The sequence below is a fragment of the Panthera onca genome, chromosome A1 (genome assembly GCF_046562875.1).
Source record: "Panthera onca isolate mPanOnc1 chromosome A1, mPanOnc1 haplotype 2, whole genome shotgun sequence".
NCBI classification, from domain to species: domain Eukaryota; kingdom Metazoa; phylum Chordata; class Mammalia; order Carnivora; family Felidae; genus Panthera; species Panthera onca.
The window spans coordinates 160,465,507-160,586,732 of NC_138339.1; the positions used below are offsets into that span (position 1 = coordinate 160,465,507).

At 49.5% G+C, this 121,226-nt stretch overlaps 2 protein-coding genes and 1 long non-coding RNA gene across 4 annotated transcripts; 2 read left to right on the plus strand and 1 right to left on the minus strand.

The window, feature by feature from the left end:
* Positions 1 to 1,151: 1,151 nt before the first annotated feature.
* Positions 1,152 to 20,508, plus strand: LOC132681829 (uncharacterized). 2 transcript variants are annotated; one of them, XM_081791863.1, is made up of 6 exons: positions 1,152 to 1,353; positions 4,855 to 4,917; positions 6,326 to 6,424; positions 7,300 to 7,395; positions 17,761 to 17,841; positions 20,287 to 20,508. In XM_081791863.1, the coding sequence occupies exons 1-6, from the start codon at positions 1,197 to 1,199 to the stop codon at positions 20,358 to 20,360; spliced, it is 570 nt and encodes a 189-aa protein (XP_081647989.1). In that variant the 5' UTR covers positions 1,152 to 1,196; the 3' UTR covers positions 20,361 to 20,508. The 2 variants fall into 2 exon arrangements, 1 of the variants encoding a protein (XP_081647989.1); XR_009611275.3 differs by having other exon boundaries at positions 1,154 to 1,353; positions 17,761 to 17,873.
* A 3,710-nt stretch (positions 20,509 to 24,218) lies between these two features.
* On the minus strand, positions 24,219 to 31,953 carry LOC132681830 (uncharacterized). Its single transcript, XR_009611276.3, has 2 exons — positions 31,754 to 31,953; positions 24,219 to 26,757 (listed from the first exon to the last, which is right to left on the minus strand). It is a non-coding gene; the product is annotated as an uncharacterized LOC132681830 (long non-coding RNA).
* A 172-nt stretch (positions 31,954 to 32,125) lies between these two features.
* ANKRD10 (ankyrin repeat domain 10) lies at positions 32,126 to 65,063 on the plus strand. The gene is made up of 6 exons (XM_060636688.3): positions 32,126 to 32,472; positions 35,245 to 35,397; positions 39,575 to 39,666; positions 50,499 to 50,734; positions 60,050 to 60,145; positions 63,489 to 65,063. The coding sequence occupies exons 1-6, from the start codon at positions 32,263 to 32,265 to the stop codon at positions 63,962 to 63,964; spliced, it is 1,263 nt and encodes a 420-aa protein (XP_060492671.2). The 5' UTR covers positions 32,126 to 32,262; the 3' UTR covers positions 63,965 to 65,063.
* The last annotated feature ends 56,163 nt before the right edge of the window (positions 65,064 to 121,226 follow it).

Genomic DNA, 121,226 nt, shown 5'->3' on the forward strand with positions numbered 1-121,226 from the left:
CTGAGCACACCCTTACTGGAAACCGGCTCATATAGGAATGCGGAACCCCTAACCGCCAAAGAATGGAAACCCCGCCTTTTGCCCGCCAAACTTGCACGCCAATTCTTAAACCCCGCCTTTTGCCCGCCAAACTTGCGTGCCAATTCTGACCAGAGTGATAGGCTAGTTCAAACAGTTACTATAGGGTAAATTGTAATTCAATTGGCCACCTGCGTGTGGACTGACATGACTATGCAACTTTCTATGTGTGTTACAATCTCATTGGCCACTGGCCCCTATAAATCTGCTACGCCTCTTAACCTAGGGGTCCAAGTCCCTGCTCTGCTGTGTCGGGTATATTTGGGCCCAAGCTCGAGCTTGCAAATAAACCCTTGTGCTTTTGCATCGGTATCGGCTCCTTGGTGGTCTCTCGGATTTGAAATCGGGGGCATTACAAAACTGTCTTCTTGACTTCATTTCCATATGCCATCTTCTGTGTCTTTGTGTCTTCACACGAAATCTATCTTGAATAAATCTTTCTCCTATTAGCCTGTGACTGTCGGTTTCATTTTCAGACACAGCCAGGAACCACAAAAGAGTCAAGGAATACTTTCTTCCACCTACAAGGGCCAGAGTGACCACCGCTGTAGCCCAGGGCTTCCCAAATTTCTTGTGCACAGGTATCTTCCTGGGATCTGGGGCAGATTCAGATTCTAATTCAGGAGATCAGAGCTGGGCGCAGAGAATGCGTTCCTAACAGGCGTCCAGGGGCGAGGTGGACACAGATGAAGGATATGCAGGACTGGAGAAGGAAGCGGAGCCCAAAACAGGTGTAAGTAGATGGGCTCCCCAAGGCCCAGACAATCTCCCATGCCTTCCCCGGGCACAGACCCTGAGCATGACACTCCCTTCCCCGCACACGTGGCAGGATCTGGTTCACTTCCCGCAGTAGCATCCCAGGTCCATGGACACCACCCTCTCTGTACACAGGAGAGCCTAGCTCACTTCCTGCCGTGACGTCACACGTCCCACGGACATGGCCCTCCCCGCACAGGGGTCAGGACCCCGCTCACTTCCTGCCGTGATGTCACACGTCCCCGGACACGGCCCTCCCCGCACACGGGGCAGTTCGCCACTCACTTCCTGCGTGACGTCACAGGACCCTGGACACCACCGTCCCTTCATAAGGGGCGGGACCCTGTGCACTTCCTGCCGTGATGTCACAGGACCCTGGACATTCTAGGGTATCCTGGAGACCAAGGTCTTCAGGGCATGCCGGAGGGAACATGGCAGGAGACAGAGGAGTGACCCTGTTTGTCCTGCTGCTGTCCTGCTGGCGCCACGCGGAGCCCCAGCCCATCAACACGATTTCAGGTACAGTCACAGGTGGATGGCTGTTGGGCGCGTGGGAAACGCATGTCTCCCTGGGGCTGAGTCAGGCCCCTCCTCACCTCCCCAGTTTCCCATCCATTTCTGGGAGAGAGTGAAGCGAGTTGAACACTTTTTCTACCTTGAAAGTCCTTTTCAAACTCCAGAACCTCATGGGGAAGGAGCGTATGCGATGTATTTTCACTTTTTATCATAGATGATTTCTAGGGTGCCTGGTGGTTCAGTCGGTTGAGCGGCCGACTCTTGATTTGGGCCCAGGTCTTGACCCCAGGGTCATGGGATCCAGCCCCGCATTGGGGTCCGTGCTGAGTGTGGAGCCTGCTAGGGGTTTTCTCTCTCTCCCCTCTCTGCCCCTCTCCCCTGATCATGCACATGCTTACTCTCTCTCTCTCCCTCTCCCCCTGAACTAAGGAAACAAAGACAATTTCTAACCTCCCGAAAGTCGAGGGGCAGCACAGAGACCCTGCCGCCCCCCACCGTCCGCCACCCCGCACTTCCGGCACACACACACTGCTGCTGTCCCGGGACCTTGTAGTCCTGTCCAAATGGTCTTACTGCTTCACCTAAACTTTTTCTTGCTAACGTGAGGCGGTTGTCCCTTACACGCCGGTGTCATGAAGACCCGGACAAAATTAACGGAAGCCTGCACAGCAGCTCATCCCGGCTGCACCCGATCCGCCGTGGTCCCCGAATGCCCTTGTCAGGGAGGGTGCCGATCACACCCAGGATGGCCCCCACGTGCCTCTGGCCCCGGCCCTCCCATGCTGGCCCCTTCCTTGTGGAGGATCCGAGCAGGGACAGGCCGGTCGGGACGGGATGGGACTCTGTGACTCCCCAGCAAAGGATGGCAGGGAGGGGGTGCTCTGTGACCCCCCCCACCCGACTTCCTGCCAGGAAGCTCTATTCTCAGGCCACCCGGCCACTCTTACACCTGCCACACAGGTCACCACAGATGGAAGGAATGGGGCCGAGATGGTCCTCCAGCCCCAGCTCCCAAGGATGGCCGAGTGGACCCTGAAGGCTCACCCACAGGGTTTGGGAGGCTCCTCTGAGAGCAGGACCATGGGTGTTGCCCGAGCCAGCTCTGTGTCCCCTCCTGCCCTTGCCACGCCCACACGTCCGGGGGGGAGGGCGAGGGGGGGACGGGCCAGCTGGCCGCAGTCGGGCCAGAAGTCAGGTGGTCCTGAAAGGACTGAACATCCCCAACTTCCTTTTCTTCAGCAAACTGAGCTCTGAGACGCTTCCCAAGGACAGTGTCCTTTGCGACGCCGTGGGTGCGGAAGGGGCTGTAACAGGTGGGGGCCGTGTGTCCCCCATGGGAGGGCGTGTCCCTCCAGGCTGCTCCTTCCTGCTCAGACTGTCACATGCCAGTGCCCTCGGGAGGTGCTCCCAGTGCCCAGTGACGGAGCACTCCTCCAGCCCTAAGCCAGCCCGCCCCTCCCCGACCTGGTCTCCTGTCCAGACAGGGACACCATTAGGTGACCGTCATGGTCTTCCCGGCTTGAAAGACCGGTTAAGGGCAGTCCCTAAATCATTTTCTGAAAGGAAACAGTGGGTTTCCTTATGGGCTTGCGGCTGGGGCGCAGGGGCGCGGGAGTACCCGTCTCCGGGGGTCCCAAACAGACCAGCTCCGGCTGCTGACAAAATCCAAAGGTAGAGACAGTGGTGGTGACACGAGAAAGGAGTTCATTTGGGTGAGGCCGACAGCCAGAAGACAGCGCGGACTGGCGTCTCCAAGACTGTCTCCAAATGCAAAGACCCTTCCAGGTTTATCTGCAGAGATGTGGGACAGAGGCCAAGGCACAGGCAGATGGACAGGAAGGGTCATGTGCATCATTGTCATGGGGTCCATCACGTGTGGGCTCCGGCCGGCTCAGGCAGTTTCCATTCCCATCAGAGGAGGCTTTGCCCTCTGAGTCTTGCTTGAGTTAAGGGAGAAACTGGAAATGAGAACTTCATCTATTAGAAAGTTTGCAGTCAAAATGGGGATGGTTGAAGTCCCCCCTCTCTGGGGGCTTACTGCCTCCGAGGGCACTGGTGCCATTGGCCAACGTGAGCCGCCCTGACCACGAGGAGAGACGGGAACGGCAGCCATGGGCCTGGTTTGACTTGTTTTCCCCAAATTAACCAGAGCACAGCCGCAGAGGTCAGCAGCGAGCCCTTCCCGGTGTCCGGGATGCGCACTGTGCAAATATGGAGGAGTAGTCAGGGATCCTGGTAACTCCGGCGCCCGGCGGTTTGAAGCCGAGAGACTGTCAGTCGGAGGTGACAACAGGCGAAACACGCCACAGCCGCCACCGTTGACAATGCACTTTGAAAACCGTGCGGGTATTCTAGAGCATAAATATTTTTCTGCACACGCTTGCTGCCTGACTGGCACAATACTCCCATTATAATCACGGGACAGACACAGAATGAAAAGAGTATTTTTGACAAAGTGCTCGCTCGACGCAGCTGTGCCCATTCTTAATGACTCATTAATGCCTCATCCTCGGGGAACTGTACTTTTGTTTGCCTCGTTGCCGGGAGGTCAGCACACTGGGAAGCGATTGTCATCTCCGTGCAGACCTCCTTGCAGAGATTTCCGCATTGTTCTAAGCCCCGCGTGCAGATGAGGCCATTGGTATGCAGATTGTCCGTCATTAAAACCATTTGAAAATCAGCGTCGTCACTGGTTTACTGTTGGAACGAGAGTCTGCAGACGCCTGAGAGCTCTGTGCAGCCGGGCAAGGTGGCGCTGCCCAGCGGGTCCCGGGCGTGCCCTCTCCCCTCCCCGGGGGGGGGGGGGGGGGGGGGAGGCTGACCTTGACCCTGAGTCGAGGAAATGGACGAGGACACCCAGCTCTGAGCAAAAGGAGTAGTAGGGAGCCCCCGGCTGGCGCCGCTGTGCGGAAACCCTCACTCCATGCACTGTCAGGCCCCCAGCGAGGCCAGGGAGGCTGGGGGTCAGGCGTCCAGGGATCCCACGGAAGTCTGCCGTCTGGCCCGGCCGGCTCACCCCTGAGACCCCGTGCCTTCCCTGTAAACAGACCACCTGGAATCACTCTGCTTCTGAAGGGGAGAGAGCCGGTGGCCAGTCTCTCTGGGACCCCCTCCCGACCAGAGAACCCCCACCGTTCCCCAAATCACGTCCCTAAGCTCCCAGAGGCACCGGCCTCTGGAGCCCTTCAGAAAGGACGTGCGCGTCCCTCTTGGTTGGCTGTCCGCGGAGCACATGCAAGGGCAGTCATCCCTGGTGCCAGGACGCATGTTCCCTTCTGAGGGACGGTGCCAGCGAGCACTGCCCCACACGGCAGGAGTCAGAGCACAGGGCACGTCCCTCTACCACACGGCCACCTTGCCCGCCACTTTCCGGATGAGAACCCAGTCCTGGGAACCCCTTGCAGGCCTCTCCCCCCTGCAGCAGGCTGGTGGGTGACGCAGAGAGAGAGATCAGTGCAAATTCAATGAATTGTTAAACTGTTAACTTTTCTATTTCTTTTCTAGGTCCACGTACGGTACTGCCACCAAATTTAAAAAATTTTGATGACAACGTGGCTGCACTATTTGGTAAGGAAACTCCTTGTATCAAATGTCTGGTCTGTATTTGGAGGGGTGGCTCGTCACACAAGGTGGAGACATGCGATTTGGTTTGAAGCTAGAATCACACGCCTGTGGCCCCACACAGGTGTGAACTTAGCCAGACTTGGAAGGGCGAGGCCTCGTCAGGTGAACTTTCCAGCAAGAACGGGGCACCAGCAAGTCCGAGAGCGGTGGAGACAAATGCTCCCAAGTTTCCTGGGGGCTCTGACCGTCCCGGGCCCCGCAGGACGATAGTCCTGACACCAGCACCCCCTTCATCCCATGGGCCGACCCCCCAAAGTCCCAGCCACTGTGGAGAAAGAAAGGATGAGTCACTGGGATTTCTGATCAACTAAGCCCAGAAGGGGAGCTGAGGCTCCCACTCTACCCACCCACACTTCTCCCGAGTGGGGACGGGAGAGTAAGACATCCGTGTCTCTGGAAATAAGTGAGGCCACCGCGTGAGAACAGCAGGGGCTGCCCATTCAGAGCTCCCTGTAGCAGGGCGTCTGCCAGGCCACCACCATGTGCATGTGGCAGAGACTCAGGTGAGTGGGGCGGGGAGAGCTCAAGGTAGAAAGGAGGTGGCTGGGGGCGGGGACCGTGGGAGAGGTGCTGGCCCAGGACAGCTTGGGGGGTGGAGGGGGTGGGGAGGGTTGGGAGAGGGCCTGGGGGAGGTGCTGGCCCAGGACAGCTGCGGGGAGGTGCTTGCAGGGGGACAGACAGCTTAGGGGAGCCCTGAGGGAGGCCTCCACCTCAGTCCCCAACTGTACTAAGGGCTTTCCACATACACGGCTTTATGTGACCCTCATAACACGCCTGATGAGATAAGACAGGCCCATTTTACAGAGGAGAAAACTGAGGGTCCAAGTGGAAGCTGCCTGGGTCGTGATCCAGTGAGAGTGAAACCAGGACGTGGGTCCCGTCTGTCTGACGCAAAGCCCAGTGCGCTTACGTTAGAAGCTTCCTGGGAGCTGTCAGGGAGGCGTAGAGGGAGAGAGAAAACAATGCTGCATTCTGCAGAAATCGGGAAAGACCGTGTGCCTCCAAGGGGACGGCTTGGGGAAAGTCTCAGAGGGGACAGAAGGACAGAGGGGCAGAGAGTAGAGGTGGGACGGCACCTGGACCAGGCTTTCTAGCCTCGTGTCTTTGGGGAACAAAGTTTATTGTCCAGGGCATCTGGATGCCCTCAGGTTTTCAGGAGTTGTTGAGGGGGGCAGTGGTCCCCCACCCCAGACAGGGCTCTTTAGATACCCCAACCCTGTCTGTCTCCACGGTGCCCCTTGAGTTCCGGTTTCTAGTCCTGCTTCACAGACTGCCTTCGGTCCAGGTAGAACAAGAGGGTACCATTCCTGCTCCGTTGGTTCTAACATGTCCTTATGTGCTTTTTCCCAAGATGAAATTCTAGTCCAAGAGATATTGGATCCAAGTAATTCATCATTGCTTATGACACAAAGACCACTACCAAAATCAACAACGATTATGAAGAAAAAAAGCAAGTATACATTTTTTAAACCTGTGATGGCGTGTACTCCTAGAGGTCTGTGGTTGTGAAGACACAATCCTACCAGTTTACATTCTTTAAGGCCAGCTTACTTCTGGGGCAAAAGCAAATGGCGGTATGCAAGAAACAGGTGTCCGGAACCTTCTCTGTAACCTTCCCGAGATTGAGGCGGCCAAGCTGAGGCTGGTGGAGACAAGTTCCTCTCATTTTGGGGTGGTCTCGGGGGTGCACACGCAAGCAGGCTCTTGTGCTCAGGATGCAAAGGCAGCTTAGCCACTGCGGGACACATGGAAACGGGGACTTGTGACCACCCGCTCACTGACATGTACCTAAGCATTCTGAGAGCGCGGGCAGTGACATTGACCCCATTGCACGCGGGACAGAACAAAGGTCTGAAGAACCTACCGAGGCCACACTGCTAGTAGTGAACGTGGAGAGAGAAGGTGCTTTTCCAAAGGGCAGTTCCATGGTGTCCGGGGTGCGTGTCAATCAGTGAAACAGCTCGCTGAGAACCAAGACCCAGTATTTGGCTGACAGTAGCCAAGGGGAGGCCGGGAGCAGAAACCCACAAGAAGTTCGTGAACTGCATTCAGCAGCCGGGAAGTTCAGCACTTTCTTGCAATTGTGCGCCCAGATGTGAATTCCGGTTCCTGGGACGAACACCATCCAGCATCTGCTGGGGCCCAAACTGCTGGGTTCAAGGCGGTCAAATGACGCCTGACTCTGGTACATCTCAACTTTCCAAGGCACGTTTTCAGTAGACCTTGACAACTGTTAGCGTTCCGTAAGATACAGTGTGGACCCAAATGTTCACGTGTATGTAACCAAAAAATCTTTTCCTTATTTTTTCATGGTCTTCATCAAAGAAACCTATACTCAAACGGATTATAAGATGGATATTAGTAAGAAGCATCATAAAAAGAAATTCTCTTCTGGGAAAGAAAAAAGGCCTTTCTTTGATGGTAAATGCAACCCGGTAATGCCCCTGCCTTAGGAGAAGGTGGTGGGGAGGACAGAGGAGCCAGGCAGATGTACACGGGGATGTCCCCGTCACGGAGGATGAAAGCGTGGCTGGAGAGAGATTGAGGCTGCTTCACCCCAGTGGGGCTGATTTCCCGTCTCCGTAGAGGAACTGCCTGCCCACCACCCCTGCCCTTGGTCCTGACCCTGGAGAAGCAGAGCCTGGCAGGAAGGTCCCGGCAGGCAGGTGGCCACTAGCCGGGAGGAAGGGCTGCCACACTGCCCGCCCCTCCCACACGTCAGCTGGGTACCTGCCCCTCCCTGGGGGTCAGGGGTTGGGCAGGGAGAGCCAGTGTCACCCCTGCCACCAGGGAGGTTCCCCTGGAGTGAGGGAATGTGTCCCTCCAACGGCCAAGGTTGCTGAAATTAACTCCATGTTCAGGCTCTGAGGCTGAGGAGCTAGCCCCCCACGGGGTGACAGATCTTTTCCTCACCCTAAAGATGATGCAAAAGAAAGGTGCCCATGTAGCTCGCGGGACGCCTGGCCCGTGAAGGGTTGTGGCGGGCCCTAGAGGAGGGACCAGGTCCTTTGTACCAGGCACAGTGGAGGGGAGCTGAGCATATCTGCAGGCCGGGCCCTGGAACCTACATTTCAGTCCATTCCACAGAGACTTGTCCCCAGGGAACCAGCCTCTGGTGTTTGGAAGGATAGAATGAGAGTAGGATTTTCATGGCAAGGAACATTTCTAGCCCCTCTGGGGTTGTCCCACCCACTGACTGACTCAAAGTGCCTAATGGGCATGAATACAGCCAGAAGCCTTTGTTGCAGGGGGGCTGCAAATAGGAGAAGTTAAGGAAGGGTCTATACTGAAGGATGGGTGTGTCTCCACTGAAGGACCACCGTGACCTAGAGCGGCTTCAGGGACACACTCTCCCTGCATCACACCCATCAGGCTCACTGGAGAAGCAGGAGGAAATAAGAATGGACAGGAAAACCTGAGCCAGTGAGAATGAGAGCCAGGGGGAAGGGACTGAGTCTGGGGTGGGGGCATCAGAGAAGCCATCAGCCCTCCAGGGTCCTGGGGCCCAGGCCCACCCTCAGAGGGACCGTGCAATTCCCAGACCCATGGTGCATGCATGGACAGCTGCAGACGACGCTGCAGGCCACCCCTGTGCCCATCCCCATCCTGGGCTGCACCCTGAAACTCGCCTGAGGGCTCGGCAGAGCACCCCACCCTCCCCACACGGCCCCTCTGCTGCTGGGATGCACCCTAGCCTTCCCCGGGTTCCAGGCAAACGCCACCGTTTAACATAAAGGCCTCCTCCCTGTGTCAGCAACAGCTTCGTGCGGCAGAAGTTGTCTGTGCCCCCCTTAGCTCGAGAGTGCTGTTCCGATGGAGAAACTGAGGCACGGCTCGGCTCAGGGACTGCCCGTATCAGGTGGCAGGCTGAAGGTAGATTGGGAGCCAGCCCCAGGCAGGACTGACAGGGGGCAAGAAGGCGTGGTGCCGGACCCGCCAGTCAGCCTGGGAGGGACATTTCCACTGGGTGCAGAAGAGTCTCTGAGCCAGCTGTCCCTGGAGGAGCACCGTCCTCTTTGAGGGGGGGGGCACCATAGCTGTCTCCCCCCACCCACCCCCACCCCGGACCTAAGGCGCCCTCAATACCCACCCAGGGGACAAGACCCAAACCGCTGAGCACACGGAGTGCCATGTTCTCAGCAAACTTAATGATGGTCCACCTCAATAAAGATCTCTGTTTGCAAACTGGTACAGACGGGCGGACTGTCTCTGGCGACTTGTACAGGGAGGCAGGTGCTGCCGTGGCATGTGCGGGAGCGAGGTTCATGTGTCTGGTAACAGGAAAGCGACGGGATGGGTGAAACGTGCAGGATGCAACGTCTAAAACAGCTCCATTGTGAAACCAGTTTAGACTTACAACCTAGGAAAGTGGTAGAGTTTCCCGTGTTCCTTCCACCCAGCTTTCCCCAGTGGTAACGTCTTACGTAACTCGAGTACAATTACTAAAACCGGGAAGTCCACGCTGATGCAGTCCTGCCTGGTAACCTACAGACCTGGTCCAAATTTTGTCAATTATCTTCCCAATGCCATTTTTTGGCTCCAGGATCCATTCAGATTCCTCATGGCAGCTACCGGTGACGTCACATCTGTCGTTCCCGCCTGGGGGTTACCTGGTCTCTGTCTTTCATGACTTTGGGGAGTACTGGCCAGCTACTTAATACAATCTCTTTCAATTTGGGTTTGTCTGAATTCTCCCCACGACTAGATTCAGGTTGCCTTCGGGGCAAGAATGTTAAAGAAGTGATGCTATGTCTTCCTTCGTGTGTCCCATGAGGATGTGCATGATGTAGACTATCTCATTACCCGGGGTGGGGGGTGTTCACTTCACTTTGATCACTTATTCAAGGTACTGTATACCCGGTGTCTCCATAATCAACTTGATTTTTTTTCCATGTGTAAACAATTAGTATTTTGGGGGGAGATACTTTCAGACTGTAAAAATACCCTGCTTTTCACCATATTTTCACCACTAATTTAGCATCCATTGTTCCTTTTTAAAAATCGTTTATTTATTTTGAGAGAGAGAGAGCACACACTCATGCATACATGTGTGTGGACGGGGGAGGGAGAGAGAGAGAGAATCCCAAGCAGGTTCCATCCTCAGAGCAGAGCCCAACATGGGGCTCAATCCCATGAAACATGAGATCATGACATGAGCCAAAATCAAGAGGCAGCCATTGAACCGACTGAGCCCCCCAGGCGCCCCAGCATCCATCACCTCTTAACTGCAAGAATTACCACTATAGTATTTGCCAAAAGGTGATTTTCTAGTTCTACCATTCCTTCTACATTTGCAAGGAAGAGCTGTACTTTCTTAAAAGGACTTTATCTACTTGTTGATTCCATTATGTTTAGATCCGTGTAACATACTGGTCTTCACTTTATTCAGTGGGTTACAAACCACTACTATTGTGCATTTTGCTTCTTTGGTTTTCTTATTTGGAGCTCGACACATTGGCATTGCTCTTGCACACTTTCCCTGCCCCAGCCCTGGGAGCAGCCAGGTCTGCACAGAGCCCTGCTCCCCCATGCTGGAGAGGGGTAGTTAGAAGCCAAAGTCAGGGTTGGATGTGTTTGCTGCTCTGGTGGGGTGTTGTTTCCAGACCCCCCGGTGGACAGAGCCAAGACAGATGTGTGTGGGCACAGATCTGTGTTTCCACACCTATCTGCTCAGATGTTGGGCATCATGAATTCAGACTCATTCCACTGGTCCCAGACCTGCCCGTGAGGCTCATCCTACCTCCTTCCTTTTGTCTGTGAGAATCCTGGGCCTCCTGCCCCACTAGAGTCCGTGCATTTGCTCAGTCCCAGAAAACACAGAAGTAGCCCAAGAATTGCTGGTGTAGCCCCACCCTGCGAAAAACAGATTTACTAACTAGCAGGCAAGATTTGTGTACCGCCTTTCATGTTAAGCCTTAGAATATGTCGTCAGGTACTTCCTTCCAAACTTCCTCCTCAGGCTCTTTTCTTCCCGCCCTCCTAGTTACTGACTTGTACTATTCTGCTTTGGGTCCCTTTTCATTGTGGTTGATGTCACTTCCTTCTTTTGAAGTATATAGCCATGATTCTAATACAAAAAGTCTTGCATCTAAGAATTCCACTTCCGCTGTGCCCCTAACATTGGTGCCACCCTGCTTCTGTCCACCCGCTGCCTCACGTCCCACAGGGACCAGCCTCATCATCCTGCCTTATCCTTCCCATGCTTACTTGGGCACAAATGAGCAGGTACGTGTTTATGACCCTTTTTTGGTACAAGATTACTCAGTTTACTGTTTTATATCGTATGTCTTCTTAAATGTTTTTAAGCCACTTCACTGAAGTCTGATCGTGTGTATTTTCTTATAACTCTTTTTCTGTGCATGAAAGATAGCACAGTATGGATATCTGGCACTTCCCTCTCTTAACCTAACAATCTGTGCTATGAATTATTCCACATCTGTTTACAGAAGCTTCCTCATTACTGGTTTTTACACTTGTCTAGATCTGCATCGTGTGGACAGAGTACAGCTTATCTAACTGCTCTCCCGCCCGTGGGCTTTCAGGTTGTTTCCAACACTTCGCCAACAGTGCTGCATTGGGTACCCTTCGCACATGTCTTTTCATGTTGTTGGATGTGCATCTTCAGGGTAGACGTCTACACATGGTCTGCTGAGTGAAATCAGGAGTGTGTATGTGGTCACATTTGAACCACCAATAACCCACAGAAGGCTGTGCCCGTTTGTGCTCCCACCTGCGGTGTGTGTGAGGGCCTGTTCCCCTGCAGCCTTGGTGACAGTAAGTCTTCCTACTTTTACAGCTTTGACGATCAGATAAATGAGTTGGAACAGCTTCTCAAATGTTTATGGGTTATTTTTAAAAAATATTTATTTTTGAGAGAGAGAGAGACAGCGTGAGTAGGGGAGGGACAGAGAAAGAGGGAGACACAGAATCCAAAGCAGGCTCCAGGCTTTGAGTTGTTAGCACAGGGTCTGATGTGGGGCTTAAACCCCAGACCATGAGATCTTGACCTGAGCCAAAGTCCAATGCTTAACCAACTGAGCCCAGGTGCCCCTGTTTATGGGTCATTTTAATGTATTTTTGTGATCTGTTAATACCTTTTTCTCATTTTTCTATACCTTAATTTTTTAAATGTTTATTTATTTTTGAGAGAGAAAGAGCAGAGGAGGGGCAGAGAGAGAGGGAGAGAGAGAATCCCAAGCAGGTTCCACACTGTCAGCACAAAGCCCGACACGGGGCTCGAACTCACAAACTGTGAGATCATGACCTGAGTTGAAGTTGGACCCTTAACCAACTGAGCCACCCAGGTGGCCCTATATCTTAGTTTTTAAGAATTCTTTATATGTTAAGGATATTAGTCTTTTGTCTGTGATGTATGTCACTAATATATATCTTCCTCCTGTTAGTCAACTGCCTGTTGATATTGCCTGAAAATTTACAAACACAGGCTCATGGGGAGTTATGGTTTGAATCAGTCCTTTCCACACATCAGGCTGAGAAACACAGTTTTAGGCATTGTCTGGCATTGACACTGCTGAGACGCTTGGTAGAAGCAAAGGAACATACCCTCCACCGGGCTGCACGTGATGTTCTTAGCCCACTGCCCTCCCAGAGGTGAGCCTCCGGTTCACCTGTGGCACGTGTGAGGTGACACACACACTAAAAATAGCACGTAACAGAACAACCTCAAAGTATAGAATAAGCACACATTAGGACTTTTCTATTTAGGAAGAAAGCTGCCAAGAACATTGGTCACACCCTAACAATGACAAAAAGGCAAATAACCAACAAAACCACGACTTCTCTTGAGCCCAGCAGAGAGCCGAAGTCAAAAGGCAACCAGGTGGGCTGAATTCCCACAAGGGATGAGCATCTCCATGGAGGGACGGGACACAGGTCCGTGTCAGCTTTGACGGAGCATGGGAAAGACAGGTGGCCACCAAGCAAGTGGGTAAGAAGAAACCAGCCAATGTTTTGCTAATTCTTAAAGGCCAAGTGTGGGCTGTAGTTTTGCGTAGCTGGGCCCCAGACTCAGGATCTTAATTCTATTCTTCAGCTCTTTTCCACAGGGCTCACCTGGGACAGGGAGCGGGACAGGAGACCAGAGCAAGCGCTTGCTCTGGGGGCAGGTGGAGGTGTGTATGTGATGACCGGCTTCTGCTGGGGGCCACGCGGAAATGAACTAGAAACTGTCTTGGACCCCTGACTCACACCGATACTATAGGAGTAAGGTCTTAAAAAGAAGTGGAGAAAGGGAGCGCCTTCACCTTGCAGGCCTCAGTAGGAAGCAGTTCAGTCCTTTCTCATTAAGAATGAGGTTGGCTGTAGGTTTCTTGTAAATGCACTTCATCTGCCTGAGAAAGTTTCTCACTTCTTATTTTGCTGAGGGGTTTTATTATGGCTTTTGTCCAATGCTTTTTCTGCATATATTTAAATGGACACTTCTTTTTCTTTATTATGTTACAATCGTGAATTACATTGATTTTTAGATGCTAAACCAACCTTGCATTCCTGGGATAAGACCTACTTGGTCATGACGTATTATCCTTTTCAGTTTTGTGCTACTTAACTTGCAAATATTTGCTCAGTATTTTTCACCTATGTCCAAATATCGCTAAGGGTTTTTCATCTATATTCATAAGAAATATTGGTTTGTAATTTTTTCATTTATTTTTTTTGTAACATTACTGTCAAATTTTGGTTAAAGTTAAGCTAACCTCATTTAATGAGTCAGGCAGTAATGCCTCTTATTTCCTGTAAAAGTTTGAGTAAGGTTGGTATCATTTCTTCCTTGTATGTTTGATAGAAGTCACCAGTAAAACCATTACTTTGCATCTTTTGGAAAAGTTTCTGATAAATTAAAAAATGTAAATATCTTAGGGGCGCCTGGGTGGCTCAGTCGGTTAAGTGGCCGACTTCGGCTCAGGTCACGATCTCGCGGTCCGTGAGTTCAAGCCCCGCGTCAGGCTCTGTGCTGACAGCTCAGAGCCTGGAGCCTGTTTCAGATTCTGTGTCTCCCTCTCTCTGACCCTCCCCCGTTCATGCTTTGTCTCTCTCTGTCTCAAAAATAAAAACGTTAAAAAAAAAAAATCTATGTGACTATTTGGATATTTTTCTTTAAATATTTTTTCTGCTCCAAAATTTTTCTCTTATTCTTCCAGGACTCAAATTACACACATGCATTATACCTTGTGATGTTGTCCCGTGGGTCTTTGAGACTCTGTTCATTTTTTACATATTTTCCTTTCCATTTCCATTTGTATAACTTCTCTCTCTCGCTCCTCCACAGTATCTCTGTCTACTGTTGAGCCCATCAGTAAAATTTTCATTTCAGGTGTTGTATATCTTAGCTCTGTAATTCTCCTTTGATTCTTAAATTTTTTTTTTTTTTTAATGTTTATTTATTTTTGAGAGAGACAGAGACAGAATGCGAGTGGGTTAGGGGCAGAGAGAGAGGGAGACACAGAAGCAGAAGCAGGCTCCAGGCTCTGAACTGTCAGCACAGAGCCCGATGCGGGGCTCGAACCCACAAACCGTGAGATCATGACCTGAGCCGAAGTCGGACGCTCAACCGACTGAGCCACCCAGGCGCCCCTCTCCTTTGATTCTTGACCATAGTTATTTCCCTGCTATTCTCAGAGAATATCTTTTCACTCACTTCTAGTGCTTTTCTATACCTTATGGAGCATGTTTATACTAGCTGCTTTAAAGTCTTTGCCTAATAATTCTACATCTGAGTCATCTAGAAGCTGGTATTGTCAATTACATTTTCCCTTGAAATTTGGTGATATTTTTCTGATTCTCTATACATTGAATTATTGTGTGTTTATTCCTGGGCATTGTAAGTATTATGCTGTTTTCGATTGAACCCTCTGGAGAACATTAATGTTCTTATTTTAGCAAGCCATCCCCCCTGGTTAGGCTTCCACAGTGTACTTGATCTTGCCATTTGTGAGTGGTGGTTTGAGTCTGTCTCTTCTCTGCTGGTTTGAGGGTCCCGTGTATCCACCAGCTAAAGGAGGAGGCTGAGACGGGTGGGGTTTCACACCCCGAATCAGGAAAGCCATCTTTCTGGAGTTCTTCCCTCCTGAGCCCCCTCATGCACGCTCTGCTCCCAGGGGTTCCTCTCCCTGAGGCCAGAAACATGGAGTTTCTATCAGAGCTCCGGGGCCGTTGCCACTGCGTCGCAGCGCACCGGGCCGACACCCGGGTCGAAGCCAGGAAGGCAACAAACACAGACGCGTGAAATCCACACCTCCACAGCCTCCTGCGTGTGATCTCTTTCCAGGAGCCTCAGGTGGCTCCCGTGTGACTTCGTGCAGAGGTTTGGGTTGGGTGGGGGGCTCACGCTAGCAAGAGGCCGCCAGAATTCCCACGTAGCGTTTTTGTTTTTTTAAATTCCATGAAATGCAGACCTTCCAGCCACGAGAAAATGCTAACAGAAATGCAGCCTGAGGCAGGATAAAGTGACCCTTCCTCCCCGGTGACCTCCCACCTGACCCTTACCACCTCACCTCGAGCTCCTCTGTCCTCAGGCCTGAGCCATCTGCTTGATCTGGGAAAGCCGACCCGGAGGGTTAGGCAGCCCCTGTCCCAGCGCACGACAGTGGAGGTGGACCAGGTGGAGGCGGCGGCCTGTTCAGGCTCAGGCTGCCTGTCCTGGGCCGTGCCCACCTCCTGAAATCTGTCATCGGCTCTGGGATAACATCAACTGCCTTAACGTCCTTTTCGTGTGTGTGCCCTCCTTTCCTTGGGGCCCTCCTCTTCCCTTTTCCCCTTTCAACCAACGACCTCACTGGGACACTTAGGTACTTCAGTTGTCTCCTCCCCGGGGAATAAGGAACACACGGAATCATTCTGAGTCTGATTGTCAGGTCAGTGGTGTGTCCCACAATGGCCTAGGATGGCTGCCATTGGCCCCCAACATGTCAGGGGGCTGTTCTGTTGCTGCTTATTAGTGTTAGAGCAGGCAAAGTTTGGCAAGGGGAATCTTTCAAAGGAATGGATCTCTAATGGTGGAGCTCCGGCCCTTTGGGCAGAGGGCTGCGCCGGGGCCCAGGTCGGGTGGGGCTGACTCTCAGGTCCACCAGCCACACTTGGCAGGTGGTTTGAAAATTTGCAGCCACCACACCTCCCAGGAAACGAACCAGCCTCGGGGCCCTTTGGCTGCACGCCCAGAGTCCACCCCATGGCCCAGGAGCAGGACGAAGGCCACCTGCCTGCCCGGGAGCCACAGCACCCTCGGGCCCAGGCAGGGCTCCTGCTCTGGGTCCCCACTTAGAGGACCCACATGTTACAAACATCAGAATCCATCTGATTTCTCTTCCTCCCTGTAGGAAATTTTCTTAAGACGTTGGCAACCAATGGGACAGAGGGAATGAAGGAGAGGGAAGCATAGGGGCACCAGGGCCCCCAGCAGGGAAGGCTGGGAGTGGGGGTGAGGGTGGGTGAGAGGGGAGCCCCACCACTCATCCTGGGAAACCAGAGAGAGGGGGGACTCCGAAAGTCTCCTTCAAATCACAGTAACAACACCTGCATAGACGGGCTACGCAAGGTCGCTGTGCCCCCAACCCCTCTGCCTAGGGGCATCACTGGGACGCAAGGAGCTGGAAGAGGAAGGGGACCTGGGACAACCCAGGTTCTGCCCCACCTGCCCCAGCTGGCCTGCGGCTGTGGTCTCCTTCACCCTGCTGTCTCAGCGAGGAGCAGGCTGAGGGTCCCATGCAGGAAGGTGGGGACATGCCTTGTAACTCCCACAGTGGGACACATGGCAGGTGGTCTCCACGAGCCTCTGGGGCCCTGCCACACTGGGGTGGCCCCTCCAGGAGCATGTGTGACAGCGTCCTATCAGAACACCTCCCTGAGGACTAGGGTCTTAGGCTGAGCCACTAGAAATGACCGTGCAGATCAAAGACGGTCCGATACCCGCTCCCAGGAACCTTTCGGGGCCCCTGTGGCTCAGCGTAGCTGGGCACCCCCAGGCGTCCCTTCTCTCCGAGCCCACGCAACACGCAGGCCCCTCTGGGAGCAGGTGTGCATTCTGGGCCTGTGGCCACAGGTGGGGCATTTCCCGGAGCTCCAGCCCCCGCCCCGACGGGCACATGGGTGGGCTCTCAGCGGGGCCGTCAAGCAACCCCATGTGTTGAGGACTCATTGCTCAGGGCTACGCTGAGCTCCACCACCGACTGCCCCAGAGACAAAAAAGTATAGACACCACAATGTAGTCCTCCTACGCCACACCTGGGGACAGCACGGCAAAGAGGGTTTAAAGTAGGCTCCAAGGAATGAATCTCTAATGTGAAATTCTGGCCGCCACAGCAGGGCACCTCTTGGAAACTGACGGGCTCTCCTTCCTGGGCTGGAGCCCTTCTCTCCCACTAAGCGCCATGGTGGGACTGCCAGTGGAATTTCTCCTCTTCCCAATGGCTGATCTTCTATAGCACAGTCTTACGTTTGACTTCGTGATGACACCTGTCACGTGCTAAGAGACATTGCACGGCATGGGGGATGGTATAGGAAAGCGGCACACGCAGCCCCATTGTGAACTGGTTGACGAACAGAGTGTGTGTGTTGACCATCCCGGCCCCTTTCTGAGCTCACGGGAGGGAATGAAAGGTCCATGCAGGGCCACAAACCACGGGGCCATGAGCCCTGAGGAGGCAGTGCAGGAGACAGGCCCAGAGCCCCAGCTGAGCTCCAGACAGCCTGGTTGAAAGGAGAAACAGGAGTTTGGAATTAGACCACAGTTGTGTGTTAAATCTTGATCATTTTGCTTAATTTTTCCCACAGAAGAGGAGAAAGAGACACTTTATCAGATTAAAAGCCTAGCAGTTCTGGAAAAAATCATTGACAACCTTCGAAGAGCTTTAGGTAAACAGAACTTGAGGCCATCTTGGTGACAGGTAAGTGTGGAGGACGGCTGCTCCTGCCCCCGCCGTGGAGAGAAGTAAACCGTCTGCTCCAGGGGACAGCTCTCTGGAGGGGCAGGTGACTCAGTCCCTGGGCAGACTGGCAGGGACCCCCACGGGTTTCCTGTGTTGTCATTGCGGGACTCCTGGCTCATTGAGTCCAAATTCCACGAGTCCTGGGCCACGTGTGGGTGTCCCCTCCCTTCTCTGCTGTCCCTGGGACCTGTGGGCCCACCACTACATACCACAGGACCAGGCCCACAAGGTCCCCAAGCCTCCCACCTGGGGAGTCCCACACCTTTGAGCGCCCCCACCCTCCGCCCTTCCACTCCTCCCACCCCTGCCCCTTCAGACAACTTCCTAATTGCTGAAGTTGGTCCACGAATTTCCCCTGGTGGCTTCTGCCCCGGCCCCATGCTTCTTCCTGGAACTTTCCAGAACACTCCTGAGCCTCTTCTCCAGGCCAGTCCTCCTCCTGGCCTCCCAGCCTCTCCCAGGTAGACTCTGTAGTCCCGTAGACGGTTCGAATCAGCACCTCCTGAGTTCTTTCTACCACACACTGGTCCACGCACCCTGAGACCACCGGGTTTGGGGGCGCATCACGCCCACATTTCAAGGTAGTGTTAGCGAAGACTTCCTGGGGTTTGTAAACGGGCCTCGGTGCAGCCCCATTAGTTGGGTCCTCATAGAGCCAAGTGCAGGACCAAACACTTACACCTGGCCACCTTCATTCGCCTCCATCAGTGCTCACTGGGCACCTACCACGGGCCCACACCCTTCCCAGTTCTGGGGACTGAGCACCGTGGACACGGACCCCTGCCCTCGAGGCGCCCGCATTCCAGGGGAAGGTTAGATCGCCCTCCGCTCCAGCCTGCTGGGACACTTCTGGGTCCGGCGTCTTGCGGTCAGCCGCTCCTTCAAACCGCACCACCCCCCCTCCCCCCGCCGCCCCTGTCATCCTCTATGAGGCCAGCCTGCTATTTTGTCCTTTGTTTAAATGCCCAGCAGGGTGGAACCACAGACGGGTCACTAGAGACCTTGCATTGTGTGACTGGTCACCAAGCAGCCAGGAACCACTCTGACTGTGCGGGGCCAGAGCCAGCCCTGGGACCCCGAAACTGCAGGCCCCCCACAGTCTGCACCTCCCCCCAGTGGGACAGCCCAGTGCAGTCGGGGGTTGAAAGGGGGGTGAGCGGTTGCCCCGCCCGCCACAAACTTACCAACCGGTACTGACATCCAGCCACTTTCTGCTGCTTTAGTCAGATGTCAGGGAGACTTTGCCAAATCCCCAGTCCCTGGGCCCTGAGAATTCTGTCGTGAGAACAGGAATGTCCCTATGGCTCCAGTGTCTGAGGCAGGGCCTTTCCACCTGCTGTGGCTCCTGCACGTTGGCCCTGGGCCTGCCTGTCTGGGGGATGGGTGGCGGGCACTCCTCTGGTGCCAGGGCTGGGGGCCCAGCGGTGCATGCACGGGAGGGACCGAGGTCCTTGACCTCCCAGAGCCTGACATCACAGGACTGCGTCCACAGGGGGTGCCCCCGAGGGGAGGGGACACCCCCAGCCCAGCCCAGTAGTGCTCAGAGGAGCCCTCACCGGGTTTGGAGGCAGAAGGCAGTGGCAGTGAGGCATTAAAGGGTGCGGCCTGGCCCCCACCCAGTCCTCCCTCTGTGACCACCTCCCCACAGCTCCTCCCCTCTCTGCATCCTGGCCTGGGCTCCCCAAGATCCTGCCAGGGCTCTCCCCACCTGGCCCACTGCCACCCTCACCCGAACCCACACCTTCCCCCTCTCCCTCCTGCAAACAGTGCCTCCGAGTTCGCCCTGACCTCTCGGGGCTCCGGCTTGCCCCCTGCTGTCCTCTGCATCCCTGCAAGCCCACTCCCCCCACCCGGACTCCCTCCTCTCATGGCTCCTTTGGGAAAGTGAGGACAGTCCCCCTCACTCAGTGGCTCATCTATGTGCACACTCAGTGCACATAGGGTCAGGCTTCCTGCCACGGGCTGGACAGCGGCTCAGAGTGCAGGATTTGGAGTCGGCCTGACCTGGGTTCAGATCCCCAACTGACTCCCAAAAAGCTGTGTCGACTTGGGGTGACCCAGGGCAGGGGACAGCACATCCTAAGCCTCAGCTTCTTTGTTCTCTTAAGTGGGGTGCTCAGAGCACCTGCCCCACGGGGGTGCCGGGGGCAGACTGAGGTGCCCACACACATTCCCACCGCCCTGGACCTGGGGGAGGGCCACACCCGGGACGACCCCGAGGAAGTCTCTTGTGGTAGGTCAGGTGCCCCTCAGTCTCTCAGCCCAGGGCTCGGCCCAGTACACACCCGTGTGAGTGAACCACAGGAGGGTGTGAAACCAGCTTCCTAGGAACACAGAGGATTTCTCAAGAAAATCTCCTCTTTCCAAACAGGCAACACTCTCAAGCAAAGACTACAGAAGCACAGGCGTTTGTTCAAAGGAGCCAAACACCACAAGGGGAAATAGAGCCGGAACTGAGAAGCCAAGACTGCCTGAGGGGACATCCACTCACCCCGCCACTAGGAGGAAAAATAAAATAGAATCACTATTTTCTATAAAGAAGAATCTCTTTATTCAAGGAGTGCCGAATAAAATGAACACATTTAAATATTAACTTAGAGGTGATGTGGTTTTTTCCCTTATACTCCAACCAAACAATGAAAGTGTAATTGAGCCTGAAAAATGAGTGTCCAAACCTTACTGTTGTCTAACAGGATGAACTTTGAAGAAACATAACCTCACAGCCTATGGACCCATCGGGATTCCCCAGAGAAACAGAACCCGCAGGACATACATGCCCAGGGTCCACCCCCCACAGGTGGCAGCCTGAGGTCAAGAGCGCGGGGAGGGCCGGTTAGCCCTGGCTGGGAGGGGAAGACCCCACGTCTTCTGAGTAACCAGTGAAGGAGGAGAGAAGGACGATACAGGCCTCTGGAGGAGGGTGAGGGTGAGAGTGAGGCTCCCACGTGCGATTCCACGATGGGGCTTCTGCCGCTTTGCCCCGTCCCGTTCTCTGCAGAGCGGAGGGGGCTGCTCCTGTTGTTCCAAACCAGTCTCGGTGCATCATTTCCTGGTTTGAAGCTGCATTTGGGATGTTAATTCTGCAAATTAAAATAAGTAGTCGTCATGTGTGTTTTGGGTGCAAGAGCCGTGGCTTGGGAAGGTGCACAACACGTCGGGTTTTATACAGCAGGCTCTTGGGGATAATCCCCAACTGTCGTGTGCCTTCATTTATTCCTTTCTGCTCCTGGGAAGTTAGAATTTTTAGTTTTCCAGGACGTCGGTCGTTGTATTGCTATCTCTAAACGTTGTTGTGGACCGAGATCATCTATGTTGGGGAGAAAGGGAGTGGGTGGTGGTTGTTGAGATGTCCTCTCGGAACACAGACATGAGAGGGGGTCTGGCAAGCGGTGTGTTATGAAGCTACGGGCTCTAGACTTGTGGCTCAGGAACAGACAGAACCTCAGCGGAACGGAGTGGGGTGTCCAGAAATCCTGAGAGTCGTGATGTGTGGTGCACATGACAGACGGTCAATGCAGAGCCACACGGGAGGTTTGGGGACAGTGCACGAGCCCCCTGGGAAAGCACGAAGTCAGAGCTTTAACACACGCCGCCCAGGATGGGTTCAAGATGTAAATATCAAGGGTATCAGCACCACAAAGCCTGGGAGAACACAGGAGGCAACGGTGCCGGTCTGGGTCCAGCCACTCATTTAAACAGAGGAACTTGAACTACAACAGTCCATGTGGTCGGGGAGCAAGGGTGAAGGTGGAGAGAGAGGAGTGAAGGGGACCCCGGGGCTGACGGAGGGTGCCCTCAGACTCAGAAGGGCCTGTCCCTGAGACCAGGGTCCCGGCTCGGTGGGGAAGGTGCCCAACCAGTCAGCCCCAGGTGCAGGGTGGCAGGAAAGATGGTCCACGGGGGGGGGTGGGAGGAGCTGCGAGGCCGGCCTGTCCCTCTGCGTGTGCCCATCGTCCTACCGCCACAGACCCCGCAGAGCAAGGGTGAAGGAACAAACAGGGCCCTGCCAGACCAGGATGGGCGGTGTCCCTTGTCACGTGCCCTCCAGCAGCCCCGACTCCTGAAGCTGGGCGCTGCGTCTATGGCAACCGAAAACCCGTCAGGACGTCCCACCCACTGTGACAAAGTGGACGCCACAGCAGAAGCACAATAAGTCGATCGCTAGCACAGGGATATTGTCATAATCTCAGCATTCTTTTCTTAGCACAACTCCAAGGACAGCAACTATGAAGAAAAATACGTGGTCAGACTTGACTGCATAAAGCAGACGAGTCTGGCCAAGGAAAGGGAGACATTAAAATAGCGAAGACAACCCTGTAACATGACAGAATCAGTATTCTTAAATATAAAAGGCTCTTATAAATTAGCAGAACAGAGGTGCCTGGGTGGCTCTGTTCGTTGAGCGCTGGACTTCAGCTCAGGTCATAATCTCACGGTTTGTGGGTTCAAGCCCCACATCGGGCTCTGTGCTGACATCTTGGTGCCTGGAACCTGCTTCAGATTCTGTGTCTCCCTCTCTCTCTGCCCCTTCTTAGCGCTCTCTCTCTCTCTCCCCCTCCCTCTCTCAAAAATAAATAAATGTTAAAAAAATGTTTTTAAATAATAAATTAACAGAACATTTACAAATAACCCAAGCGAACCAATTGGCAACTCGGCAGGAATACGTAACACACAGGAACCTAAAACACATAGACCCTCCGTAGCAGTCTCATTCATATTTTTAGAATTGTAAGTTAATGATGTACATACTTGCTGGATGAATCGTTTCTGCATATCAGATTTCCTAAAGTTAAAAATACGATTAATACCTAGTATTGGCCAAGGTGTGAGGAAACAGGCAGGCTCAAACATCGTTGGCGGGAGTGTAAATTTGCCCACATTTTCTGAATGGTAACTTGGAAATGTATGTAAAGCCATTAAACTGTGCAGAAAATCGACCAGGATTCCATCTCAGAAAACTGGGCAAGTATGCCAAGAACTGTATATAAATGTATTCACTGCAACATCTCTCATAATTGGAAAAAAGAAAAAAAAAAAGATGCATTCATCTATAAAGGATAGGAAGATAAATCATGCTCAGACACACACTGGCAAACCACGTGGCTTTTAGAAAGGGCGGTAGGGATGCCTACCGCCAGCATGGAAAGCTGCCTAAAATTTACCAATTTTAGGTGCAGACACTGTGGGTAAGAGGAGTCTATTTTACCAGAAACACCATGGGTAGATTAATGTGTAACAATACTTATATTTGTGTGTGTAAACATATACAACACGTGTGACCATCACTGGGGTGGAATTATGAGGGACCTTCATCTCACTATCTACTTTATGTATTTCTGTAATGTCTAGACTTTGTTATAAGAACCATTAATCACCCCACCGGAAAATGCTCATTTAAAAAGTCAGGTACTTGGGGCGCCTGGGTGGTTCAGTCGGTTGAGCATCCGATTTCGGCTCAGGTCATGATCTCGTGGCTTGTGAGTTCAAGCCCCACGTCAGGCTCTGTACTGACAGCTCAGAGCCTGGAGCCTGCTTTGGATTCTGTGTCTCCCCCTCTCTCTGCCCCTCCCCCACTCGTTCTCCGTCTCTCTCGCTCTCAAAAATAAACATTAAAAAGTCAAGTACTATAGACATATTAAAAAACATATATGTCCCTAACATCTCACCCCCCAGAAACTCACAGGTGAAAAACCATTTCTCACATCGATTTATAGGGTGAAAATAGGTATGTCTATTTATACTTCTGTTTAGAAGTATAAACAGTTGCAAGATTACATTATAGTTATTTTAAACTGAAAGTTGCCTCATATCCCATGCATATTTAACTTACTTGCATTTAGCTTATATAATTTCAACCACACATACTTAGCAAAAAGAGAGGGAGGAAGAGAAAGAGAAACACCGTGTGAACAGTCCAGGATGCTGCCCGTGCCGCCTGGGGGAGGGGAGAAGGTGCCCACCGTGGGGCAGAGCAGTTGGTTGGCCTGGGCTCAGGCTCTCATTCCTCCCGAGTCCTCAGGAGCATTTACCATCTGCCGGTGATCCTACTCTTCAAAGATACTCATTCCTTTCTTCAAAATGGGCCTTAGGTCAAGCCCAGCACTCAGACAAAGAAACTGCTGGTATTCTCCCAGAAGAGAAAACAAACAAACAAACAAAAAACCTAACTACTTACATTGATTTATGGATAGATAATACATGCCAAGCTGACCAATAGAAACAAAATGTGAGAATTACGTATATAAGGAAGATTTTTCCATGAGCCATGCTAAAAAAAAAAAAGTAAAAATAAACAGGTGAAAATCATTTGACCGATATAATTTATTTAACCCAACATATCCAAAATGTTACAAATTGAATATGCACTCCATATTAAAAATTATTCATGAAGAATTTTGTATTCTTTTACTCTTACCAATCCGGGGTCCATTTTACAGGTACGGCATATCTCAATGGGAGCGCTACATTTTCCCTGGGAATATTTGATCTGCGTTTACATTTCACGATGGTTACAGTAGAAAGAGCAGGTACTCATATCCAAGTTGATTTTAAGTTGTTTAGACTCTTAAATTTTTGCCAATAATTGCTTTTAAATCCAAATCTAAATAAGTTAAAATTAAATAAAATGTCGAATTGAGGGGATTGGGTGGCTCAGTTGGTTAAGTGTCTGACTCTTGATTTCAGCTCAGGTTATCATTTCATGGTTCATGAGATTGAGCCCCACGTTGGGCTGTGCACTGACAGCATGGAGTCTGCTTGGGATTCCCTCTCTCTCTCTCTCTCTCTCTCTCTCTCTCTGCCCCTCCCCCACTTGTGCAAGCACTCTCTCTCTCTCTCTCTCTCTCTCTCAAAATAAACATTAAAACATTTTTAAAATATAAATAAAGTGTTAAATTCAGTTCCACAATCTTACTAACCACATTCAAGTCTGTGCCATGTGGATTTCTTTTACTGTTAGTGGAAAGCTATTGGCAGGTTTTAAGCCAGAGCTATTGTTGGATTTATATCCTGAACAAGAAACGCCAAGAGGCAGTCACACTGGTTTAAGCAGGAAAGCATGGCTTGGGGTGGTAGGGATGGAAAGAAGCATGTGCACTGAAGACATATTTGAGGTAGAGCCACCGAGATCTACAGTGAGCATAGCGTTGGCCCCTGGGTAGACATGTCTGGGTCTTTCACAGAGACAGAGAGTGGGGGTGGGGCGGTGAGTGGGAGTAACAGGTGTAGGGGTGACTCAGGAATTCCATTTGGGGCATCAGTGGAGTTGTCTAGGAGAGATCCTAATGGAGATAAGGACTAAGCTGCTGGGTTTAGGAGTCTGGGCTGCAGGAAAGGTCCAGGCCGGAGACATGAATTTAGGAATCATCAGTATATAAACAGTACTTGAAGGTATGGGATTCGATGTGATTACCCAGGAAGAAAGTAAAGAGAGTAAAGGGTCTAGGACCGAGGGCTGGGGCCGTTGAGCATTTGGAGGTTGCACAGGAAAGCTGCAGAGTCACAGAAGCCAGGACATCATGTTCCCAAGAGAAGCCAGCTGCCCAGCCACTCCACACCCTGAAAGACAAGATTAGCAGAGACTGTGGGTTGGCAAACCCGGAGGCTGTGATGAGTTTGCCAGGAGCTATTCCACAGGACTGCTGGGGACTGATGCCCTGCTGGAGTGCAAGGCAAAAACTACAGCTGACCCTTGAACACCACAGGCTTGAACTGCACTGGTGCACTTACATACAGGTCTTTTGCAGCACAGCACTGTAAATGTATTTCCTCTTCCTTGTGATTTTCTTAAGAAGGTTTTCTTTTCTCTGGCTTACTTTATCGTAAGAATAAAGTTTATAGTACATAGGACACAAAATCTGTGTTAATTGACTGTTTATGTTACTGGTTAAGCTTCTGATCAGCAGTAGGCTATTAGTAGTAAAGTTGCAGAGGGGGGCAGTCAGTGTCATATGTGGATTTTGTGTGTGGTGGTGGTCAGTGCCCAAGATCCCTGCATTGCTCAAGTGCCAACTATACATAAATTCTTTGACATTAGGGATGAAGGGAAATAGAAATACGCACAGTTGCTGGAAAGATACATATGGGAAAGAGTGCTGTTGTCCTAAGGTAGAGCATCCATGCAAATTTTTGCCTGTGGACAGGATTAATCCATTCAGTAGGACAGGAGAAATCACTGGTTACTGAATGTCTTGGTTATTGGATATTTGTGTTTCCTTCCAGTGAATTGCCTATTCATATCTTTGCCCATTTTTGTTGTTCATGTCTTTCTTCTTGATTTGTAGAAGTTCTTTGTATATGCTGAATATAAGTCCTTTGTTAAATGACTTGCAGTCTATTTCCGTGGACCTATAGCTTATCTTTTACTTCATTTCTGGTCCTTTTTGTTCAGTTGAAGTCATTGGGGCACCTGGGTGGCTCAGTTGGTTAAGCATCCGACTCTTGGTTTTGGCTCAGGTCATGATCTCATGGTTTGTGGATTTGAGCCCCTTCCTGACCTTTTCCTGTCATCCCTTCACCTGGATGTTGATTTGTGGGGGTTTTTTTCGTGTCCTTTAATAAACTTCTAAGTGTTCCCTTGAGTTATGTGAGCTGCTTTAGCAAACTAACCTTAGGAGGGGCTTGTGGGAGCCTCCCCTCTGTAGTGAGTCAGTCAGAAGCACAGGGGACAGTGGCAGCTGAAGTGGAGGTCGGGGCAGTCTTGTGGGGCTGAGCCCTTAACCTGCAGGGTCTGGTCCCATCTCCGGGTCGATGGTGTCAGACTTGAGCTGGTGTTAGAGAGAATTGTGTGGGGGAAAAACCTCCACGCATTTGGTGACCACAAGCATCAGAAGCGAAGTGTTCTCTGTGAAGGCAAAGGAGACACATGGGGAAGAAACACAGTGAGGAAGAACTGGGTTTTTTTCTACATCAGAAGGAAAAAAAAATGAATTTTTCCCATTACAGCAACTAATCACTTTTTTCACAAGATAGGAGTAAGATGCAGGACAATCAGTAAGATTCCAGAATCTTGATGCTCAATAACTGACATCCTTGGTCCACAGCAGGTCTCCCCTTCCTGACAAGGAGCTGCCAACTGATCTGAGTTTCAGCCTTTAGCCTCCTGTCACTCAACAAATTCGTATTGTAGGCTCAGCATGGGTGGGGCTCTGTCCTCACAGGAAAGATACAGTGATGATGGAGAATAAGAGACAGAGACAGAGAGACAATGATGGAAATATGGAGAGACAGACAGACATAGAGACAGAGGTGGAGGGAGCGAGAGAGAAAGGCATCCGTCCAGTACTTTATTCAACAGGACATTGGTTTGCAGAGCAAGCTCTTGGCCCTGCCTGGGGGCTCCCTTTCAGAGCAGAGAGAGGCCACCTCTCTCTCTGCCTTCCCACCTGGAGCCACCAGAAGCAAGCTTGGAGCATGTTTCTACTCGTCAAGAGGCCTGTTGGAAGTGGAGAGGCCATCTCAGAAAAGGCCTGTTAACAATCAAGTTTTTATGACTAAAAATGAGTAACATTTACTTGCTGGGTTTTTAAATGTTTTCATCCAAGGGTGGGAGGAAACTAAAATGCCAGACACCTGGGAACCCTGGAGTAGAGGGGAAGGAGGCTCCAGCTGTTGCCTGGTGGAGGCTTCTGGAAGGAGAGGCACTTGGATTGGATTGTGGGCAGGGGGCAGTGGGGGAGCCTCCCCAGCAGAGCCTGTGTCCTGGGCAAGTGTCCTGAGGCTGCCACAATCAAGCCCAGCAAACCAGGCTTGGGCAACCTGAATCTAAGCCCTCTCGCTCTGGAGGCCAGGTGTGGGCAGGGCTGGACCTCCCAAGGAGGTCGTGATGGGGGACCTGCCCCAGGTGTCCCCCTGCCTCTGGTGTTGCTGGCCATCCTTGGGGTTCTTTGACTTTTGCTGCACCCCTCCATCTCTGCCTCATGGTGTTCTTCCCATGTGTGCATCTGTGTCCAGATGCCCCTTTTTATAAGGACACCAGTCACATTGGGTTTGGGGATGGCCTGCCCCATTATGACTTCATCTTAACTAGTTACATCTACAATGACTCCATTTCCAAATCAGGTCACATTCTAAAGCACTCAGGGAGGCATGATTTGGTCACAACAGGGGAAAGAAACGCTGGGGATGGGGTGGAAGCCTTCAGCAGAAGCACCCTTGGTTTCAAGGGCTCCCTGGACAGCCTGTGAGGAGGACAGACAAGTCCAGAGAGGCAGGCAGTCCCTGGCTGTAGGCATGTCAACAGGCCAAGGAACAGATCTGGGATTTTGCTCCCAAGGAGCAATTTCCAAAGTGTGGTATAGCACCACCAACTGTGGGAACTGATTTGGGAAGCACGTGAACATGTGTTATTTTATTGTGGATTTGTTTAAATGAGGAAAATGTAGTTGGCACCATAAACTCATTGGTGTTTTCTTAATAAAGAGAACGTAAAGTCAGTAATTCCAAAAAATGAAGTTATTTCAAGAAAATTATTAATAGCACAGATCCTCTGTGGATACAAAAGTCCACGCAGAAGTGGTAAAAATCCACGTGGGAGTGGTATCTGAATGACAGGAGTCTGGGAAGTCGTTTGCTACGGACTGAATGCCTGTGTCCCTGAAATTCACGCCAACGTGATGCTATCTGGAGGTGGGGCCTTTGGGAGGTGATTAGGGTGGGATAACGTCTATGATGGGGTCAGTGCCCCGCAGAGAAGAGACACCAGAGAGGTGGTTCCCTCTGCACTGAGTGGGTTCACAGAAAGAAGATGTCATCTGTGATCCAGGAAGAGGGTCCCTGCTAGCATCCTGATCTCAGACTCGCAGTCTTCCAGTTGGTTGTTTAAACCCCCCAGTCTGTGGTACTTTGTTATGCAGGCTGGAACAGACCGAGACACTGCTCGGTGTCCAATTTTAAGTGTATTTGCCTTCTTAAAAGATGGATCTGGCCACATGGAGGGAGGTAGATGGGGGGTCATGGACGAGAGAGAACAGTAAGGCTGTGCTCCCACTTTGCAGCCCAGGCTGAGGGCACCGTCCCAGTGGGCTACCCACACACAGCCAGCTGCAAATCGGATGTGGGTCTTCCTCTGAGCCCTCACCCATCACCTGGCATCACAGCAAAGCCTCTCACTTGCAGTAATGAAGGACAGTGTCTTAGCGTGGTGCATAGCCTGGGTCCTGCTTTCTTCTGCAGTCTCCCCTCCCATGACACGGCGTTGACCGTGTCCTGTTCCAAGTGTGAAAACAGCCCCACTGATGTCTCCACAGCGTGTGGGCAGTTCTGCGCACCTCTGACTGGGACGTGCCTTCACCCGAGCCCTTCACCTGAGGGGTCGAGCCTTCACCTGAACCCATTTAAGCAATTCTCACACAATGCAATCCTAAGTGCGGGGGGGGGGGGGGGGGGGGTTGTGTTATCTTATTTTGATACTTTGGGATTTTGGGTCTTCCTCTTTTCTTTCATGTTGCCGAATCACCTCTTCAAATACACAAGTTTGCTTATGTTAAAGAAAAAGATTATTAGTCAAAAACATCGTTTAGTGAGACGTGTTAAAGCATAGTAAGGTGGACTGTACTCAGAGGAGGCTACGGCAAGTGGGAACCAGGACCCCACTTTTGCTTGCAGTGGGGAGAGAGATCCGACTCTGGGGTGAGAGATCGGACTTGGCTCTGAGAACAGCATGGGCAACTTCTTTACCCTGGGTGGGCGATGGAGGGTGGAAAATTACTACGACAAAACAGCAGGGTCAGCTAACCATCAGGTTCTGGCTAAACTGACCCAGCAGGATTCTTGCTGAAGGCAGGCTGGGTTGAGCCAACACCACTTGGGGGTGGCTGGGGGGTGAAGAAACTGATTAGATATCAAAGACGATCTGATATGGGGGATGGGAATTCTAGCTCAACCAACTTAGCAGGAGTCTTGCTAAAACTGGACAACGCAGAGACAAATACACAAATCCAAACATTTAAGCCTAGTCAAAATTTGGGGGGAGACAGAGTAGTTTGGTCAAGAAGAGAATGTTCTGTCACTTATTTATGGTTGCTTTGTCAAATAAATCAAAGCACATGAGTGATGAATCTGGTTTCCTCCCTTTCCCCCAGAGCTTTTTAAAAACAAGAATCCCAAAGAAAATCCATAATTGGTAATAATGAGTTGGGCAAAACTTGGGACCAACCAACCAGAACACTGGAATTTGGAGTACTCATTGGACACCTTTATAACTGTTCCATCCACAATTATCATGCAGGCTATCTTAGGGACCCATCATCATATCTAGGTTGACGATCTATTTCAGCTTAAATATGTACATAAAAATAAATAAATAAATATCTACATACTCCTAGCAACTCTGAAAACCAGAAAGTAACCTTAACTGAGGAAAGATGGCATTCTAAGTATGGTGCCACTATAACCTACTTTATTTTCCTAGGCCTTAAGGCTCTTTATGCAAAATATATTCCAAAGTTAAAAAAATCTAACTGGATTGGAAACTAGGTCTGGCAATTATTCTCAGCTCTGCCCCAGGCACACCGTTTGTCCTTGTGCAAGTTCTCAGCTTATCTGTGTCTCAGTTCTGTCCACTGCAGCAGGCACTATAAAGAGGCATAAGTAATCCCTCCCTCTAGTTATTACAGATGACAAGGCATCTTACAAAATGGGGTGCTGCTTTCCCAGGAAGGATGGAAGTCATTATGGTGCACATCTTACAGACATAATGAGATTAAAATCAACCTGGTGTATGAAAAGAAAAATGGTTGAATTCTGTCTGCTCCAGAATTCAAGCTTGCAATGAGTTTACAGCATATTTCTACCTTTCTGGTCCAAACAAAAAAGGTACTGCTTCGCCTACTGAAATATTCTTCCCTGCCTCATCTACTAGATTATAAATTCCTGGAAAGGAAACAGAACCTGCCTCATTCATATTTCCCATGCATTACTAATCACCCCCTGAATTGAAATACTGCTGGTTTCCCTCACTGCATCTGGGGCACCTCCCAAAGTGCTCCATTCGCATTGTAATCAACATGTTTGTCTAACGAATAGAGGAATGTGTTGTACGTTTATACCATAAATTAACAATTTCCTTTGTTAGGCATGAGGTGCCTAATTTCTTATTAACTAATGCTGCCAGGTGCTATCTCATGCACCATTATTTTCCCAGACATGTGGTTACCTACTTAAAGTTGAATTACTGTGATTCAGAATTCTGTAAAAAAAAAAAAAAAAAAAAAGGAAAAAAGGCAATATATACAAGGAAAAATAATATATATAACGAAACTATGTGGTAAAGGTACTGTAAGGAACTACCCATAAACGTTGATAGTAGTTATTCCTCGATAGTGAAATTATTGATATTCACGTATTACTCATAATCAGAGGAAAAAATCTGTTAAGAAAACTGTGATTCTCATTGTGATTGTCACTGACAGGATTTTCCAGGGTTTTGCTGGCTGCTCTCGAAGCTCGCCCGACAGGCAGGCGCCTGGAGAGGACGGAGCCGGGCGGAGGCTGGTCTGGACTGCGGGGCCTGGGGTCTGGGTGGGGCAAGCGGCTGAGAGCCGACCCCACCCGCGCGGCCGGGGATCCGCCTCGGCGCAGCTCCCCGCTCCCCGCCTCCCAGTCCGGGCCCCCGGGCTCTCCGCCCCCGCACTCCCCGTTCCCGGATCCCAAGTCCCCGTTCCGGGTGCCCGAGTCCCCTCCCTCCGTTCCCGGCTCCAGGTTCCCCATTCCCAGCCCACTGCTCCAGGTTCCGGCCAGCCTCGGGCTCGGAGCATCAGCCCCTTTCCGACCGCGCTAGGCCCCGCCCCCTGCCCCCGGGCTCGTCGCCCGCTCCCAGGCCCCGCCCTCTCCCGACCAACCTCCCGCTCCAGGCGTCTGCCGCATCCGGGACCCCACTAGGCCCCGCCCTCTGTCCCCGGCCTCATCACAGACTCCCCAGGCTCCGCCCCACTCCCGGCCCGCCTCCTGGTCCAGGCCCACAACCCCGGACCAGCTGGGCACGGCCCCCTGCTCCAGGCCACTTCGCCTGCTCTCCAGGCGCCGCCTCCGCTTAGGCCACGCCCACTGCTCCCTGGCCCGCTCTTGCTCCACGAGTCAGCCCCGGCCCCACCAGGCCCCGCCCCCTGGCACTGCAGGCCCCACCTTCAGACCCGGCGTCCGCGGGCACGGGCCTCAGACCTGCCCGCGGTAGGCCCCGCCCCCGCCCCGCCCCCTGTACGCGCTCGGCTGGGCTCGGCTCGGCAGCCGGCGGGACGCGGCGGCGGCGGCACTCTCGCTCCTTTGTGCTCAGGCGACGGCCTCTCGGTCCTCACCCGCGCGTCCTCTCGGTCCTCTCGGCCAGCTAGCCCGCGCTCTCCGGTGACGGACCATGTCGACGGCAGGAGCGGGCGCAGGCGTGGAGGCGGGCTTCTCCAGCGAGGAGCTGTTGTCGCTCCGCTTCCCGCTGCACCGCGCCTGCCGCGACGGGGACCTGGCCGCGCTCTGCTCTCTGTTGCAGCAGACGCCGCGCGCCCACCTGGCCGCCGAAGACTCCTTCTACGGCTGGACGCCCGTGCACTGGGCCGCGCACTTCGGCAAGGTGGGCGCGGGCGCTTTAAGGCGCCATTTTCCGCAGCTTTCCCGTGGTGGGTCGGGGAAGGTGGGGGCTGAGGCGCGGGGCGTGCCGGGAGCGCGGGGCGGAAGCGGGGTCTCGGCGGCGCCCGCGCCCCGAGGGGTCCCGGGCGCATGTGCGGCGGCGCAGACCGTCGGGGCCCCAAGGGGGGCGCAGGGCGTGCCGGGAGCGCGAGGCGGAAGCAGGCCCCGCGGCTACGGCGCCCCGAGGGGCCCCGGGCGCATGTGCGGCGGCGCAAGTTTCAAACGGCGCCGGCTTCACGGGGGCGCCGCGCCTGGCGGAGGCAGTTGGTGGCTGCGGCGAGCTGTCTGGACCCGGGGCTGGTGTGGGGCTGCACCGGGCTGCTGGGAGTCCTCCGGGCGGGGGGGTCCTCTGCGTCCCCTTCTCCGTCGCTTCGTAATCACCGGCTCAGGGCGAGTCAGCGACTGAGATCCACGCTGCATTTCAGCGCTTTAATGGTAGAGATTGATGTACCAGAATTCCGGACGTGTAAGAAAAATGGCTTTCCCCGTGAAGCGAGGAGCCGGGGCCGAAATGGAGAAAGGGTTTTGTGGAGAAGCGTGCAGTGACGTGAAGTGAGTTATTTCCTTTCAGGGACGTGTTTTTGTCACTAGCCGGTGAGGCTGCTTTCCTTGCGGCTACATTCACAGTACAGGTGTATCTTCTGGGACAGCGCTTGTGATTCACGAAATGGGAGAGTCAGAGTGGTTTTGGTGGAGGAAACGAGAGGGTAAGGTTAGGACCCCAGCCCGGGTCTGGAAGGGCGTGCCCGCTGGGGGTCCCCGCGCCAGCCCCCGTCCATACCTGCTAGCAGGCGCGAGTACAGGAGCCCCTCTGGCCCTTCTCCCCCAACCCCCCCAGCCCTGTGTGTCCCCATCTGAGGCTCTGCCCCCTGTAGTGCGTCTTGCTCTGCTTTATGTTTACATGGTGGGTAACTCGGAGCGTTGGATCTCCACGTCTTTTGTCCCTCAGTGTTTTGGGGGAAGACCACCCCGTAACAGGCAAGGACAGCGTTTTTCGAAAAGGCTCCCCTGTTGATTTATTCTCCAGTTGAGAGTGACACAGTATTGCATGACAATCGGTACATTCCGGACGGTGTTTAAAACAGCCTTACAGACATTCATTCAGAGTATTTATTTACCAACCCACGGGTGCCCCTAGGTATCTCTAGGGAATACAAGTAGCTATAAGGGCTGGAACATGCTTTAAAAATTGTAAGTTGTGTGTTATGTATATTTTATGAGCAGTAAGAAGTAAAACCCACTGAATTCACTTTTTGAAAGTCTCCACCTCCTGTCGGTTAACCTTGGATACCAAATATAGCTGGAGGCAGTTAGTTACTTCAGTGTGAGAAAGCTGTTGGGGCAGAAATGAGGCCAGGAGTCAGGGCTCCGGGTTCTCAGTCCAGTCCCTCCTGCCCCATCGCCTGCAGCTTCCCTGCTTTTCTGTACATTTAAGCCTCTGCTGTCCTTAGGCCTGCACGTTATGAACTATTCCCAACTTTCAAGCTGGTGTTCCTATCAATATGCCAATTATGCGCGCTGCCTGACCTTTTGTGAGGCTTATTTTTTCCTCGAGAACTAGGCATTATTTAAAATCCCTAATTACACTTTGCTTTTATAAGTTGTCGCATGGAACAGTATCTTTCCAGCATTCCAAACCCAGTTTGCCAAAGTGAACGCATAGGTGACAGAGTTAAGTCTAAGGAGCTCTTGATGTTATGAGATTAACCGGTTTTGGCACACCAGCTGATTTTCATCCTTGTTTCCGCCGTTTTTGGGGTTTGACACCTGTTTGTCTCTGTTGGCACTGTCACTTTTCACTGGGTCCATCAATAAAGCTGGTGTGTGAAAGTATACCAACGGTGTGTCTCTTTATGAGCCGTCACTCCCAGATTTCCAGTTCCTAGAAGACCGAGAGAGCGTGTTTTAAATCTGGGTGCTCCCAAGTATGAGGGCTCATCTCCTGCACAGGTGATCATGGTGACCTGAGCTTAAGTCGCGGAAAGACGATAAGAGCTGTGGGGTGAGGTTGGGGTGTGGCCGTTTGTCCTTCTCTGAGGGCTGTCTCCCGGAATACAGCCGTTGGCAGGGAGAGCTCTTTTGTGAGCTCTGCCCTGTGCCTCAAGAGGGTAAAGGGGGCCGGCCCCGTGGTCTGAGGACATACGGGGGTGGGGGTGGGGGTTGTCAGTGTGAGTCTGCGGACCACAGGCCATCTGGGACCGCAGGCCCGGCTCGCGGTAGGCATGTGCTGCACATCTGTTGAGTGTGACGAGCTAGGATGATATGGGCGCCTGGCTGTGGAGTGTGGTCTCCTAGTCACTCGTGAGGCCCTTTACTCCCTCAGGCGGGGGTGGGGGACTGAGTGCCACCTCTCACTCTGCACATCTTGTTCCTGACTTGTCTGGAGGATGGGCCTCTCACCGGAGTCCCCGAAGCTGCGTCGTATGGACATGTGCAGACTGCAGAGAGGTCTTTATTTAAGTTTGTGTGACATCAATAGTTTTTAGTTTTCTTCCTGCGTATGAACTTTTTTTTTTACCAGGACAAGGAAAAATAACTTTTAAATGCTTTTTTACAATTTGTATTGCAAAGGAACGACTTGTGTTCCCTTAAACGGAAAAAAAAATGGTAACAAAAAAATGCCACTTATCTGCATCACAGAATTGAAATGGCGTGTGTGGTGTTTAATAGTGTACGACACTTACGCGTGTCATCCCCCCTCCTGCTGTTTTCAAAGTTGGACTGCCTGATCCAGTTGGTGAGAGCTGGGGCCACTCTGGACGTGTCCACAACGCGCTACGCACAGACCCCAGCCCACATCGCTGCTTTCGGGGGACACCCTCAGTGCCTCATCTGGTTGATCCAAGCTGGAGCCAGCATTAACAAACCGGTAAGGGAGTGCCGATGATTAACTTGGTTTTTATTTTCTTTTTCTACTTGTAATTACATGGTGTTGAGTTTTAAAGTGAGGCCTTAATTAGAGTTTGATATCTTAACCTTTGGGCTAACTGGAATTTCTGTTTATTGAGTTACTTGTGGATAATAGGCCCTTCACAGAGCAGGGCTTTCTGTTTACAGAGTGCTTTCACCTGCTCGGGGACTTAGAGCCTTGGTGACCCCAGGTGATTTGCCCCCAGTTACAGCTGGTGACTGAAGGAGTCTGGCCTGGAGCCCGGGTTTCCTGGCTCCCCTGCTCACAGCTGCCTTCGCTTCATGTGCACAGATCCTTGTGAAACACACCCGTGCTGGCGAAGAAGTGGCTATTAAATCTTGTGCGTGGTTAAGTTATGGTGAGCGAGCCGACCAGTGTTGAGTCAGGACTGCTTCAGGGAGCAGTCGGGGGTGGAGATCGGACGCAGTTAAGTAGCAGGTGTCGTGTGGTCACCCGGACAGCAGGCGTGCAGGGATTGTGTGTTGAAGTGTGCAAGCATGAGTGTGCACGTGCGTGTGCTTCATGGTGTGTTCTCACTACTCTTTTCACTTCCTTGAAAAAACCTCAAGGAGAGAGTTGTGCTTACTGGGGACTCGTGCGTGAACAGGGTGTGAACAGGTGTAGACGACTCAGGCTAGTCTGACCAAAGTGGTCCCCAGGGGGAGACCCTGTCCTGAGGGTCAGTTCATCTAAGGGGCTTGTGCCTCAGGCTCTGTGGGGATGCCTTTATGCCTTCCTAGTTTTCTCTTTACCCTGGTTTTATGTTTTTTCTACTAATCATCAGGGGCCTACTGTGTGTAAAACCATTTTTATTCTCCACGTTTCTGTCTGAAGATTCATCCCTTGATGGGAAGCAGGTGTAACAGCTTGTGAGCCCTCTCTTCCCAGTAACTCAGCTGCACACCTCCAAGCCCATGATTGAGGAAAGGCTTTTGTATCAGTGCTGTAGAGCAGGGATCGGGGGACAGGGGGTGACCGCACATGCCGCTGCTCTTACCAGAGGCTCTGGCTGTCTGCTCCACACGGTTATGGCGCCAGGAGTCACCTGTCCCAACCTGCCTGTCCCGGTGCTGTTTCTCTCCTCCCCAACCTCCTGACAGAACCCTGGGGGTGGCCACCTCCCCCACTCTCTGGCCTGGGGCAGCTCCTTGTTCTGTGGCTCAGTCTCCTTGTCGACAGAATGTGGATCATCCACAAATGGTAGTGATTAATAACTAATGTTAATGTGGAATTTAAAACATTGGGTTAATTTTCATTCAGTTGTTACGTAGCATCTAATTTACAGACATCTGAAGAAAATCTAAAGAAATTGGCGCTGCCTTTCAGATCTTTTTAAATCTAGAAGAGTCCGTTTTCAGGTAACGTGTTACAGCAGCGCAGTCCTTACCCTGGACGACAGGACTGCTCTAGATAGTCCTGTGTGGACACCCTCCAGCGTCCTGCTCCCAGGACAGGAGTCCCCAGACCTCACTCCCTGTCGCTCCCCTCAAGTCCTCTCCCTTCCAAGGTGGTCACCTGGGGTTACCAGCGTCCTACCCTTGTTCTTGAAAGGGTCTCAGTTGTGGTCTCCCATGTTACGCATGTGTTAGGCTGCAGGCTGAGTCTCAGATGCCGGCTTGCTCTGGATTAGCGGCTGGCCTGCTGGGACAGGCACCCAGCGACCTCTGAGGTCACACAGCCCTTTCGTTAGCCACCCCCAGCAAGTGTTGACTCACCCTAAGGTAGACACTTTCTCATCTCCCACACAGACGGTCAGAAAACCAGGTCCAGGGTTCTCTAAAGTTTTCTGTTTGTGTGTGTAGTGGTTTTGAACCTCCCCTAGCATTTCTTCTTACAACTGTTTTATTAGTTTTGACCCATCTTTTTTTTTTTTTTTTTTCTTTTTTAATGTTTATCTTAGAGCATGAGCAGGGGAGGGGCAGAGAGAGAGAGAGACAGACAGACAGACAGACTGTGGAACAGGCTCCAGGTTCTGAGCTGTCTGCACAGAGCCTGACGTCGGGCTCAAACCCACAAACCTCGAGATCATGACCTAGGCCAAAATTGGATGCCCCCGTTTTGACCCATCTTCTAACCTAATCTTGTGGCATATTAATTCCTACCTGTTCTAAATTCATTTTTCTCGAGTTTCACAGAGACTTCCTTTGCTATCTGTGAACTTGGCACATGGGGTTACTGGACTCAGATGTCCTGTCTGAAGGCTCAGAGTCGTGCATTTACCCAGAGAGGGAGTGAGGCTAGTTTTCAGGGGATTTGTTCTTGGTCACTTTGCGCGGACTACCCACGGGCATCACTTTTCGTATTATTTACAGGCCATGCCTTTAGTATCTTCCTAGAACTTTGGTGGAATTTGATAGCCCTTTTAGTTTCTTGTAACTGGATTAGAACTAGACTTTTCTTTCTTTAAAATGCAAGGTGACTCATCTGTCTTTGCACTCCTGGCACCTCTCCCGCTTTCCTCTCTTAGTTTGCCCACAATAGTTCCGGAATCAGACGACACCATATTTGATATTTTTGGAATGTGACTGGCCTGAACCTGAGCCTTGAGTAACCTTAAAATGGCTCTTCAGTCTTCCTCTCTGGCTGCACTTTTCTGTGGTGTCTGCTCTTCCTGCCTGGCTGGTTGGTGCTGTCCTCACAGGGCACAGAGCAGGAGCTGGTTTGCTCTGTCCTGTCTGTTGCTGTCCTGCTGTTTTGACGTAATAGAGCAAACCTTTGCCTTTTCTCCTTGCTGCAAAGAGAGCTGAAAAAACCCTTTCCTGTTTTCTTGGGGGAGGGAGTCAGGGGTGGCACGACCCCCCCGCCCCCTCCCACATCTCCATTCCACTCTTCCTGGACATACCTCTGTGTCATCTTTATTTGTCCTTGTCATGTGCCTCCCATCCCCCCTCCCCACCTTTCTGGGAGGATAGAGATGGGTTTCTCCTTTATTAAGGGTCTCCATTCACTAGATGGTTTCCTGTGTAGCCACATGGGATTCTGTGTTTCTTGCTTCAAAAATGGGCTTGTTCTGTTTAGAACTCTACACCCCCTTTGAGCTTTTTTTTTTTTTTTTTTAAAGTAATGTGCATACTTTTTCTCCCCACTGCACACCGGAGTCTTTCAGAGCACATCTTTCTAGAAAATAAGCTACCACCCCTCACCCTGGAGTGTCCCCTGCGAGCCCATGTGCGAGCCTGTGTGCACCGGAAGAAGTGGCCCCCTGCTGTGTCTCGCTGGTGAATGAGCTGCTCTCCGAGCGCCGCGCCAGGTGCACAGCGGCCCCCCCTTTGTTACGTGCGGTCGTCTGCTGCCAAGTTCAGCTTCCAGGGACGGTGAAGTGTGAGGACTCGGTCAGCATTTCCCCGGCAGGAAGTCCTACAACAGAAACGACTTCCTTCTCTGTCTGCTGTATCTTTCTCTACCTCCTCTGTACCCGAGAACCTATGAATGAAATTGTGTTTCGGATTTCTTCCCATTCATACAGTGTGAACTATGAACTAACTCCTCTTCAGAGTCCTTCCCCAGGGTCTGGTCTCTCTCTGCCGTCTCCAGCGTGAATCTCTCTGACACAGACTTTCTCCCAGTCCTTGGACAAAGTTGCCCATCACACGCATCCTGAGTTTGGATGTGAAGCTGGCTGTGTGCAGCCCTGTGTTCTCTCTCTCTCTCCTCATTCCTGACCCTTTAGCCTCCACCATCACGGTCTGAATTCAAGTTCAAGGCAGAAAATGCAAAGGAGCCACTGGTGATGCCCCAGCTCAGGCCAGCCCTGTGGTAGACGTGGACCAGACCAGACGTTTGACAATATGTCCTGTGTTCTTGGCCTTGGTTACTCTTTTCTCTTTAACCTGTTAGAGGATGGTTGTTTGGGGTTTTACATACGACACATTCGTGCTAAGATCTAGCATAAGATCATTTCTAAACTTCTGCACGTACGTGCCGTCCCTGCTGACCGAGGAATCGAGGCGAACCTGCTCCTTCCCTGGCGGACTGTGTTTTCCCTCCTGCATCTCTAGCCACATTTCTTTGTGCCCTGCTTGCGCTTTGACTCACCATGTTGCTTGGTTTCAGAGGTGAATGAGGCACGTATTTTATTCCAAACGTCAGAGTCTTGTTGGAGCTGATATTTTGCGTGTGCTCTTTCTTGTTTCAGGACTGTGAGGGCGAGACCCCCATTCACAAGGCGGCCCGCTCTGGGAGCCTGGACTGCGTCAGCGCCCTGGTGGCTAACGGGGCTCACGTCGAGTAAGTGCCTCCGCACATTCCTCCCCCGAAGATGTAGTCAGGGCGCTGTGCTTCCAGAAAGCACCACTGAGGGCAAGCAGCAGTCCTCAAGTTTGTGTTTATATTAGCAATGGAACTGTGCTTTGTAGACCAGTTGGTGTTAGTGAGCGAGGTTTTGCTGTGGGTTGACGACTAGCGGAGGGAGCTTCATCACAGCAGCCGCAGAACTGTTGCCACGACAGGATGCCAGGGTGGAAATGGCAGTTAACTCCTTAAATTTGGAACCTGGCATTGTTGACTTGGCCACCAACTAGTTGTGTCACCATGGGCAAGTCTTCAGACTTCTTTTTGCCAGTGTTAATTTCAAAATGGGGGCCTTGGATTGGGTTAGAGAATCTTTTCCAGCCTCTCCGGTCCCAAAATTCTTGCAGACAGTTTGCTTTTCTAAGTTGTGATTTTCTCATCTTTTAGCAGATGTGAGATGTTTTAAAGCCTATTTTGACTTTTAATGATTTATAACTTCTCATAAAATGGAACCATATACGTTAAAGACTTGAGACTCATTCTGAGTTCTTCACACTGATGACATTGCAATCGTGTTTTCTCCCAGTTTACATCAGCTAGTTTATTTACGGTTTGATAGAACAGTGTTAATATTTGAGTGTATTAATTTGAAGATGTGATCTTATATGCAAACATCATTAGCTAGTCATGGCAGTGGGCATTTAGCTTAGATATTAAATTCATTTGTATTAACTTTCTCTTAAAGATTCATATTGTAAAAATTTTTCTTCTGCAGTTCACAGCATTAACAAAATGGATGCGGTTTTCACCCTTAAATGTTGAGTGTAAGCTATAGAGCTGTAATAACCAAAATAACTATAATATCAGCTTTTTTGTTTTACCCTGTCTAGAATATCTCATAAGGATTAATTACAAACCACTTTATTCTAATTGGAAATGTGAAAATTTAGACTTTGGGAGAAATAAACCCACAAAACTAACTTAGTTTAACCCTTTGGTTTCCAGTTCATTGTTTTGACTCTGTGTTATAATACATTTATTGAAATTAGATCCTGGACAGCAAAACCATATAGATTAATGTGAAGCCTATTACAGGCTGTAATCTCAGGGGCTGTCGTTAGACTCCTAGTGTCTGAGCTTCTGTTTCATTAAGTATTATATTGTTAAGCCAAGTCATTAGTTTGGGCTTGGAATTTTTACTTACATAGAAATTTAGTATGATAAATATGCCCTGTGTTAACTGTTACGTTGCAGGGAACCTCGTGACTTCATATGTAATTATGATTTAAGGTAATGTAGAAACAATTGATAATATGAATATATATTATACAATTTGAGACGATGCTCAGTGGATTGCTTCAAAGTGAAGTTATATTCATAGTTTTCTTAGCTGTGTTTAGATTAAAAACTAAAATCTTTAATAACAGAAGCTTTGATTATGAAATACAGAGTCATAAAATAAATGATTAAATCACTTGTCATTTATTGAAATAATGAATAATTAGAAGTTGACCTCTTTAACGACTTATTTTTTAAACTATAGTCTAATCGATCCTGAACATTTTATTACTAAGATGTTAGTTTTCTTCATTTCAGTGAATAGCTTAATCCTTTGAGCCAATAAATATTTATCGTAAATAATATCTTTTTTTTAATAGGTGTCTTTTTAAAATGAGAACCTTTTATTTATAATTCTGTCCTTGGTTACAGGACCCTCGAGTGTCTCTTTTCCACCAAGTGTGACTGAGCACAGCCTCGAGTGCCAGTCTGTTTTTCCTTCTCAGTATAAGAGCCTCTCCCTCGAGACCCTGCATTATGGTGATCTCCCTTGCCTGAACCTTCAGATGGTTTTTAGAAGAAATATTTAGCCTGAGCCACCTAGCCAAAAGCGATTCTTAAAATTCTAAGTCTTTGGCCTGGAGACAGAGCACACAAGTAATCATTATTTATTGCTGTTATTTATGTGGTTATTTAGTTTAACATCTGGATAAATTGCCAGTTTTGCTAGTAAACTAATTTGTAAATTGCTTTTTGATATCTGTTTTGCACATTAAACTATAAAGTTTAACACTGTTAGCCTACCAACAAATAACAGTTTGTGTCCCCCAAATTATGGTACTTAGATCTATTTTACTTGTTTCCTATAATGCTCCTCATGGTAAAGAGTAGTCGTGGCAAATAAAATGCCTTTTATTTGTTTGGTTTTTTAAAAGACAATCAGGGGGACAGTATTAATTTACTTACCTAAAGTTACTTATGTTTTTTCCAGTTCAGAATGGGCCAGATTCTTAATTCTTCATACTACATGCTATGATATTTAGGAGATGATATAAACTTTTCCTTTTCCTGCGAATAGATTAAAAGCTGTCTCATGTCAGTATTTTGTCACACTTGGTGGTAATTATTTTGTTATTAATTCCTACTTTTTTTTTTTTTTTTTTTTTTTTATGTATCAGCTGCATAAAGTGGCCAAAGTCTTAAGTTGCTGCTTTTTTGGTCATTGGGTAGATAATGGTGAGGGCAAGTGTACCAGGCGTCTGTGGCTAGAATGGTTTGTTCTATAACTTACTTGTCAATATAGGCCGCATCTGTAAGATAACGCATGTCAGCTGCTGTGCATCGTGTGTTACATTTTCTAGCACCACACGTGAGTATGTTGATGGAGTTTTGTTTTTTTTCCTTCTCTTATTTTACATCTTGAGTTTTGGTGCCAAGTTTTCTTTTTCTCGTGAGGTTTTGTTATCTGGCTTAGATGATGGTCATTGTTATTTGCCACTGTTTACGTCCAAAAAGAAAAATAACGTGGGAGTAAGTGGCAGTTCTGTGAGCACACTACGTGTGTGTGGACTTTAAATTACCAGCATCTCTGCAGATTGTCCTCAGCCCCATCCTCCTCCAGTACGTCAGGTGTGGGGTGTCCATATGTCAGTTACTTGTCCCTGTCCCCAGCCTTGCTTACCTGACAATTGACTTTGTCTTGCAGGCCAAACCTGAACGCTGCCCACACGGAGGGCACGTGAACAGTCACTGCCCCATTTTCCTTTTTGACACTCAAATAAGTAATAGTGTAAGATTAAGTCTTCATGTGATTTTGGAGACAGACTTGAAAACTTGCTGACTGCCTGCGGATAATTAAGGATACCTTCTTACTGCTGACGTTGTAAACTGACATTTCAAGCCTTGGATTATCTTTACTTTCAGTATTTTGGCACCAGTGTTTTCTTGAGAGGTAAAGTGGAAAACCTTTCTGCGTCAACCACATATTGAGATAGCTTTTTTCCTGCCTCTGAGTAGACCTGAAGGGACTCCGCGGGACTTCGAGTGCATCTAGATGTGCTTGGGTCTCAGGCACGTTTGCTGGTCCTTTCCATGCCACGACATACGGGCACTAGTGTGTAATTAGGTCATGGCAGGGTCTCCGTGGCTTTGGATAAGAGAGCGTTTCCGGGGAGGCCACTGATTCCATGGTGACCAGACCTTCTAATGGGCTACATATATTTTAACTTAATTGTTTTGATCCCAAGAGGAACTTAACTGTGGTCATCAGATAACTGGAGAAGCACCAATAGCCTTATGTAAGCAAGTTCAGTGACTCACTGTAAAAAAATCTCTCTTGCCTAATTTAGAAAACAGGCACAGTCGGCTGTAGGAACAAAAGTCTGCACTGTGGTCTTGATAGGTTTTTGTTTAATGTTACAAAAACTGTATACATACTACCGAACTTCCAGACATCCTTAACTGAAATTCAGTTGGTTTAGTTTGGCTCCAAAGTGGTGGTCATATCTATGACCCAGCCTGCGTCCTTGCCCGTAGAGCCCTGTCTGGAAGCAGAATTCCCCTTAGGGCATTTGCGTGTGATGAGCAGATTGGATGTTCCTTGTGGCAAGTTTGTTTGCAACTCTTGCCCAGAATTATTTTATTAGCCATTCATTCATGTTTGAAATTTGTGGTTTCTTTTCATTTGTTCACTTGCCCTTAAGAATAACAGTCTATGAAATTTACCGGAATTGGAACTCTGAATTAGTTTCTGATTTTGTATCCTCTGCATTCCAGTCCTGTTCCCCTCCTGCTCTTGCCTCCCCTAGCTCATTGTCCCTGCGGTCAACTGGTCTGATCTTGCTCTCTGCTGGCTCTTTCCCCTTTTGCTGAGGTGTTACAGACACCGTGGAGGAAATCCTTCCTGAGATGGCTCCTGCCAGACGGGAGCAGAGGTGGACTGACAGTATTGTAGAGTTGTCGACAGACTTAGTTTAGAAGTTTGATTAATCTCATAATACCTTGACTAGCACCTAGATTTTGATAATTGTGTAATTACTGCCTTTATAAATAGTGCCTTCAAATAACCGATGATGTCTATAGCCAAAGATCTTTTTCCTTTGCTAAATTATAGTGGGAGCATATTAAGTTAATTTTATCTGACTCTTTGAATGATGCTCTCATCCTTTAATGTATGGAAACAATTGGGATTCAGTTGCAGTATAAAACTATCCTCAGTAATATTGACCTTGAAATGAAAACTTGGCACCAAATTTATTCAGGTAAATACTTTAAAAAAGTTTCTTCCTATTGTTACTTGAAGACTATATTTAAGAAAGTCTTCAAAATTTAAGAGTTTGGATACCAAAGGGTTAAAAATACACATGTTTTTCTTTTGCTGAAGAAATTTTAGATGTTTGCTAATGTTGTCTGTACAAATGGACATTTAGTGATGCTTTTTTTATCTTTTTTTTTTTTTTTTTTTAACGATTCCATGTATTTGCTTATTTCCATCTAGGAATAGTTACTAATGTATTTGAGATACAGCATACCAAATTTTAAAGTAACCAGAATCGTGAGTTAACGGTTTTAGTCCGTACTGTTAAACTTTTGCTGAACTGTTGGCATATTTAAATTGGCTCCATGCTACACAGTGTACTTACTAGCGGTAATTCAGGAGGCAGTGCTGGGGAGCGGCAGCTCTTGGTCAATCAAGGTGGTCACACGCCAGTGGCTTACGCTCAGTACATGTGCTTCTGCACCTCATGTATGTATATGTATTTTTAATCCAAATGTTGCCTGCAAATATTTTAAGTTTCCTGTGTTATGAACCATTGCCCGTTTTAAATCACAAAGAAGGTTCTGAATCTGTAAAAACTACGCGTGTCAATGTTTTCCAGCTACGTAATTCGAATTGACTTGATTTTTCAAGTAACCCTAGAAAGGGGGAGCACTCCATATAGAAACCACTGAAACTGCCACAGGGGCCTCTCCGAAAACCTTACGGTTGTGGCAGTGAGCGCTCAGTGTGGCCTCCTCTCTCCACACGAGGCATATGTTGAGGTATTTGTTGCGGTGATTGGTTTTCATGCTAATCTAGGAACTCAGACATAGACTCTGTAGATTTGCATGCTCTGCTTACCCTAATTTATGATACCTACCTTTTATTTGTAACTAACAATAGTTAAGTTGAGATCAGAATTTTAACAGAAATACTATTTATATAAAAATTGTGGTTATTTTTGTATTGTCACATGGCATTAACAAAAAGAAAACATCCTGAAGGTGATGTGACAGCTCAGATTCTAAAAATTCTATTTCAGTGATTTCCTGATCCGTGGTTTTTCAAATTAAAGCGAAAACTGTTGTTGCTAGAACGGCTTCTCGTACATTCCCATGGTGTGACACTGTAAGTGGAAAATAGACGGAGGACCAGCTGGCAGCAGGGTGGAGTTTTTTTTTTAAATGCTTTGGGGAGACATCCTTCAGTACAGTAAGTGTTAATATTCCGTTCAGAACTTTACTGCAGGAAATACGGTCTCCAAGCATTTACCTCTTAAGTTCAGTAGAGTTTAAAAAAATAGCACTTTATTTTGCCAGTTACTCAGCAGAACAAATAATTCACAGTGAAGATTATTTGATGTCTTTCATATTTCTGTGTTGCGATTTTAAACGAGTACCAGGACCCCCCTACCCCCCACCCCCACCCCGGGAGGAAACCGGTGGCCTGCTCAAAGATCGCTTTTCACGGTCGCGGTGAGCGTCACAGGAACCAGAATCTGCAGGTTCAGGCACTGTTGGCATGGCTGCCGTAAGAAATTGTAGCAGACTGGTCTCACCAGCCTAAAAATCCGGTTCTGTCCACTCTTTTTAAAAGGAAATTAACTTTGAAAGTTCAACAAACTGACCCAGTTTGAGCATCAAGTTGATTGATGTCTCATTTTTCAAATCTCTGCCCGTTTTCGGAGATTTTTCAACTGGAATCAGAGGGTGAATGGAGAGCTTTTAGAATGACATTACAGCATGTCCACAGGGGTTCTTGTCTGCAGAAATGGACAGAGGTGAATTTTAGGTCACACGTCATCTACGTTCACCCAAGTGCATCAACGTGGAGATGCTAAGAGTGTGTGTTGTTTTCAAGATGAGGCTAACAGTAACGTGTGCTTTCAGGACCACCCCAGTTTTCATGCAGAATACAGCTTTTGAGAGTATATTTAAATAATTTTCCAGATACTGGTACTTTCCCTCTGGACTAGCGTGTGTAGACAGCAGTTCTGATTAACATCTGTATCAGTGCCTCACTTGAGCTTGTTAGGGGGTCAGCAGTGCACATGGCTATATAGCCCCACGTGGCCTGAACACCTGTGGACCAGAGGGGGAAGGCTTGGCTTTCAAGAGAGCGTGGGATCAGACCCAGTGCTGCACTGGGAGGTGAGAGTAGCCACCTGCCAGCTTGCAGTCCCGGTCCATGCCTGGCTTGCACTGACAGTCAGGAACATAGCAGAGAGAGCTTAGGTGGAGTACCTACATGACCTTGCAACACAGAGGTTTAAAGGCTCGGTGAATTGGTGGTACATTTGAACCAGGATTACTGTTTCAACTCTTAAAACATCAAACTTAAAACATGCTTGAACAAGTGGGAAAGCATATATGAAGAAAGGATTTGAAGACATGAGCCTGTTTCGTTAAAATTTCAGGCCGTGAGAACTCTTCCATTTAGTGATCATTTATTCTAGTCTTCGATGGAAACCCCATGTGGGTTCCAGCCTCTGTAGGACATGTGAAAGTTCCCTCTGTTTATGAAACTATGAAAAATGGTTGCGGAATTCAGACTTACAGAGACAGTTTTCGTCTCCTTCATAGTAAGCATATTGCCTGATCGCAAGACACCAGAACATCTAACAAAACACTCAGATGGAGTAGGAATGATGGTCTTACCTCTTTCCACATGCTCTCTTGGGCTTTCACATGCTTTTAAAGTTTCCCTTTAACCTTTTGTAGTGTAATCAATTTGGCAACTTTTTTAAAAAAAGTTTTTTTGTTTGTTTGGATAGTACATAAAATTACTGGAAAGACAGCTTTGAGGAACGAACACATGGTCAGACGTGTTTTATAAAAATAGGGGACTAGTTAGTAGTACCGTCCACTGGTCAGATGTTAACTCAGCGGGTCTACTGTGCTGCTGGTTTTTGTATGGCCCGTAAACTAAGAATGATTTTTACATTCTTAAATGGTTGAACAAAAATCAGGAGAAGAACCATTTTTCTGTGACAAGTTAAATTTATATGAAATTCTCATTTTAATGTCGACCAGCGAAATTTCACTGGAACGTAGACGTGCTCTACTGTGTATGTATCGTTCGAGGCTGCTTTCAGGCCACGAGGACAGGCCTGAGTGGTTGTGAGCAAGGGTGTGGCCTGTGGAGCCTGCAGTATTTACCGTCCAGCCATTTCTAGAGAAAGCGCCTGCCCAGGATCAGGGAGCCCGCGTTCCTTCCCAGGCAGTTTGTGTAATGTGCGCTCTGCCGTGGAGAAGCCACGCTCTTAAATGTAAGCAGAGCAGGATCAGGGACTTGAACATTTGGCAGAGTACAGAATGGAAGAGTGAAGGCAGATAAACGGGATTCTGTTGTGTACCAGACTCAGGTATAAACGGACCCTTTTGCCCAAGAGGAGTATAAATGCTGTTAAATCATGTGTTGTATACATTCAGTCCTTGGTAACAGAAGGAATATACAGTTGACCCTCAAACTGTGCACGTTCGTTCATATGTGGATTTGTTTTTGATAAATACAGTACATACTGTACATGTATTTTCCTTACGATTTCCTTAATAACATTGTGTTTTTTTCTGGCTTTATGGTAGGAATACAATACATCATACGTATAACATACAGAATAAGAGTTCATCAACTCTTGGTGTTTTCAGTAAGGCTTCTGGACAACAGTAGGCTATCAGTAGTTAAATTCTGGGCGAGTCAGAGTTAGTGTGAGTTTTCCACTGCACCGGGGCGGGGGGGGGGGGGTGGGCGGGAGGCACCCCATTCCCTCATTGTCCAAGGGTCTGCTGTAGTTGGAATCTTCTGTAGCTCAGTGGGAACAAAGTAAAGATGGTGAACGTCCCCATTTCTGGTAATACCATAGGGATCTTGCCAAAGTTGTTCTCTCCCGGTTAGTTCTTCCACAGTCACCGTGTGTCCCAGGTTCTGTCCTTACATCTTCTAGCACGTCTTCTCTCCCTTTCACATCACTCTGACTCCTGGCCCCACAGAAGCGTGTGCGGAACCAGCATCAGTCCAGAACCGTGGCTGCTCGTTCTTCCCTGCTTGGTCCGCACGTGGGGTCCCACGTGGGGAGCACATGGCGTGAGTTGGCTACGGTCCTTTTGAGTTTTGAAGGTGATCCCTCCTGCCATCTGGAAACGTGGTGTGCGAGCGAGTGACTGTGTTTGCGGGGGAGGAGATCGTGCCTTCCTGCTCAGGTCTCCGTGCGCTCCTGCTCTCAGGCGTCTGCAGGCTCCGTGGCCTCCTCTCTGGATGTTGGTGCTGATTTGTCGCTTACTTGTGTTAAGGTTGTTTCCTGGGGAAGCAGTAAGCTCTCTGTTCTAACCCCAGTCCAGCCTGGTGTTGTGTTTCTGAGAGGAAAGTGAAGCCCTTGAGTGTGTCTGGGAAGTTGTTCTCTTCAGCAACTGGAGTCGTCTCCTTAAGCGTCTCCACTTTCCTCGGTGAAGTCCCGGGTGGCGAATGAACCATCCAGAAACTCGTGTGCTTTTCTTCCTCACTCGGATCTTTCCTGCCGACGTCCTCTGTCCTGATTTCAGGCAGCAGCTTCTCATTTCCGTTTATGATTTTGGAGAGCAAGTCTGTGTTTCTTTACAGGAGTGATCATTTTATAAACTTCGGCGTATGTTCTAGGCCTACGTTTTTTTCACATTTTGAGGAGTTAGATGTTTCCTTCCATGTAGCTACCTATTCTGTTCCCATTTTTGAAGGAGTAGACCTTTTCGGACTCTCTGCACTTGGGATAGCTCCTAGAGATGAAATACACCGTTGCAGAAAACCATCCAGCCACACACTCATTTTAACATCAATAACATGATGTCAAAAACCAAGCGTCTGATCATTTTATGTGTGTGAGATTAACGTAACCCCACTGTCCATTCTTCGGCGTTTCTTTTCTATTGAATTCATATATTAAAGATAATACCAAATTGTAGAATAGCACTCATCAGAATTTACAGCCGTGAAATCAAGAAGTCAGTTTTAGTCCCCGTTAGTCCTGCACACAACTGCCTTACACAATTTCAGAAAACATTGCTGGTTCTGGGATTCTCGAGTCTTGTGTCTTTTATTTCTGTTCAACCCAAGTTTGGGCTTTCTCCTTTCTTCAAACTGTAACACGTTTCTTTATCTTATGCTTTAGAGTGGAGACAGGTTAATGATTCCAAAATAGACAGATTTTTTTCATTCCTGAGGTTGGAGCTCTGGGAGTATGATGGCTGGAAGTATGGGTACAAGGCTCGGTGGGAACCCCTGTGCGTCCCGGATCTGTGGTTTTCACTCTGGTGTCTCTGCACGGATGTTAGCCCGGGAAGCAAGCCTCACGCATCTGGTCTGCCTGTACCGGGCCCGTGGCCTCGCTCTGTGGAGGAGTAGGCGGTGTGGGGCCTCTGTTCTGTTCGTCGGCCTGTTTCACTCGTTCACAGGTTGACTTCACAGAGCGCGTGTTTTTCTGGTCTTTCGGGGGAACCTCAACAGGGAGTTGCTTTTGTTCCTCTCATATTTATTCTTTCCTAATTGAGCTTCACAGGTGGTTCCTTCCTGTTTGTGTCATTGAGATTGTTCACATGACGCTCTGCCACCACTTCGTACTTGAGTCTGATGGGAGCTGCTGTGGAAAATCCCCCCTCCGCCGTGAGAGATGCCGCGGGCCCTTTGGAGGGCCTTCCGCCGGGAGGCCCGTGCACGTGTTGTGGGGTGCTCCAGGCAGGGCCAGAAACCGACCTGAAACACACGGGAACTTAGCACTTCACGTCTCCGGCCGCGCGGAGAAGTGATTTTAACGTCAGGACAGCCTTCTAAACTTCCACTTACAGTGTCACACGTTAGCATAAAATCTGGCTTGTCAGTGCACTGTTTTGAGAGAGCCGATTGTTACGAATGCCATGGACAATTTCAGTACATGTTTGTTTGTTATGATTTTACTGAAGCTAAAGGAATGGATTATTAAACTTAAGTGCAGATAATATAGAATTCTGCTTCAGGGTAAGTCTGAAGTTGGCATAAATTTAGGTTCTTCAGACTGACATAAAAAATGATTTTGAGAAGTTGAATAGGAAGATGCCTTTTTAAAGTTTAGCGTATTGATTTTGAAATGCCTATCTCCCAAATCGTGCTTCATAATCAGACGTGCTTAAGAGAGAAGTTAGTTACGCAGCCGGGGCGAGGAGCTCCCTGTAAGGGAGCCTCGCCGTAAGTGTATTTTCTCGCTGCCCCGTGAGGTAGTCAGGTCGGCAGGGGCAGAGAGCAGGCGAGGACGCCGACGGGGTGTAACTCAGTGTTTTGTGTCACACAGCCTGAGGAACGCCAGTGGCCTGACCGCAGCAGACATTGCCCACACCCAGGGTTTCCAAGAGTGCACCCAGTTTCTCTCGAACCTGCAGAATTGTCATCTGAACCGTTTCTATAATAATGGCACCTTAAATGGGGGCCAGCAGAACATATTTCCTAATCATACTAGTGTGGGAGCACATCGCAAGAGATGCTTGGAAGACCCGGAACCCTTTGGAGTAAAGAAGGCTAGGACCGAAGGTGAGACCCCTTGGTGGGCGAGGGGGGCAGACGCTCCTGCTTTCTGTAACACGTTTTCTTTTTTACGGCCGGAAGCGCCTTCCAGATGAGACCTTCACTTGAGGGGCAGTGTGCCCCGAGGGTCCTGGTGCAGTGGTGGTGATTTTCCCAGGAGCGGATGAGAGGGAATGTCGACAGCCCAGGTGTGGATGTGCCGGTGTAACTTTCTGCACACCCAGGCCCACCTGCCATGAGTTAGAAAGATTTTTCTCGTTTCTTGTACCTGTTTGAAATATAACTATTAAAAAAATCTGCCACTGTGCCTGATTTTTTTTTTTTATTTCCTGTGAATGTTCCTGAGCTTGTGACTGACATTGTTGGTCTGGGTGCAAAACACAGTTTGACGTCTGGGCAGGTAGAGGTTTGCCCCCCTGCCTCACCCGTGCTGTGCCCTGGCCACAGCCGGTCCCCACGCCCCACAGGGTGGTGTGTGTGTCACAGCAAGACCTGGGGTGTCAGGTGGACGGTGAGGAGAAGTCTCTAAGGTAAGTTATTTTAGTTGTAAGTATTCTCCCACCTTTTTGTCTTCAGATAACTCTGGTGGAATTTGCAAATAAGCAGTCACCCAGTCTCTGGGAGATGAAAACCCTCCCCTTGGTCTAGAAAACAAAATTGTGTGTAGATTCCTGCCTATAAGATATCTCACAAGACAGATTCATAGCTTGGTAAGAATATTTAATGAACTTAGAGATTTAGAGATGGCAACGAAAAGTAGTCACCTTGAAATTATGAACTTAGATAAGATTTGCTGAGCAGAAATGCAAAGTTGTGCCCTTTGACTGAGAACAAATCACCTCTCCAGGGTAGTATGAGGAACCCTGAGTGGCCGGAGGTCTGCATTGACTAAATTTGGTGTGGGTCAGCATATGATCCTGCACCTTTTTAGTTGAACTGGACTGTGTCCAGATGAAAACAGGTTTGGTTTTGGGGTTTTTTTGGTTTTTTTTGTTTTTTTTACTATAAAGCTGATAAAGTTGTATTATCTACTTTTAAATGCTTATCGTGAATTCTGTGATTTTTTTTGTAGGAATGAATGCATGAACCTAAATGTTTTACCAAATTCGTAACTTTTATAATTATACATGCTTTCTAGAAAGGTGCTATAACAGTCCTAAGCACAATAGGAAGGTGTGTCTAAACTTGAGAAGTGGTTTTAATGGTGAAGTGTTGTCCAGTATTGTCATTCATTTGTGCCACATCCCAATATTCTTTCTAATGTATTTTAAAGGCCCTTTAAGAGCAACCGCTTTTTAAATATAGTCCTTTTCATTCTATTAAATGCCTGGTTTAATATTTTGGAATGATATAAAGTGTTCGCTTCATTGTGCCCTCAAGCGAGAGTCATGTAGGATAAATCTTAAATTCTGTTTAGTACCTAAGGACATCACTTAACATTCTAATAAGGCTCAGAAATGTACCTGAGGAGTTCGTAAAACCAGTGTCAGGGTTTTTGGGTCAGTTAAATTGGCCGGTATCTCATTGTTGGAAGTATCCTGAAAAGACTTTCCAGGGTTCCTGGAACTTGAATTTAAGTTTCCTAAACCTTGTTTCCAAACACGGATTGGGTTTGAAGAATCATGCGATGTTCAGGAGCTTTTATTTCCCTCTTCCAGACACGGACTTGTTTTGCTTGACCAGGGTTAGGGGCTCACATTTTGCCCACCAAACTCCCCGTGCGGCTTTCCCGAACTGCCCGTTCCTGCTCAGCCGGGTGCCAGCTCGGAGGCAGACGCGGCCGGAGCCTGGTGCTTCGGGGATACGGCCCCACGGTCGGGCTCTGCTGCACACACCCGAAGTGGTCCTGTTCTGTCACCACCACAGGAGAAATCTCGGCTCGACTCCAGATGCCCTGACTTCGCCGCTCCTCTCGAGTGTGCTCAGCTGTGTGCTGAGCCGTATCGCAGTTCCGTGCACCTGGCGCTTGGGACACCGCAGCCCTGCAAGCGCTGGTGGTCCTGAGGATGGCCCACGTGTCACTCGAGCATGTGTGTGCATGGATTTCTGTCCGGAGCACAGGCAGGTGCCTCCATCCCATGCCATCCCCTGCCCGTCTTTCCTCTGAGGGAAGAGATGAGATTTTTTTCATTTTATCGTTACATACTCACTGTGAGCGGGGGTGTCTCCACTACTAAAGATGTTTCCCCAGCCGCCTGGATTTTCTAAGTGAGGTTCTTTTTGCCTTCGGTAGCTATATCGCCATTTCCATTCTTTGATCGGGTTTTAGTATGCAATTCAAGATATGTTCAAGTTACTTTTCATTTAATTTCTGGCGTCTTGTTTTGATTTGCTCTTTAAATGTGTGAGCTTAAATTTTTGCTCACTCTGAATTATTCATTTTGTAGACAAGTTTTTGATTTTCATGCCAGAGTAAAAATAAGTATTTTTTTCCATATGCAATACATGATATAAAATGCCTTTTTGAATAACTTCACATGTAAAAGTATTTAAAAGAGTTTAAAATTGTCTCTCTCCCTCTCCCCCCCACCCCCAGTATAAGTTTGGCTGCTGCTTTTTTTATTTTTCTTTTTTCTTTTTTTTTAAATAGGTGCCAGGAATATCTTTTCTGTATAAATGCATAGCTTGGACCTTATTAATAAAACTCAGTCCATTCCGTCTTTCTACAGCTTAAGAATTACACATACTTGTGTTTTGGTGTGCAATCTATGTTCATAAAAGCAGGTACTTCCAGAAATTTTTCTGGCTTAGCCAGCTTTTAAAGATGTGCCTTGTAAATTTTATTTTTTAACTTTTTTTTTTAACTTTGGAATCCTGAGTCTGAAAGTTCTCTACTCTTCTCCACAGAAAGTAGCCTCTGTCTCTGCTTTCAATAAACAATTTTCAAGTATTTTAAGGTTATTGGTGTGGTTTTCCCTTGGAAATTACCGATGGAAAAGGACTTGAAGGGTTAAGAATGCCTCAGCCTTTCCATGTGGCCACATAAACTGCCCTGTGGGAACAAGTGCACAAAGGTGGTCCCAGGGGAGGTGCCCAGCTTCCACCGTTGACGCCAGTGTCTACTGCTCAGGGCACAGACCTGGTGGACGCGGCCGTGAACTATGGAGGGCGAAGTAAAATCCAAAGTCATTTAAACAGCTGATTTCGATTAAAAGTATTTGGCCTTAGAAGGGATTTTATTCATTTGGGGTTGTATTAAGGAAGCATCAGTATGTAAGTGGGTTTTGAGGTGTTCCCCCTGCCCCATTTATCAGCCATTCGCCCAAGATGGAGTGACAGATGGCCTTCAGTTACAGCTGCTCTAACAGTTCAGGTTTGTTAGCATTTCTGTTAATCTTCAGGAATAACATTCAGTACAGTTTCTCAGATGTGTGTAGTCCTCGGAAACTCGGCCAAACTCACCAGGGAGACTGGTTGGAAAAGAACGCCAGTCCCATCCGGGAGAGAAGCTTCCACCTTGTTTTAATCAGGAAGTGTTTTGGGTGCGATCCCGGAGTCTGAGTTGGGCAAGGCGGTGTGAGTTCTACACTGGCCCAGTAGCCCAGGATTCTATGATTGGAAACCGTTGCCATAGGAAATAGGCCGTGGTGATACCAGATCTCTTGTTAAATTGACTTCAGGGTTTTGTTTTTTAATCAAAGATACATTACTGATTTTAGAATCTCATAATGTATTAAGTAGTTTATAAAAATACCTTTTAGGGAGAGTGTCTACAGTACTATGACTCCGTTTAAAATTAGCAATGAGGGGGTCCCTTCGCTGGGTCAGTCAGCATGTGACTCTTGATTTCAGGGTCGTGAGTTCAAGGCCTGCACTGGGTGTGGAGCCTAGTTTAAAAAAAATCAGCAATGAGAGGTTTCTCAGTACACTCATGCCCAGGGTGTATTTGACATTGAAGAATCTCCACCTTTTCTTAATTGTCTGTCTGGACCACACTTAAAGAGGGGCAGCAGGGAAAGGAGAGGGTGTGATTTGTTACATGATACATCTAAATAATTCGAGCCTGAGATTCAGGAAATCAAATGCCTCCCCAGGAGTGAATCTGTAATTTGCTTCCTCGTTTGATTCTGTGTGTCCTGTACATACACATGACATCAGGTGTGCTAAGCGTCCTCATGTTTGCAGAGAAGGACTACTTGTCTTCCGTTGTTTGACCAGAGGAGAACACTGGTTTGAATAACAGGTGATTGTTTCATCTTAGTCCCTAAAGACTTAGTGTCATGTACCTGCAATGTGAATGAGTCCCACTTCGACACCAGGAGGTTTCTGTGATGCGCACTCTCCCGAATTCAGGCCTCCCGAGCCGCAGCTGTGGCAGGAACCAGCGGGACTCCGTCCTGGCGCACCTTCAGAACTGTCTCTTCTCATGCACCTTCCCTTCCCTGTCCTTTTAACAAAATCCCAAGTCCCACCTCAGTGTTTCCAGAACCATCACTGCTGCTCCATGCCCTTGACATCTCCGCTCCCCTGCCCTCCTGACTTTCCCCCAGGGCCTGACTTGGGGCCACGGCAGGAGCTCAAGTCCTATGAAGGGTCACCTCACAGTAGAACCACCCTCACTTTGGCGTTAGTACTGCTCTGATGTTAATAGCACCTTTCTTTGAGTAAAATGTGCTCTGTAGTGGAATCAAGAATAGTTCTGATTAATTAGGGCTGGTGGGAAACTACCAAGGGGACATTTCCTTCCTGGCTTTGTTAAAGGGGCACTGATGGCTTCCCTGGTGGTCAGAGCTCCTGGTTCCAAGGGGAAGACCGCAGCGGGGTGAGGTGGACCTGGGACCCCCCCCAGCACTGGCACCTGAAAGATGCACAGAGGAAGGAGATCACTAGTCCATGCCCTGCCCCCAACCTCACTGAAGTCCGTTGTGTGAACAACTTGGCAGTATTTGCACATCAGGTGGTCTCACCTTTGTGGAAGGTGTCGGGGTTAGCACCCCACTAGTCAGCTGGGGCACTTACTTTTTTTTTTTTTTTTTTGAGAGAGTGTGGGGAGGGGAGGGGCAGAGAGAGAGGGAGACACAGGATCCGAAGCAGGCTCCAGGCTCCGAGCTGTCAGCACAGAGCCCGGATGCGGGGCTCGAACTCATGACCTGATCATGACCTCAGCTGAAGTCAGACGCTTAACCGACTGAGCCCCCCCCCCCGCCCCGGAAGCCCTCACATCTTAGAAGCATGTGACCGTACAGATTGGTTTTTGCCTTTTAAGAGATTTCTCTGCTTTTAAAGTTAAGCCAGGTTAGGCTTATTTTTGTGAGCCCTGGGTAAGTCCTCCAGTGCCCTTGGCAATTGAAATCTTGTTTTTGGTGGCGTCCAGCTGGCTCAGTCAGTGGAGCGTGGACGCTTGATCTCAGGCTCGTTGGGTTCGAGCCCCATGTTGGGCATAGAGCTTTTAAAAATAATAAAAAATAAATCTAGGTTTTGTGTACATGTCCTACATGTCTGTACAGGTGGCATGCTGGTTGCACAGTAAGTGTGCACCTTCCTGACTTGACAGCCAGCACAGCAGCCAGCTTCCTCGATGGCACGGTTTCTGTAATGCAGCAGATAGGTGTTGCCTGGTTTCCAAAAGAAAAGTATAGTATCTTTCCCATGTTTTCAAATGGCTTGGTCATAAAATAAATCTGCAATTTTAGAGCCTTGCTAAGAACTGGCTTTAGGGATTTTAGATGGAAGTACAAAGGCAGGTTTCTGTGTTCAGTGGTCACACTTAGTTAGGACTTGCTTCTGCAGGAAGGAAGCAGGGAGGGTTTATTTTGAGTGAAGCCTAGCCAGTTTTCTGTCACAACTGTTCAACATCTAACATGTTCTAGAATCTTCTCAAATGCCTGCTTTGACCAAGTAAAAGGTAAGGACATTTTTTAATAAAATGTTCAGTAAGTTTTTTCCTTTTAACTGTGGAGGTCAGTAGGAAAATGGAAGGGAGTCTCTTCTTTTCCAAAGTGTAAATAAGATCAAAATGGGTAACTTGGAAAGAAGACATTTTGTTTTTTCTGAAATTTCTGTAAGTCCACCTTTCTCAGATACAATGTGGAATATCTCATCGGTTCCTCTGGCAAAGACAAAGTGGGTACGTGTGGGAGAAAAGAGTGAAGTCAGATCCAGTGCTCTTAAAATTCTGAGAGGCCAATATTAATATCATGGTTTCTAAAATACAGTTTTAAAAAGTAAATTGCAAGTTTAATGCCTTCCTCTGAGTGATTAAGCACTTCCTACTTAGAGGTGCTAGAAATAAATGAAGTATAAAATAGTACTACCCAGGGTTCTAGGCCAGCCGGATTATCAGCCAAGGAGTTAAAAATCCTTGCAGACATTCTACGGGAACAATGCACTACAAAGATTGCCTGTCTGTAGAGAATGAAAATTCTAGGCTGGCTGCATCGGCACCTGCTGCCCACATTAAAGAGTTCCTTGACTACTAAAATATGCAAGCCCTTGGTCTGTTTCATTTTTCTCCTGCCGTGTTAATGAGGTACTATCAGCATTCACAAAGTGACGCCTGTGAGTTGGGACCTTTGCTGAGTAGTCCCTAGTGCGGAGCCTGGGTCTCAGGTTCAGGGAGTCGTTTCTGCTGTGAAGTGGCATCGGGCCCTGGCCCCTCCCCTTGGACGCAGTTTTCCCTCGGATGTCCCCAGACTCCTTTGCCAGCGGCCCTTCTGGCCCCCTAGTGGCAGGTGTGCCCTCGTGTCCCACTCCACTTTACAGCCGGTCTCATCGGAGGGAATTCTCCCGGCTTCATTACTGGCTACTCTACTTACTATGGAGACTTTTTGTTGGATTGCTGTGTCGGAGCCATTCCAGGCTAGCCCGTGGGCTTCATGCACTGAGACGGGCGCTCTTCCAGGCCCTGGGCTTAGGGGATGAGGAGACAAATTTCCCTGCTTTTATGAAGCACTGTTGTTTGGTTGGTTGGGTTTTTTTTTCTTTTTTTTGTTTTGTTTTGTTTTGTCCTCTGTCAGTTTTGTTTTTTTCTTTTAAACCTGCTTTTCAGAAATCTGAAATTGTACAGATAGCCTAGCTGTCACTTTTCCGGAGGGACTCTGGCCCCTGAATTCTGAAGAGCAGACATTACAAGTATGCATACCAAAAGCTGTGTTGTATCCCAGTGGAATCGTCCTTCCTGTTTGCAAGGACACTTGTGGCTTTGCTGTGCTGGCCCGCACAGTTCTCCTCCAGCCACCTGAGCACCTGCCTGACTTCTCAGGCGTAGGAGAGGAAGGGGCAGAGCCCGCCGACTGCACACTCCTCATCCCCCAAGTAACTAGCTGAGGTCTCCCTGAAGGTCATGAGGACTTACTTGGTCAACTTGCACCCCGGATGCCCGGGCCACCCACCCGGCTTTTGAAGGTGGCCTGTTTACCGCTGATTTCCTGAAAGTACCTTGTTTCACAGTGAAGGTAGAGCCTTGCCTGTCGCTGACGTAGGCCCTTAGAGGAGGAAGGAAAGCTCTCAGTGGGAAAGACTGAAACCCACCGTTTAACGCCTCTGGTTTGCAACCACCTCTCTTGTGGAGTTCTCTTGGCCCCGTGCCTGTTCGCTCAGGTTTTTGCCCAGCTACACAAACCACACTGTGCACTTTCTGTTTTCCCCACATACTCACCACTCAGAATGTGTGCCTCTTTCATGAAGACCATACATTATTATCTTTGGTCTCCACAGTTTGGGTTAGGGTTAGTAAGAATCTAGACGTGGCATGCTCATTCCTGTTTTGTTTTTTTTTTTAATGTTTATTCATTTTTGAGAGACAGAGTGTGAGCAGGGAAGAGGCAGAGAACAGAGGGAGAGAGAGAACCCCAAGCAGAGCCTAGAGGCTCTGAGCTGTCAGCAGAGTCTGACACGGGGCTCCAACCCACAGAAGGCAAGATCATGATGGAGCCAAGGTCAGACACTTAACTGACTGAGCCACCCAGGGGCCTTGATGCTCATTTCTTTTTTTTTTTTTTTTTAATGTTCATTTTTGAGAGAGAGAGCGTGAGCAGGGGAGGGCCAGAGAGAGAGGGAGAGACAGATTCCAAAGCAGGTTCCAGGCTCCGAGCTGACAGTACAGAGCCCAACGCGGGGCTCAAACCCACGAACCACGAGATCATGACCTGAGCCGAAGTCACATGCTTGACCAACTGAGCCCCCCAGGCGCCCTGATGCTCATTCCTGTTATGTATATTGAAAATGACTCATGTGCCTCTAGAATTAGTAATTAGAGCTGCAGAGTTCATGTCAGTTTTTAAATGTTTATTTGAAAGAAATATTTAGTTCTGAAAGTTACTGTTTGTTGTATATCCTTGGACTCAATAATTCTCAGTATTTCTCTGACTAAAGAACCAGAAATGGACACAGAGCTGTGTCTATAAGGATGTTGATTATGGTGTTCATGACAGGAAAGAAAGCTGAAGCAAAGCCAGACAGCGGTGGGGATTTGGTGGTGGGTGAATTATAACACAGCCATGCAGTGGATGACTATTCGACTTTAATGAATTCTTTTGAACTTAGTTGATGAGATGCGTTCATGCCATGGTAAATGAATAAAAAGGCAAGGCATAAAAGTGACTTTGGGGTCCATTTTTATAACAGCACATACTTATGAAGACTAGAAAGCCAAATGTCCAGTGACCGTGACTGTTCCTGTTGACGGGGTTCCTAGGGGAAGTGTGCGCAAAGGCGATACTCGGAGGAGACATGATTGAACGTGCACGCTAGTTTTTCTCCAAGACATAGGGAATGATCATTTTCTGAGGAATGTGCATTTGTAACTTCCGCTCCAAATGTCTTGGAACTAAGACCCTTAAGGTTTGTTTCCAGTTTTATCGTGTGTTGGTGCACAGGCCTGTGCCTCACCAGGACACTATTGAGTCTTGACTTTAACCTCATTTTCTGCTACTGAAATTAGTGATTTTCGTTTTGAAATTTGAAGATAGTTTTAATGGTTGATGCTATTCAAGAATTATCTTAGTATTTATGAAACACAACTGAAAGAACATTTGGGGGCATAATAGAATATGCTGACCTTAAAAACCTATTTAGAAACATCTCTGGGTTGTACACCTGTTGTATTTTGTCCAGGTGACAGTCTTAAAGGAGAATTTGTACCATCGAGCGTACGTAGGATGAGTACCTGGAATCCCGTGACTTTTCATTGAAACCACACACTTGAGGAGATGTTCTTTATTATGGAAAAGGGGCTTTCCCGGGAGTGTACTTGATTTATCAGCCGTCTGTGGATCACCAAGTTGTTGGCAGTTTCACAGCAGCTAGTGCTCTTGAGGCAACAGGATTATCTTGAAGGCTCTTAGGTCTGGGGATCTAAAATCGCCTTTGTGTTCTGTGCAGCTCAGAGCTCGGACTACTGCGTGCCGCTGGAGAATGGCGAGACGGAAGACGATGCGGACAGAATGCTCGTCGACAGAGAGTATGCTGCTGTAACAGGTGGGGGTGGACAGTTTCCTGTTAGCTGCGGCAACAGCCCCATGGTCGAAGACACCACACAGCAGGAGGGTGGTTCTGTCGGACCAAAAGAAATAGAAATATATACTGTGTCCGCAATGCAGACCCCTTGTCGTTGCAAGAACCAGTATGCATATTATTTCTAACATGAGTTTCTCTCACAACGTTTGCACTCTGTTGTCCAGCATTTTAAAGAATGTTCTGCCGTGTGCATATCTTGGGCGAGTTTGTAGACAACAAGGATACGAGTGTTTTGGGTGCACGTTGTATAGCTGTGAAAGCTGTTAAGTGCAATCTTCCTATTTTGATTTGAAACTTTTGCTTAACGTGCCTTGTTTAATTCTCCTGGGTTTTGCATGCGTCCCTTTCTGACATGTGACCTTTGGGTGAACGCACCGGACGGCTGTCCGTTGCCGGTAATCTCAGCAGGATAAAGGGCGGGGAGCGTGACCCGCTGTAGACAAGGAGCTCCAGCCGACACGTGGTTCTCACTCGTGACTGGTCACGCCGCTGTGGACTCTCCTGCTCGCCGCTCCCGGTCGCTCTGGCTTCTGGGGCGTCGCTGAACACCGCGCCTCACGAAGCACGTTTTGCGTGCCCAGAGTGTTAACATGTTCAAACGGTTGATAGTCATTTTCAGTTTTTAAAAGTCAAAGCCTGCATTTCTTTTTAGCATTTAGAATCTCTCGAGATTTATCCTTTCAGTTAACACTTTGCTCTGCCATTCTTCAGGTGACCCTGAAAACACGTTAGCTGTTTCCTCCTGTGTTGATACGTTTAGAAGGAGATACTGGTTGGTTGCTTGGTTGGTTTTTAAGGCTTTGTTAGTGTATCTCTGTGCTAAATTCTTCAGCGGGGTAGGAGATTATATGTACGGTTTCCCAGACGTACGTGAAGAAATCATTTCTGTTTACTAAAATGAGAGGGAAATGTGCACATCTTTCTAGAAGCGTACAGGGTTGTTACGGGTGGATTCGCCTTTTTGCCAAAGAATTCAGTGGGTAGATTTTCTAAGGGAAATTTTGATTGGATAACACATTTAAAGACTTTGGCCAAAGACGAATAACAAAACTCAAAGCTCTTCAAAAATAAATAAATAAATGGCATTGCTACATGCTTTTAAAAAGGCAGGAGTAATCACTCTTTACTCTTCACGCACTAATTCCCTGGGTTTTCGGGCTGAACTTAATGCCGGGCTTAGGTGTAGATTGAAAAGGCCACGCTTCGTTTCAAGCCCAGCTCATCCAGCGGAGCAGATGCCACATTTCCCCTCAGCTTACGGCATTGTGTGCCGGCACACACACAGGGTACTGGGCTGCCAGGGATCCCCCACGGTGGGTGGGCAGACGGGGAGCAGGAGCGCGGGCCCCAAGGGGCGCCTGGAGCCAAGTGAGGATGGCCAGCAGGACACGGTCCCGGCCATGCAGGGGTCACAGCTCAGCCAGTCTCTGGGATACCTGCTATTTTCAGGCTCAGTTTTATTAGATACTCCATGGCGACGTGAGGTTATCAGCTGGCCTCGATTTTGAGATTGCATAATGGAGCTAATTTACACTAACTGGGCACCGAAGAGAAACAACACACACACATGCACACGCGCGTACACACACACACACACACACACACACACACACACACACACGGGGAACACTACATGGGAACAGTGCGTCTGGGTAACTCGGATTTCCAAGGTCATGCTCGTTTACCTTTTCAGGTCCAGTCACCTGGAAATGTACTATCCATCTTTGTGAAAAGTGCATCGTTATTTGTCCTAATCACTGTCAAGGTTGCCATCATAGTCGGGAGTTTGACCACCCAGGAAACGTTGTCTATATTTTTGAAAAATAACTGATATAAATGTTTCTCTGGGAATATCTTGTTTCATTTCTTTTTATTAGGTTCTTGAGACACTTGTTCTCTGGCCTTGAGTGTTTACTAAATGGAAAAGCTGCCATTTAATTTGAAAAAAAAAAATAATCCCTTATCCTCTGAAGAATTTATAGCAGTTTCCAAACTATGATTATCACTTAAATTGCCAGAAAAATGGATGGTTAATGGAATGTTTGGAAGGTGTTTTTGTTCACTGAACAAGCCGTGATCTTTTTGTTGGCGGGAAGATTTGTGGATCACACAGAAGCCTGGTGTCCAGACGCCAGTCAGAGGCGCACAGATGGCAGGTGGCGCAGCGGACAGCAAGCCCTGCTGGGGGGCAGAGACGCGTCCTCGCTGGGAAGGCAGTGGGACTCCTCTCTTCTGTATTTAATACCTTTCTTTAATAGCCCAGACCACTGAGATTAAATTCACTGTCACAAGCAAGACCTGATCGTAGATGATCCTCTGTGCTGTTGAGCGAATTCCCACGAACACAAATGGTAGTCTTGAGTCTCCTCGTACCGAAAAATACCTCGTACTGGCTCTTCCCGTGGGTCCGCACGTGTTGTGACTGACTCTTCCCCCCTCCCCCCATAAGGCATCCTCCTCTTAATGGATGTCTAAACAATCAACGTTTTTCCACCGTAAGTGATTTTTTACAGCAGTCCAATTAGGCGAAGGCTTGGACCCCGTTGTCCCTGTAAATGCTGAACTTGGAGGAGCCCGCCAGTCGGTGCCAATGTGCCGCTGGCCCCAGGGCGGACGCGGGAAAACACTTAGCGACTCGTTCTCTCGTCGCCGCTCTGCGCTGTGCCTGCGCCGCCATGTGGCATCTCGCAGAAGTGCCAGGTGGATGCGAGTGGCGCTAAGACGTGACCTCTTGCGTCCGCCTCCCCGGCTTGAGAGGCGGGCGGCCTCTACGGAGCTCTGCGCCGCTGTCTCGCCTGGTCCCAGGAGCTGCCCCAGGCCCGGCTTCACGGACCCTTCTCTTTTTCCCTTAAGAGCTGCAGAGGTGTGGGGTTTTATTTTAGCTCCGTGGAAATCCTTCCATTTAGTTCTGCTGGACTTTTTTCTCGGGTGATTTTTAAAACTTCTTTCTGAAAGTAGTCTTAAAATGAGAACAGGTTTTTTTTTTTTTTTTGACAGCTTTTCAGTACTGCTGGTATTTTTCGTGCCGTGTTATTTGTCAGCTTAGGTTTTTAAACTCAGCTACTCGATGCTACTGAAATTCATAAATGTTTCCTATCTTAACAGGCAAGTGGCACTGTTGTGTTCTATTTTTAAATCTGCCAGTGCACAGTTTTCTACTTCGGCGAAGGAACCGGTCTGTTTGAGAGAAAAAACAAAAGCTAAATAAACCCTTTACAATTGTAGCAGCAGTGAAACATTTTTTGCACTTTCTCCTTCCCCCCCTGGTTCTGAATTTTGGTGACAGGTGTATTTCTTAATGCAGATGTGAAAAACAGTAGCTCCGTGTCGAATACATTGACAAACGGATGTGCCATCAATGGACACTTGGACTTCCCCTCCACGACACAGCTCAGTGGGATGGAAAGCAGGAATGACCAGTGCTTGACAGGATCTAATGGAATTAGCAACGGATTAGTGCCAGGACGGCCTTTTCCGAGTAGTAAGGGTTCTGTTTGTATTAATGGGACCGAGGAACCGGAAAAGACCGTGAGCGTTAACTCGGAGATGTGTGGCTCTCTGCACCTGAACGGGAGTCCGAGTAGCTGCATAGCTAATAGACCTTCGTGGGTGGAGGACATCGATGAGAGTCTGCACTATGGGCACTACCATGGCTTTGGGGACACTGCCGAAAGCATCCCCGAGCTCCACAGCGTGGCAGAGCACCCTGGCTCCGTGAAGGGGGGAGACAGACACGGCAGTGGCGCCCTGGGGGCCATGCACTTGTACCACGGCTCTTAAGAGACGCACTCGCCCCCACCCCCCTGCAGCAGCCAGCTCAGTACTGAAGTGGCATCGATTTGAGGGAATGCTGCGACTTGTACTATTTTTTTATACTTTAGCTTTCTGGAAAAAATAAGCTTTTATTGGAAAAGTTCCTCCCGAGTCCCTATTGTATGCACGCGTAGGGCTTATTAAGTGCATAGCTGTTTCTTTCACAGGATGGTGAGCCTCTTCTGGAGTTTAATTTTTCTCCCGCCAGCCGCAGTGTTTTCTTTTGATACCGTCACCTTAATTGCCATTATTCCTTCAGTCAAATTAAATTATATCTGATCAGCATAAATTGGGGCCAGAAAATGAGGTGCCTGGTGATTCAACTCCTTGCACATAGTGATTTTGAAGAGCTTGCTTTTACTCTTTCCTGTAGAATTTGTGACAGAAGACAGCTCTTTCCCTATGCAAAGTATAGCCTTACAAAGATTTCTTGAAGAGAATGTTTGATTTTTCAGTCTTTTCATGGAAACTTTGCGACTTGCCATGTGGTGAGGTCTTGCTTAGAGCCACACGTAGTGGTTTCGGGGGTGTGAGCGGCCCCTTCTTTAAAGCCGTGGCTCCCTGCCCTGGATTTCATTGAAAATACGTGCAGCCCGGGACTGACCTATGATATTATTCCACATTTCTTGCTTTGTCTCTACTCCTTTTACCACAGATAACGGTTTCCTTTATAGGTAGTGGAAATTACTCTTTGTAGGAACTGCCAGGTCAGAATGTTTAACTGACTTTTTGACTTACATTTTCTTTTTTCCTCGTTTTTGTTTTTTGGGGTTTTCTGCTTTAAAATGTATACCACTATGTATATCCAGTCAACTGAGAGAATTTCAGATCTCTCTTAATAAAACTGCACTAAGTTTATGGTTTTATAGAAATTAGCTTTTGTTTAGGCAACTAGTGGTCACACTGTGCAAATATTGTAATGAATTTTTACTTTTCTGATTTTTGTAATAAAAATTGGTGAAGATCGAGAAAATGTCAGATGAACAAACCAATGTTCTAAGAGTGTAACTAACATGTTGTTTTTAAACTGTTCTTTACAAATTGAATAAAAAACTCTCACACTCGAGTTGTTCCTAGGGTGTTCTTTCTTTCCAAGGTGTGAGGGCCTGTAGGGCGCATCTGTGCAGGAAACAGGAAGGGAGGTTCAAGTTCAGTATTGCCTTTTATTTTGCTTGTAAGATTTTACTTTACTCCCCTGATCCTGCCCATGTAGTTATTTCTTACCACTGTTTGATTTGTTAACATGTGTGCTTTGGTTGTATGGATACTTGATCTCACTAGTTGGCTCTTAGGGGTCTAAATTGCTGTCAGCTAACAGTAATGTCCCTGCGTGCTTATTTTCATAAAAGACAGCAACCCAAGAGGCTCCTGGGCGGCTCAGTCGGTTAAGTGTCCGACTTCAGCTCAGGTCATGATCTCTCAGTTCACGAGTTCGAGCCGTCTGTCGGGCTCTGTGCTGACAGAGCCTGGAGCCTGCTTCCGATTCTGTGTCTCCCTCTCTCTCTGACCCTCCCTCATTCATATCTGTCTCTCTCTGTCTCAAAAATAAAATAAAACATTAAAAAAACTGAAACAGGAGTGGTAAAGTGAGTGGAGACAAAGCTCAAACAAGTCTGGATGCGAGCTGATATTGACACTGGGTATGTAAATGTTCATTGTTCTGTGTACTTTGTATATATTTGGGGGAATTTTTTTTTTAATTTTTAATTTTATTATTATTTTTTATAATTTACATCCAAGTGAGCATATAGCGCAACAATGATTTCAAGAGTAGATTCCTTAGTGCCCCTCCCCCATTTAGGCCCTCCCCTCTCCCACAACCCCTCCAGCAACCCTCAGTTTGTTCTCTATATTTATGAGTCTCTTGTGTTTTATCCCCCTCCCTGTTTTTATATTATTTTTGCTTCCCTTCCCTTATGTTCATCTGTTTGGATCTTGAAGTCCTCATATGAGTGAAGTCATATATGATTTTTGTCTTTCACTGACTAATTTCACTTAGCATAGTACCCTCCAGTTCTATCCACGTAGTTGCAAATGGCAAGATTTCATTCTTTTTGATTGCTGAGTAATACCCCATTGTATATATAGACCACATCTTCTTTATCCATTCATCCATCGATGGACATTTGGGCTCTTTCCATACTTTGGCTGTTGTCGATAGTGCTGCTATAAACATTGAGGTGCATGTGCCCCTTCGAAACAGCACACCTGTATCCCGTGGATAAATGCCTAGTAGTGCAATTGCTGGGTCATAGGGTAGTTCTATTTTTAGTTTTTTGAGGAACCTCCACACTGTTTTCCTAAGTGGCTGCACCAGCTTGCATTCCCAGGAAATTTTTTTAAATTAAGACTTTAAGAAGACAAAGAATGATCTAGTACTTTGAAAACATATGGACGTCATTTTAACACTGACCAAGAATAAGCTTAAATTTTGCTCTGCATGTCTCACCAAAATTAAGTGCATCCTAAACTATTATAATAGTTAACTGGTTCTTAACTTTTTTTGGTCTGAAGACCCTGTTAGGTGCTTGTATACTTAAATACTAGTGGCAAACAATTGGAAAATTAGACTTTAAAAAGTCCATTTACAGTAACACCAAAAACCATAAAATACCTAGGGATATATCTTAAAAGATATTCAAGACCTCCACACTGAAAACTGTAAAACATTTCAGAGAAAAAAAAAAAGGTTCAAATGAATGTTTTGGTTGAACTATGGGAAGAAAATCTATTTGCAAATGACATGATATATATACAGAAAGCCCTAAAGACTCCACCAGAAAACTACTAGCACTGATGAATGAATTCAGTAAGGTTGCAGAATACAAAATTAATAAGCAGAAATCTATACATAATGAAATACATTAATGAAATAGCAAAAAAGAGACATTAAGAAAATCCCACTTACAATTGCACCCAATATGATAAAATACCTAGGAATAACATTTAACCGAGGACTTGAAAGCTCTATACTCTGAAAACTATAAAACAGGGTGAAAGTAATTGAAGGAGACACAAACAGATGGGACGACATCCCATGCTCATGGATTGGAAGAACAAATCTTGTTAAAATGTCTACACTACCCAAAGCAATCTACAGATTTAATGCAACCCTATCAACATACCACCAGCATTTTTCACAGGGCTAGAACAAATAATACTAAAAATTTGTTTGGAACCCCAAAGGACTTCAAATAGCCAAAGCAATCTTGAAAAAAAGAACAAAATGAGGCATCAAAATTCTGGACTTAAAGTTGTATCATAGAACTATAGTAATCAAAACAGTATGGTAGTGGCCCAAAAATAGACACAGATCAACGGAACAGAGAGCCCAAAAGTAAACCTATGCTTATATAGTCAGTTATGTACAGCAAAAGAGGCAAGACTATATGATGGGGAAAGTCTCTTCAGATACTGGTGTTGGGAAAACTGCATAGTTATGTGCAAAAGAATGAAGATGGACCACTTTATCACACCACACACAAAAATAAATTCAAAATGAGCTAAATGTAAGACCTGAAGCCATAAAAATCTTAGAAGAAAACAAAGGCAGTCATTTCTTTGACATCAGCCATGGAAACATTTTTCTATATATGTCTCCTCTGGCAAGGGAAATAAAAGCAAAGTTAAACTATTAGGACTACACCAAAAAAAAAAAAAAAAAAAAAAAAAAAGAGCTTTACCACAGCAAAGGAAGCCACCATAAAACAAGGCAATCAGCTGGCTGGGAGAAGATATTTGCAACTGATATATTTGGCAAGGGATTAGTATCCAAAATATATAAAGAACTTACATAACTCTACACAAAACAGTCCAGTTAAAAATGGACAGAGGAGGGGCACCTGGGTGGCTCAGTCGGGTAAGCGTCTGACTCTTGATTTCCACTCAGGTCATTATCTCATGGTTCATGAGTTTGCATCTCGCATTGGGCTCCACACTGACAGTGCAGAGCCTGCTTGGAATTCTCTCTCTCCTCTCTCTGTCCTTTCCCTACTCCTGTGCTCGCTCGCTCTCAAATAAATAAACTTCAAGTTTAAAAAAAATGGATAGAGCATCAGAGTAGGCCTATAGGTGGCCAACAGACACATGAAAAGATGTTCAACATCCCTCCTCGTCAGGGAAATACACATCCAAATCACACAGATATCACCTCACACCTGTCGGAATGTCTAAAATAAACACAAGAAACAAGCATTGGCGAGGAGGTGGAAAAAAATGAACTTCTTGGTGGGAATGCAAATCGGCACAGCCACTATGAAAATATGATGGTTCTTCAAAAATTAAAAACAATTACCATACGACCTAGTAATTCCACTACTATTAACCCCCCTAAAAAATGAAAACACTAATTCGAAAGGATACATGCCCCCTGTGTTTACTGCAGCATTATTTGCAACAGCCAAGATATGGAAGCAGCCCAAGTGCCCATCGATACATGAAGGATAGAGAAGAGGTGGTGTGTATATGTGTATATATATACAGTGGAATATTGTTCAGTCATAAAATAGAATGAAGTCTTGCCATTTGCGACAACATGGATGGACCTAGAGGGTATAATGCTGGGTGAAATAAGTTAGAGAAAGACAGATACCGTATGATCTCATTCGTATGTAGAATTTAAGAAGCAAAACAAACAAAAGACACCAACCAAAACCAGACTTAAGTACAGAGAACAAAGTGGTGGTTAACAGGGGAGGTGGATCGGTATGGATGAGACGGATAAAGGGAATGAAGAGCACACTTACCTTGATGAGCACTGAGAAATGTATAGAATTGTTGAATCCCATTGTATACCTGAAACTAATGTAACACTGTAATTGTATTTAAGAAAAAGATACTCAAAACCCTACACTGAAAACTATAAAACATTTGAAAGAGAAAGGTTTAAATAAATGTTTTGGTTGAAGTATGTAAAGAAAATATGGCCTCAAACAGGTAATTGATACACCAGAACTCTACAGTGGTAGTTTCTTCAAGGTTAGTTGCAGTGTTGAATCAGACCATATCAGTGAATTTTTCTTTCTTTCTTTTTTTTTTTTTTTTTACATTTATTTATTTTCGAGAGAGTCAGAGTGTGAATCAGGGAGGCGCAGAGAGGGAGAGGGAGACACAGAATCCAAAGCAGGCTCCAGGCTCTGAGCTGTCAGCACAGAGCCCGATGCATGGCTCAAACCCACGAACCGTGAGATCACGACCTGAGCCAAAGTCAGACGCTCAACCGACTGAGCCACCCAGGGGGCTGGAAAATATTCTTTAACTGAGTTTTGCAGATCTTCCAAATGCTGAAACATTGTATTTATTATAAAAAATCACCTTAATATCAATAACAGTCTCATAAAAGTTCACAGCTGGAAAGTGTCAAGTGCATGGTGGTGGATACAAGTTTGGAAATTCTAATTTTTGCTCGAAAGCTCAAACTTCGTCTTCAGACTCAGTCGTTTCTCTTGAAGTGGCTAGGGTCACCTGGTGAAATTCCACAGAACGTTATCTGTCAGACACCCAGGTCTTCGTAACTGTAGTTTCTCAATCATGCTTTCAAGTCAAAACGATGTTTCCAGAAAAAAGCAACTAGTTACACTGTGGTGCAGACACGTGCTTTTCCTAGAGACCGCCCCACCGTGCGGCAGAAATCCTGTATGTGTGCCTTCTGTTCCATCACGCAGAATACGTACTCGGCGGTCGAGATCTTAATAAAATTATTTTCACTGTGTCAAGGACATTCTTAAGTGGAATTGGCTTTTTAAAAACTGCAGTGCTGAAAAATAGAATAGTAGCTGGGAAATTGTTGCTGAGACTGGTACCATTTCTTGTGAACCATCAACGTACTTGTCAACACAGGAAGAAGTCCTGCCTCCTTGGTTGTACAGTTATGACATCTGGGGTGCCCGGAAATGCCCCAGGGTCCCCAAGGGCCTGTAGGTCACAGTTTAAGAACTGCTGGAAGAGGGGCACCTGGCTGGCTCGGTCGGTAGAGCATCCGACTGGATCTCGGGGTCATGAGTTCGAGCCCCGTGTTGGGTATACGATGCCCTGATGTTTGGGGCAGTGAGATCTCAGGGACTAAATGATAGATACTGGGAATCTAGACAGGTGTGCCTGGGCATTCTTTAGCTTGTCTGTGGATCGAATGTTTTCATAATGAGGAGGCAGAGAATGGGAGTAGATTAATTGGAGATGGAAACTAGGAAATTTCTGAAGAGTTCTCCTGCAATGGGGAACCAAGAAGGAGTCAATAGGAAGAAGGGGCCGTGTCTCCTGGAGAGTCTGCAGATGGGAAGACAGGAAGGAGGGGACGCTTCCAGATGGGCTCTGTGAGTGAGGACGGAAGGCGGGTGGGGACCTTCACCCTGGGGGGCTGTGTGGGGGAGCAGGAGGGCCAGGGGGTGTCCAGACACGTGGTGCGGCTCCACGGGCCTGGTTTCCCCCACTTGGTGACCACGAGCCCGAGTGACACCGGGCAGGGGGAGAGCTCGTGTTAGACTTGGTCCGCGACGAGAATCTGGGCAGACGGTGACACCGTCCGAGCTGTGACCGAGTCACGAAGGGTCAGACGGACAGGGCGTGTGGTGGGAGGGAGGCCGCGGTGTGGGCGCTGAGGGGACAGAAGGGTCCAGAGGCCACGGTCTTCACTGGCAGCTCTGCCTTCAGGAGGACAGCCAGCGGGGCCCAGGGGGGTGAGGGCAGGGGGCGTGCAGTGAGGGAGCTGGGATGAGTCAGGAGACGTTGGGAACAGACGTGAAGACTTACTGGGGTGTGTTGGCCGGACCTCCTCTCTACGAGGCCCCGAGGTCACTGCTGAGAAACAACTCAGACCAATGAACCTGACCCAGGTCAGTGGGATGTTTACAGTGTCTTATTTTTCTCTGTCACCAGTGGCGCAGGCCTCTGCGGCCTTGTTCAGAGGTTTCGTAGGGTGGGAAACTAAGATTTGGTTAGGTCTTAGAAACCGTCCTGAGACAGACTTTGTATAACCTCTCTGTCAGGTAATTCTGAAGTTAGGGATTCAAGATTCTGGGGATGATTCAGAAGGGAGACTGAGATGGGAAATCGGGAAGCACCCCGAGTCGAAAGGGGTAAAGAGGCCGCCCAGGTGATCAAGAGGGACAGAGACTCAGAACAACGCTTGCTCTGAAAACCCCTGAACTAGCACAGGAGGGTAATTACAGGGACGGGAAGGGAGCTGTGACAGGGCCCCGCGGGGCTGAGGGAGGAGACCCAGGCCACAGGCGTTCGCAAAGGGGTGCTTTGCAGTTCGGGCCTCGTGGGCAGGAGCTGTGGTCACAGCCCCCCGGGTGACGACGGGTCCGGGCCCGACGAGGGCCGGCCAAGGCTGGCGGGGTCCCCAGGGGGTCGCAGCCCCCAGGAGGGTCGTGGCGAGGTGGTCACCAGGCCCTGGCCAAGGCAGCAGTGTCACTGAGGACTGACGTGGGGCACGACGCCCCTGCACGCGCCCACAGCCTCCGCACACACGCTACCGGGGGTGTGTGGCAGGTGCTGGAATGTGCAAAAATGCACACCCAGCCAGGGAGAGACCCCCTCCCCACCCTCCCCACCATGTTCCCCCAGTGCCCGCACAGGCAAAGCTCAGGCCGTGCCCGCCGTGCAGGGGAGATGCTTGGGGTCCGGTTGGTTATCCCCATGGTGTAGAATGGTGGGCCTGGGCTGGTGCGGTGCCCTGTCTGGACCACGAGCCAGAAAGAGGACACGTGCCGTTGGGGCAAGCCGGGAAGCGGCTGATCGAGGCACCGCCTTATCATGGGACCCAGACTCAGGCAGGTGTCTGCGCAGCCAGCCCTCATGTTTGCAGACTCCCAACTTGGGAAATCACCTACTTGCTGAAGTGTGTCCAGACCCCAAATCAGCTCTCGGGGCTCCGTGCAGATCTTTCGTCCAGTTCCATCGTAGCGCCCACGGCGCCAGCAGAGACCGTGTTCTGCACCCCGTGTCCCAGCGCTCAGGCTCTGCGGGGGGGGGGGGGGGTGTCGGGGGTCCTCTTCCCAGTGTGTTTTGTGCCACAGTTTTCACGTGTCTGTGCTTTTGGCTGGTGGCTTCACTGTGAAGTGGCCACAGGGGTCGGGCCGAGCGCCCCTTGTGCAGGGAGGCTGAGCTGCGCCTTGCAGAGAAAATGCCTCCTTCAGGCGTGAGGTGCCCTGCTGGTGTCTGCGGGGTCAGCGGTAACGCGCCAACAACGTGTGGCAAGCGGGGTGTCTTTAAACAGAGACACACGTGAAACAAGGTTACGAGTTGATGGTTGGGGAAGATGTTGGGACCAGACGCTCTCAGGGGCCTGATTCCATCCCCCGCGCCCCGCCCCCCCCCCCCAACCCCCCTAGAGCAGCGGGTCAGCACGTGCTGACGCAGGGTTTGCAGCTCTGGAGCCCGGCCACTGCAGAGAGCAGGAGTCACCGTCTAACCAGAGTGCAGCGCTCAGGACTGGCAGGCGCTCACGAAATGAAACAGCGAGGGGCACTGAGAATGCAGGGAGGGTTACGGTAATCTGTGCGCAGATGAAAAATTCCTGGTATGAGAGTCACGGCGGGGTCTTAATGCCTGGCCGGCCGTGTTTCTAACGCAGGATGTTCGCACGCCGCTCCTTGACAGTTGCGGTAAAGACGACATGGAAACCCAGATCTGGCGGTGCTCTGGGACGTCCCTGGGTTCTCACCGTGCGTGGTGTCAGTCGCCTGCTGCTGTGTAACACGCGGTCCCGAAGCTCCGAGCCTTGGAGCAACAGGCACCAGGGCGGCGCGGCCACGTGGGAACCACACGGAGCATCCGGGCTCCGCCTCCTGGCTCCCTCACGGGCAGGGTGCTTCGGCCCCGCCCCCTGGGCCGTGCGCCGTGGCCTGCGTCCCCGCCACGTGGGCCTCTCACGTCACAGCAGCCGCCTTCCCCCCAGGTGGGTAAAGGAGGGTGTGGGAGACTGTTCGCCAGACTCGGAAGCAAGTCGGTTCGTGGAGCCCACCCCGAAGGGGAAGGGTGTGAACGGAAGGACTCGGGTCCCCGGGCATCTCGGACGCTGCGTACCAGCAGACACGAGATGAACTCCCAGCCGTCGGGGCGGGCTGCACGAACAAATGTGCGGGCCTGAAAGGCTGCGCCAGAGCGCAGCTGGGAGCCCCCGAGGGTCTTCCCGGAGCGGCAGGGGGGGCGTCTAACGTGAAGCCTTGTGAGGGGCCCGTGCCGCAGAGTGGCGTGCACGCTACGAGTACGGGTATCCCAGCCTCAGAACACGACGATCATGTGTTGTCTGTGGGCACGAGTGTGGGTGTGGCAGGAGCACGGAGCCGCGGGGACAGGAGTGGGACACCACCTTCGCGGGAGTCAGGGACAGGGGAGGGGGCCACCGAGACGTGGACTTCTCCCCTGCCCCTGCTGTTTGGGGGGCACAGCTGAAACAAATACATTCAGGTGAAACCCGTTTTCAGGACAAGGTAAGGAAGGTGGGGTCGGAACAGCTCGGCCTCTCCCCGCTCCCTGAGCGGCAGGGTCCCTGCAACTCGGAAAATGACGGGTCTCGCTCCCTACCACCTTCGACCGCCACGGCGCCACCACCAGGGAATTTGGTCAACGTGTTTGTAGAAACGCCACCAGAGGGGCAGCTGGGATGCACCGGCAGCCGGTCCTGCTCCCTCTGCTGCAAGATCCCTCGTTTCCGCCGCTTGCCGCCGAGGCTCTTCCGACAGTTCCTACCGTTCACAATAATCTAAGCCAGTTTTGTGGGCAAAACAACACGGGCCGTGACACCAAATAGCACGTTAAGTTTCAGTGCCCAGCAGTGACCCTTGCCTCGTTTGAGTAGATTTGAAATTGTCTCCGGAAGGGAAGGAGGAGGGAAGTGTGGGAGAGACCAGTCCCGTCCCGGCGGCAGGGGCCTGTGCCAGCAGGCAGGAAAGCAGGATTAAAATGCAGCGTTCGATGTGCTCTCGAGGGGCTTCACGGGGAGAGCAGACCGTGTGCAGGCCACTCACAAGGCCCACTGCCCTCTCCACCACCCGTGGGTCTCCCGGGGAGTAGCGGTGGCAAGATCCTGTGACCAAGGGGGCCGAGGTGGCTCCTGGCTCGTGGAGGGGAGACAGGCCCGGGGCCAGGCTGGCAGGGGGACACCTGAGCGGAGCCTTGGGGACGGGTGCTGACTACTAATCTAGCTGCCAGCTCCCACCTGGCGACCGTCCTGTCCAGTGATTTCTTCCGACAGACCCTGCGGGGTCGCTCCCACCTGCGCTGGAGGCCCGCCTCCCAGAAACATGAAATCCCCCGAGCCTCCCAGCCTGTCAGGCTATAACAAGCCACTCTTAGTTCCAGACGGAATCGCGGCTTTGAAGCAAGACGTGGATTTGTCGAGGTGACGTCTGCCACGCGCGGTCGCATTCGATGAGAGCCCCGATGCCTCTCTGATGCGTGACGGCTTCCATGGCCGTGGACGGGACCCTGAACCTGACGTCTCCTGGGCGCTACTCTCTGGGGCCCACGGGGACGGGGAGGTCACGCCATCACACCTGATGCTCCAGACAAGAATAGCGGGAAGAGGGAGAAGACAGAACCATACGAGCGGCACCAGACGATGGTTTTAAAGTGCGAAGGGTTCAGCCCCAGCGGCTGACAGCCGGTACTCCACGCGACAGGCAGAGGGGCCAGATGTAGACAAGCACGGGGCGGGGGGGGGGGTATTTTGTCCCGACCAGGCAAAACAGGTTTGTTTGTTTGTTTACCTAGAATTTACCTCGGTGAGTCCTGCTTGCTCAGAGACCTCCCGGTGTTCACTCACCTCTGCGGTTTCGTTGACACAAGAGTTGTGACCTCACTGGCCGAATGGGAAGGCATGCCAGCAGGTGCACAGTGGGCATAGGGTTGTCGACGTGGTCAGAGCAAAGTCTGGGAAACTCTCAGCCAGGAGCATAAGGGGACACAAGTAACGTAACGCGGGACCCAGGAACAGAAAAAGGGCATTCACTAAAAGTTAAGGAAATCTGGGGGCGCCTCAGTGGCTCAGTCGGTTAAGCATCTCACTCTGGATTACGACTCAGGTTATGATCTCATGGTCTGTGAATTCGAACCCCAGCTGGAACTCTGTGCTGGTGGCACAGAGCCTGCTTGGGATCCTCTCTCTCTCTCTCTCTCTCTCTGCCCCTCCCCTGCTCATGCGCACTCCCTCTCTCTCAAGTAAATAAACTTTAAAAAAAACTAAGGAAATCTTGAATAAAGTAGAGAACTTCATTATACTCTGTGTCAGTGTCGGTTTCTTCATTCTAACAGACGTACCACGCTAATACAAGATGTTAATAATAGAGGTGTCATAGGGGGTCTGTAGTATCTTTGCAAGTTTCCTGTAATGTAAGACTATTCCAAAAAATCAGGTGGGTTCTGTAAAAACTGCTAACATTTGCAGGATGTGCCCCAGGTGGCCATGGACCTGGCCCTCCAGTCGAGGAGAGTGAGATGTAGGAACCTGCCCTGGGGACCCTGTCACGTGGGGGGCAGCCAGGCACGCCTGTCAGTAGGGTAATGGACATTCCCACTAATGAAATATTACTCCAAAGGTTTGAAAGGAAAGTGGTGTTGAACCTAGAACCCTGTTACCAACCAAGCTAACAGGACTTCTAATGCTAAAGCAAAGACAATCCCAAAGCAGGGTGAGTCGGTCACCCTAACTTCAGCCAGATCCCTTACCCCCCAAAGAATCCATGGTCGCAACAGTGTGAGTGAGGAAACAAGGAATGTTTAACGTGGTCCGTATAGCTGTTGTTTGTATCAACACAACACATCAGTATCTGACTGTGGGACCAGAGTCTCAGGTTATCTCGTAACGGGTGATGGGTGTGGGGTACAGTGGAAAGAAGCACTGACTTTCTTACCTGGTGTGGGGCTAAGGATGCTTGCTCTCCAGACTACTCGAAAAACAAAGTTCATAGTGTTGCGTTGGTGTCCATGTGTCTTTGGACTCAGCTTGTGGGCAAGGCATCGACTGCCCAGCTGAAGCTGTAAAGAGAATGGCACGTGGGCGTGATGGGGAGGGGTGCGGGTGCTTGACGGGAAGCCAACAGTATCCCCTTGGGAAGGAGGAGCGGCGCAGAGAACAACAGAAACTCAAGCACACTGTTTGAGGTTATAATGGCAGTATATCACGTGGGATTAGATTGGGGTGTGTATAACCCAAAACCACCAAATCAGAGTGACTTAAAATAGATGTGTGTTTCGGGGCGCCTGGGTGGCTCAGCCGGTTGAGTGTCTGACTTCGACTCAGGTCATGATCTCACAGTTTGTGAGTTTGAGCCCTGCGTCGGGCTCTGTGCCGACAGCTCGGAGCCTGGAGCCTGCTTCGGATTCCGTGTCTCCCTCTCCCTCTGCCCCTCCTCTCCTCATGCTCTGTCTCTCTCTCTCTCTCTCTCAAAAATAAACACTTAACTCTCAAAAATAAACACTTAAAAAAATCATAAAAGACAAAGAAATCGTTGTTTATGGAAGTAAGACGCAGGAATGATTGTGTCTGGAAAGCGTAACTAAGTGTAGAGGGTTCTGTGCTCTTTACCTGGTTACAAGTTGCGTGTAACCGTTAGATCCATGCTGAGACGTTTGGGAGCACGGCACTGAAGGGGTGACAAGGGGCTGCTGTCCGGCAGGTGAGGGCTGCAGACTGTTGCTTTGAGAACAGTGTGTCAGCATCTATTACCAATTAAAGTGTTCGGAACCTTCAACCGCAGGCCCCTCGCGGGAGGAGTTTTGGGCAGAAACAGTCCCCGGCGCACACAAAACGTACGAACAGCAGTGACCACGGCAATATTGTTTGTTGTCACAAAACACTGGAAGTCACCCCATCCTAAGCCGAGGAAGACCCGTGTGGTAAAATGGAGTCAGTGCACTGGGGACAGTTCTGTCTCTCATGGACATTACGTCCAGGTGGGGAAAAACGGGAAGTCACAAATGCATTCCACACGCCTGCCCTGCGGAACAGCGGAGCGTGGCCCGGCCTGTGCGTGCTCAGCATGCTGCCGTCAGCCGGCAGTCGGGCAGATCATCCAGCCCAGAGCCTATGTGACAGTCTGGTGGAAGTCACATGTCTGGTGGGGCGTCTGGTGGAAGGTACTGAAGTCTGTACCAGGAGTGGCACACAGCCTGCTCGTACGGGGAGACGGGGGCTGCTTGTCCTCGAGACTCTGTGCCCAGCATCAGCAGGAAGGACAGAACCGCAGCTCACCAGCCCAGCACAAGACCCAAATCCCACACCCGGCGCGGCCTGTCCTGGACGGGGATCGGTGTCCATCATCACACAGTAGAACCGTCATTAGTTGGGGACCGACCGTCTTCCTTGTTTGGTGTGACCCATATCCGTAGTAGACGGGTGGGTGTGTGCCCTGCCTCAGTAGGGAGAGAGGGCAGATAATCCCATCTTGCTGCCTAAACGATGACGCATTTATATCTTCGAGTGTGTGGCTTTCTCCAGATTCAGTATCACCTCCTTAAGATAGAATCCTGGAAGTAAAGTAATTGGGTCATGGTTTATGAATATCTGCAGGGCTCTGGACACGCCTGGCCAACTCAGTCTCCAAAAGGAGACAGGATTTTTTACTTAAGTGTTTGTGCAGGGGAGGGGTTGGGCACAGAGGCGTGGGGGAGGTAATTTTGGTGCAGACTGCAGAAGGCGGTTTTAAGTGAAGGCTTAGGTTTATGCTTGTGGGGTTCCCAGAGAGGGTGACAGCAGATTCTCCCTTTCTCAGATACCGGGAACGCGGCACGTCCTGCCCCACACCTGCTTGGCATTTGTTGTTGAAACTGAGTGACACGGGCTGATGGGCATAACGCAGATATTTACGGCTGAAAAAGAGGCTGCGAATTCCTCATTCCTCCCCAGACACAGTTGGCTCATCTGTCTAATGAAAAACGTGTATACAGCCAAGTTATAACAATCTCTTTTAAAGAGACACTGAAAACTGCACACAGAGAGCGGAACAGGATGACAGAAGAATTAGCATTTCATAGGAAGTCTGGGGCCGGATGGAGCCAGGAGACTTTGCTTCCAGGAGTAGAGTCAAGGACAAGACCCGCCAGTGGGGAGTGTCCCTCTGGCCACGGCTCTGCCCAGAAGGCCTCGGGGAAGCTGAGGCTTCTCTGACAACCCCCATCCCGTGCCCACCACAGCCTGGCCTGCCTTTGATTTCATCATTCTGTTCAAATTACTGCAGATATCAGTCCTGGAAACCAGTTTTAATTAAGGTGGCCCCCTGACTGTGTGTGGCTCTTTAGAGCAACAACGATGATGTTTAAAATACTAGTGGCTATTTTTGAAACTGGAAAGGGAATAATTCATCTCACCTTGAGAGAGGCAGCCCATGGGGCGCACAGCTAGAAATACACTTAAAAAGAATTTAAAATGCAGTGTAGGTCAGACCATTCAATCTGGTGCAGGGACACCCAGGAAGTCTCCAGCCCACTCCTCCAACCCTGCTTCTAATTTCTGTGCATAAAGAACAGAACGTTTTCTCTGAAACTTATTTTATTTGTGAAAGATGACAGAATGTGTTTCCCCCCCAAATCGAGAGTGTACCCTGGGGCCTGGGTGGCTCAGTCCGACTCTTGATTTCGGCTCAGGTCACGGTGTCGCAGTTTGTGACTCTGCTCCACGTCAGCAAGGAGCCTGCTTGGGACTCTCTCTCTTTCTGCCCCTCCTCCGTTCGTGCCTCTATCCCTCTGTCTCTCAAAATAAATAAATAAACATATAAAAAAAAAAGTGTACCCTTAAAGAGATAGGACAACTCAGCTGACCCATCTGCATATTGAAGAAAGATATGCAAACTTTAAAAAATAAGAATGGTGGTTAGTGCCTGTCAGACTTGGACCAAAAAGGAAAAGTGAGATAACATGGATCAGGGGTGAGTGACTGCGGCTGCCCCACGGCCTGAAGTGCCTCCGACCGAGTTTTCAGAATCAATTTCCTAAAGTTTCAATATCTTTTTATGGGACAAAACATTCTCAACATAATTTAAACTAGGGTTTGATGATAATTTTAAGCCAATCTCAATACAGAGACGTTTCAGTTACAGTCTTTTATTTTTAAAAAAAAATTTTAACATTTATTTATTTTTGAGAGACAGAGAGAGACAGAGCATGAGCAGGGGAGGGGCAGAGAGAGAGGGAGACACAGAATTAGAAGCAGCCCCAGGCTCTGAGCTGTCAGCACAGAGCCCGACGTGGGGCTCGAACTCACAAACTGTGAGATCACGACCTGAGCCGAAGTCAGATGCTTAACCGACTGGGCCACCCAGGTAGCCCTCAGTTATGATCTTTTATATGCTTATTTGTCATCTAAATTATTTTCCTGTGACTTCTTTGTATGCTCTGTCCATTTTTCTGCTGGATTGCTGTTTTTATCGATTGATACAACCTTTTGTATACGGTCAGACCTTGTCAATGCATGCCCCATCGTTTTGCCTTTCTGTCCCTTGTTTTTAAATTTTGTTCTAGTGTTGTTAACCCACAGAACATTTTTGTCAAATCTGTTCTCCTCCTTGATGGTTTCTGAATTTAATCTCTTCTGTAAAATTGCTTTCCCAACCACAAAATTTCAAAAATGTTCTGTTAGCCTTTTAATTCTTTTATGATCCTTTCTTTTTTTTTAAGTTTAGTTAGTTTGAGAGAGAGAGAGAGAGAGAGAGAGACAGCATGAAGAGATGAAGGGCAGAGAGAGAGAGAGAATCCCAAGCAGACTCCACACTGTCAGCACAGAGCCCGACACGGGGCTTGAACTCATGAACCCTGAGATCATGACCTGAGCCAAAAGCAAGAGTTGGACGCTCAACCAGCTGAACCACCCGGGCACCCCAACTTGTATTTTCTTCTAAATATACCTGAATGTGTAGGTACTACTCCCCCCAGTTTGTATGAATGGCTTCTTTTCAGTTTTGAAGCCACCTGCTCATCTAGTGAATTCCCGTGTGTGCTTGGAGAAGCCTCTAGGCTCTGTTCTGTTCCTCTCTCTGTTTGTTCCACTATGTTCCCCACTGTTTTCTGTGATGTCCTTACTACCCCTGTACATTAATTCTTCCTGCTGAACATTAGAATTAATGCATTTCTGTGTTAATTTAAAAAGGACTGGCATTTTTATGGTACTGTGTTCTGTTTTATTTGGGTCTTTGGTAATGCTATTTTTTAAAATATTTACTTTTGAGAGAGGGAAAAAGTGTGAGGGGTGGGGGCAGAGAGAGAGGGAGACACGGAATATGAAGTAGGCTCCAGGCTCCGAGCTGTCAGCACAGAGCCCGATGCGGGGCTCGAACTCACGGACCGTGAGATCATGCCCTAAGCCGAAGTCGGACACAACTGACTAAGCCACCCAGGCGCCCCAAGTAATGCTGTTTTTTTGTATACACACATGACATAGATGTGTGTGATACTCATTCCTGGATGTTTCTCAATTTGTTCTACCATTATGATGTGATTTTCTTCCCCTCCATTTCATTTTCTAACAATGTCCATATAAAAGCATTTTTTATTGTATAAATTTGACTCCTATCCAGTCAGCTTGCTGAGTTCTCCTAACACTTTTTTGGTGAGACTTTTCAGTTTTCTACTCATACCTTATCTTACACCGGGCACAAAAATTTGCACTCAAAATGGATTAAAGGCTTGAATGTAAGATCCGAAACTATAAAACTCCTAGAAGAAAAAAAGGGGAAAAGCTCCCTGATGTTTCAGCGATGGTTTCTGAGATCTGACACCCAAAGCGAAAATGGACAAGTGAAGGCACATCTAAAAAGCTGCACCAGGGGCGCCTGGGTGGCTCAGTCGGTTGGGCGGCCGACTTCGGCGCAAGTCATGATCTCGCGGTCAGTGAGTTCAAGCCCCGCGTCGGGCTCTGTGCTGATGGCTCGGAGCCTGGAGCCTGTTTCAGATTCTGTGTCTCCCTCTCTCTGACCCTCCCCCGTTCATGCTCTGTCTCTCTCTGTCTCAAAAATAAATAAATGTTAATAAATAAATAAATAAATAAATAAATAAATAAATAAATAAAAAGCTGCACCACAGAGGAGACTCCAAGGGAGAAGGCAACATACAGAATGGGAGGAAAATATTTGCAAACCATATACCTGATGAGAGGTTAATTTCCAAAATACATAAGGAACTGCTACAACTTAATAACAAAAAGCCAAATAACCCAATTAAAAAATGGGCAAAGGACCTGAATAGACGTTTCTCCAGAGAAGACATACAAGTCTCCAACAGGTGGGTGAAAAGATGCCTAACGTTTTCCATTAATCGTCAAGAAATGCGGATCAAAACTCCAATGAGATATCACCTCACACTGTTAGGATAACTAACGTTTCCAAAAAAAAAAAAAAAAAAAAAAAAAAGCATTGGCAAAGATGTGGAGAAATTGAAACCCTTGTAAACTGGTGCAGACACCACGGAAAACAGCGTGGATGGAGGCTCCTCAGAAAATTAAAAGTGGACCTGCCTCACGATCCAGCTATCCCACTTGTGGGTATATATGCAAAGGAAATGAGATAAGGATCTCTCAAAGACATACTTCACTCTCATGCTCGACCCAGTGCTGTTTGCAATAGCCAGGATATGGAAGCAGCCCCAGTGTCCATCGACAGATGAGCGGATAAAGAAAATGTGGAATGTATGTGCACTGGAATATTATTCAGCCTGGCAAAAGAGGCGGTGGGCGGGGCGGGGGGGAGGGTCCTACCACTGGCAACAATGTGGCTGGACCTGGAAGGTGCTACCTAAGGGAAATAACCCAGACACAGAAGACGTCTAGAACAAATACTGCTTGTTCCTCTTACGTGAGGCATCTAGAACAGTCGGATGTACAGGTGTAGACACCAGAAGGCTGGTTAGCAGGGGGCAGGGGAAGGGCAAGGTGGGGGGTAGTGGTTCCAAGAGTACAGAGTAGAGACCTGCTGTTTTACGGTACCTATAGCTAGCGAGAAGATACTGTGGTCCTAGAAATTGGTTACGAAGGTAGCTTTCAGGTTAAGTGTTATGACCAAAACAAGAAGCAAAAAAGATACACAAGGAAATTTTCTGAGAGAATGAATATGTTTGTCACTTTGATTGTGGTGAGGGTAACATGAGTGTATACATATGTCCAGACTCACCAGATTGTAGACACATTAATTGTGTGCATTTTTATGTACTAGTTATACCTCAACAAAGCTGGAAAAAACAGAGTTAAATTTTAGCCACTTAAAAAAAAAAGTAAAACTAATGCTAGTTTGGCTTTTCTTGGGCAGAATCTACGTACTCGCTTTGCTTGCTTTATTGCTTTGATTGAAATGTCTGAGGCAGTGTTACACAATGGCATTTCTAAATTGTTTCTGTCCTTAATGCCTTCAGTATTTCATCGCTTAAGATCATATCTGTTGTTGGTTTCTGGAAAATAGCCATCGTTCTATTTTTTAAAGCTCTCTTCAATTTCTGTTTGCATCGAGTTTCTGGTTAGGAAATGGGCTGGATTTTATCAAGCGCCTTTTGGTCCCATAATGATAAAATCACGTGATTTTTCTCCTTTGGTATGCGGGGTGTAATGACTCATGTCCACAGATCTCTTAATGACGAAGCATCCCCATATTCTTGGGATAAGCCCAGCTTGACCACAGCTTATGTTTCTAGTATGCTGCCGAGCTCAGTTGCCAGTATTTTTGCTTGGTGTGTTCACATCTGCGCTCATCCAGAAGGAATGTCTGTAACTGGGAGCATGGGGGGATGGGGGGGAGCATCATTATGAGGGCCTTCGTGAAGGTTTTATGAAACAACGGGTCGTTTGTCTCTATTTGTCTCTGTTCTAGAACAGTTTGTGTAAATAGGGATTACGTGTTCCCTGGATATTTGGTAAAATCACTTGAAAAGCTGTCTGGCTCTGGCAACTTTGCATCTTTTTTTAGGGGCGAGTCTTGGCTGTTCTCGCTGTAGGACTCAGAGGCCATTGGCCTATTCAGGCCACTCGCACCTTGTGGGTGAATGTTTCTACAAAGTCACAGATTTCATCCATACTTTAAAGGTGATTAACAGAAGTTGTGCAAACAATTTTTATGGTCATTTCCGTCTCCTTTGTCTGCTGCCTGCCTCCAAAATCCGGGTGTCTGTGTTGCCCATCACTTTTCCTAAAGGCTCACCAGGAGCCTGGCTTTCTTGTGTGTGTGTGTGTGTGTGTGTGTGTGTGTGTGTGTGTGTGTGTTTTATAATATTTATTTATTTTTGAGACAGAGAGCACGAGCAGGGGAAGGGCAGAGAGAGAGGGAGACACAGAATCCCAAGCGGGCTCCAGGCTCCGAGCTGTCAGCACAGAGCCCGATGCAGGGCTTGAACCCATAATCTGTGAGATCATGACCTGAGCCGAAATCGGACGCTTAACCAACTAAGCCACCCAGATGACCCCCCAAATATATTTTTTAAACAACCAGCTTTTGGTATTATTTATTAGTTAATTTGTTTTGTATTCTACTTCATTAATTTCAATTTTATCACTTTTAATTTTATCCTTATTCTCTTCTGTTCTGGTTTCTTCTGTTGAATGCTTAACTTGTTCATTTCACACTTTCTTGTTCAACAGTAAGACTAATTATGGGTAAAACTATAAATTTTCTTCTGGCTATGACTTTAACTTCATCTTTAGATTAAATGTGCTTATTTTATTGATTTCTACGTAACTAATCACTTACCAGTCACATATCTTTTGATCTGAGAATCATCTTTAAAAATGTTTTTCAAATTTCCAAGGGGATGAGTGTCTTCGTTTCATATTATTAATTTCCAGATCAGGTAGGACTATCTGTAAGAACTCTACTTTTCATAATTTATGAAAAAACTCCTGGCCCCCGGGAGTACCAAGAACAGGAAGAAGTTTGGGGAAATTTGTACTGTCCTAAGAAAAGAATGTGTAATACACGCACGCACATACACACACACACAGTTAATTCTTATTTGAATCCTGAATGTCTGTTTATTCATTCCCTCCTTGAAGGGTCTGATTCTGAGAGAGGGGTATCAAAGCTTCCTGCTGGGATTACGATTCTAACAAATTCTTCTTGTATTTTTTATTTATTTTTAAATTTTTAAAAATGTTTTTATTTTTGAGAGAAAAAGAGAGCACGAGCGGGGCAGGGGCAGAGAGAGAGGGAGACGGAATCCAAAGCAGGCTCCAGGCTCTGAGCTGTCAGCACAGAGCCCAACGCGGGGCTTGAACTCACGAACCATGAGATCATGACCTGAGCGGAAGTTAGACACTCAACCGACTGAGCCCCCCCACGCGCCCCTTTTCACCTTGTATTTTTGATGCATTTGCCTTCCGTGTGTTCTGGCACATCGACTGTTTTACCTTTTTAAGTGGACTGTTCTTTTTAACTTTGCCACATGCCCCTTTGCGCGGCCGATGCCCGGATGCTACCTTGGTTCCCCCCAAACCCCGCCCCTGCCGGCTCCCCTGGACGGCCTCGGGTCAGTCTCGGCCAGCGGTGGGCCGGGCACATTGGAGGGTGGAGGCCCCACCTTCATGCCCTTGCTCATTTCCATGGCTTTGCCTCTTGTGGCGGCCCTTCCGCTGATTCCCTCCTGCGTCAGGAGCCACTCCCTCCCTGACACCTTCCAAACTCGGGGAAGGAACAGCCCTGTGGTCGCCAGCCCCCGACTGTCATGCCCGCGGCTGAGACACCCCCCACCTTCGCGAGCAGTCCTATTCCTGAGCCCCCCTCAAGCCTTGGGCTGTGAGGGCGCGTGTATCCCCTGCTGCCTCTGCTTCGGGCCTTAAGTTCCACTTTGCCGGCTTCTCTGGTGTTTGCACCTGCCTGTTCTTTTGTTTTGGTTTGGTTTTATTTTTATCTTATTTCTTTCATATATTTTGGACTGTCTCATAAAATAGTTCTTTGTCGTTTTGTTTCCTTTTTTGATCTAAGCCGAGTGACTGAGAGGGAGGACGGGGTGTTCTGGGGTGATGCGGTTTCCTGACGAGGACGGTAGTTTCACAGGTATTCACTCTGTGATCGTTCCCCAAGCCACCGCCGGTGATTTGCGCATTTTCCGGTGACCGGTCACCACCCCGTGAAAACGTAAAGCCTGCACAAAGCTGGCGCAGTGCCTCTGTGGTGTGACAGTTCCCCCAAGCCGGGCACAAGGAGCTGGATCCTTCTCAGTGTTACGAGAGGGTCCCGGTGTTTACTCAGCGGAGGACCGGCCGCGGCTCCCGGGAGGACCGTTCCTTCTGCCGTAAAGGTACAGATCGTGTTTGACAAGTACGTGCAGAGTCACTCCTTGGAGGAGCCGTAGGCCCTCGCGGTTTGCCGGGGTGTAGACTGGAGTAGCCTGGGTCCTCTGGGTTCCTGCGGTGGCCCAGCCCCCCCCCCCAGCACCCCCCCCCCCCCCGTGCTCGGTGCTCAGGGAACCCTTCCTGGACCACAGGTCCTGTCCAGTGGAAGCCTGTGGCCTCAGGAAATGCCAGGTCACAGGGAGGGTCCGAGGAGGGTGCCACCGCCCCTGCACCTCCCCCCAGGGAGGGGTGGAGTTGCCAGGAGGCCGGTGGGGGACCCCGTGGAGCAGGGCATGAACGCCAGGGCACAGGAGCCGGCTGGGTGTGGGGGGAGCTTGCCTGGTTCTGCCTCCCGAGGCTGATCACCCCGCACGCAAGAAGCCTCTTCCCCTGGGCCTCCCACTCGGTCCACGGTGCCTCCCATGGCACCTCTCCAGCTCCTTCTGGTGGAGACAGTAGGGCACCCAGGGCCCCAGCTGCTGGTGGGGTCCCCTCCAAGCTGAGGCAGCCTGCTCCCTCTCTATGGTGGGAACCGGAGCTCTGGGGGACACAGTTGAACCCACAGCAGGACATCCACGTGGAAACGTCCAGTTGATGAGTGAATGAGTGAGAACGTTAGTCTGGGACCCGAGAAGACCTGAGAAGGCACTAGGTTTAGGTGTTGTTGGCGCCAGGTGTAGAGGCGTGGGCGCGCTCCCCCGGGGTGGGGCACACAGAGAAGAGAAGAGAAGCGTCCACTGAAGGACGGCCAGAGGAAGGGCAGCGGGTGGGAGTCTGGTGGGAAGACACACGAGCAGACGTGTCCCGTGGAAACCGGGAGCGGGAGCACATGGGACCCGCGAGAGGGGTTCCAGGAAAGAGGGTAAGAAGTGGAAAAGCGTCTGGGAGCGAAGGGGACGCTCACAGCAGTGGGTTAGCGGAGCGGGGGCGGGGGGGGGGGGGGCGCAGCAGGCTGAGGCTGACAACACAAGCTGAAGGGAAAAGGGTGAGTTCAGGCTGCTGGTGTCACGGTCAGCTCTCACGACCTGGGTAGGACGGTGGCCAGAAAGATCACATGGGGAGGGGTGCCTGTGTGCATGTGCATGCGTGAGTGTACGTGTGTGCACTGCGTGTGTGCGTGAGTGTGAGAGTGTACACGTGTGTGTGCACTGCGTGTGTGTGCATGTGTGCGTGTGTGCACGAATGTGTATGTGTGTGCACTGTGTGTGTGCATGTGTGTGTGCACTGCATGCATGTGTGTGTGCTGCATGTGTGGGTGTGTGCGTGTTGCACCGAGTGTGTAAGTGTGTGCACTGCATAGATGTGTGTGTGTGCACTGCGTGTGTGCGTGTGTACGTGTGTTCACTGCATGCATGTGTGGGTGTGTGCGTGTTGCACTGAGTGTGTAAGTGTGTGCACTGCATAGATGTGTGTGTGTGTGCACTGCGTGTGTGTGTGTACGTGTGTTCACTGCATGCATGCGTGGGTGTGTGCGTGTTTCGCTGAGTGTGTGCACTGCATGGATGTGTGTGTGCACTGTATGCACGTGTGTGTGTACGTGTGTGTGCATGTGTCCGTGTGTGCACTGCGTGCATATGTGAGGGTGTACGTGGGTGTGCTGTGTGTGTGTGCCTGTGAGTCTGTGTGCACTGCATGCTTGCGTATGTGTACTGCGTGTGTGCATGGGGGGTTCGAGATGCAGGGCGTGCTTACATCTGGAGGGGAAAGAGATTAGCTGGGGAAGGACTCCAACCCACAGGGGACGCGAGAGACACCCTGCAGACCAAACGTCTTCGAGACTAGGGAAATCAAACCTAAATGGAAGTGTGGTGGCCAGTTTCCAGGGAGGGAGCTAAGTTGATGTACACAGAGCGACCAGATTCGGGACCCGCACCGGCCAGCGGCCCCGCCCATCGCCCCACGCCGGACCACAGCCCAGCTCAGCTGTCACTTTGGTCGTAATCAGTTTGAAGCAGGTCACTGGGGTAGCCAAAGGTCTTGTGTCGGGGCGGAGGATGGGAACACATTCTTGGTGCCGGGACCAGTGGCCGGGAAACAGACACCAGCTCCTCACTGATCCTTCGAAAACGCTCGCTCCCATGTGACTGCAGCAGGCCACATTTACAGATGTGACCCCAAATAGGACTTGCTGTATATTTCATAACTAAAACCCCATCTTGCTCTAGAGGTCCATGAAGCAGGGACGGCAGGAGGGTGGGGGATTGGGACCAACATCGGGCCTCTTGTGGTTGTAGAATCCAAAGTCGCAGTTCAAAGACGAGTCTCGGGGCTCCAGCGCTCTTTGTCCTTGGAACTGTCTTATCATGTGCGACTTTTCCTCAAAGGTTGAATCTTGGTGCCGGGGAAGTAGGTGTCAGCACACTCTGCTCAGCCTCCTTGCCCCACCCCTCCTCCACCAGGAGGGGGCCCTTCAGGAGGCTGGGGGTGGAGGGCCACAGCTCCAAGGTGGCCATGTTTGGGGTCGTGTGGGCACATCTGCAGCGTTCTGCCCTCGGGGCACACTGACTGCCTCGTTAGCCACGACTGCACCACTTTTATGAGGATTTAAAAAATCTCAGGTTTCTGGGACACCCGGGTGGCTCAGTCGGTTAAGTGTCAAACTCTTGATTTCAGCTCAGGTTACGATCTCAGGGTCCGTGGGGTCGAGCTCCATGTCGGGCTCCAAGCTGATAGCATGGATTAGGATTCTCTCTCTCCCTCTCTCTCTCTGCCCCTTCCCCCACTCTCTTGCTCTCTCTCTAAAATAAGTAAACATTTTTAAAAACTCTCAAATTTCTGCCTTTCTGCCCAGCGATGAGTAAATTAGGCAACACGTCCATAAGCTGAAAGAGTGGGCGGGGAGCTGACCTGGGTTCTGGAAATGATTCTTGATCGAACTTTCTAAGACACGTGTGTACCTGTCCCCACCTCGCTTAGATGCATGCACACACATGTACACACACACAGCACACACCCGGACACGCAGGAGCCACCCAAACACGCACACACACATACAACATACTATATGCACAACACACATATACACAACACACATAGAACACAAGACCCACAACACATAAGACACACAGAGCCGCACAACACACACACACACCAGAGAAGCAGTGTTTTCCAGCAGCTGCACACCTCCTCTCCGCCAGCCCGGAGGCTTCCGAGCGCCTCCAGCCTGATTGGTTCAAACAGCTCCGGTCTTGAACTACCTTGTCTTTTTTTTTTTTTTTTTTTTAGTTTTTTTAACGTTTATTCATTTTTGAGAGACAGAGACAGAGCATGAGCGGGTAAGGGGCAGAGAGAGAGGGAGACACAGAATCTGAAGCAGGTTCCAGGCTCAGAGCTGTCAGCACACAGCCTGATGTGGGGTTCAAACCCACCAACCGTGAGATCATGACCTGAGCTGAAGTCAGACGCTCAACTGACTGAGCCACCCAGGCGCACGAACTACCTTGTCTTTAGAAGAAAATGTCCTAATAAGCTTTGGTCCACCACGGAGGGTCTGTAATTTGGAACACTTTCTCCAAACCATTATTTCTGTTTTTCACTGCAAGACTAATAACGTAATTGAGCTGTCATTGTTGGATCTTAGGTTACAGACGTTTCTGGCAAAATGCTTCGCACTCGGTGTGACAGAGAAGGTGAACTGTGCGGTGCTTGGCCCTGAAACACGATGTCGCTGGAGTGATTTTCTTTTAATTTTTTAACATTTATTTATTTTGGAGAGAGACACACACACACACACACACACACACACACACACACAGAGCGTGAGAGGGGGAGGGGCAGAGAGAGATGGAGACAGAATCCGAAGCAGGCTCCAGGCTCCGAGCTGTCAGCACAGAGCCCGACTCGGGACTCTAACCCATGAACCTCGAGGCCATGACCTGAGGCGAAGTCGGATGCTTAACTGACTGAGCCCCCCAGGGGCCCCTGGAGCGATTTTATTTGCACTTGGATCAGAGATGAAAATCTGTGCTTAAATAAATGTTTTACCTTTCCCCATCATTTTGGTTCTCGGATCCTTCATCAAACAATTGAAGAAGCTTATGTAGGTGTAGACAAAAGCGTGTAGATAAATAATGGTGTCTCTGTTCCTATTATATGTCATTTTAGCCAAATGGCCCACTTTGTGCGAGACTGCTTCCAGATGCCATGTGCAATTATTTCGTATCTATCACATGTCACACTACCAGGGGGAATACTATTGACAGCTTGTAGGATCTGTGCTAATAAAATGCCCTCTGGTGGGACCTGTGCGGGGGAGCCCAGGTCTTTGTCCCTCCCTGGGGCTCTGGTGCCATCTGTGGGGACGGGCCTGGCAACCATGGGAGGGAATGTCACCACGTTGAATGCTGTCACCCCGCCCTCCAACCCCGGCCTGGTGACGGACACCCTGAGCAGCGTGAGCCCCCGTCTGCAGGTGTGGGTGCCTTCCCTAGGCTGCGGGCACACTGCCCTCAGCTGACCCGCCACCCGGCTGTTCTGGGCTGGGGCCCTTCCCCCACCGTGTGGTTAGACTCCCAGCAGGACAGGTGCTTGGCTGTCACGGGGCTATGCTTACACCTGAGGAGTAGGGGTTGGTGGCGTCTCTGAAACTGGCCCCGGACTCCCGTGGAAGGTGCCGGAGTGTGAGTGGGGTTTCGGAGCACCCCAGCTCCCCCACCAGCTGCGCCTAGTGCTCTGAGTTGCCTGAGTGACACCAGATGGTGTGGAGGTTGGAGGACGGTGGCACCCGGCATGGACTGGTGCTTTCCGCTGTCCGTCCCTCATGCCATTGTCCCACATGTGAGCAGCGGGGGGGGGGGGGGGGGGGGGGGGGGGTCGCTCCTAAACCGGAGACAAAAGTGGCAAAATCCTGGCCCTTGAGCCTCGTCCCGAAGCAGACACTAGATGGGAGTGACTGGAAGAATCCTGGAGGGACAGAGAGCGTCCTCCGGGCGGGGACCCGCCCCAGCCCCCCTCGGGCCCAAGGGCTCAGCTGAAGGACGGGTGGGGGAGGGGGTGGCAGGAGCTGCAGGCCCCCGGAAGCCTTGAGGCCTGGCGTCTGCCCAGGGCATCTGGTGCACACCCCTGGTTTCGGGGTGACCCATGGTCTTGGGGCTCGCTCCCTGAGACTCGCAGAGTCCTTCCTCCGCCTTCTGGGGTGGCCAGCGGGCCTTGTTCCCTGGCTCATAGATGCATCACCCCATCATCTTCCTCAGTCTTCCCCAGGCGTTCTCCCCGTGGTCTGTCTTCACATGGTGTCCCCTCTTCCAAGGACACCAGCACCGCACGAGGCCTATCCTGCAGACCCCATGTTTCCGTCATCACACGTGCAAAGAGCCTGTCTCCGCAAAAGGTCACGCCCATGGGGTCCCGGGGGTAGGGCTTTGACATACCCTTTGGGGGACACAGTTCACCCGTAACCAACTCAGCCTTTGCAGGTGGCACGTGTGACCCCCTAAACCCAGTGCTGCCGTGGTTCCCGGAGGACCCAGGTCCTCTCAGCCACCGCACCGCTGGGAGGGACTCTCCTGAGCACGCCCGAGGGGAGCTCTTTGGCCATCTCGGCAGACGCTTGTCCGTTCAGACCCTGTCTTCTCTCCCCTGAACCCAGCACCTCTGCCCATAACGCACTCTGTGATCTTGTCCCCGTGCTGTCTTGCTTGTCCTGGGAATGCTGTGCTCTGTTCCCCCTGCCACGGCCCTCTGTCGCCCTGCACCCTGGGCCCTGTGGCTGGACACATTTCCCGTGGGGTCAGGGGACCGTGCGCTCACACCCATCCCTGTCACTCAAGCCCCAGAGCCAAACTCCACCTGGGTTGTTACAGGAAATGGTGACACACTTTTGGGGGGGGACAGCCCCTCGGGGTGGCTGCCCCCTCTTCCCTCACTGTGTCCCTGGCAGCTCAGCTTCCGTCCTGTGGCCCTTCTGGGGCTCCAATTGCCAGGGAAGCCTGGGGCTTAGGGGGTGCCACAGCGGCAGGGCCAGGACACCAGGCTCTTGTCCATAGCCATGAACCATTGCTGTAGCCCAGGAGGACGGGTTCTGGCGGCCCCTTGCAGGCAGGGTCTGGTAGCACCTACTGCCCCTAGGGGGAAGGGGATAGGGAGCCCCTGATGGCGATGGGCAGAGGGGACCTGGAGCCCCCATGGCGGTGGGGGGAGGGGACGCGGAGCCCCTGATGGCGGTGGGCTGGGCGGGGCTGCATGGGGAGAAGGACCTGAAAAGGGGTCTGGCCAGGGACGGGGGTGGGGGGGGTGCACTGGGGCCCCACCGGAAGTGAGGAAGCAGGACACTGTCCCTGTGTGTGTGCCGTGCGTAGTTCGGGACTCGCCTAACTTTCTGTGTTCAGCTCAGTGGGTGGTTACCAGGCGCCTCATTCAGCGTGAGACGCGGTGCCGGGCAGCAGAGAGAACGAGTGAGGCCCCGGGATGGCGGGGAGCCTGGCAGGCTCGAATGCCCTGCATCAGTGTGCCTCCAGGTCCCCGACTCCCAGTGGATGCCGAGTGCGTGTCCCCAGATGACCGTCGCCTACAGTGGAGGTGCCCCGTGGCTGGTGTCTGCCTGGCAGGAGTCAGCTGGGGGCTCTGACACTTGATTTTCTGGCCCTTTGTCTGAACAAAAAAAAACACTGGCGTCACAGGGTTTGACGAACGGGAGAGGGAAATGCTGAGAAGCTGGTGGCCTCCGTCCCGTCTCACCCAGCCCGGTGAGTGGCAGCCCGAGGAGACAATTCTGAGCAGCAAGCACCTTGGGTCTTCCACAACCTTCTGGCGGTCTTGGTGCGGGTCTGAGCGCGCCCAGGGCGTAGCAAAGTGCCACACGCCAGGCCACTCCAACAACCGGATTGGTGGCTCACAGCCCTGCAGCCAGAAGCTTGAGACCACGGTGTTGCAGGGCCGAATTCCCTCTGAAGGCTCTGGGAGGTCCTTCCTACCTCTCCAGCTCCTGGTGGCCCGGCACTTCTTGGTGGCCTTGGCTTGTGACACATTCCCATCCCTGCCTCCATTGTCCCTGGCCATCTCCCTCTGCGTCCTCTGGTAGGGACCCGTCATTGGACGTGGGGCCCAGTCTATGCAGCATGACCTCATCTTAACTAATTTTACCTGTAAAAACCCTGTTTCCTTATAAAGTCACATCCTGAGATTCTGGGTAGACGTGACTTTGAGCAAGACACTATTGAATCCACTATAGTGGATGATGTCACAAAGCTTGGAAGACAGAAAAATAGAAGAAATATAAAGAAAAAAGCCCTCTCTCTGTTTTGTGTCCCTGTGACCTTTATGAAAACATTCCAGAATGATGCACTCATCTGAAAACAACCTAATTTTGGGTCGAGGCAATCCAGCCAATTCCCGGTCTAAATATTGTTAAGATTCCAGCTGGACCTGTTGCCTTGTGTGTTAAAGACTTCACATCTCCTGGCTCCCCCAGCCCTGCCATTGCGCTCACAGGACGTGCAGCAGATTAGAGGACGTGTCCAGGCCTCGCCCGTGGGATGTCTACTGGGCAGGGTGGGGAGATCTGCGGGGTCTGACCGATCTGGGGATAAGTATGTGAAGACAGAGTTGGAGCCTCGATGCTGCCTCCTGGCACGCAGGCGTAGCCTTGGGTGAATCTGTGACCCTGTCAAAGCCCGGTGTGCTCACCTAGGGGGTGGATGAGCCAGTGGCCACTGCCTATTCTGTGCCATTCTGTGCAGACTGCGTTCCACGGCCTTACCATCCATACTAACTCACTTCATCCTTACCGCAACGGCGAGCAGTGGTTTCAGAGATCGGGGGCAGAGAGAAGTAACTTGTCCCACGTCACTGTTTTCAGTGGGGGAGGGGGCATGGGTTTGGACCCACGGCCTGGTGTCCTGACGCTGGACAACTACCACCGCTGGACCACAGGCACAGTCCTCAGATGGGACAACAGCCTGTGGTGGCTCCCGCCAGCTGACGTGAGGCACCTTGCTCCCCCGGGCCCTGCCGGCAGGCTCGCCCGACCATCAGGCCTCTGAGGCAAGGGAGGAGCAGGCTCCTTTGCATCAGAAACAGACCAGCCTCTGGACTCCGGGAAGTAAAGGGCAGGTGACAGGCCAGAGAGGTCTCGCTGGGGTGACTCTGGTGCCCCACAGCGATGGTCTTGTGGGTGTGGCGGCTGTAAGAAATAACAGCTCGGAGACCCGTCACCGTCCCAAGCTGCCATCCTCAGACGGAGTGTATTTTCTACTGGTTTTCATTTTTAATGAGGTGTCGAGTGAGACTCCTGTTGGATCAGCGAATCGGCTGGAAGCGTAAATGCCTTCACGCAATTAGTCACGAGCCATGAAACCTGATCCTTGTCTCTGTCAACCTGAAAAATTCCCTTCCAGAAATCGCCAGCCGGAAACCCAAAGGTTTGGGGCCCTGCGGTCCTCTGGGCATCTCCCTGTGGAGCCCTGGCTGGGCGAGCAGGGGGTGGGCTTTGCAGGCTTGGAAACTGGCAGAGCAAAGGGAGCACTAGGGCACACAGACTCCACCCCTCCCCACCTGGGCGCGCACCCTCAGTATTCAGGCAGTATCTGGCATGGGTCCACACTGTCCCCGTGCTGGTGACACCAGAACGCACGAGGCAGCACGGTGCCGGCCCCCATGGAGCCTCCAGTCTAGAAAAAGTCCCCTTAGCGCACAGGGGCGCCTTCTGACCAGGGCCGCAAGTGCTTTGCCTGAAGGGGCTACAGTGTCTTCCTCTGAGGCCGGCTTGCCGGGGGGAGTGGGGAGAGGGGTGCGTGCAGCCCTGCAGCAGGGGAGGGTGTCCGGCAGGAGGGGGCACTGTGGGCTGATGTCCCTCCCGAGGTCTCCCGGAGGGACTGGGGTGTTCTAGAGACAGAGGACCGGCCAGGCCTGGGTGCCTCTACAGGTGAGGAGCCTCTGCCCTCAGGCCCCTGGGTCTGGAGGGGTGGAGCTGGCGAGGCCACACTTGAGCCTCCAGGGCCTCGCTGGGGAGCCTCCCCAGGGGCACATGCACCCCCCAAGTGGGCAGGGCAGTGTTGAGCCCGGAGCAACTGCCGGCCGGCAGCAAAGGTCTTGTGGGACCCCGGCCTTGCTTTGGGCAGGACGCTGTCCCTAGACCTGACCCTCCTGATGCCCCACGCGGGAAAGCGGGAGCCAGTGCAGGCGTGTCACAGGCCAGCAGCGCCCCTCGGCCCGACCTCACCCCTCTTTCCATCAGGTCGTAAACTCCCACCCGGTTCACGTTTGCTCATTTAGATTTGGTCTCGGTAGTGTCTGTAGTACTATCCACATAAAGGAGGAAGGAAGATAATGTTCACGTAAATAAAATTTTTATTTTTAATGTTTTTGGCACGTTCATAGGCTTTATGCCCTTTAACTGGCCCTCCCCTGCAAGAGGCGGCAGTGAGATGCCAGAGCCTGGCTCCTCCGTTAGTGCCAGCTAGCCTCGGGGTTTGAGAGTCCCCATCTGAATGGGTGAATCCCCAAACCCCACATAGTCAAAGTCACCATCAGCCTTTGCACACCCATCTTCCACTGGGGACACAATATAAAGAGGCGTCTGCTAACGTGTGTGGTTGGCTTATTGCCAAGGATCGGAAGCCGTTATCGTCTGGGTGAACCCTCACCCCCTCCTCCCCCCTCCTGCCCCAAAAAGTTGAAGCTGTACCTGCTGGGGTCTGACAGTCACAGGGATGAATGACTGGGGGTTCTTCCCCATTGGCGTGAAAACTCGCTTGGAGAAACCAACCACTTGGAAAGCAGATCTCCTTCCGAGTGTGACTGACATCAGCCAGGGCACCCCGGGAAGAAGGTGAGCCGTGGTCCGACAGGAGCCCCCCTTCGGGGCTGAGATCTGAGAAGCCTGGACGTCTGCTTACATCCCGCACAATTGCCAAAGAGGCTGCAGGGCTCCAGCACTCGCCGGGGCTGCTCAGTCCCAGCGCCATCCCTCACCACTGTGACCGTGCCCAGTCCCAACAGGGAGAAAATCACATTCACCACCACGACTGTCGGATTAAATCTCCACTCCTGTGAATCATAGGCAATCCATTGCAGGAGCTCATCCTAAACCAGCCTCAGGATTTGCTTTAAACAGATTAATCAGTAAGTATAGTCTAGGGGCGCCTGGGTGGCTCCGTTGGTTAAACGTACGACTCTTGATTTCAGCTCAGGTCACGATCTCACAGTTTGTGGGATCCAACCCTGCATCAGGCTCTGTGCCGACAGCGTGCAGCCTGCTTGGGATTCTCTTTCTCCCTCTCTCCATGCCCCTCCCCTGCACTCTTCTCTCTCTGTCTCTCTCTCAAAATAAATAAGTAAACTTCAAAAATAAATATACTCTAATAAACATGAATATGCAGGAAAGAACAAAATAATACATTTGGAATAGTTACAATGTCAGGTATCCAGGAAAAACAAAAATTTCAGTAAATATTTGATACCTGGTATGCAGGAAGGAAAAAGTAAAACCTGCTTGAAACCAGCCTGAATCTAGCGGTAATGCTCTAGAGTGGTGTATCCAGAAAGTATTCACTTCAAATGTCAGGTGCTACAGAAAAACCCCAGCATCTGCATGTGACGAGCTGTGTGGCGCGTGGGGAAGATACCCCTGGGATGTGAACCCCTGTGGTCTTTGCACTGGCTTTACGATGTCTGCCTCCACCAGCAGGGGGCAGCAATGCTGTCCTTATCCCCTTCCTGGCCACCCGCTGACCACCCCCGCCCCCCAGCAGTCCACATCCCAAAGGAAGGGAATTGGATGCAAAATTAACATTGGGGATATTCCTGAGAAAATAATATATATGCTACTTAAAATGATATAAAACTTCAATTAATCTGGGTGTGGTAATTAGGGGAAGTCACTGATAACTCTGTGAGAATTAAAAGCAAAACCACAGCCAGTCCCCAATTACCTGGGGAGAGGAAGGGGCTTCCAGCCCCTCCCCCTGCCGTGAGCCAGGAAATCCATCGGAATGGACCACCTCCCCCAAAGCAGGAGCCCCCCCCCTCCCCCCCCCCCCCCCCCGGCACCCGCCCAGGGCTAGTCAGCACTAACCTGTGTCCCCGGATCTACCCATCCCCAGACACCTGAACAGGCACTTCAGAGAATGGAGACGTGTCATTGTTCCAGATCCAGTAAAGACAAAACAAAATTGTTTACAATTAAATGCAAAAACTTTGTTCTCTCAACATTTAGGTGTGGGGTTTTTGTTTTTTGTTTTTTTAAGGGAGACAATGAGAGCGTGAGTAGGGGAGAGAGGTGGAAGGAGAGAGAGAATCTTGGTCTCCATGCTTAGTGCGGAGCCCAACTCGGGCTCGATCCCATGTCCCTGGGATCAAGAATTGGTCACTCAACCGACTGAGCCACCCGGGCACCCCAACATTCAGTATTTTTATTTTATACTTGTCAAAACAGCTATTTCTAACATGCTTAGGTATGGGGTTTTTTGTTGCTTTTTAATCAGATGTCATTTCTCTGGATACATAAATGGGGAAAACAAGCACAAATAAGATTCCTTCAGGAGACAGGCGAGTCTGCCATTTATTCTGGGCTGTCTACACTGCAAAGCTTTGTCACTCGGGCAATTTTTGGTGTGACTGCATTATGGAAAAGCTCCTACATAGACCAGTTTTCTTGTTTTTGTATCGTTCCCTCCTCTGCCTTGAGAATTTCATTTCAAGTGCTAGGTTAAACAGATTGAAAAATGTTGCTTGGAATGTTATTCTGTCATTTCCTCGAGAAGTACTGTTCCTTAAGTAAATCAAAATGGATGCATTCACACTGTTGTGGCCACAGGGAAAGAACACACAACACTCAGAAATAAAGCTCTCCCCTCCCTTTTACCAGCAAGGCCACAACAGTTCCGCAAAGCAGCACATTTACTAGTCCTTCTGTCCTTTGACCTTTCTGGACGGCCACTTGGCTACTTAACTATGACATGCCCTAAAGACTTCCCAGTAAGAACTGATTGAAAATCCCCTGTGGGAAGGGGGCTATTGAGTGATGTTGTAAAAATGCACTTGTTACCCTGCGGACTTCCTCCCGGAGTCCCTCCCAGCATGCAACGCAGCGGGGGTGCTGTCTGAGCCCAGGGGCCGGCAGCCACTTCCCATGGGGTTGGGAACAAAAGACCTCTGACGGCAAGGGGAAAAAGGAGAAACTAAGGAAACATAGTGGCCAGAGTGGCCAGCACCCCCAAAGCCATGCCCAGGCTTCCAACCTACAGAAACTGTGACCGGTGGTGTGTTATTTTCAAGCCGCCAAGCTGTGGCACTTTGCACACAGCGGAAGAAAAAGAGTCCCACCCCTATGGAAGCCATCCCTCTGTGCAGGGGGCAGCCCGGCACTGCGGTGGAACCCATGGGTGCCAGGAGCTGGGAGACCTGCCGTCAAGTCCCAGATGTGCCAAGCTGGGTGACCCTGGACAGTCGCTTTATCTCTCTGAGCCTCAGTTTCCACACCTGTAAGACAGTTGGTCCTTTGAGCTTCTGGGAATATTTTACTCTAGAGGCAGGAGTGTTTAGAATTAAAGAGAAGGAACCACCGAGAAGACACCCTGGAGAGCGGTGGGGTAATCCTGCCCCGAGGGGCTTATTGTAAGGGGGGTGCCTCTCAGGGCTCCCTGGTTCTCAGCCCCCCTTGTACTGTCAGCTCTTCCTGCCTCTGCGCTGCTGCCCCCCAGCTGCCTGTCTTGGCCTCCCCCAGCTGACCCTCCCCCTACCTAGCTTCCAATTTGCCTCCCTCCTACTCCCCACCTGTGACTGCACCTCCCCTATTGGCCCTGGGCCCATTTTGTTTCAGATTCTGGATATTCCTCTGGGCCTGATCCCTTTATCTGCCCTTAAACTGCAGGACAGGGGGGACAGCAAATGTGGGCTACCGGAGGAGCACTGTCACAGTGGCCTCTGTGGAAGAACAGACTCCAGGAGGCAGAGGCAAGAGAACAGAGCACAGAAGTGAGCTGAGAGCATCCCTACCAGAGGAAGAAAATCTCACTAGTTGGTTGTTCACCTCAGTCCTTATCAAAACAGGAATGAGAATAGCATAGCATGGTGGAATGGGATGGGATGGGATGGGATGGGATGGGATGGAATAAAGTGGAATGGAATGGAAGGGAGTGGAACAGAACAGAATGGAACAAAGTGGAATGGAACAGAATGGAATGGAACGAAATGGAAAGTAACAGAATCGAACGGAATGGAATGGAATCGAACGGAATGGAATGGAATGGAATGGCCTGGAATGAGGGAAAATGGGTAAATGTGAGCATGGAGGGGAACTCCGGGTAAAGAAGAATCAACACCTCAATAAGCCAGCCCGGGTTTATTTTTTTAATATAATTCATTGTCAAGTTGGCTTATGTATAACACCCAGGGCTCATCCCAACAAATGCCCTCTTCAATGCGCATCACCCATTTTCCCTCTCCCCCACCCCTCCGTCCACCCTCACTTTCTTCTCTGTATTGAAGAGTCTCTTAGGGTTTGCCTCCCTTTCTGTTTGAAACTGTTTTTCCCCTTCCCTTCCCCGCATGGTCTTCTGTTAAGTTTCTCAAGATCCACATATGAGTGAAAACATATGATATCAGTCCTTCTCTGACTTATTTCACTCAGCATAATACCCTCCAGTTCCATCCACGTTGCTGAAAATGGCATGATTTTATTCTTTCTCATTGCCAAGTAGTATTCCATTGTGTATATAAAGCACATATTCTTTATCCACTCATCACTTGATGGACACTTAGACTCTTTCCATAATTTGGCTATTGTTGAAAGTGCTGCTATAAACATTGGGGTACAAGTGCCCCTATGCATCAGCACTCCTGTATCCCTTGGGTAAATTCCTAGCAGTGCTATTGCTGGGTCATGGGGTAGATCTATTTTTAATTTTTTGAGGAACCTCCACACTGTTTTCCAGAGTAGCTGCACCAGTTTGCATTCCCACCAACAGTGCAAGAGGGTTCCCGTTTCTCCACATCCTCGCCAGCATCTATAGTCTCCTGACTTGTTCATTTTAGCCACTCTGACTGGTGTGAGGTCGTATCTCGGTGTGGCTTTGATTTGTATTTCCCTGATGAGGAGTGACATTGAGCATCTTTTCATGTGTCTATTGGCCATCTGGGTGTCTTCTTTGGAAAAGTGTCTAGTCATGTTTTCTGCCCATTTCTTCACTGGATTATTTGTTTTCGGGTGTTGAGTTTGGTGAGTTCTTTATAGATTTTGGATACCCTTTATCTGATATGTCATTTGCAAATATCCTTTCCCATTCTGTCAGTTGCCTTTTAGTTTTGTTGATTGTTTCCTTTTTATTTTGATGAGATCCCAATAGTTCATTTTTGCTTTTAATTCCCTTGCCTTTGGAGATGTGTTGAGTAAGAAATTGCTGTGGCTGAGGTCAAAGAAGTCGTTGCCTGTTTTCTCCCCTAGGGTTTTGATGGTTTCCTGTCTCACATTTAGGTCTTTCATCCATTTTGAGTTTATTTTTGTGTCAGGTGTAAGAAAGTGGTCCAGGTTCACTCTTCTGCATGTTGCCGTCCAGTTCTCCCAGCACCACTTGCTGAAGAGACTGTCTTTTTTCCACTGGATGCTCTTTCCTGCTTTGTCAAAGATTAGTTGGCCGTACTTTTGTGGGTCCAATTCTGGAGGCTCTATTCTATTCCATTGGTCTATGTGTCTGTTTTTGTGCCAATACCATGCTGTCTTGATGATGACAGCTTTGTAGCAGAGGCTAAAGTCTGGGATTGTGATGCCTCCCGCTTTAGTCTTCTTCTTCAATATTACTTTGGCTATTTGGGGTCTTTTGTGGTTCCATACAAATTTTAGGATTGCTTGTTCTAGCTTCGAGAAGAATGCCGGTGCAATGTTGATTGGGATTGCATCGAATGTGTAGACTGCTTTGGGTAGTATTGACATTTTAACAACATTTATTCTTCCAATCCATGAGCATGGGATGTTTTTCCCAGCAGGGTTTAAATGCACAGGCTCAGGGACCTCCATGAAGGCTGGTGGCCGGCCATGCTCAGGCCACACATGGGCCTGGAGGCTCTGAGCTGACTCTTAACTGAGGCAGCCCCTGACCAGCAGAAGGCCCGAGGATGTGGAGCCCCTGCTCAGTGGAGATGGCTGTGTCTGAGAACCAGGGCCAGGGAGCTGGGCTTTGCTGTGTTTGTTGGAGGCCCCAGGGTTTGTGCCACTGTCCCAGGCCACAGGGGGACAGGCTATGACCACCAGTGCCATGGAAAGAGTGGACTTGCGTGTTCTGATCACCTTAAGGCACATGGCCCTGTTTATCGATAAATGTCACAGTGAGACTCCCAAGGGCCTCAGGTGTGTTGGGTCAAATGGGGGCGCCACTGCTCTCCAGCTGTGAGGCTCAGACTTGGCTCAACCTTCCCAAATAGTCTTCCCCCCGCCACGTGGAGGAGACCCCAACCCCCACTTCGGGGAATCGTTGAAGGATCACGTGGAGGATTTTGCGGAGCGCTAAGAAGACATCGTCACCTTTCCCACAGGGGCCAGTGCCTGGCTAAGTGGGGAGACCCGCCCAAGGCAGGGTAGTATTTTTGTTACTCTCAGTGCTCAGAGCACTTCCTCCAACCTCATTTCACTTAATTAACTAATTCCTGTGAGGCAAATGCGATGAATAAAACTGCATACCATAGATTTCAGAGAGGGGAATGTTGAGCTTCTCGGGGAGCAGACCGTTAAGCGCCCCCTGTCGCCAGGGCCACTCAGCTTGCTGCCCTGGAGCCGCACCTGTGAGCCACCGGGCCCCCCGCAGGACAGGGCCAGGAACAGCCCTTCTTCCTTTGTTTCAGAGCTTGGCAACCGCTGCCCGTCCACGCACGTCCAGTCCAGGGATCCACAATGCTGTGCCTTCAATTGAGGGACTGGGTGGCTCAGTTGGTTAAACATCCGACTCTTGATTTCAACTCAGGTCATGATCTCTCCGTCCTGGATTCGAGCCCCGAGTCGGGCTCCACGCCGACAGAGCAGACAGAGCCTGCCTGGGATTCTCTCTCTTTCCATCTCTGTCTCTCTAAATAAATAAATAAACTTAAAAAATAAAAATAAAACTGATGGGCCAATGCTGGCCTGCCTTGGGGAGCGTTGGTCACAGCACAGACTTTGAGACAAGGAAGTCTGCCCCTTCTCGCTGTGAGCCCAGGCAGGGGCCACTCCCCGCAGTCCGTACGGAGGACGCTGAGGCGGGAGACCCCACTTCCTGGCAAATGTTTCGTTACTCAGTCTTTTGTCTCCCCATAAAACCGTGTTTCTAATGATACCCTAAGGTGCCTTCGGAATCATCAGAGCAAGACGAAATTCTTTGCAAATTGGCAATTAATACATGCGAGGAAAACCTTTCTCCTCACTAGAATATTCTGCCAGTCAGCCTGACCCCTTCCCCTAGTCACCCTGCATTCATTACAGACAAACACGAGACCAACAGACCAGTGACACTTTCGGCCTTTGGTCCTTCCCGGGCTGTGAAAAACAGCTTCTCTTGAACTGGATGCCAGCACCCAAGCCCCCTGAAAGCAGAGATGTGGTGCCAGGACTCCCCTGGGCGTCTGGCCTGCCGACAGCTGTGTGGACCAGAGGGACGCCAGGATCCTGAGGTGGGAATCCGCAAGCGTAGAGACCCCCAGCCAGCTCTGTGCCCCCCAGCAGGGGTGCAGATATAGCCACCAATCTGCCACACGTCACAGACAGCTTCCCGACCTGGGACAGAGAACTGCATGGTCTCTGGGTTCTCAGGGGCCACCCACGTCCCCTCTGCTGGACCTTATCCCAGAGCCACAGGCCGCACTGGATTGGGCCCCAGGCTTCGCAGTAAAACTTCCACCCGGGGCTCCATTTCGGGTCTCCTGGTCTTGCTTTTGCTCTAAGCCTGGTGTGTTCGCTCTCTACTTGGTCACTTCACACAAGGTAAGCAAACACCGCTCAAGGAGTAAAGGAAAATTTTAGAATTCTTTTACTTTGCCCTTCCATTTATTTCTGTGTCGTTCTTTGACTATGTCACACGTGTGCTGACACCACCTCCATCTGTCAGGCTGTTGTTCCTTCTGCCCAGAGACTGAGCGGCTTCCTGACGACACGACGTATTCTGCGTGAAAAACACACTCGCGTAGATATGCACAGTACGTATACACGTTTACAGCATATTTTCTGCAAATGAGGGCACATTACACACATCTCCTCACGTGGTTTTCATTCTCCTACTTTGCATGTTGGGGACGGTTTCGCTTCAGTACACGGAGAGTGTCCCTGTTCTTTGAAATGGTTTTATGTATTCTATCGCGTGGCTGCACCAACATTTATTTAGTTAACCAGGCCCCCCGCCGACAGACACCAAATTATTTCCATTGTTTCTCATTGGCAAACAATGCCGTGCCAAATATGCTCGGGCAGGGGCGGTTTTGCGCACGGAGGGGGTATTGCTGCGGGCTTTTCAATTCGTGCACTTTCAACCGCGCCGGGTATCCTCAAAAACTGCTTCCCAGCGGCTGTTCCAATGCACGCCCCCCACAGCCGCGTACAAGCTGCCTGTCTCCTCCTCACTTTCACAAACGCGGTGTGAATGCAAACCTTGTTCGTAATCATCCTTGCCAACCTGCGAAATAAGGAAATCACATTTCGGCGTTGTTTCAATTTGCACCTTCTTGCAGGGAGTCTGAGCACGAAGGAACAAGCCATGCTTTTCCCACCTTCCGATTAAATTCCTGGCCTTTTGAAAGACTGATTGTTAGGAATTCGTATCATTAAATATATTAGCCATTTTTCTGTTATTTGAGGTACAAGCATTTCTTCTAATTTATTGATTATCATCTAACTTTGTTTATGACGGTGTTTGCCAGCTAATAAACCGTGGTTGGTGGGGGAGCGGGGTTGGTCAAATGTATCGATCTTTTCTGGCCTCCAGACTTTGTGTCAGAGTTAAAAATGTCTTTCCGAATCAGAGATGGTTTGATAATCCTCCCACATTTCTTCTATTACTTATAATATTCTGTTAGTCATGTTCAGATCTTCTACCCATATGGTATTTACTCTGGTAAATTTGGGTGGGTAGCTGGAAATTTTTTTTTCATGTGATTACACACTTTCTCACCGATTTGAAATACTACTTACTTATGTAATAATATTGTATTTGTTTTCTGGACTTTAAAGGTCATTCCATCAATCTGTTCATGAACACAAACCGCATTATAACATGTTTTAGTATATGGGAAATTATATTATTTTTCTTTTTCAGTATTTCCCTGGGCTTTCTTAGAGGTGTACTATCTCCCCGAACTAGTGTTTAAAATAACTTTATTTTCTTCAAAAGTTTTGTTTTCACGTAGCTCAAAATGATAAAGAAAAATCGCGAGATACAGTGAAGTGAGTCTTCAGCCTCTGGCACCCAGGCGCACCACTTCCTCCCAGGGGCAACCAGCGTTATCACTTTCTTTCCAGAAACAGTTCATAGCAATTTCACATGTGTGTTTCTTTTCTTTTCTTTTTTTTTTCAGTGTTTTATTATCCAAACTTGAGAGCAGGAGCAGGGGAGGCGCAGAGGGAGAGAGGGAGACACAGAATCTGAAGCAGGCTCCAGGCTCTGAGCTGTTAGCACGGAGCCTGACGCGGGGCTCGAACTCACGGACCGCGAGATCATGAGCTGAGCTGAAGTCGGACGCTCAACCGACTGAGCCACCCAGGCGCCCCCATCACATGTGTGTTCCTTATAAGCCTTTTAATCTACTTGTCCCATTTTTTTTAATTCCCCAATGCTGCTAATATCTTAAATGGGATCGAGCTCGCTATATTAGTAAACTAGAGTATTGGTGTCTTTATGAGAAGGTGAATTCTTTCCCACTAACATCTACTCCGTCTCCATCTACATGTTTTCTTCTGTGTCTGGCAGCAAGCAGAGTTGTTGTTGTTGTCATAAACGTATCCATTACTCCATCAGATTTTTCTTTATAAGTGAAAGTTATTAATTTCTGTATATGAGTGAGGCAGTCCACACCTCATTCAATTCTCCAATTGCATGGAATTCTAAATAAAATGAGTTGCCCTTCCGAGTATCTAATGCCTCCTGTGTTGGGGGGCAGGAGGAAACAGACAAGGGTGACAGCTTCCCGGACAAGACAGCACCTTGCTGACTGTCTGCTCCAAAAGCCATGTGCCACACAGATCACAGGTCCTCTTGGGGGCCTTGCATCACAGAGCCCCTCTGGTGCACAGATGAGCCCTGCTCACCCTCCTGGGGGATCAGGTTTCCACTGCCTTGACTAGGATGTGCCCGGACATGGTTTTCTTTGTATTTATCCTGCTTGGGGGTTGCTGAGTTTCTTCACTTTGTTCACGTGCGATTTTAGCAAGCATAAGAAAAATCCAGCCATATTTCTTCAATTATGTGCCTGTGCCACTCTCTCTTTTCCTTCTGGGATTCCAATTACTTATATACTAGACCTTTTGCTCTTGTCCACAGGGCCTTTAGACTTTAATTTATTTATTTATAAGCCTCTTTCTGTCTCCATTCTTCACATAATTTCTATCAGTCTGCCCTCGCGATTACGGTGTCTTCTTTCTGTCATCACCATCCTGCCGTTAATCTCATTTAGTAAACTTTTAATTTCAGATAAAAATTCTGAAATTGAAGGTAGAGGGAAGGTGGCGGCAGAGTAGGAAGACCCTAGGCTTAAGAAGAAATTCTGAAATTTCAATATTATCTTTTGCTTTTCTAGAATTTCCATTAGATTCCTTTTTTTTTCTCTTTCTATGCTGAGATTTAAAAAACTAATCATGAGTATATTTCCTTTTATATCATTGAGAATATTTATAATAACTGTTTAAAATGCTTATCTGCTAATTCTAGCATCTCGGTTATCTTGAGGTGAGTCTTCACTGCCTGTTTTATTTTCTTGAGAATGGATCATATTTTCCTTTTATTTCGAACACATCAGCCTTATGGACACTTTGGACCAGCTAATTCTTTGTTATGGGACTGTCCTGTGCCTCATACCATGTTTATTCCTGGTCTCTACCTTGCCTGTAGCAACCCCCATTGTCACAGCAATCAGATATCTCTCCAGACTGCCAAATGTCCCCATTGGCAGCAAAACGCCCCCCAGATGAGAGCCATTCAAATAGTAAAGTTTTGGATTGTATCCTGGGAATTGTGAATGTTTTGTCAAGGAGACCCAGCATTCTGTTATATTCCTCTGAAGAGTGTTGATTTTTTTTTTTTTTTTTTTTTTTTTTTGCTTTATGTTTTAATAACAGATTCACTCTGTTGAACTAAAACTGCCAATGCCATCTCTTGGATATTGGCCCAAATCTCAATTCAGTTCTTTTATTCTGATCTGAGTTGTTTGTGTTTGTTCTGTGTGTACTTGGTTTGGGGGTCAGCGAGAGATTGGAGCAGAGTTTATGCACAAAACTTGGGGCTTCGCCCCCTCTGTGTCTCTGCTCCAGAACTTTTCCTTTCTTTCCAGAGGCTGTGGTTGTCCCAAACTCTTCTTTGGTTCTTCAAACAAGAGAGGCTGCCAATTTTCAGCTTTCAGCTGCCCCAGATGGCAAAGTCTGGGTCCTGACCTCAGGCTAGAAACCATGAAAACAGGAGACTCTCCCAGTGGTGTGTCCTTTACCCACATGTCAGCTCCCCTCCAGAATAGGCCTATTTGTGGTCATTCCCTGGTGTGTTCAAGTTGTTTTTTTCCCCCAGAATTAATGGTTTGTAATTAATTAAAACATCCAATCATGTGTTTACATGGTATTATCTGGAAGCAAAGTCTTTAATCCTGCAGGAGGATACTGTTTAATAAGTTATCAGTTTGCTAGTGGTGGAAGAATGACCACTTCTGGTCATTTCACTATCAGAGGGAGTGGCCAGTCTTTGCTGCCTTCATCTGTGACACAGGAGGGTTTGGGGCGGGGGGAGGCGCCATCTGTCTCCAGTTAGCACTAGCTGAGGCCCTCTGAGAACTCTACTGGTGGCAGGTCTCCTCCAGGACAGGCATTTATCATCTGACCCACCACGTCATCCTCTATCTTCCTCATCACGAGTATTGTCTGCTGAGATTTCCTGCTGTACCGAGTGAAGGGACATTCTTCCGGTTCAACTGAACCAACTGGCTGCACACAAAACAATTTCTTGGTTATGTGACTGTTTTTTTTGGTAAGTTCTTGTTTCTCCTTGGGTAGAGCACAGAAATGCGTTGATTCTGCACACCCTTAATAATTAATTAAGACTTTCCTCTCTCAGGGGCACCTGGGTGGCTTGGTCAGTTGAGCATCTTGAGTCTTGGTTTCAGCTCAGGTCATGATCTCACAATTTGTGGGTTCAAGCCCCCCATCGGGCTCTGCGCTGATAGGGTGGAGCCTGCTTGGGATTCTCTCTCTCTCCTTCTCTCTCTGCCTCTCCCCTGCTTGCTCTCTATCTCTCAAAATAAATAAATAAACTTAAAGGAAAAAGACTTTCCTCTCTCGTTACATCTAAAGTACCATGCTGCTGGGTGCCTGGGTGGCTCAGTCGGTTAAGCATCCGACTCTTGATTTCGGCTCAGGTCATGATCTCATGGTTCATGACTTCGAGCCCCGCATAGGGCTCTACACTGACAGTGTGAAAGCTGCTTGAGATTCTCTCTCTCTCTCCGTCTCTCTCTGTCCCTCCCCTGCTTGTGTGCTCATTCTCTCTCTCTTGAGATAAATAAGCAAACATTTAAAAATAAAGTACCATGCTAAGCAATAAGGGAATAGAGTGAACACCCATGCCTGTCTTGGTAAGGGTGGAGCTAAGCCATTGCAACAAAAAGACCTGGAGACCATATGCATCCACCACCTGTTTGTGGAACAGTCTCAAAGTGGACAGTCCAGGACGGAGCTTTCCTTCCTCTGCCCCACGCAGGAAGAAGTCACTGCTCAGCCCTCTGCTCTGGCCATGGCCGTCACCCGATGGTCAACGCCGGCTTCCGGCCAGAGGAAAGCAGAGGAGAAGGCTCAGATGTCAGAGGTCTCACACCTGGACGAGGAACACTTCACCCCTCTTCACAATCGTGTGGCAAGAACGTAGTGACACCACTGCCCCTGGCTTCCAGGGGCGTGGGGTCAGGTGACCTGCTTCCACGCTGTGACCTCAGAAGACGGCAGAGCAGAGCTTGGTGGGCTCCCCCTTCGCCCCATCCCGTTTCCACCACCATGACTAGGAGTCGGCAGTGCTCACCCCAGCTTTGCAGGCTGACATCTGTCCACCTGAGGACTTCTCCCAGCGTCTCCAGGACCCTGGTTGCGAGAGGAAGCTCGGTGTGTTTGACTGGGATGTCCCTCTGTCCCAGCTGTGTTCTCAGACACACTGTGCCAGACTGTGACCCTGATGGGTCCTGCCCGCTGATTCCTTTAGCTCATGCTCCGCTGAGATGTCCAGCAGCCTGTGCCACGGGCCGCCAGTGATGGGCAGCAAGTACGTGAAAGACAGACAAGAACTCTGACTCGTTTTGGGGGAAAACACCTCAATCCTTGACTTCTTTCCCTGGAAAGACCCTGGAAAATCAATACGGAGGCTCAGCCATGCTTCGGGGTTACTTTTTCTGAGCTATGCCAGAGCTTAACTCTGACGGCACATCTTCTCTTCTTTGTCTGAGCCAGGCCCAGCCCACGAGGCAGCACCGCGGTCCAGTGTTCCCTTGGAAAATTACTGTGGTTTGGACCACATCATACAGCCCATTCCTTGGAAAGAACATCACGACTTCTGCCTAAAAGTAATTGTTTAAATGGGAAAACTCACGCGTGGGGCTTGTCGTTGGCACGACTTTCTTTTGTTGTGGTGACGCAGACCCCGCCGGGCATCCCCGAAGGAAATCATTCTGCCTGGTCACCCTCGAGAGCTTGACTTAATGATGGGGACTCTTAGTGACAGGACTCCCAGTGGAGGTGACAGCTCCCTGCGCACCCTGGCCACACAGGGTCCTCCTTCTCTGGGCACCACTGTCTTCTTTGTCCCAGAAGAAGCCTCAGGAAAGCCTTCAGTAACAGAAGCTGGAGGGCAGTGGGGTTCAGCCCTGGCAATCCAGGTGACAGTAGGCGTGCTCAGGTCCCCTGGACAGCAGCCTGCCTCTCCAGGCCACGTGCCCTCAGCCAGTCAGCCCGTTGCCCACCCTGCCTGCGACTGGGGTCCGGGGTTCCACGCCAGGTCCTGGGGCAGCCACAGCTCAGCACTGCCGGGCAGGCTTCCCAGGGCTGGATAGAGCTTCACGTGGCCTCTGGAGCCACGGCCACCCTGTCTGCCCGCCTTCCAGCCTTACCTGTAAGACCGCATGGGTGGTCTGTGCCTGTGCCCCTGGCAGAGGCTTGCCTTGGAATCTTAAAGCAGCCCACGCCCCTGAGATGCTCAGAAAGCTAGGCACGCAGTTATTGATTTTTGTTTGTTTCAAACAAGGACAGCTCCAGAAAGAAAGAGATTCTTGATACTAAATACACTCCTCTTGGGACACCTGGGTGGCTCAGCCCATGGGTTCAAGGCCTGTGTCAGGCTCTGTGTTGACAGCTCAGAGCCTAGAGACTGCTTCGGATTCTGCGTCTCCCTCTCTCTCTGCCCCTCCTCTGCTCATGTGCACTCTCTCTCTCTCTCTCTTTCAAAAATAAATGAGCATTAAAAATTTTTTTAATTAAAAAAAGAAAGAAATACACTCCTCTCATTTAAATTTTTTTTTACATTTATTTATTTATTTTTGAGAAAGAGCACAAGCGGGAGATGGGCAGAGAGAAGGAGACACAGAATCTGAAGTAGGTTCCAGGCTCCGCGCTGTCAGCACAGAGCCCGATGCAGGGCTCAAACCCACCAACTGCGAGATCATGACCTGAGCTGAAGTCAGACGCTTAACCGACTGAGCCACCCAGGCGCTCCTACACTCCTCTTGTTTAAATGAGGGTGGAGTTACAGGAAGCAAACTGGAATGTTCCTTCAGCTGAAAGAAGGGAGAAGAGGGAGGAGGGAAGGGAACAGAGTGGAACAGAAGCAGGTCTCTGTGCTTTATGCACATGCACTATCTCATTTGACTGTCTGGACGACCAAGTAAAGCAGGCGTTTTCCATTTTACACACAAAGAAACCAAGGCCCAGAAGTTCAGGAACTTGCCCAAGAAAGGGGAGGAACTAGGATTCGAGCCCAGGGACGTCTGATTACAAAACTTCCCAAGACACCATGATAGCTTTTTAAAAAGTACTTTTGCACGTGGGCGGAGAGGCAAAGAGCGGGTCCTTCCAACGCCGAGGCCGTTCCCAGGACCCCCGAGAACGTGAAAAGGGGAAATGTATGCTGAGCCCCCCATCCACCTTCCCAGCGTCCTGTCCCAGGGAACCGACTGCCACCCACAGGGGCAGGGGTGACACATCTCTGCGGCGGTCTGGCTCGGCACCCGTATGGTAGCACTTACATTCTAGGCTCAGATAATGACAACCACGTAGTAAGACCATTTTCCGCGAAGGTGCAGGAGGCACTTATGTGGGAGCGCCTGCACTTTGTGGAACCCTTACCATCCCTGGCCCTTGCCTGCTAAATACCGAGGTGCTGGCATCCACTGAGATGAGCAAAGTGTCCCCACAGGCATCCACAACAGCCCCTCAGAGGCAGAACACCCTGCCCCCGTCAGGACCATGGAGATGAGGTATTGGTAACAGATGAAAAGGAAAAGCCAATCGGGGCGCCTGGGTGGCTCGGTCGGTTAAGCGTCTGACTTCGGCTCAGGTCATGGTCTCACGGTCCATGGGTTTGAGCCCCGCGTCGGGCTCTGTGCTGACAGCTCAGAGCCTGGAGCCTGTTTCAGATTCTGTGTCTCCCTCTCTCTGTGACCCTCCCCCGTTCATGCTCTGTCTCTCTCTGTCTCAAAAATAAATAAACGTTAAAAAAAAAATTAAAAAAAAAAAAAGAAAAGGAAAAGCCAATTCAGAATAGGTCTTGGAGGTCTAGGTCTTGGAGGCACCACTCACAAGTTGCGTGACTTCAAGCAAGTTCTCTGATTCCCCCTCCTGAGCCTCAGTCAATCCGTCTGCAAAATGGGGGTTCGGAATCACCTGTCTTCCTTCCTCACTTTGGTCGGTGCAAACATCAAACACGTCCGCACTCATGAGATGGCTTTTGAAACCCCTGAGCCCCACAGATGGCCCCACCCAGGCTGCCCTGCCTCTCCCCACCCCACCCAAGCCGTGTGGAACTGGCCCACGGTGTCCCGTTTTCTCTGGCACAAAATCTCTTTCATTTGACCATCTGGGAAGCCTCCAGAATTGGACCCACAAAAGTATGGCCAACTAATCTTTGGCAAAGCAGCAAAGAGCATCCAATGGAAAAAAGACCATCTCTTCAGCAAGTGGTGCTGGGAGAACTGGACAGCAACATGCAGAAGGATGAAACTAGACCACTTTCTACACCATCTGGGAAGCAATCTACTAGGATAAATAATACCTCGGCCTAATCAGGGGGTGACAGACTCCTCTCCCCCAAGTACACTGGTGCCTTCCAAGAGTTCCCCGGGACAAACGTCACTCGCCCAGAGGCAGAGCCTTGAATGTGGCCGTGCATCGAGTTGGGCATCCAGGGCCCTGCAGCGTTAGGAGCCGCGTGGTCTCCGCTGGACAGAGCTTGGGTCCAGAGGCTGAGATCTGGGGGGTGCTGGCCCGGCGGCCTCCTGCTGTGACCCTGAGCCGGGCACCCCCTCTCTGCCCACCTGTATCTCTTCATCCTTAACGTGGAGGCCAGATGACACCTGCCTGTGGCAGCAGGATGAGCCATGATGCGAAGGTCCTCGGCAAATTAAAGCGATAATTACACATAATAATCTTAGGGGCATCTGGGGGGCTCAGTCGGTTAAGCGTCTGACTCTTGATTTTGGCTCAGGTCATGATCACACAGTTCGTGAGTTTGGGCTCTGTGCTGACATCTCAGAGCCTGCTTGGGGTCCTCTCTCCCTCTCTCTCTGCCCCTCCCCCATTTGCTCTCTCTCTGAAAATAAATAAAAAATGAACTTTAAAGAAAAAGAATAATAATTTTAGCTTGCACAGGGAACAAACTATATGCAAATAGCTCGTATACACATTAGGATGATTTTGCTCCTCTGGGGAAAGGCAGACAGGTTTTTTGTCTGTTTGTTGGTATATATTTACAAGTGCTGTTAGACCAACGCCAGGGTCCGTGTCTATGTGTTAGACGCCGGGCCCACGAAGGCGTTCACGACGCTGCCTTCAGGATGAGCGCTGATTTGAGGACTTCAGCCCCCACGTTAGGACACACCGTGTCACACAGAGTCCGCTATGAGACCCAGGGGGCTGGTAGAACAGGCCCAGGACCTGGTTTTCAGTTCTGGCAAATCCCTCACGGCTTTTACTACACAAGTGTGTTTCCTGCCTTCCTTCTCTCAGCCCCAGGTTTCCTGAACCAACAACCAGGGAGAACAACTTCCCAAGTAAGACTTGCCTCTTCTTGGTGTGGGAACCAGATGAGATGACACCCGTGAGAGGTTCCATCCGGAGCACAATCAGACCTCAGATTCAGAGCAGTGGTCCACTGACGTTGTTGATCTCACACCCCCGTGAGTGAAAATATTTCCACACCCCTCCCTCATGCATCAATACGCGTTTATAAACTATGTATGAGTACGACTCTGCTAACGTAGCCTTTGTATTATAAAACATACGCAGCAATGAAAATATTTAAAGGATCTGTTAAGAATTAAACACAAAATACACTCAAATAATTTTGGTTTATTTTATTTATTTATGGTACAGAAAACCTTTTATGCTCACAAAAGTAGCCCTATTCCCCACAATAAGATTTTCAGTGGAAGCAATGTGATTGAACGCACACTCCACTATTTCTAAGATTTTTAGTTTCACGTCTTCTGATGTTAGATCCTAGAATCTGCAGGTCTGATTCTCAGTTATTTATTTGGATACTTGATTTTCATGGCTGTCAAACTTGTACAAAACGCTCCTTAAAGCAGCACAAATCCAAAGATGAACGAAGAATGAAGTTACCAAATCGTTTTACTCATTTTTCAATCTTGTCCACCAATGATGGAACCCTTTTTTGTTGCTGTTGAAACTCAGCTAGTAAATTTCCATCTTCCCTGATGTCAATTAGTCGTTCATGCAAATTAACCATAAGGCACTACACGTTAACATTTTTTAGCAAAGGGGATTATAACCCACCATTGTTTGGAAGATTGTTAAACAAGATAAAGACGTCTCTATTTTTTTTAAGTATGCAGACAGGAGCATTTTAATAGATGACACACATTATTTTTGGCAACAAAAAATTTAGCCCATCTGTTTTCAAAAGGTTCTGTCAAGTTTTTTTTTTCTTCAAAAAGCTGTTACATTCTGACTCCTTATTGTTAAAAGTCACCTGTATCCTGAGGGTTCAAATTAAGAGTGTTTATTTTCCTTTTAAAAATATCTGCTGGGAAGCTCACCGGTCTTGAACAGTTGCGTTGCTGTTGTTTTGTGAAAGAAAACTATATCATCCATCTTTAAGTCCAACAGCCTTTAAGTTACCTTGTTACAATTTTTGTTGTTTTGTTTTTATTTTTGAGAGAGAGAGAGAGAGAGAGAGAGAGAGAGAGAGAGAGAGAGCTGGAGCACGCGCAGGTGCGCATGAGTGGGGGAGGGGCAGAGGGAGGAAGAGAATCCCAAGCAGGCTCCACCCTCCGTGCAGAGCCTGACACTGGGCTTGATCCCACAACCCTGGGATTGTGACCTGAGCCAAAATCAAGAGTCGGTGGTGCCTGAGCTGCCCAGGTGCCCCTACCTTGCTACAATTTAACCAGAGTAATTCTGTGTAGTACAAAAAGTTTTCGTGGTCATTCCCCACCTCATTACAAAGTACTATAAATATTCTTTGATATTTTTGCTTCTAAATGAACAGAGCTGTGTTGGTGGCATCTGGGGCATATGTAGGACTTGTGGTGCAGGAGTTTGGTTTCTATAACACCCCCTGGCAGGCACAGTGGACGAGTCCCCGTGTGCTGGAGTAACCGTGACCTCACCCCACATCCTTCCCTGTTCTACTTCAGTCGGTGAGATTGGTGACAGGCTTTCCATTGAAATTTATTTTAATAAAAAGCTATTTACTGTGAAAAGTGAATGTTCCATAGCACATCTTTCTTTGGATACAAAGGAGACAGTAGATCTTTTTAAAATTTAATTGCTGAAACAGAATACAGCAGGTACCATGAATCAAGATGCACTGGATACATAGACACCTTGCTTAGACACAAGATATCCGGAGAGTCTCAAAGACCTTGCTTAGACACAAGATATCCGCAGAGTCTCAAAGTGTCTCCCCCACAAGATACTTATTAATTATCAGAGGAGCAACAGTAACTTTCCAGGGCTCTGACCAGGAGATCAAGGTTAACATCACCAGCCATGAGAAAAACTGGTCCATGCAGCCCTGAGATGAGCGGCTGAGCACCCAGCATCGCCTTTGGCGTTTCTGCCGAAGGCACATGACTGTTCATGAGGAAACAGCAGACATCTGAGATCTAATCAGCCTGTATCCTTCAAAAGTGTCAAGGTCATGGAAAGCAAAGAAATCAAAGAAAGAGTGTGGAACAGTCCCACGTGGAGAAGTCTGAGGAGACCCCACGACTGAACACAGCTGGGATCCTGATGGAATCCCGCTAGGAAAAGGCCAGCGGTGGGAAAATTGGAGAAATTCAAACAAGGACTGCAGATTGGTTCATAGAATGTGTCCATGTTAATTTCCTGGTTTCGGTCAATTGCACTGTGGCTGGGTAAGTGTTAACACTGGGGGGACGAGGTGAAGGGTACCTGGGAACTCTGTAAGAGCTTTGCATCTTTTCTGTAAATCCGATTATTTTGAAATAAAAAGTTAAAAAAGGAACATCTATGCTTTCGCCCAGCTGTGTAGCAAATTTCCCACACTGTGTAATGTGGTCTAACCTATTTCTTTCCGTCTTCAGTGATGTTTTCCACATGCGCTCCAGCACTGTTTTATGACAAAGGGAATGCATTTTAGTTTGCCACGCTATTATTTTCTTTGTATTTCAGCTATTTGAACCACAGTTGGAAGTGTTTCCTCAATGGTATTTGGCTTAAATGGCTGCTAAGTTCAAAATCTCAAAAGAGGCTTCTGGAAATGAATCAAATATTTAGTGAGATTTCATACTGTACTGTGGGATCTTTAAAATGGTAAAATTTTGTCTTCATTTTTAAGCATTTCATCCCCAAGCGCTTTGCTCATTTTGATGATTTCATACTATTATCAGCTGATATTTCTTTTTTTAAGATATTTTATTTTTTTTAATTTACATCCAAGTTAGTTAGCATTTAGTGCAACAATGGTTTCAAGAGCAGATTCCTTAATGCCCCTTACCCATTTAGCCCATCCCCCCTCCCACAACCCCTCCAGTAACCCTCTGTTTGTTCTCCATATTTAAGAGTGTCTTATGTTTTGTCCCCCTCCCTGTTTTTGTATTACTTTTGCTTCCCTTCCCTTATGTGCATCTGTTTTGTCTCTTAAAGCCCTCAAATGAGTGAAGTCATATGATTTTTGTCTTTCACTGACTAATTTCACTTAGCATAATACCCTCCAGTTCCATCCATGTAGTTGCAAATGGCAAGATTTCATTCTTTTTGATTGCCGAGTAATACTCCATTGTATATATAGGCCACATCTTCTTTATCCATCCATCCATCGATGGACATTTGGACTCTTTCCACACTTTGGCTGCTATAAACATTGGGGTGCATGTGTCCCTTCGAAACAGCACACCTGTATCCCATGGATAAATGCCTAGTAGTGCAATTGCTGGGTCGTAGGGTAGTTCTATTTTTAGTTTTTTGAGGAACCTCCATACCGTTTTCCAGAGTGGCTGCACCAGCTTGCATTGCCACCAACAATGCAAAAGAGATCCTCTTTCTCTGCATCTTCACCAACATCTGTTGTTGCCTGAGTTGTTACTGTTAGCCATTCTGACAGGTGTGAGGTGGTATCTCATTGTGGTTTTGATTTGTATTTCCCTGATGATGAGTGATGTGGAGCATCTTTTCATGTGTCGGTTGGCCATCTGGATGTCTTCCTTGGAGAAGTGTCTATTCATGTCTTTTGCCCATTTCTTCACTGGATTATTTGCTTTTTGGGTGTTGAGTGTGATAAGTTCTTTATAGATTTTGGATATTAAGCCTTTATCTGATATGTCATTTGCAAATATCTTTTCCCATTCCATCGGTTGCCTTTTAGTTTTGCTGATCGTTTCCTTTGCAGTGCAGAAGCTTTTTATCTTGATGAGGTCCCAATAGTTCATTCATCAGCTGATATTTCAAAATGAGACACACCCTTAGATGAGGGGTCCCCTTGGTGAGCATGAATCTGTATCAACAAGTTGAACTCTGTGGACCATTCTGAACCTCGTGGCCTCGTGAGGCTTGAGTGGGTGTCATTGTTTTGCGTCATGAGGGGCCCACCGGGGCTGTGGTGGGTGGGGGGAAGGCCACCTTTTCCATCCTGCCGTTTGCTTCACCAGCCTGGTCACCAGTCTGCAGTTCTGTGTGAGATTCTTTGCAAGTCAGTGTTCCACTTCGCCAACATTAGTCCTTCTTCAAACCAGATAATTTGTAAATCCAGTTAAACAGACATAACGAGGCTGTTTGTAAGATTCCGAACAAAAGCAGCTGAGGAGCCACTGACACCTCTCTGAGTGGGACCTTTTGGCCAGGACACAGACTCACTCGTGTGACTGTGACCACGTGAGAGACTAACTCAGTGAGGGCCCCAGTGTCTCTCTGAATATTAGATGCTGGCAAAGTTGGTTTCTTTATGTTCTTTTTAAAAATTTTTAATGTTTATTTTTGAGAGAGAGCAAGAGCAGGGGAGAGACAGAAAGAAAGGGAGACATAGAATCCGAAACAGGCTCCAGGCTCTGAGCTGTCAGCACAGAGCCCGACACGGAGCTCGAACCCACAGACCGTGGGATCATGACCTGAGCCAAAGTGGGACGCTCAACCGACTGAGCCCCCCAGGTGCCCCTGTTTATGTTTTAGATGAAAATAAATATTAGGAGAAGTTCAGATTATGCTTGCCCTACTCTCCAAAGCTGTAATGTCCAATAAGGTAGCCTCAGCCACATGTGGCTATTTAAATAAAACTGTAAATTGATTAAAGGAAATCAGTAAAATTAAAATTTAGTTATGCATTTTCATGAGCCACCTTGACGTGCTCCACAGGCCGGGGCTGATGCAGCGTTTCCCTCATCACGATGCACTGGAAGGCGCTGTTCCCGTTGCCCCGTGGGCTGCACTTGGTGGCTCGCAGCTCTAGAGCGGCGCCCAGGGTCCGCTGGGTGTGAGCTCGGGTGTGAACTAGAGGTCTGCTCATCGCGAGCCCCGAGCTGTGAGCGCAGACCATGTCCCTCGTCCACGGTTGGGGAGCCTGCATGAGAAGGCCCTCCCTCTCCTGCACCCCTCCGCGGGCATGTTCTTTTCGCGATTTTGCTCTTGAGCAGCCGGAGAGACCCTGGGAAGCCCCCGTGGGCTCTCTGCCGGGGTGCGTGGGAGCCAGGCTCACGGTCCGAGCATCCTCTTGAAGCCAGCTGGGGGTCGGTGTGCACTTAGCAACATCTGGAAAGACCAACAGCCACTGTGGGTCCGGTTCCCACAAATCAAAGCAAAATAGTAGCTCAAGCTGCCAAAACAGAGTGTTACTATTTGTCCTGTGGTTCGTTATCAGACAGCTTATTAAGATGTCAAAGAAGTACAGTTCTGGGTGAAAAGCCTTTAGCAGGTGGAAGTGAATCCCCGTGATGGAAGGCTGACGGCATGTGCCCGGCACAAGCCAGAGACGGGGGGGGGGGGGGGGGGGGGGCAAATGAGGGGCCATCCTGGAAGAAAAGACCCAAGAACCAAGGTGAAGCCCCAGCAGGTAACCTCCGTCTGCTTTACGATGTAGCCAAGGACTGGCCCCACGCGAGGTCTTTCAGGTGACCGAGAGTATCACACCAGCGTGTTTCCAGCATAGGCATTGTTTACCTGGGCAAGGAGGCTGGACGGAATCAGGTCAGTGGGAGCTGAGGAAGCAGTCCAACGATGGATGGGCAGCCCGAACCCCACCCCCCAGCGAGAAAGACCCTTCGGTGAAGAGCGCCTCCCTCGGACACCCATGGAGAGGAACCGCTGCGTTTCCCCAGCAGGTGCAGGCGAGCAAGGGGCCGGCAACAGAATACAGCTCAGCGGGAAGGAAGGCTTCTCGCCAGGCAGATGACAGAGAGGATGATGAGGGCCGGTGGGTCTGATCCGGGAGGGAGAAAACTCTCGTGAGGTTCGAACACCTTGCTGCCGGTGTATGTGGGAGGTTGGATAGCTGATTTCCGTAACGGGAAACGACATCTGTTTCTACTCAGGGACCAAAGAATATTTTTCAAAGTCTGGCTGAGCAACGGTTTTCTGTTACTGGCAAAGCCCACACGGCACCTTGTAAATTTGACAGCAACAGCTTTTTCTTAACTTGTTCCTTCTGCGGACACGTCAGAAAACAGAATCTCTCGTGTTCCTCCACGCGTGGCCCTGTAGGTTCCCTCGGCCCTGGGGGGGAGGGCGTCCCACAACCTCCTACCTGCCTCCTTCCACCTGCGCTCTCAAGCTCTTGCCCAGAGCGGCCCCTCCCTCACTCAGAGCTGACGACACAGTCTCTTCTCTGTCCTGGTGCCCCACCCATTCCTCCGTGTGGTCAGAATCGCACTGGCCAAGCTGAAAGAGGTCTTTGTTCAACAGGGGAAGAAGAGGAAACCAAGTTACTTTTTTTAATGGAGGTCTACGCACACCCAGTACAGTGTAAAAAGTGCATAAATCTTAAGCATACAACTCAATGATTTTTTCCCAGGTCAAGATCTGGAACATTCTCAGCACCAAGAATTTCACCTCACGCACTCTCCCCGACCATTAGCCACCCCACCCCCAGAAGCAACCACTATCCTGATGTCTATAAACATTGTCTCTTCTGAGCCGGGCACTCACTATGGGCCAGCCGATCCCTCAAGAGGAGCTCGTGTTAGCCAAGTTCATGAGCTAACTGTGTAAAAAACAGTGATGCCAACTTACTCATTTGCGGTTGGAAATGCAGTTTCCCCCGGAATTCATGCCCTGCCGGCAAAGCTTCTCTCTTGCCAGCAGGATGGAGACGTGCAAAGTCAGCTTCCTGAGGTTCTTGCTCCCCTGGGCGAGAGCCAGGGGAACGTGGCTAACGTCTGATTCTTCTCGTGAGCTTCCACACAGATGCGACACTACCGGGGAAACGACTGGCCACACCAAGCGTCGACCAGGAAGCAGGGCAACTGGAATTCACATACACCGCTGGGAGAGCCCGAGCTGGGAAAACGACTTCCGGGAAGCGCACACGGCATTATCGGCAAAACCTATTTGCAAAACCGAGCAAATATGTCTCTGGGCTACACCCAACAGACGTGCACACAGGTGCTCCCCGAAAGGCAGGTGGATGTTCACAATAGGGGCGCCTGGGGGAGCTCAGTTGGTGGAGCCTCCAACTTCAGCTCAGGTGGCTATCTCGCGGTTTGTGGGTTCGAGCCCCACGTCGCGCTCTGTGCCAGCAGCTTGGGGTCTGCCTGGGATGCTCTCTCTCAAAGTAAATACATAAACTTAAAAAGATAGTTTACGTTGAAGGTTAGCAAGGACCCACCTGTATGTAATTGGCCATTCTCTCTCAGTTTGACTTGAAGAGATACTTCCCTTTCTGTCTCCACCTTCCCCGGTGTTGTGGCCCATGTATTACCTCCCGTCTGGGAGCCATTGTAATGCATGAATTTGCAGGAGGCTTTCTCTACGCGCTTACACGAGGATGCCGTCCCTCCTCCCCTCACAGTGGTGAGCCCCTACTTCCTAACTTGGGGCAGACGGGCCGACACATTTATCCTGCAATCATGGAACATTTGGGGATTGGAGGAAGGGTTTCCAAGCCTGAAAAGGACTCAGAGGTCTGGCCAATAAGAAAAAGTTCAAATTCAGGACGTAGATCAAGACAGACTTATAGTCAATTGAGGCTTAAGTCATCTAAATAGTATTCATTCTTTCTCAAAGTGAGTATGTGACAGGAAAAGCCCCATCTGACTGAATCTCCTTTCATAAAAATAAAACCCAAACAAGGAACTCAGGCGTTTTTTTTGTTTGTTTGTTTTGTTTTGTTTTTGCACAGACCGTCTTCTACACACGATCGTACTCTTGTTCCTGACATTTTACCCCTCCCCCCAGCGGCCCACTGGGGTTTTCGGTCAGGAAAAATCTGAACGTGGCTCTCTCTAGAGCCCAGTGCCCTTTACCACATGCGAATGCACATGCGTCTGGCACAGCCATCCCGGGTCACAGGGAAGCAGTACTGACCTGTCCTCGTCCTCAGTTGGAAGGGGGAGAGGGGGTCCCGTTCATCTTCTTCCCCGCCCCCCCCCCCCCCCGGGTCTAACTGTCAAATCCAGAAGCTGAGCCTCTGAGCCTCCGCAAACCCCCTCCTTCCCAGCTCCCTCTCAAGGGGAAGCCAGATCTCCAGCGTCAGGATGGGGCCTCACAGGAAAGCGTGGCTGAGAAGCTCAGAATATTCTTTTCAGTGTTCCTTGGCATCCTTTACCCACGGAGGAAGACCTAGCAAATTAATTCGCCCCGAGTGCACTCACAGCAATGAAAACGTGAGGGATTTTGACTGACCTCCGCTGCCACTGAGAAGTGTTTTTCACATTCACAAGTGGTTCACAGTCACGGAATGAGGGATGAGGAGGCCTTGCAGGGGCGATGTTTCCTAAGGCGGTGGCTGCAAGTTTGACGGCTTGCTCCAGTGGTTCCCAAACTGTGCGCTGAGGAACCGTGGTGTGCCACAGGATGCTTTGTGCCTTAAGGATACACAGTGATATTCCCAGGGACCGCTGGCTTGGGGGAGTTCACAACTCACACACTAGATTGCGACTACAGGCCCAAGGTGACATCAGATCTCCCTGCAGCTGGTTTCTCACAGCTGCCTCGGCAAATAGCAAGAACCAGGCAAGAAATAGTGACTATTTAAGGATTCAGTGAAATGACTTTATTTTGGTTTGTAGGGTTTTATTTTTTCAAATGGTTACCCAGTCGTGAGGCTACAAATATTTACTAAGTCGTTTGGACGCTACCCCTGATAAACAGAATCATTAGGGATTTCTTTTGGCCGAGGGGCACCATGCAAGGTGACCACAGGCTACAACAGTGCCCCGAGCTAGGAAGGTTTGGGAACCCTGGAGCAGGCTCACATCGTACAACTCGTAAAGGAGGTGAAGCAAACCCCAAAGTGCAAACTGACTGGCTTATTTTGCTTTGAAATTCTCCCCGCGATCTTCCCCACATCGACGGGCTCATCAAGGTTTGGTTCCAGTCTCCCAAAATGCAAACATACCTTTAAAATGTGATCAAAAGGGGCGCCTGGGTGGCTCCGTCGATTGAGCATCTGACTCTTGGTTTCAGCTCAGGTCATGATCCCAGGGTCTTGGGATCAAGCCCTGCATCAGGCTCCGGGCTGACAGCACAGAGCCTGCTTGGGATTCTCTCTCTCTCTCTGACCCTCCCCTGCTCATGCTCTCACTCTCAAAATAAATAAACTTAAAAAAAAAAAAAAAAAAACTTTTAAAAAGAGATCGTTCCCCCAGTGGATAAAACATAACATTCAGAATCAAATTTGAGATTTTGATTCCTCAACCCTCTACTAATAACTGACAGCCTGGGGCCAGTTACTTCCCTGAAAACCCCCTGTGTGTGACCAACATCTCTTGCTAAGCCAGGAGGACCAGAAGACAGTTCAGGACTCACGGCGGCCACTGGCAGTCTGGATCTCTTCACGGCTCACCACCGGCCTCGGCCAGACCACCCAGTGCTTCCTGGGGGCCCGCAGGACCCAGCGCAGGGGTGGAGGCAGCAGATGACCGGCCCCTGCCTCCTGCTCGCCCGCATCTCTGCCCCAGCTGCCACCAGCTCGGTGCTGGAGGCCCCGAGTTTCCTACTGTCCCCACTCCAGGTCT

Bases quoted from the DNA above. Each gene is read 5' to 3' on its own strand.
- LOC132681829 (XM_081791863.1), top strand. From the start codon at position 1,197: ATGTCACAGGACCCTGGACATTCTAGGGTATCCTGGAGACCAAGGTCT. The intron at 7,396-17,760 runs GTAAATGCAACC...TTTTTCCCACAG, and splicing joins AAAAAGGCCTTTCTTTGATG to AAGAGGAGAAAGAGACACTT. The intron at 17,842-20,286 runs GTAAACAGAACT...CTTTCCAAACAG, and splicing joins CAACCTTCGAAGAGCTTTAG to GCAACACTCTCAAGCAAAGA.
- ANKRD10 (XM_060636688.3), top strand. From the start codon at position 32,263: ATGTCGACGGCAGGAGCGGGCGCAGGCGTGGAGGCGGGCTTCTCCAGC. The intron at 35,398-39,574 runs GTAAGGGAGTGC...TTCTTGTTTCAG, and splicing joins GAGCCAGCATTAACAAACCG to GACTGTGAGGGCGAGACCCC. The intron at 39,667-50,498 runs GTAAGTGCCTCC...TGTGTCACACAG, and splicing joins GCTAACGGGGCTCACGTCGA to CCTGAGGAACGCCAGTGGCC.